Here is a 144179-nt window from a genome sequence, read left to right on the forward strand (position 1 = left end):
TCTGATGTGGTGGGGGGCGTTCACATATGAAGGAAGGGCTTCTGGTTTAATAGGGAGCTTCTGATGTTAGGTGAGACCTTCTGATGTGATTGGTGGGGGGTTCATGTGAAGGGAGGACTTCTGAAATAATAAGGGGTTTCTGATGTGAAAGGAGGACTTCTGATGTGATGGGGGGGGGGGGGGGGGGTTCATGTGAAGGGAGGATTAATGATATAATAGGGGGCTTCTGATGGGGGGCATCTGATATGAAGGGAGGACATCTGATGTAATAGGGGGCTTCTCATGTGAAGGGAGGACTTCTGATGTGATGGGGGCTTTTGATGTGAAGAGAGAACATCTAAAATAATGGTAGATTCTGATGTGAAGGGAGGACATTTGATGCAATGGGGAGATTCTCATGTGAAGGGAGGACTTCTTATGTGATGAAGGGCTACTGATGTGAAGGGAGGATCTCTAATGTGATGGGGGTGGGGGGGGGACTTCTGATGTGAAGGGGGGATTCCTATGTGATGGGAGCATTCTGTGATGTGGGGGGGGGGAATTTTCATGTGAAGGGAGGACTTCTGAGGGGACCGGAGAACTTCTGATGTGATGGGGGGCTTTTGATGTGAAGGTAGGATATCCTCATGTAAAGGGAGGACATCTGATATCATGGGGAGAGTCTGATGTGTAGGGAGGACTTCTTGTGTGATAAATGGCTTCTGATGTGAAGGAAGGACCTCTAATGTGATGGGGGGGGGGCTTCTGATGTGAAGGGAGGACTTCTGGCCTAATGGGGGCTTTTGATGTGAAGAGAGAACATCTGATATAATGGGGGGGGGGGGGGGTCTGATGTGAAGGGAGGACTTTTGATGTGAATGTAGCACCCTGAAGTTTAGGCAGGCTCCTCACAAATTTACTTGCCAGGAGTAGTTATCCTGGTTGATAGAGCTCTATTAATTTCTCCCTAAGTTTGGCCTCGTTGCACTTTTCTCATTAGGTGGCTGGGTACTTGGTGGTACTAGATATGAGAAGGGCAATGCAAGGTCAGGTTATGGGTATATGGGGCATCTCAGCCAATGGGCAGAGGTTTTCTTGGATCCATTGGCCTGCCGGGAGAGCCTATATATTTAGATCGAGTCAGGTGATCTATGTTCTTTGCCTCCTGGACGGCTGTCTGGGTGGATGTGTGTTGCACTGGCTGGGCTGCTAGGCCAGAGATTGGACCTATCACCAGCATATCTGGCTGCTAGGCTGTCTGAGGGCCTATCCAGAAGCAGGAGAGCAGCGCAGGGTTGGGACTGCGGCTTGCAGTCCAACCAGAAGTGACGGTTCTGCCGGCTAGAGAACCTGTCGTGGTTGGAGGTAGAGGGGAAGCTGTCACTAGTAACGGACTATCTGCCTTATTACCTAGGACCACACTGAGTAACTGATGCAAGTACCGGAGCAGCATTCTCACCAACCAGGGATGGTGAAGAATTGGGAAACTTCAGTGGGTTAGGGACCCAGCCAGTGGAGGTGATGCTTGCAGAGCAGCCTTGTGTGTCAAGCTAGGGACCGAGCAGACCAGCGGAGGTGAAGCTTAAGAGGTATCTGGAGTGCCAACCTAGGGACCCAGCAGAGAAGCGACGGTGACGCTTGAAGATACTACCGTGAAGTTTGGAGGAGCTCAAGGGATTCAGTGGCCGTGAATCAGTGGGTCTAGAGAGAAAAGGAGCTCAGGGGGCTGAAGAACTACAAGAAGCAATTGTAGTGAAAGTGAAAGAACTGTTACGCTTTGTGTTAGGAACGGTTATAGACTGTTACCATAGGAGACAGCATTCCTGCACATGCAGATGTGGCGTCTTGTTGGATGCCTTTCCCTGCATGGCTCTCCTCCTATTGAAGTCTCCAGGTCTGTCAATTAATCTTGCAACTCCCTAAGGGTGTCCTGGCCCTAACCCTCTCTCCCCCAAAAAGTTTAAGATAAATAAACTTTCTTTTGCATTCGAGAAATGTCTGGCACCCAATAACTTAACTACTCTGCACCCACCATGCCTCACAACCCACCACATACAAAAGGACGTCAGCTATCTCTGGCCCTGGAGGTTCTCATTAGACCGACGCAGGCCTGGGACTTTGCTACATGAAAGGAAAACATCTGATATAATGGGGGGGATTCTGATGTGAAGGGAGGACATTTGATACGATGGGGGGGGGATTCTCATGTGAAGGGAGGACCTCTGATATAATAGGGGGGTTCTGATGTGAAGGGAGAATGTCTGATATATTAGGGGGGATTCTCATGTGAAGGGATTGTGACGAACGTGGGTGTCAGATCCCTGCCCTCCTCGCTAACTGGCGACGAAGGACCGGCCAAGCTCACCCTACGCTGTCACTTACGTAAGAATGCCACACTCAGCTGCACCCAGCACAAAGACTACTGGGGACGTCCAGGCACTGTGGGACTTCTGAATCACCCTCAGCTGTAGCATTTCCTCCACCTCCATTTTCGTGTCAGCCAGCACCTCCAGGGAGACGCGATAGGCCGACTGTTTAATGGGAGGATGTGCCCCAGTGTCCTCCTGGTGGACAGCGAGGTGCATCCTCCCAGGTTTTCCCGTAAACCTTCTACCATGCACTGCCAGCACTTGTTTCAGTCCAGGTACCTGGGTGGGGGTAAGATTGGTGTTTATCAGGAGTTCTGAGTCTACCTCCCTGGTGTCAGTTAGCAGGTCTAGAAGAGGATCAGCCTCCTCAGGCTCTGGCCTACTGCAGACTAGCATGACATAGGCCATGCGCTAATGATGGGCTTTGATCATGTTCACATGAATGGCCTTCTGCCGTCTACTCCCTTCTCCCAACCTGACCAAGTAGGTGACATCATTCAGACGCTGGGGGATGGTGTATGGGCCTTCCCATGCTGCTTGGAGTTTGTTCTGCTGCAGGGGAAGCAGAACATACACCTTCTGACCAATGTCATAGGTCCGCTCCCTAGCATTACGGTCATACCACTATTTATGCCTGGTCTGGGCCTGGGTCATGTTTTCCCACACAATTTCCACTAGCGTCTCCATTTTATCTCTGAATTTTAGGACGTAATCCACAACAGAGACCTCTGGGTCAGCAATCTTGCCCTCCCAGGTCTCACAGATTAGGTCCAGGGGCCCTCTTACCCTCCGTCCATACAGAAGTTCAAATGGCGGAAAGTCTGTGGACTCCTGAGGCACCTCTCTGTAAGCAAACAGCAGATGAGGCAGATATCGTTCCCAGTCCTTGCCCTGGGAGTGCACAAAGGTTCACAACATTTGTTTCAAGGTGCCATTGAAGCGATCGCACAAGCCGTTTGTTTGTGGGTGATAAGGACTGGCCATGATATGCGTCATCTGTATTTTCTGACAGAGAGCTTGCATCAAGTCAGACACAAACTGAGGGCCTTGATCGCTAATGAGCTCGGCTGGGAATCCCACTCTTGTGAAAATTCCCAGCAGAGCATCAGCGACCTTGTCTGTATGGAGGCAGGAGAGAGCCACCGCCTCTGGATAACGTGTGGCATAGTCGACAACTGTCAGGATGTAAAACATTTGCCTGAACTGCTAGGGATGGCCAAAGGCCCAACGATATCCACTGCCACCCTCTTAAAAGGTTTCTCAATCACAGGCAAAGGTTTTAGTGGAGCCCTGTGGACATCTCCTACCTTGCCAACTCGCTGGCAGGTAACACAGGACCGACAGTAGTCAGCTATGTCAGCAAGCATCGTAGGCCAATAAAAAGTTATGTACCAACCGCCCTCGGGTCTTAGTGATCCCCAAGTGCCCTGCGAGGGGAATCTCATGGGCCACTTTTAGCAGCTGTCCCCTAAATTGACTGGGTACCACCAGCTGTCTGCTCCCTATGTCTCATTCCCCCCTGCAGGCAAACTTTCTCTATACAGTTTCCCTTTGTTCCAGTAGACCTTTTGTTTGTCATTCTCTGCAGGGGGGCGATGAGCTAGACTTTTGAGCTGTGCTAGTGTTTGGTCTGTCTGCAGTGCTGTTTCAAAGGCAGAACAACAACTCTCAGCCAGCAGTCCTGTGGCAAACAAGGACGGCTGTTGAGGCTCAACAGAGGTGAAGTCCACTGGGTCAGAACAGGGAGAGGCTAAATGTAAAAGAAATTATTCCTGCGCCTAATCAGGAAGAAGTCTAATTGTTGTACCGCTGCACACACTGGGATGGGGTACTAGAACCCCAATAAAAGAAAAAAGGGGGCAAAGAAGTAGTGATGCGCAGTACTATGGTGGAAAATCTGACCGGAACAGGTTAATAGATTCAATAAGCTCTCAGAACAGGGAGAGGGCCCCCGAGACCTCCTTCTGTTGTTCTGCGATCAGTGCCTGCACCTCGGCTGCCTTTGCAGCACTGCGAGTGACCACCAATACATCATCATCACATTTAACCTTTATCAGTTCAGCATCATTGGGACATACATCAGTTACCTTCACTAGCAAGGGGGCCTCCTCTCCTGTCTCTGAAGAAGGAGGACCTTGCACTTCAACTCCACCCTCCCCCTCCCTCTGTCCATCCACAGGTTTCCCAGATATTACCCCAAAATCTGTAAACAGTACCTTGGTAGGTCCAGAGAGTTCCATAGGAGCATCTTGGGTGCTCTTAGCAGGGGCATAGTAAGAAACAAGAGTACCTAAATCAGAACCCAACAACACAGCAGTGGGGATCTCCTCCGAGACACCCACCTCTCTCATCCCACTCCCAGCACCCCAATCGATGAAAACATAGGCACGGGGTACATGGGAGCGGGTTCCCCCAACTCCGGTCAGGATAAGGTACTTCTCTGGGATGATGTCTGTTTCTTCTATCACCTCTGGTCTGACCAAAGTGACTTCAGCTCCGGTGTCACGAAAGCCTGTTACAGTTCGGTGGCCTACAATGACTGGCTGCAAGTTGGCATTGGTTCCTGGAGGTTTCCCACAGACGAGCAGCACAGCAGAAGGGTTGCTGGCCGGATGGCCAGGGGTTGTCATCTTCTTCTACTTAGGGCACTGTGTCCAGAGATGTCCGCCTTTCCCACAGGTATCTGTTGGTTCTCTGAATGGAGAGGGTGACAGTTTTACGACAGGCCTGAATATCCTGCCAGGCAACATGAGCCTTTTTTACGGACCTAGCCTGTTTCTGCTTCCTCTGCTGAGATAACCTTTCTTTCCTTCTGAAATTTTAAAAGCTTTTTTGCAATACGGCACTGCGTCCCTTTAACTGACAATTGCATGGTCATGTGACACTGTAAAATTGACGTCCTTTCTTTCCCACAAATAGAGCTTTCTTTTGGTGGTATTTGATCACCTCTGCGGTTTTTATTTTTTTGTGCTATAAACAAAAGAATAGCGTCAATTTTGAAAAAAAAAACAAAAACATAATATTTTGTACTTTTTGCTAGAATATTCTAAAAAAAAAATTAAAAAAAAAAAAAACTATTTTTTTTTCCTCAGGTTAGGCCAATATGTAGTCATGTTCATATTCTTGGTAATAAAAAAAAAAAAAAAAAAGCAATAAGCGTATATTGCTTGCTTTCAGCAAAAGTCATAGCGTCTACAAACTAGGGCATATATTTATGGCATTTTTTTTTTTACTAGTAATGGCGGCGAGATGCGATTTTTATTTAGACAGCAACATGGCAGACACATAGGACACTTTTAGTACATTTTTGGGACGATTCACAATTATACAGCGATCAGTGCTATAAAAATGCACTGATTACTGTATAAATGTCACTGGCAGCGAAGGGGTTAACACTAGGGGGCGATCAAGGGGTTAAATGTGTTCTAACTGGGGGGGGGGGGGGGGGACTGACAATAGGAGACGACAGATCGTTGTTCCTAGCTATTGGGAACTCACAATCTGCCTCTCCTCTATTCACAGAAGAGGGATGTGTGTGTTTACACACATACACACACCCCTGTTCTGCCTCTGATGCCGGCGATTGTGCGTGGCCAGCAGTCATCGCGGCCGCTGGTCATGAGCATCAGCACTCCCGCAGTGCAGCATGCGCGTGCCTGCTATCCCACTTTGAAGAAGCCGACGTATAGCTACGACGGTTTGTGGGATTGTGCCGACCTGCTGCAGTATAATGACGATGGCTGGTCGGCAAGTGGTTAAATAGTTGTCTATGGATAGTAAAAGTTATGCTGTTTGTCGCTGTTGCACAGGCCTGGGCATTTTTTAAAGCGTGACGTGTTTGGTATCTATTTACTCAGCGTAACATAATTTTTTATATTTTATTAAAAAAATTAGTTATGTATTGTGTTTTTTTCATGGAAAAAAAGTGTATTTTGTTTACAAAAACAAAAAATGTGTTTGAAATACTGCTGCACAAATACCGTGTTACATAAAAAAAAATGCAAAATCCACCAATTTATTCTCTAGGGCCTCAGCTTTAAAAAAAAAAAAAAATTATATATATATATATATATATATATATATATATATATATATGTGTAAATTCTAGCAAACAATACTGATTGTAAACAAAAAGTGCCAGAAAAGGTTATCACAGCACTGCACTGCCTTAACCATCCTGTAGATGTCACTGTATCCACACATCAGGAGTAGAGCACAGTCTTACACTTGTATATAGAAGAATGTGCATGGCTGGCCAGCAAATTACATTCATATGGAAAACACAGGCGCTTAGGAGGAGGAGGAGAAGTAGTAGTAATAATAATCATCCTCAATAACTTCATCCTGAGCCTCTAGAAGTCATTACTCACTCTGTGTCCTCCCAGACTGCTGCAACTGAACTAATCACGTGACAGAGTCAGCTGACTTTCTGGTGGAATAGACTACAATTCCCAAGATGCTTTGTGCAGGCTGCTGGAGCCGACTAATGTTTGGCTTTTATAATGATTACCCAGCAGGCGGCACTCCTTTCCTCTGCTTTGGAGGACCTCATTTAGGCAACATGATCAGCAGTTGAGGTTCATACACACAGGGGAGGTATGACTACATGTATGTTTCTTGCAGAAGAGTGAGGGTAAGAAATATTCTGCTTGTCTGAAAGATGCAAATGAAAACTGTTAGTCCTCATTCACATGGGGTGTATGAATCTGTGTGAGGTCCGTGTTCACCCACATGGGGATGTACAGGTATAGCTGTCAGTTAGGATGCAGCGGCTACAAAGACACAGCTGCTGCTCCCAATGTTACACCACATGGCCCCAGATACACTCTGTATGTGTACCGTCTTGCACCCACATGGATGTCACAGCAGCTGTGTCCATGCAGCCACTGCATCCCAATTACCAGCTTTGGGGCTGCCTGCTTGGGGATGTGCACGGTATAACCGAACAGTCACTGCAGTTATTTTAGTTTAATTCTATAAACTTAAAGTGGGTGTAAGCCCCCATCTCTGACTTTTACCTATACGTAGTGTAAATATTTCTTAAACATGCACAATTTAGAAGATATTTACTGTACATGCAGCTACTGACATCACTGGTGCATGCTCTCTGAAGAAGCAGCCACCCTGGTGGTTCCTTCAGAGCCCTGTGCCGTAAACCATCTCCCGTGTGAGTGACGTCATTGTCGCAGCGGTGACAGCTTTGTTTTAAGATAAGTTTAACATAATGTGCTAGTATGCTATGCTTACTAGCACATTATGGCTTTATCTTGCAGGGTACAAAAAAAACAAAAAACAAAACAACCAGCATCAATGGGGAAAAAAATTACTGGTTACCCATCGTTTAATAAAATTGGTTATAAGTAGGGGTGCAACGGATCAAAAAACTCACGGATCGGATCGTTCCTCGGATCAGAGTCACGGATCGGATCATTTTTCGGATCAGCAAATAATACTTTAATTTGCAAAAACCTGTGAAAATTCCACCACCATATAGTCCCCACTATAATATCCACAATCTCCCCCACTGTAATATTGGCTGAGTATGGCTGGGCACGGCTGGGTATGGCTGGGCATTGCAGAGTATTGGCAGGCACGGTATCGCCAGAGTATTGCCAGAGTATTGGGGTATTGCCAGGGTATTGCCAGGGTATTGCCGGGTACTGCAGAGTATTGCCGGGTACTGCAGAGTATGGAGGGATGGCTGCTTCCATCTCAGGATCTCTCCCCTCCACTGTACAGGTTAGTACAGAGAGGAACCGGCGTCATGACATGACGCCGGTTTGTTTACAAGTGATCGCTGCTAGCGATCAGTGTAAACAGCCTGGGTGTAGAAAGATGGCCGCCGCTTCGGAGCTAGGCCGAAGCCGCGGTCTTTCCTAAGGCCGAGACCGCGGATCGCTGCATTGTGCCGATCTGAGCAGGTTGACCCGTTCGGATCACGGATCGGTGACGATCCGTTGCACCCCTGGTTATAAGCAGGGCTTTTTTTCAGGGGGAACTTGGTGGAACTCAGTTCCGCCACCTCTGGCTCAGACCCTTTGGTTCCTGCTCACCACAATCGCTTGTAAACACAGAAGTCTGGTTTCTGTGTTTACAAGTGACATCTCTGCACTCTGTATGTAATGCAATCCTGGTATTTAATGCCCCTTTAAGACCCTCCTACTCTTTTCATGAAATTTGACTGAGCACACCCACTATTTGATGTGATTTGGAGGGTGTGTGTAGGGGGAGGGGTTTTGTGGGGCTGTGGTTAAGTTCCAGCACCTATTGTTTGAGGGGGAAAAAAAGCCCTTATAAGAGTTCGGCATATATGTTATATTTTTTATTTTATTTTTTTGAAGGACATGACTCGACCACTCCGAAAGAGAAAAGGTGTCAGAAAACAGAAACAAAACAAGAAAACTACAGATGTATGTAGAAAAACAGCACTGGCAGTTGTAAGAACCTGCTAAATAATGTATATGTGTGTATATATACAAAGTGAGTACACCCCTCACATTTTTGTAAATATTTTATTATATCTTTTCATGTGACAACACTGAAGAAATTACCTTTTCTACAATGTAAAGTTGTGACTGTACAGCTTGTATAACAGTGTAAATGTGTAAAAATAACTTAACACACAGCCATTACTGTCTAAACTGCTGGCATCAAACGTGAGTACACCCCTAAGTGAAAATGTCCAAATTGGGCCCAAAGTGTCAATATTTTGTGTGGCCACCATTATTGTTCAGCACTGCCCTAACCCTCTTGGGCATGGAGTTCACCAGAGCTTTACAGGTTGCCACTGGAGTCCTCTTCCACTTCTCCATGACAACATCACAGAGCTGGTGGATGTTAGAGACCTCCTCCACCTTCTGTTTGAAGATGCTCAATATGGTTTAGTTATAGAGACATGTTTGGTCAGTCCATCACCATTACCCTCAGCTTCTTTAGCAAGGCAATGGTTTTCTTGGAGGTGTGTTTGGGGTCATTATGTTGGAATACTGCCCTGCGGCCCAGCCTCTGAAGAGAGGGGATCATGCTCTGCTTCAGTATGCCAGAGTACATGTTGGCATTCATGGTTCCCTCAATGAACTGTAGCTCCCCAGTGCCAGCAGCACTCATGCAGCCCCAGACCATGACACTCCCACCACCATGCTTGACTGTAGGTAAAGCACACTTGTCTTTGTACTCCTCAACAGGTTGCCGCCCCACACGTTTCACACACGCCAGTCCATCACCATTACCCTCAGCTTCTTTAGCAAGGCAATGGTCTTCTTGGAGGTGTGTTTGGGTCTGGTGAGACCAAGATAAACTTATTTGGTTCAGATGGTGTGAAGTGTGTGTGTGGCACACGCTTCACACCATCTGAACCAAATAAGTTTATCTTGGTCTCACCAGACCACAGGAAATGGCTCCAGTAATCCATGTCCTTAGTCTGCTTGTCATCAGCAAACTGCATGCGGGCTTTATTGTGCATCTGTAGAAAAGGCTTCCTTCTGGGATGACCACCATGCAGACCAATTTGATGCAGTGCATGGTCTGAGCACTGACAGGCTGACCATCCACCCCTTCAACCTCTGCAGCAATGCTGGCAGCACTCATACGTCTATTTCCCAAGGACAACCTCTGGATATGATGCTGAGCATGTGCACTCAACTTCTTTGGCCAACCATGGGGAGGCCTGTTCTAAGTGGAACCTGTCCTGTTAAACTGCTGTTTCATTTTGGCCACCATGCTGTAGCTCAGTTTCAGGGTCTTGACAATCTTCTTATAGCCTAGGCCATCTTTATGTAGAGCAACAATTCTTTTTTTCAGATCCTCAGTTTTTTGCCATGAGGTGCCATATTGAACGTCCAATGACCAGCATGAGAGAGTGAGAGTGATAACACCAAATTTAACACACCTGCTCCCCATTCACACCTCACATGACACCGGGGAGGGAAAATGGCTAATTGGGCCCAATTTGGACATTTTTCACTTATGTGTTCTCACTTTTGTCGCCAGTGGTTTAGACATTAATAGCTGTGTGTTGAGTTATTTTGAGGGGACAGCAAATTTTACACTGTTTATACAAGCTGTACACTCACTACTTTACATTGTAGCAAAGTGTAATTTCTTCAGTGTTGTCACATGAAAAGATATAATAAAATATTTACAAAAAATGTGAGGGGTGTACTCACTTTTGTGAGATACTGTGTGTGTGTGTGTATATACACACACGCTATATTGCCAAAAGTATTGGGGCTCATGAGTTTTAATGGCATTCCAGTCTTAGTCCAGAGGGGAAGCACATTTGTGAGGTCAGGCACTGATGTTGGATGAGAAGGTCTGGCTCGCAGTCTCCACTCTAATTTATGCCAAAGATGTTCTATCGGGTTGAGGTCAGGACGCTGTGCAGGCCAGTCAAGTTCCTCCACCCCAAACTCATTCACCCATGTCTTCATTGACCTTGCTTTGTGCACTGGTCCAAATCATTTGGTGGAGGGGGGATTATGGTGTGTGGTGTTTTTTCAGGGGTTGGGCTTGGCCCCTTACTTCCAGTGAAGAGAACTCTTAAGGTGTCAGCATACCAAGACATTTTGGACAATTTCATGCTCCCAACATTGTGGGAACAGTTTGGGGAATGGCCCCTTCCTGTTCCAACATGACTGTGCACCAGTGCACAAATAAGGTCCATGAAGATATGCATGAATGAGTTTGAGGGGGGGGAACTTGACTGGCCTGCAGAGTCCTGACCTCAACTCAGTAGAACACCTTTGGGATGATTTAGAGTGTAGATTGTAAACCAGCCCTTCTCGTCTACATCAGTACCTGACCTCACAAATTCGCTTCTTGAAGAATGGTCACACATTCCTATAGACACACTCCTAAACCTTGTGGACAGCCTTCCCAGAGGAGTTGAAGCTGTTATACTTGCAAATGGTGGGCCAACTCAATATTGAACCCTACGGACTAAGACTGGGATGGCATTCAAGCTCATGTGCCCCAATACTTTTGACAATATAGCGTGTGTGTATAACACACACACACACACACACACACACACACACTCTCATTCACAAAAGTGAGTATACCCCCTCACATTTTTTGTAAATATTTTTATTATATCTTTTCATGTGACAACACTGAAGAAATTAAGAAGAGATGAAGCTGTTATAGCTTCATCGGGTGGGTCAACTCAATATTGAACCCTGCGGACTAAGACTGGGAAGCCATTAAAGTTCATGTGCATGGCATTCCAATACTTTTGGTAATTGTGTGTGTGTGTGGATAGATGGATAGATAATTCTATGTAGCCAGTTATTGTCAACCTGCAGAATTAGGATGCTTTTGCTTTGACCACAGTGTGGGTGCAGCGTAGTGTACCCACGGTTTTTGTGCAAGTTAACTGTACTTTCCCATAGACTTCTATTATGTCCCGTGGTTTTGATTCGCTTTCTGAAAGTGTACCAAAACTGCAGGACATAATAGAAGTCTATAGAAAAGCGCAGATAGCTCTCACGAAAACTGCAGTTACAATGTGCTGTGACCAAAGTGCAGTGGATCAGTGTGAAGCTGCCCTTATGCTGATAGAAATATAACTTTGCTATATTTCAGGCAGTCCACTTTGATGATGTAGCCATCTACTTCTCTGAAGAAGAATGGAATTGGTTAGACACAGAGCAGAAGGATCTCTACAAGTGTGTAATGCTGCAGAACTACAATGCACTCAGATCCCTTGGTGAGTAGCCAGCAGTTTTATATTTTCAGCATGGGACCTGTATGCTTTGGTTGCCAAGGCTCCTGAGATGTGTAGAAGAGGAGGAGGTAAAGTTTAATTTGATGCACATTTGCATTGTGATGGGGAAAAAAAGTAGTGCAGGAGTGTTATGGGGCACATTTAGAATTAATATACTAAGATAACACTGTATGATGTAGTGCATTGCTTCACTGCAATAGGATCAGTTCACAAAGCTCACACTAGGATCGGTATACTTTCCTATAAAGTGACGGTGAGTTATCCCAGATTTGAAAATTAGTCACATGGCCAAATTATAGAGCCTCATACAGTGTCTTGAAAAAGTATTCACACCCCTTGAAATTTTCCACAATTTGTCATGGTACAACCCAAAACGTAAATGTATATTATTGGGATTTTATGTGATAGATCAGGGGTCTCCAAACTTTCTAAACAAAGGGCCAGTTTACTGTCCTTCCGACTGTAGGAGGGCCGGATTGTGGCCAGTGGGAGTAGATAAGGTTCCGACGTCAGTGGGAAAAAATAATGCCCCATTATTACTGTAAGTGGGAGGAATTTTGCCCCATCATTGATGTCATGGGGGCCCCATTGTTGGTGTCATTGAGAGGAACTGTGCCCCGTTGTCAGTGGGAGGAGTTTTGCCCCATCATTGGTGTCATTGGGAGGAAATGTGCCTCCATTGGTGTCAGTGGGGAGAATTATACCCCATTGTTGGTATCAGTGGATCAAATAGTGTTCCAAGGGCCAGATAAAAGCGAGCAAAGGGCTGTATCTGGCCCCCAGGCCACAGTTTGGAGACCACTGTGATAGACCAACACAAAGTGCCACATAATTGTGAAGTGGAAGTAAAATGATAGATAAATTAAAAAAAAAAATCTTTTTATTTTTACAAATATCTGCAAAGTGTGACATGCATTTGTATTCAGCCCCCCTAGGTCAATGCTTTTGTAAAACCACCTTTCAATGCACTGCAATTACAGCTGCTAGACTTTTTTGGGGGGATGTCTCTACCAGCTTTGCACATCTAGATTTAATTTTTTTTCCCCCCATTCTGCAATGCTGATATTAAATTGCACACAGGTGCACTCTATTCACTAATTAGGGGACTTCTGAAGGTCATTTTAGTTAAGATTTTAGTTAGGGGTATCAGAGTAAAGGGTGCTGAATCCAAATGCATGCCACACTTTTCAGATATTGATTTATAAGAAATTTGAAAACCATTTTATCATTTTTCTTACTGTTCACAATTATTGGTCTATCGCATAAAATCCCAATAAAATACATTTATGTTTTTGGTTGTAACATGACAAAATGTGGAAAATGTCAAGGGTTATGAATACTTTTTCAAGGCACTATGTTTGTGCTCTGCTTTGTGAATTGAACTTAATGTAATTTCAATGGGCCCCGGATATGTGCATATGCCTATAAAAGCAAAGGAGAAGGCCTTCAAAAAATACAAGGTTGAGGGATCATTATCAGCATTCAGAATTTATAAAGAATGTAAGGGTGCAATAAGGATGGCTAAGATAGAACACAAAAGACACATAGCGGAGGAGAGTAAAAAAAATCCCAAGAAATTCTTTAAGTATGTAAACTGTAAAAAAGGGAGGGCAGATAATATTGGCCCCATAAAGAATGAGTAAGGACATCTGGTTGGGGGGGGGGGGGGGGGGGGGCTTCAGTAAAAAAAAAAAAACTGCAGTGTTTATTCTCATGACACATCACAGGAAGCACCTCCATGATTAACAGAGGACAGAATTAAAATTAAACTTGAGAAACTTAACATTATTAAATCACTGGGACCAGATGGCTTGCACCCGAGGGTACTTGGGGAACTCAGTCAAGTAATTGCCCGACCATTGTTCCTAAATTTTAGTGACAGTCTACTGACTGGAATGGTACCAGCTGATTGGATAAAAGCCAATGTAGCACCAATATTTAAAAAGGGCCCAAAATACATCCCTGGGAATTGCAGATCAGTTAGCCTAACATCAATAGTATGCAAACTCTTGTAGGGGATAAGGGACTATATACAAGATTTTAGTAATGAGAACAGTACCATTGGCAGTAATCGGCATGGATTCATGAAGAATTGTTCTTGCCAAACCAATCTACTAACCTTCTATGAGGAGGTGAGTTGCCAGCTAGATAAAGGAAGGCCTGTAGACTTATTGTATCTGGATTTTGCAAAAGCATTTGACACAGTTCCCCATAAACATTTACTGTACAAAATAAGGTCCATTGGCATGGACAATAGGGTGAGTACATGGATTGAAAACTGGTTATAAGGGCGAGTTCTGAGGGTGGTACTCAGAATGGTCAGGGGTGGGTAGTGGGGTCCCATGGGGTTCTGTGCTGGGACCAATCCTGTTTAATTTGCTCATAAATGAACTGTTTACCCCATCCTCCGGATCGATCTCTGTATTTGCAGACGACACTAAGCTAAGCAGGGCAATAACTTCTCTGCAGGATGTGGAAACCTTGCAAAAAGATCTGAACAAATGAATGGGGTGGGCAACTACATGACAAATGTGGTTCAATGAAGAAAGATGTAAAATAATGCATTTGGGTGGCAAAAATATGAATGCAATCTATACACTGGGGGAGAACCTCAGGATGGAAAAGGACCTGGGGGTCCTAGTTGATGACAGGCTCAGCAATGCCAAGCTGCTGCTAACAAAGCAAACAGAGTATTGACATGCATTAAAAAGGGGATCAGCTCCAGAAATAAAGTGATAATTCTCCCGCTCTACAAGACTCTGTTGCGGCCGCATCTAGAGTGTGCTGTCCCGTTCTGGGCACCAGTCCTCAGGAAGGATGTACTGGATATGGAGCGAGTACAAAGAAAGGCAACAAAGCTAGTAAAGTTTCTGGAGGACATTAGTTGTGAGGAAAGGTTGTGAGCTCTGAACGTATTCTCTCTGGAGAAGAGACTCTTGAGAGGGGATATGATTTCAATATACAAATACCGCACCGGTGACACCACAATAGGGATAAAACTTTTTTTGCAGAAGGGAGTTTAACAAGATTCGTGGCCACTCATTCAAATTAGAAGAAAAGAGGTTTAAACTACGTAGAGGGTTCTTTACTGTAAGAACAGAAAGGATGTGGGGAACAGCAGGCGGTGAGGAATCTTAAAGAAGCACCTGAACGACCACAACATACAGGGATATAAAATGTAATACTGAGATATAATCGCACACACAGGTTGTACTTGATGGACTTGTGTCTTTTTTTTTTTTTCAACCTCGCCTACTATGTAACTATGTGGTACTGCTCTTCTATCCATACAACTAACAATCTCATAGCAAAAAATATAGTATTGCCTAAAGTAGACAATAGATAATTCGATTTTCTTTCCTTCCTCCATGAGTGGAAGGAAAGAAAATCGCTCAATTCCCCCATCAATACAGTGTCGGTGTTGATGGGGAAATCCCTCCCGCAGCGTTATTGTGGGGGGGGGGGGGGGGGTGCACGGGGCAGGCTCCGCGGGCAGCATAACACAGTAATTACTGCCGGCAGCTATAGACACTAGCCGTAATCGCCTGATGCAAAAATCAGACGGACTGGTTTTACCCAAGTCGATCAGTGGATCAACTTGGGTACAATCACCTTGCCCATAGATAGATTGAATCTTGGCTGGTCACTGCAGAACCAGCTGAATTTTGATCCATGTATCGCTGGCTTAAAGTAGTTGTTAACCCACTTTTATTAAATGCTCCCATCCTCTTTGCACCATTATAATAATTGATCCTGTGTTCTATAAGAAAACTGAACGATTGTACCTATATGAGCTCCGCTCAGCTGATTCCTCTCTTCTGCTTTCTCTGGCTCACAGCTGCAGTAGGCGGGGCCGAGCCCTCCCGCTGATGTCAGCTAGGGAGGAGGGGGAGAGAGAAGAGACAACGCCGACAATCAGCTGAGCGCCGAGAGCAGCACTCGCATAGGTACACTCGGGCAGTGTTTTTGTTTTTTGTTTTTTACAGAATACAGGGAAAATTATTATGGTGCAGAGAGGATGGGAGCATTTAATAGCTGGAAAAACATCTCCTTCCCTCTTGTGCAGATCTAGGAAAGCGCCCTTGTTTAGATCAGTATTCATTTTGGCATAAAATTTCAGTTTAGTCTTAGGACTAAAATGGCATGTTAGTTTTAGTCTTCTGAAATTGTTTTAGTCAAATAAATCTCCTGTACGTTTTAGTCGACTAAAACTAATTTTAGTCATGTAAAATCGAATGGGTGTAGTTAAATTGTAATGTGTTTATATAAGCATTTCTCTACAATTTCCAAACTCATTATATACTGCTGGAGTGAAAAATCTAATATGTTGTTATTTATGGTATTGTGGTATGAACATTCACTACAGACAAGTGTTTAATTTTTACGTCAAACTTCAATTTAGTCTTAGTTTAGTCGTATTTTAGTCCTCTCAATTTGTTTTAACACTGGTTCAGATCTAATTATACTCCTTTGATGTCCGTATAACAGCAGGAATCAGTTGATTTTTTTAAAAACGAGGGCAAATCTGGTGCAGCTCTGCCTAGTCCCCAATCGGCTTAAAGTTTTTTTATGTCGGCTAAATTGAACAAGCTGAGGTTGGAAGCTGATTGGCTACCATGCACACACAGATGCACCAGATTTTGCACTTCTCTTTGCTTTTTTAGTAAATCAACCCCATTGTGACAATATTGCGGTGATGCATTTATGCAGGCTTCATTTGTACGACACTAATTTTGGAAGTCCTACTACACAGAGATGAACCCAACTCGTCACATTGAGAACTGATTTCAGCGATTTCATTACAGTGAGGGGAAACGGCAGCTCTTTTTTTTTTGTTTGTCCTCTGCATTGTACTCTTGACCCTGCTGAAGTGCTCATTGCTACTGCTAGGATATAAGTTCTGCTGTCATGTCTTCAGAAAGGTGAAAAAAGTAACAAAAGCATAATACACAAAGATGGACAGAAAAGCTGTTTATTGGTGCTACTCCTATCTGTGAAAGTGCAGCCTGTTTATTATACAGACCCCAGGCTGCTGACACACTCTATTACTGAGACAGCTGGGGGTTTAACTGTGGAGGGGAGGGAGGATGCGTGGAAAACTCCTGGGGGCTACAACATGGGAAGGAAGGGATGTACATTTGACATTCCTACTGCTTTAGGGGTTATGAGCGACTGTAATTCGGGCTATATTTGCCTTCCCTGCAGCAATGCAACTTCCATGAGCTTCCTTGCTGCCGACATCTTCACCCTTCTTGACTGGATATCCCGGGATGGCAGAACTCCAGTGAATGCGTAGGGGAGTTAATTCATCCCGGCACCACAGAATGCTGAGAGGGTACATTTAGAAAAAACCTTGTTGGTAGGCAGAATTACAGAATAGACACACATTCATTGCACAAACATAGTTGTGCCAAAGCACTACTGAAAGCCCTTCCAAAATTAAGAATTTTCCCTATGATTTTGTTTTGGTGATTGCACAAATTTTTGTATTTTACCCACTGAAACAGGGTCACAATAAAACCTGATAGGGGTAAGTACGGTAAGTATCTATCTAAAACATAAAAAAAAAAGAAAAAAGTCTGCTTGCCAGGACTTGATAGGGCAAAATTACCCTGTAGAAAGGCAGTCAATACAGGGCCCATTTAGCTCTGGTAAGCACATTCTACTGTACCCTTTGTGGTTTATGTTGTATATAAGTTGTCACGTACCATGTGGCAGAACCTGACGTGTAAAGGGAGGCCTCTCCTACAGCCCTGGCTGTGTGACCACTGATAATGTGACAGTGGGCGCGATAGCGTGGCGAGGTATGAGTGCCTGTAAGATGTTTCATCAGCTGTGGCAGCAGGTAACGGGCGCATCGCCAGGGACCGGTCGCATCATTGTAACAGGGATGGCAGCAGACCCATGCCTGGGCAGGCGGTAGATGCTTGATGGGCAGATTTCTGGTGCGACAATTGGGATTGGTAACACTCAGCAGGTGAAGAACCAGCAGAGACCAGGTAGCATGCAGGGTAGAGCTGGAGAATAACTGGATGCAAGGTCAGACAATCCAGGTACGCAATAGACGGCAGGCAGAGAATGGCCAGGGTACAAGCAGGGGTCGGCAGCGTAGAATCGGGCAGACAAACAGTAGATAGATCAAATCCAAGATCAGGGCAGGAAGTGTTCAAGCAAGGTCAAGATAAACCAGGTCAATACAGGGACACAAGTAATAGCTGCAGATCAGATAGCACTGCTGCAATTTATATAGTGTGGTTGATGCCAACATTAGCAGCAGGTGCACTGTTATAAACAGGAAAATGGGCACCCGCACATCTGCGCCTGCTCACCTGTGGACATAGTGGCTTCAGCTGTGCTAGTGCCTTCTTGACCCAAGTTCTCTGCTAAAGTTTTAACGTGAATGTTATGATTGGGATTATGGTGTTTAAAATGTTCATAATTCTCAGTGTAATTGTAAGCTACAATTTCTGTAAGGTACAATGGCTACAGGCAGATGTTTGGTAACATTGTGTGAATAATATAATATCCTAGATTTCTGTGCATTTTACAGTGCCTAAAATGAGCAATAAAGAAACATCACGATTACATAGATGATTTTGCTATTTAATTTCTAGGATATGTTAATGAAGAACCAAGTTTAGTCTCAAAACTTCAGCGTGGAGAAAAACCTTGCTTGGGAGCTCAAAGTCAATGGACGAATCCTCAATATTGTGCTGCAGGTGAGTGAGACCTATATTGGTCTATAGATGTACAGTCCCGAATGGATACCAAGCTGTATAAGTTCCTTGGCAAAAATAACAATCAATTTGTATGCTAAGCAAAATGCATTAACTTTCTGGCAATTTAACCAACTTTTTATCATAAATAGCTCAAGGCAACGTATCAACAATATTTTCCGATGTATTCTGCTTCTGATAGGAGTTTGTGGTAGGTTGCCTTCATCTATCTGGTAATTTTTCAGACTTTAAAAAAAAAAAAAAGCTGAAATTGCCATATGGCCAACATGCGGATAAAGTCGCAGAGCAAAATTAGTAACGTTGATTAGTACACTTTTTTTTATTTTTTTTTCATTTTAAAATAATCACTGCTCACTGGAAAAGTGTTTTTTTTTTTTTTTTTTTTTTTTTTTTTATCACTTTTATTGAAACACATTAAAGCATACATGTTCCATAAACACTCAGGAAAGAATGTGAAGTTGTAACGTACAAAAATACACAATACAAATACACAAATAAGCAGCTTCCAACTGCATAGCGCTCACTATAGAGAACATACAGCCTAGCCTAGAAAAAGAGCATATTTTTTTTATTTTTTTATTATTTAATTTAACATTTACAGAAAGTGAAATAACTATTGTGATTAGGAAATCAACAACCCCTGCTCACAATTTTATTTTTATTTTTTTATTATTTAGAACTATAAAGTTAAAAGTAAAGATTATAATGTAGGGTGATTAACATGTGCAAGTAGAAGTCAGGCATAGTTAAAGGCTAAGTTCACCTTTTATGAAAAAAATAATGAATGCATATATTTCTGCAGGAAATGTGCATTTATTATTTTTTTTCCCACAGGAGCCTGTAGAGCATTGCACCCTAAATATGGGCCCCCAAAGCTGAACCTTTTTATATTTTTTTTAATTGTGCCTGGACCTAGCGTCTTTTCAAAAACTCATATTTTTAAAGTGATCTTAAACCCTCAGTTTTGTAAGCACTTTCAGCAGTGGGTTGCATCACTTACTGAATATGTAGCTTCTTTAACGTTTTAATCCTTGTCTATGTTCCTGTTTAGGCTGGTGCCCTAGATTTTTTGTTTAAGGGTGTCTCCTTTATCTTATAGAATCCTATGAACACACACTGTTGCATGCAGGGACTAGAGTTGTGTCTCCCTACGCAATGTGCATTAATAGAGAAACAGCCCCAAAGCCTAGGATTGCCAGGCAGACCTGTCAGGAAGGGTTAAAACAAAAAAGTGTAGCGCTTAGGTGGCAACAAACCACATGAACCAGTAAGGCACTAATTCAAGCAAAGAAAATTACATACACTTCAAAAAAAGAAAATATGTGTAAATTCCGTTGTATATCAAGAGATCTTACTCCCAGGTCAAAGAGTGCATGAACCTCATGCACACAAAAGGTTAAAGTAAATAAAATTAATTTAACATATACAATTCATCAAGTGAACATCTAACAGTCCTTGAAATGTGTAATATCAATCACAATTCCAAACTTGAGATGACGTGAAAAAAGGTGAAATTCAGCTTCTGATGTGTAGAATAATACCACCACCACCACCGTGATAAAGAAGGGGAGAGGAGGCTTACCAAATGACGTGGACTCAGAGGAAGGCTTACGCCTCTCGAGTCATATGGGCCTGTAGGTTAGCAAACCAGATAATCATACATCTAGTATGTAATCTCCCACAAGTCTTCAGGTCATGAAATCATCCGTAGCGATCCTTCTATAGTGCTCATCCCACGATAATAGGGGGCTCAGGTATCAAAGACCATGGAAGTAGAAAACTAGCATAGCGTGATACCGTTTTAACATCCAATTTATTAAAAAATAATAATAAAATTACACTCACATTTGGTTCAATCGTAATAACGTAGTCAGAAAGTAGCGATGTCTGTAAGGGGGTCTACCCGACGCGTTTCAACTAAACAGTCGTCCTCTGGGGTGTGGACCCCCCCAAACAGCATCGCTTATAAGTACAAAATGACCCCGGAAGCACTTGGCACTTCCGGTCACATGTTCCGGAAGTGTATATATTAAAAACTCCTCCATATATATTTATTATCCTTACATATAGCATCATCCCCATCAGAGATGTCCACCAAAATATAAACGAGACTATGAATATTTGGATATGAAAGATTTTCCACATCTTGGGCATAAATTAGCATCCGTCCTGTGTCATAACCAAGCCTCCTTCTGATCACGAGGCCTGGCCATCCAAACATCAGCATGCAGCATAGTCAAGCCTCGCTCTGATTATGAGGCCAGGCCTCATATTAGCATCCATCCTGTGTCATAACCAAGCCTCGTTCTGATCACGAGGCCTGGCCATCAAAACTCCGGCATACAACGTAGTCAAGCCTCACTCTGAAAGCGAGGCCAGACTGTCACAGCTGCAGTTTTGCCAGCAAACACTTCCCAGGACCAAGCCTCGCTCTCAGAACGAGGCCCAACCCACGGACTGGCTGCAACAATCATTATCAAGCCGCATACTGCCTGCTTGTGTGTATATGAACCCACCCCACATAACCTCCCCATAGGGGGCGTCAAGCAACTCCATAGCAACAGGGTGGTGCCATACATATCATATGTATGTGACAACTTTCGTGTAACAAAATTCTAAATTCCCTTTCCCCCTTATACAAGAGCCCATACATGATCCAGCTCTGTGCATGACAGCCCGGCTCTGTCCCTCCTCTCTCTCTGGGCAGATGACAATGGACACAGACAAGGCAGCTTAGCAGTGAGCCCACACGAGTGCCCCCAGGCAAATCTGCTTCCTATAGGGGCACTCTCTGAAGAGGAGTCTGAAGCACCAGTGGGGGACATCAGAAGATGAGGATGGGGGGCTGCTTTATGTAAAATCATTGCACACAGCAGGTAAGTATGACATGTTTTTTTTTGTTTTGTTTTTTTTTTAAATAAAATAATCACTTTAGTTCCACTTTAACTTGCTTACAGAGGTGGCAGAAGGGATTTACACACTCAGCTCCTGACTGAGCAGTCAGTCGGCTCACCAACTAACTGTTGGCTTTGCAATGAAACCAATTCGGTGGCTATACAGCTGCTGGATCACTTTCTGTGGCCTAAAAGACCAGGGATCCTGTTTTAAAAAAATATATAATCTAGGGGATATATTTAATCACTTGCCGCCCACCCTATAGCAGAATGACGGGGGCAAAGTGGTTTCAAAATCCTGACTGGGCGTCATATGATCATGTCAGTCTACAATCTTGGTAAAGAGTCTCCGACAGAGACTCTTTACCACGTGATCAGCCGTGTCCAATTATGGCTGATCAAAGTGTAAATAGGAAGAGCCAATGCTGCTCCTCTGACGGGGGGTGTCTGTGCTGACTATCAGCGCAGTCCCCCAGAGGATGCCCACACTGGACCACCAGGGATGCCAGTCAGTGCCCACAATGGAAGCCAATCAGTGCTCACAATGGGCATCACTGATTGGCATGCATTATTGTTTGGCACTGGCATCCATCAGTACAATATAATACAGTGCCGCCTATCAGTGCCCATCCGTGCCACCTATCGGTGCCACATATCAGTGCCCATCAAGGCCACCTCATCAGTGCCACTTCATTGGTGCCACCTCATCGGTGCCCATCAGTGCCACCTTATCAGAAGGAGAAAACTTAATTATTTACAAAGTTTTGAAACTGAAACAAAAAAACATTTTTTTTTCAAAATGTTCTAAATGTTCAAAATAAAGCTCTATTTGTGGGGAAAAAAATATAAAAATTTTCATTTGGGTACAGTGTAGCATGATGGTGCAATTGTCATTCAAAATGCGACAGCACTGAAAGCTCAAAATTGGTCTGAGCAGGAAGGTGTTTAAGTGCCCGGTATTGAAGTGGTTAAATATAAATATAGTTTTAGTGAAAGTAAAACAATTGTTGAACCAAAGCACTTAACTCCATCCAAAATAATAATAAAATTAAGCCTGCCAAGCCCCCATGTGCATGCACACACAAATGTAAACACACCTGTCTGGGGCCCCTCGGTACAACTATATCACTTGCAATATACATGATACATGATGTATAATGAGCGATCAATAGTTATAGGACTGATATTCAAGGTTAGCTCTAAACTGATGACCTGTAAGAATTTTTTTTTTAAAGCTTCGCCTATCGAAAATTTAGGGCCCTGTTGGCATGCTCAAAAGTTCATTCATCCTGAAACGCAGGATCCACACGCAGAATGTACCCTGAGCTGCGCATGCACAGCCAAAGGACCATACACACAGGTTGAATATTAGGCTGCACCCGGCAGTTCAACGAAGCTGGTCGACATTCAGCCTATTTGTGCAGCAGCCAGTCTAACAGAAGCTGGGCATTCCGCCGGCTTTTTCAAATAGGCATGACCAAAAAAGGTCTGCCTATCGGCAATTGATCAGATTTCTCAGCCATTGGCTGAGACTACTGACTGGTGGGAGCGCCACCCTGCTGTCCCCATCAGAACACAATAGCTCAGTGGGGGAGATTGCTGTACTTGCATCAGGTAGTTAGTATTTTTTTTTTTGTTCAGCCCACGAAAAAAATTGAATAGTGTGTACCAGGCTTTAGTGTACATTTCAAAGCATAAAAAAATGCTTTATATATATATATATATATATATATATATATATATATATATATATATATATATATATTATAAAAAAATAATTTTTTTTTAAGGCTCAGTAAGCTGCAATATATTACATTTTTGCTTTGGGGTTAAGATGCTCTTTAAACTAAAGAACAAAACTTTAATATATTGCAGCTTGCCTGACCTTGGAAGTGGTAGCTGCGTTTTTTTCTTGTTAGGCTTTTTTTATGTTATTTACACTGGAGATACTGTCTGTATCATGGTTCCTGTTCTTGTCAGTTGCAATTGTCAGTTAAAGCAATGCAGTGCCTTTATCTAAAAAAAAGTCATTAAGGGGACACATCCTTCCCGGGTTGAAGTGGTTAAGGACTGTTAGCCTGCAATACAGTTACATTTTTGCTCTTAAGGCCTCATGTACACTGCTGCTGGTAAACGGACGTTCAAAGGCAGTTGGCTGCTTTTTTCAGCGGCCCCTGAACTGATCCAATGTTATCTTATTTGTACGTGTACACAGGTTGGTTTAATGTCATTTTAGGCAGTTGCCTTTAGAGGCTTTTCTTTGAAGGCAAAAAAATGAGTTCAGACACCAAAGTTTATAACGTTTCAGCCGCTTTTTCATTTTTTGGCTATTTGAAATTTTTTTTTATTTATTATTTTTTTTTTTTTTTTAACGCTTCTAACCGTGGCAAAAGGCAGTGTTTTAAATGTGGCAAAAGGGACATTTTAAATGCCCTGTGTACATTAAGCCTTAATATAGATATACTTAAACTGAATAAAAACGGAATTTCCCTAAATTGCATTAGGCTCGGCTTAAAAATAAAAGGGTATGGTCTACCTGTTCGCATTCACATAGGGTAATGCAATTAGTTCCCTAGCGGGTAGACCTGTGTCGTCCCGTCCCCCCATTTTTTGTTGGTCATTCGTTATGGTGGAAATTCAAAAATAAGAAACAATCGGAAAATTTGAAATAATAACTTCACTATTACTATTAAATTATAGGTATTGGATTTTCCTTTCAAATTTGGCTGTTAGCGAACGATTTTGAATTTTATCCGAATTTACGAAATAACTAATGCCGCATCTAAACAAATGAACAGGAAGGAATTAATAATAAAAAAAAATATTAATAAAGTTTATATTAATGTTAGTTATTATTTGTTACATTCCATTCGTTTAGATGCAGCATTCATTATTATGGATAATTCGTAACGTTGAATAACTTCGTGTTTGTTAATTTCACTAACCACCAAATTTGAAAGGAAATTCCAATACCTATAATTTAATAGTTATAGTTAAGTTATTAGTTATTTCAGATTTTCAAATTTTATTGGGTCTTTGAATTTTTGTTCTTATTTTTGGATTGTATTATTTTCAGATTTTACAATTTTCTTAAAAATTTCTTAACCACTTAAGCCCCGGACCAATTTGCAGCCAAAGGACCAGGCCCCTTTTTGCGATTCGGCACTGCGTAGTTTTAACTGACAATTGTGCGGTCGTGCGACATGGCTCCGAAACAAAATTGTCATTTTTTTTTTCTCCCACAAATAGAGCTTTCTTTTGGTGGTATTTGCTCACCTCTACGGTTTTTATTTTTTGCGCTATAAACAAAAATAGAGCAGCAATTTTGAAAAAAATTCAATATTTTTTACTTTTTGCTATACTAAATATCCCCCAAAAATATATTAAAACATTTTTTTTCCTCAGTTTAGGCCGATACGTATTCTTCTACATATTTTTGGTAAAAAAAAATTGCAATTAGCGATTATTGATTGGTTTGCACAAAAGTTATAGCGTTTACAAAATAGGGGATAGTTTTCTAGCGTTTTTGTTAATATTTTTTTTTTTTTTTACTAGTAATGGCGGTGATCAGCTTTTATTTATTTATTTATTTTTTTTTGTTTTTTTTGTTTTTATTATCGTGACTGCGACATTATGGCGGACACATCGGACATTTTTGACACATTTTTGGGACCATTGTCAGATATACAGAAATCAATGCTATTTAAATGCATTGATTCCTGTGTAAATAACACTGGCAGTGAAGGAGTTGACCACTAGGGGGCAGTGTAGTGTTATGTATGACGTTATGTGTTTTTTTTTTTTTTATCGTAGGGGGGCGTGGCCTGGCATGTGATATCACTGATTGTCCTTCCCTATAAAAGGGAAGAGACGATCGTGACAGCCACACAGGGAAGCACGGGGAGAGGTTTGTTTACACAGACCTCTCCTCGTTCTTCAGCTCTGTGACCCGATCGTGGGACACCAGCGGCGATCGGGTCCGCTGGTCCACTGGTCCCATGGTCACGGAGCACAGGACCAGGTTGGGAGCGCGCCGACCCACAGCTGGGCACTTAAAGAATCACGTACATCTACGTGATTGTGCCCAGCAGTGCCATTCTGCTGACATACATCGGCATGAGGCTGTCCTTCAGTGGTTAAACGTGTTTTCGTTAATTCAGATATTTCCGAATGAATTTGTTGAAATTCATTAAAACAACAAATTTGGAACAAAGCGAATTGCACATGTCTGCTAGCGAGCTGATACAGCTTTTAAAAAGGGCCTAGCAGGTTAAGTTCTGCCTTTAGAAACCTTCATCTGAAGATGTTATAATGCCTATCTGTGGATAAGTATCACCTAGTTCGTTTGTATTTGCGTTGATTTATAGTTTAGGGGTATGTAAACTTGAGTGTGAAAATGTAATATATTGCAGCTTATTAGTCCTCGGATGTGTTGGCCACATTTATTCTTCTTTTTAAAACCTTATTTCCCAATTATTTTCACCTAGTGATCCTGCCAGGATCCAAACTTCCTATCCTAGGCTGACAATACTCACTGCATTTTATCAATGGATAAGCAGTATTATCATTGAGACAGGAAGCGTGTCAGGACTATAGATCCCAACCCGCTTTCCTAACCTTTATACTACAGAGGGAACCGGAAACTGCATAGACGGTTCTTTACGGTAAGAGCAGTAGGAATGTGGAATTCTCTTCACCAAGCAGTGGTTTCAGCAGGGAGCATAGATCATTTCAAAAACTATTAGATAGCACACACACAGGTTGGACTTGATAGAGTTGTGTTTTTTAATTTTTTGCCAACCTTACCAACTATGTAACTAAGAGGGAGGTGTTCTGTAATTCAAAGGTGACATAGACATGACTGATAACATTATTTAAGAGAACAATGCAAGGGGGATTAATAGGGTAACACAGATTTATTTGTTTTAGCAGGATCTACAGGTATTTATTGCAAATACCATATAACGGCATACTTTCAATTGAACTTCATTGTTTTTGTACAATGTAATGGTGTACAGCCTACTTCTATTATATATTTTGTTGCTTAGATTCTCACGAAGACTTATACACTCCCCGGAATATAGAAAACCATGACATCAATAAGACAAGAACTCGCAGATCTTCCGAAAAAAAGCAGAAAGATCATGCACAGGGACCTTTGAAAAATCTGATTTTAGCACCTTCATCTCCTAAAACTTCAGTATATAACCTTCGACAGCGTGTGAAGATACGGAATACACGTGAAGAGAAGGAGAGGACAGAGAATGGACAGTGTGGTCAGAATCAGAACATGTCCCCCGTCATCACCAGACAGAAGCAGAGGCCTCAGTCAGCAAAGGCTCCCTATACCTGCAATGAGTGTGGGAAAAGCTTTGCCTTTTCTTTATACTTAGACAGTCACATGAAGCTGCACTCAGGAGAAGCACCGTTTGAATGTTCTGAGTGTGGGAAGTGCTTTAAATATAAATTACAGCTACATAGACACCAGCCCATACATACAGGGGAAAGGCCATATGGCTGTAGTGAGTGTGGGAAATGTTTCTCTTTCCGGTCTACGCTGATGAAGCACCAGCGCATTCACACTGGAGAAAAGCCCTATAAATGTTTGGAATGCGGCAGGCACTTTAGGTTCTCCTCTTCCATAATTGTACATCGGAGAACTCACACTGGGGAAAGACCTTTTACTTGTAAAGAGTGTGGTAAAACCTTCACTCAGGGTTCAACTCTAACCATCCATCAGAGGTCCCACACCGGTGAAACACCCTACAGATGTGCTGAGTGTGGCAAAGGCTTTAGACACAAGTCACATCTTATCACACACCAGAGGCTTCACACTGGTGATCGCCCTTACGCCTGCACTGACTGTGGCAGAACATTTAGCCATAGTTCCCAAGTGATAGTTCACCAAAGAACCCACACAGGGGAAAAGCCGTATACCTGTAATGACTGTGGAAGATCATTCGCACAAAGTTCTCAGCTTAATCAACATCGCAAATGCACTCATTCATGACAACAGTGCTGAAGATTGGCAGGAGGTGTTTGTGAAAAAAATTTGCAGCACAACTGCATTTTTTACATTGTGTTTAGTTTTATTATCCCTGTTTTTGGTTTATTGCTTTCTATGGTCGAGCTAGGAAGTGTCGGCCTCCCAATTTTGTTCTGGTGACCATTGGCACCGGGACAGAAAAGTTATAGGAAATCCAAAATGTTACAGTTCTTATGCAACAATTTTAGACTTGTATAGATGCATGTTCATTTGCTTTCTTGTATTCTAATCTGATTCGTTTTTTTTTTTTTTTTTTTTTCTATCAACAATGTCCTTTTTCACTCATCTGCATACAGTATGTTCTCTAAGCTACTTGGAAAAAGTTATTGGAAAAGGTCATTTTAAGAAACTGGTCAGCCTTTCTATATTCTGTCATATTGATAACCTCATCAGAGAACTGTATTTATAATGCTGGACAGTATTGTAAAAAACAGAAAATTGGATACTTGCCTTTCCGTAATTTTTCCTTTCCTGTCCCATCTTCATGGCAGTATACACTCTGGGTTGTGACTCTGCCTCCACGTCATCTTATAGCTATGTGGTCCTATCAGGTTGTGGAGGCGGAGTCACAACCCAGAGTGTATGCTGCCATGATGCGACAGGAAAGGGATTTTGGAATCATGACGTTCCTGCTTTTTACTAGGGTTGCATTTACAGGAGTATCTGTACTCGAGCCAATGCTCCGATACCTGAAACCGATACTTTTAGGGCCGGTTCTTTCAGTTGCTGGTGGGATTCCCCCATTGGCAACTAAAATGTAAAGGGAAAAAAAAACCGCAATTATCTGTTGTTAAGGAGCAGGTTCCCCCTATGCCAGCTGAATTGTAAACTTAAAGCAGACCTTCAGTAATTTTTATTTTTTTATTTTTTCTTTCCATCTATTAAATCTTCTGCTCTTGTTGTTTTAAACTTTTGGAAAGTAATTTTTTACAGCCCACTTCCTATTCCTTGTTTGGTCATTAGCCTAGGCTTAAGACATCATGCACAGCTCTCTCTCATTCTGCTGAGAGTTTGCCAGGAAGGGGGGGGGGGAGATTCATAAGAGGGCCAATGAGAGCTGCAGAGCTGGAAGTGTGCCTCTGTAAATCCAGCAAGTAAACAGGCAGCAGCTTCAGCTGCCCAAATGTTAAATGTTAAAATGTTTGCAACCAGACTCAGTGGAGGGAGATTTCTGCAGCATATTTGGCAAGTACAGAAGACAGGGATGAACTTTAATTTGCGGATGAAGTTTGGTTAAAGCAACCTGTCAAGGTTTTTTTATTTTTTTGATTAACCACTTTCAGACCGGACCATTTTGCTGGTCAAAGACCAGACCATTTTTTGCGATTCGGCACTGCGTCGCTTTAACTGACAATTGCGCGGTCGTGCGACGTGGCTCCCAAACAAAATTGACGTCCTTTTTTTTTTCCCCAAAAAAGAGATTTCTTTTGGTGGTATTAGATCACCCCTGCGGTTTTTATTTTTTGCGCTATAAACAAAAATATAGCGACAATTTTGAAAAAAAACACATTATTTTTTACTTTTTGTTATAAAAAATAGCCCCCAAAAATATATTATAAAAACATTTTTTTTCCCTCAGTTCAGGCCGATACGTATTCTTCTACATATTTTTGGTAAAAAAAAATCGCAATAAGCGATTGATTGGTTTGCGCAAAAGTTATAGCGTTTACAAAATAGGGATAGTTTTATAGCATTTTTATTAATAATTTTTTATTATTATTTTTTTTTTTTTACTAGTAATGGCGGCGATCAGCGATTTTTATTGTGACTGCGACATTGTGGGGGACCCATCGGACATTTTTGACACATTTTTGGGACCATTGTCATTTATACTGTAATCACTGCTATATAAATGCAGTGATTCCTGTGTAAATGACACTGGCAGTGAAAGGGTTAACCAGTGGGTGGCAGTGTAGGGGTTAAGTGTTCCTAGGGGGGTGTGTTACTAACTGTGGGGGAGGGTTGGGCTTTCATTTAGTGAACACTGATCTCTGCTCCAATCACATGGAGCAGAGATCAGCGTCACTAGTTGCTAGGCAGAATGGAGAAATGCTGTTTACACAGCATTTCCTCCATTCAGCTGTCCCGTGAGACGATCGCGGGTATGCCCGCGGCGATCGAGTCCGCGGGTCCCGCGACCGGACTCACGGGGGTCCCGACCAGCGCGGGAGCGCGCCACCGGCGGCACGCTCCCGATGGCAGGGCGGCATTGAAGATTGGACGTACATGTACGCCAATATGCCTGCACGTCCCATTCTGTCGACGTACATCGTTGTGCGCTGGTTGGGAAGTGGTTAAACATTCCTCTGTTTAACCCCTTAATTTACTACTTATGCTCCTCCATTAAATTATTATTTTTCTAGCTGATTTTCTTTTTTGTTCACTTCTACTTAAAAACTTTTTGCTTGCTTTGTTCCTTGATATTTTTACACCTTTACCTGCATCGTTTCAAAGTCCAAAAAAAAAAAAAAAAAAAAAAAAAAAAAATGTTCATTTGTAAATCACTTTTCAATGCTTTGTAAGATTGCTGACAGCTGAAGTATAAACAAAACAGTTGTGGTAGGTAGCGGGGAGTACTAAAAAATTGTCTTCAATTTGTGTATCTAAACCTGCTAGTAACCCTCCCCTCCCCCTAGACTAACAATGTTGCTGTCCAAATGTGCCCCCCCTGTGTGTCTTCTTCCAGGGTGGGGGCACTCTAATGCAGGTGTGTTACGAGCCGAATCACCAGGTGAGAACAAAGGGGGGGAAACCTAAAAAAGAAACCTAATGCAGCCACCATATCAAATTATTGGTAAGCTGCAATATTTTACATTTTTGGTTTTGCATTAATTACCACTTTAAATCTGGATTCCCCAAAGTGGTCAATATTAACCCCCAAGGGTCACCCAGACTAACCAAGGGGTTGAATAAATGAATGTGGGTCAGAAGGCAGTCTGCAAATATCTTGATAAGTAGTGTAGATAAATAATAGAAGGGCGATTTGGGGCAATAAAACACTGGTCCCAAGTTCTGAAGGGGAGGTGGCTAGTGATGAGACGGTGTTTCCCAGGCTTGGATGCTTAACTGCAAGCAAGAGCAAACATGAGTTGTCCCTGTGAGCTATGCATTGTTACTGGCCATGTGTACCGGTATGCTTTGCATTGTGTGGCTGTGACCTTCCACCATCCCCCTTCCAAGAAGGAAATGCATATGTGAATGATACCTGCTTGTGTTCCATACTAGAAATGCACCAATATTTCGGTGGCCGAAAATTGTGTTATCGGCATTTTGCACAACATTGCCACGATTTCATTATGCTTATGGTGTGTTTTTCATAGGTCATGTGACTTACAAAACTGCATGAAATGTAACACAGATGTGTTCTTGAGTGTTTTTCAATGCCTTTCAACAAGGAGGTGTGTGTAGTTTTTTTTTATTTTTTTATTTTTTCTGACCAAAGATGCAGAAAGCAGGATTTTAACACTACAATGGAAACGGGCCAGTGTAAAGACATGCATAGAATTTAAAAGGATGCATTTTTCTTGAACTAAAGGTGTCAATAATGGCCGACAATAAATTCATATTGCCAAAATGTATTCTGCTACATTTCTTTGGTTAAAAAAAACACGAAATAGTCCGTGTGAAAGTTATAGTCTACAAAGTACAAACTATGATATATATATATTTGAAAATCAATTAGTCCTGCTTAGGGATTGGGTGGCAAGGATTAAAGAGCCAACTTAAAAAGGAGCTCCAACACCACCCCACCAAAAGATTACCGATACTGTAGCTGCTGATATCTAATATTAGGACAGTTATCCTACGATGTCAGCACTCCAGACGGTTTTTCAATCGGCTCTTGGGTGCTGCCGCGGCCATTTCTTGTAAGGGGAACTGATAGTGAAGCCTTGCAGCTTCACGGCCAGTTCCCTACTGCACACGCACTGTGCTTTGTGAATGATGTGGCAGGGAAAGGAGGAGGGGGGACAAACTTTCAGGGGACCTCGCCATGGTGAGGTCTCTTGGAAGTGGGGGTGGGTACCTGTCAAAAACGGGTACCCCCCCCATGTAAAAACATTCAAAAAAGTTCCATAAAGTGCAAGTATCTTTCAGTTCTAAAAACAGCAATGTGGAGTAATTCCGGGTGCGTCCAGGATGACACTCCTGGAATTACTGCACATTGCTGTTTTTATGACTGAAGGATACTAGCAATTTATGAAACTTTTTTGAATGTTTACTCCATGTTTTTACAATAAACCCACTATACAGTGTTACACTATGTGTGTTTTTTTTAATATTCATTTCCATGGATCATCATTTTTACTTCGGACGTGGTTCTATATATAGATAAATGAGGTATGACTATGGCCTATGGGTCACCCACTCTCGCGCCACCTCAATCTTACAGTGCCAGCAGCAGGTAGATGTGTTGAACTATGTCGATGTCTCAGACATAAAAAATAAAATTTATAGATAAATAAACATAAAATTACCAAAAATAGAGGTGAAATCAAAACATAAAATAAGACTAAGCAGCTGTTTAAACAAATATAAATAAAGTATTACAGTAGTATAACCAGAGCTAAAGTCCTCCTTGCATCAGATAAATACTAAAACAGTGCTAAAACGAAAATAAAAATAGGAAAAAAATTGATGGTAATGAAACCATAGGGCAATGGCAAACACCACGGCCAACAGTCTTTATGTAGCAGATGGCTATGTGGACAGTTCAGATAATTCAGTCACTTTTCTCTTAGCGTACACCTTCCACCAGAGTAAAAATGCAATTATCCGCCTGGGGTTCAAGCTCACCAGACGCCGCTAGAAATAAAGCCTTGTATCTGTGTCCAAACACCGCTCTGTGCTGACACCCCACTTATCCAGAAGGTCCACTGGTAAAGGTACTCAGACTGTATCATAAAACACAAGGATAGATGTACATAGCGTAATCCTGTTTATTATAATGCAACATACCCATACAGCAGAAGCCCCCCTTAATCCTAGCTGCTTACATTTAAAATGCAATCAACAAGCATAAAGAAATACAATAGAGGGCGCTATCACCATCTCCAGCCGTCCGCTGGAAGTGTGCTGTTCCTTGCAGACACTGTATTACACTCCCGGGTAGAAGGCAGAGCGTGGTGGAATACAGTGTCTGCAAGGAACAGCACACTTCCATCTATCCTTGTGTTTTATGATACAATCGGAGTACCTATACCAGTGGACCTTCTGGATAAGTGGGGTGTCAGCACAGAGCGGTGTTTGGACACAGATACAAGGCTTTATTTCTAGCGGCGTCTGGTGAACCCCAGAGGGGTGTGTGCGCTTTACGAGGTGGATAATTGCATTTACTTTGGTGGAAGGTGTACGCTAAGAGAAAAGTGACTGTGAATTATCTGAACTGTCCACATATCCATCTGCTACATAAAGACTGTTGGCCGTGGTGTGTGTGTGTGTGTGTGTGTATATATATATATATATATATATATATATATATATATATATAAATAATCTCATGGAGTCCGTCTTCTGATGTTGGAACCTCTCCTCTAATACTGGAAGTGGTTTACACTCAGATCATAGTTGGACTGAACCCCGTTGAGGTTTTACCCCATGAATGTCTATTTGACTCCTATACTGTATAGTATACAAGTCCGGTAAGCGTGCCAACCTTATCTTTTTTTTTTATATATATACATGATCAAGTTTGCTATCTCTGGGAGAAGTGTGAGACTTTTTCCATGCACAGGATTTATTTTCATGCTGCACAGTCAAGAATCCTTTTGAATTTTGATTTATTCATCTTTTGAACGTTTATCTTGAATTTCAGTTTATTCACATACATATAGATTTATATCCATACGATATTCTTATTACATGAATTTTCTCACATTTCATTTATTTTTTTTGTCACTTTTGGAGAGCCACATTGTCTACCTTTTTGTATTTACACACTATGTCTAGTGAATGTTTGCGCATAAATGTAGTAGGCTGCCATGTTTTCTATTTATCCTGCTGATTGATTGACAGCTCCTCCTACCGTTAAGCAGCTGATGCTGGGACTTCCTATATCTCTAATAGGCAAAGCTACCCTGCAACAGTGGCATTTAAAGTAGTTGGGAAAATACTGGTTCTACTGGCAGACTCAACTGGTAACAAAGTCATTAGAATCACGAGGCTTTGTTTTTCAACAAGGCAGCACAGAAATGCAAGAATAAAGGGTGTCAATGTACGTAAAAGCAAATGTTGTCTGTGAGAAACTGCACCTGTCAGTCAAAAGCACCCTGTAGCACACTGCATTTATTTAGGACAAAATGTTGCCACAAGGCTTACAAAGCGGCTGTCGGAATCCATGATCACAGATATTATCTGTTTACGGTTAGAACAAGACTTTCAGAAAAAATGTCTGTTAAACTCCTGCGTCCTAAAAGGACAAATTTTCTCACTGTGACCAACTTCATCTTGCCAGCAATGATTAATTAAGTGGCCAGCCGAGGCCCCTTTAGCGATTCAAGCTCCTAGTCCATGTACTCCTTTATTCTCGCCCACTTTTCACAGGATTTTTTTTTTTTAAGACCGTCTCTTAAAAGCAGGAGTTGCATGGCAAAATGGCCTCGTGGGTACCTACGGGAAGATAGTTTGCTGGTGCAGCTAGTAAAATAAAGATCTTCTGACAGGATGTAAACAAACATTAGAGGCAATGGACAGAATTGTGGGGTACGTATTCATCTGGCTTGGCTGTTTTTAAGATAGTCTCACTCTGTGTTGAATTTTTAATTTAGAGAAACAAGAATTTCTCAGTAATCCAAAAGAACAAAACTGTTATTAGTTTGATCATATTTTTACATTTTTGTACAGAAATCCAATGCAAAAATATTATAAACATATGGTAACATAACAGTCAACACATTTTTATTCGTTTTAAAATTTGTAACTTGGAGCTTAAATACAATAAACTAAATATTCTGAGGAGTCCGGTGTAAAATCATGCAGATCTCCTTGGAATTTCTTCAGTTGATCAATGGAAATATACCCTATAAGAGATAATATCGACTTAATATAATGAGAAACACCCCTTCCCTCTTGATGGCAATGCAGGTAAATAAAGAAATTAAAAAGTGTTTAAAAAAATAAAATAAATATAAAATGTAAAGATACCCATGTCACCCCTAATACAAACTCCAGTGCAAACAAGCAGTGTTGGACACACATGTATGAAAACATAACGTGCGCTACACGTGGGAAGTATTGTCACTAACATCAGAGCAATAGCAATAATTCTAGGGCCACAATTTAAGGTTAACTCTAAACTGATAACCCATAATGGCTTTTAAAACTTCACCTAGGGAGAATTTTGGGTACCATCATTTGTGATTTCACAGGTTCATGCAATTTTAGGGCTTGACATGTTTGATATTTACTCAATGCAACCACATTGTTTATATTCCACCAAAAATAATTGAGTATAATATTTTGTTGACACTAAAATTTATTTTAGTGTATTTTTTGCTTAAAATATGTGTTTGATAAATGGCTGTGCAAATAACAAAAAAGTGAAACTGCAAAATGTATCCGGTCTCATTGGCCTCTTGCTTCAGGGTATATGGCCAAATAGGTACGTTTCTACACGTATGGTGGACTTGTCCTAAAGTGCGCTGCTTTTGGATGAGGGTACATTCTATTATTTTTTCAGTTTTACCAAAGATGCAAGTGTTGCCCTACCAAATAAACCAATCGAAAATGTCCCGGGACACACAGACTTTAATATACTTCATGTTCTTGGCGGCCAAAATTGCTATTGCAACCACTTGGAAAAGCCCAGTTATAGACATAGTCTTAATATAGCATAAACTCATGTGGATAATGCTAAATGAAAAAAGGGTTGGTGTCTTGCGAGACAAACAACCCCTCTTCGACAAAATATGGTCTCCCTGACTTGCTTGTTTACAGGGTTCGCACATGAGGTGCTGACTCCAGGAATGGTTGGCGATAGATCCCTGCATGGACTCGCCATCTTGTCTTTTTAATTTCCTCTCTTGTGACCGATACCTTTTCACCCTTATACCCCTGATTTCTGATCTCCTACGCTCAAAAATAGCACATCTTACTTCCCTTACATTGCTTTGTGTCAGACTTTAACATTTTTCCCCAAACACAAGAGTAGCTGTCAGGGCCCAGTTCTAAACCTACAACCTCTGCTGTGTCTGGGAGACAGTTTTTCTTCTTGCTGAGTCACCTGAGATGCTGGACAGCTCCCTGCCTGATTCCTTAGACAACCTTGCCTTGGGTCTTGTTTCTCTTGAACCCTTTGCTCTTCCTATTGACTTCCCATTTATGCCAGGCCTTTGCACTTCTTGTTTGCCAGATTGTGTTCTCTCCAGCCAATATCTCACTTTTGCCATTCCTGTTGCCATCCGAATCTTTGCTACCATTTTTTACTGACCTTTGGCTAGTTCCATGACTATGTTTCTGCTTGATCCCAACCTGCAACCACTTGTTACTGACCTTTGGCTTGTTTTCTGACAGTTTCTGCTTGATCCCTACCTGCTATACCTGCTGCTGGACCCCAGATTGCTCACTTCCTGGTGGGGTGATCCTGAGGTCCGTGACTTCATACTAACATGCAGGAAAACCCATCTCCACTATCAGGAGCTCTAGTGAATACCCATTAGTCCTTGGGTGAGCCTGTGTCATTCATCAGGGTGACCTGCTGGTCGATGGAAGCTCCTCTCTACTACTTTAGCTACTGATTTATGAGCCTGACCCTGACAGTATTGCTGGTCCACTTTCTCCCTGTGGCTAAATTTAATATGGTCAAACCGTGAAACACCATGGATGCTCCCATTATTAGAGATACTCTTTCCACACTAAATCACCAATGTGAAATTGAAAAAAAATATTATCATTTAACCACTTCCCGCCTGGGCCTATAGCAGAATGACTGTCGGGAAGTGGTTCAGTTATCCTGACTGGGTGTCATATGACGAGGAAAAGCGTTTAACTGCTTTTCCTCGCTCGCGTCTGACAGGCACCAGTAGAGGAGAGACGATTGACGGCTCTCCTGAAGTGGGGGTCTGTTCTGATTGTTTATCAGCGAAGCCCCTCCCCCCCACGGATGCCCGCCCAGGACCACAAGGGATGCCACTAGGATCCCCCAGGGATGCCCACAAAGGAACCCCAACAGGTATGCCTCCCTAGACCACCAGGGATATGCCAATAATTGGCCATTCTTATTACCTGCCAGTGCCATCAGTGATGCCTCAATGCAATCAGTGCCACCCATCACTGCTGCCTATTGGTGCCACCCATAATTGTACCCATCAGTGCAGCCGTTCAGTGCCCAGTGTCGCCTATCAGTGCCACCTCATCGGTGCTGCCTTATTAGTGCCCGTCAGTGCAGCTTATCAGTGCCCATCAGTGAAGTAAAAAAACGATTTTTTTACAAAATTTTATAATCGAAACAAAAGCTTTTTTTTTATTTTTTTTTTTTTTAATGCGGTCTTTTTTTATTTGTTTAGCAAAAAAATTTCAACTGAACGGAAGCTGTTTTCCCAGCCAGGGGAAGAAAGGAGAGGAAGAGTCGAGCTGGTCGATCATCAGAGGGTTACGGTGTTCTATCAGAAAGCTGCTACCCATCAGAAAATGTAACCTTAGTGATGTTCCATCGTGGCCATCTTGGTACAACCGCATTTGTTCGCAGTAAGCCTACAGTCTGGAGTCACCAAGCAGACATCTTTTTACACCCACCGGAGTCTTGCATTTTACTCCTATTTTTACCAGTAAACTGAGCTTATGTAGTGAAATACAGTATTTATAAATCCGTCGAACTGTTTTAATGTTGAATTTTAAAAGCAGCCATGTTCTGTCAGATTAGCAAACCCGTGAGATCAGCAGGCTTGCCGATGATTTTAAAATTCAACATCAAAACAGCCACACGGACTTTCAAATACTGTATTTGATTATATAAGCTCAGTTTACTGGTAAAATGAAGTGTGAGATGCAAGATTTCAGTGGGTGTAAAAAGATGTCCGCTTGCTGCCTTCTGACTGTAGGCTTACTGGGGATGAGTGTGGGTGTATCAAGATGGCCGTGCTGCAACGTCACTTACGTTACATATTCTGATGGTAGTGGCTTTCTAAAAGGAAACCGGCGCCGCTCACGCCACACAGTCCCACCTCCTCACCCGGCCCTGCTCACGTCACACAGTCCCGCCACAGTCCAATGCCGGGAGGCAGGACTGTGTGACATAAATGGTGCCCCGGGAACCCAGCAATTCAAATGAAAGCTTTTACAGTGGGCAATCCCAGAAACTTTCTTTTTGCCCTCTCCCACCAACGATACTTTGCCCCAACCCCTTTTTCTCTTCCCTCCCCTCTTTGCTTCCCCATGTGGAAAAGATGATGTCCTTCACAACTTTGATGTCAGCTGCATTGTATTATTGCATTTCTAATACATATTTTATTTATAACACTATACCACTGGTCTCCAAACTGCGGCCTGGGGGGCCAGATGCAGCCCTTTGCTTGCTTTTATTTGTCTCTTGGGGCACTATTTCGTTCACTGACACCAAGATGGGGCACAATTCCTCTCAAGACACCAAAGATGGAGCACAATTCCCAAAGATGGGGCACAGTTCCTCCCAATGACATCAAAAATGGATCCAATGACACCAACAATGGGGCACAATTCCTCCCAATGACACAAATGGTAGGGCACAATTCTAATCACTGACACCAGAAATGAGCCATGGTTTACTCCAAGCAATGCTGATGCATTTTCTACTCCTGATGACCACAGTCTGGCCCCCGTAAAGTCTGAAGGACAGTAAACTGGCCCTTTTGTATAGAAAGTTTGGAGACCCCCTGCACTATATCATTCAATTATTTTCTGTGGTTTGTCTTCTCTGCTATATCTCATGTCCCTGTGTGACATGAGGGGTCGTAAGCTCAAGTTGATAGATGCATTTTTGTGCAGCGAGTCCACATCAGACAGGCATTTATAGTTAAGGGCCTGGTAGCCCACGTTTATTAACCACTTGCCTACTGGGCACTTAAACACCCTTCCTGCCCAGACCAATTTTCAGCTTTCGGTGCTCTCACATTTTGAATGACAATTACTCAGTCATGCAACACTGTACCCAAATTAATTTTTTGTCCTTTTTTTCCCACAAATAGAGCTTTATTTTGGTGGTATTTGATCACCTCTGGGGTTTTTATTTTTTGTGCTATAAATGAAAAAAGACCGAAAATGTTGAAAAAAAACGCATATTTCTTTGTTTCTGTGACAAAATTATGCAAATTATTAATTTTTCGTCATAAATTTTGGCCACAATTTATACTGCTACATATCTTTGGTAAAAATAACCCAAATTAGTGGATATTATTTGGTCTTTGAGAATGTTCGAGAGTCTACAAGCTGTGGTGCGAATCGCACAATATTGATCACATCTGATGTACTGGTGGACTATCTCACTTCTTGCGACCCGAACAAGTCAGGAAAGTACAAATACCCCCTAAATGACCCCTTTTTGGAAAGTAGACATTCCAATGTATTTAGTAAGAGGCATATTGAGGTTTTTGATGTTGTCATTTTTTCCCACAATTCTTTGCAAAATTAAGATCCCCCCCCCCCCCACAAAATTGTCATTGTAATAGGTTATTTCTCTCACGTGGCATGTGTATACCACAAATGACACCCCCAAAAAAATTCTGCTACTCCTCCTGAGTATTACGATACCACATGTGTGGGACTTTTTCACAGCCTGGCCACATAGAGAGGCCCAACATGCAGGGAGCGCCGTCAAATGTTCTAGGAGCATAAATTACACATCTAACTTGTTGACTACCTATTACACGTTTGAAGGCCCTGGAGCACCAGGACAATGACACGTGGCACTGATGACAGATGGCATTGATACGTGGCACTGATGACAGATGGCACTGATGACAGATGGCACTAATACGTGGCACCGATGACGCGTGACACTGATGACAGATGGCACTGATAGGTGGCATTGATGACACGTGACACTGACAACAGATGGCACTATGTGGCACTGATGACAGATGGCACTGGGGACAGATAGCACTAACAGGTGGCACTGGGGGCAGGTGGCACTGGGCGAGGAGCGAGGATGGCACTTTTTTTTTCCTTTTTTTTTTTTTTTTTTTAACTTACGGCCGCTGCAGCCGTTGTTCTCTCCCTTCTCACACGCTGACAGTGTGAGGAGGGAGAGCGGCGCTGAGAGATGATCTCATATGTTTACATATGAGATCATCTCACATTGGACACGCCGATCGCACTGTAAATGGCTGCTGTGATTGGCCGTTTACAGCGATCTGTGACTGGCTGTGTCCGAGGGACATGGCCAGCACAGAACTTCCCCGATGCACGCTCGCGGGAGCGCGCATTGCGGAAGTAAACAGGAGGCCGTTTAGGAACGGCCTCCCGGCAGTTAGCGTCCGCTCTACAGCCGTATTTCGGCTATAGGGCGGGCGCGATCGGTTAAAATGGAAAAACAAAAACACAAGTCCATTTAGGATTTCCCCACACAGGGGGTTCAAGCTTCAGTTAAATACACAAAATCCAAATGAAAATGCTAGCCCACCGGTCTACTCTTCAGCAGTACTGCTGCTATTAGGTACTGGCCCCTCAAACAAGCTGCTTGGATGCACAAAGCTTTGGGCTACTTGGACGCACACAGCTTTAAGCCCTTCAATGCACACAGCCTCTATCTTCACACAGAGCCTCTCTCACTAGCAGCCACTGCTCCAACTCCACCCCCCCCTTCTTCTCACACCAGCCCCTCGTTATATGGGCTGTGTGCACTTGCTGGCTATCCTTAAGATCGCTTCTCGGCCTTTTGGCTAAGATAAAGTGTAGTATCTGTTCTTATCAGTTACCAATAGGTGGCGCTTGCTTCTGTCCCTGTTCTACGGCGAGGTGGAGCAGGGGTGGCGGTTGCTATGCAAAGCCTGTTGGTGTAAAGGTGACCTGGAGCGGTTCGTAGCCAAAAGGGAAGCCTTCTGATGGGGATGGAGAACCATTGGTCGGCGCCAGGGGAGGGGACTCTGGCCTTCTGGCTTGGATTGTGGCATCTTTAGCTCCAGTCAGTTTTTTGGAAGGGAACGTTTGTTCTCCTGTTCCAGCAGGGGGGCGGCCTGTACCTTCCGAATGTAATTAGGTAGGAGTGATGGGAGTGAGGGTTTGACCTGATGGCAAAGGGTCTCACCAAGCTCCTGGATCTATATGCCTTTCTGGCTGGGGTGTGGGCTGTCGTGGTCTGGGCTGGGAGGTCGGGATGCTTCTGTTGAAAAGCCCATGGTGATGTGCCCCTGGAGTGGCAGTCCAGGGGTGCCTTATGTTCACTGTGCTTTGCACTTTGATATTCGGCACCTAGGTCACCTCACCAGATACACGCTTTTTTACACCTGCCTCTAGGGCCCGGACTTTTGGCTAGGACCAGAGGAATTTTTTCCTGGCCGGATTCCTGGCCGGAGGGCCTGGTCATTGTATTGCACAATGGCCACCTTTTCACTCTCCTCTTCACTATCCCTTTCCTCACTTTTTATTTATTTTATTTGTGTTGTGTGAGTCACGTTTGTCACTTCACGTTTTGATTAGTAGGGTGTCAGTCCTCGGACCAATCCTGAACGTCTTGTGGGAGGGCGGACATAGGCCTTCTGGCTTGGTCCAACCTCCATTGGGGGGCCTACCTTCGGGGAAGCCCCATAGTACCAAGTACCTAGGAGGTTCTGTTTCGGCAGTCCTCCCGGGGGGAAAGGAGGTCTCCTGGCTTCGGCTGGGAGACCACTGATGAGTCTGGTACCTCAGTCCCTGTCTGGAGCCTAACGCCCACGGGGGATCAGGGTATGGTCCTTCCTTGTGGAGGACATCAGACACCCGTCTGCACTTTTTAGTGTTTCACTCTTTATGTGTGTGCACTTTTTTTATGCACCGGGTGGAAGTGTTTTGCACGCCATGGGCTTTTTAAAAAAAATAAAAAATTAAGACTCAGACACAGGGTTGGAGATCCCGTCCCACCCAAGACTCTTAGGGATCTCCAAACAGAGTCCCATCTGGCAATAGCAAAATCTGGAGAAAACTGCCAGAGCACTTTTATGCATTTAGAATCTACTCTCTGTAGTTTTGCAGTCAGACATACAAACTGTGCCCATTTTCAATCCCTTTCTATAGGGGCCAAGCCTTGCTCTGCCACATACACCCCCACCCTTTTTTTTTATAATCCGGAAGGAGGACCACATGCACCCACCATTGCAGTTGGGACACCTCTGTGCTGGCCGTCGGCCACGTAGGCCCAACTCTTTTTTTTCAGTTGTGTGCTTCCAGGTACGTCCCACCTGGGATCTTAAGAGGGTCCTATATTTCCCTATATTCAGCCTACTTTCTCTTCCCTTGGGGTCCCTGGGCTTATTCTTTTTCTTGGGAGAACTCTGCTTTCCCTAATCCTTCCTTTCAACTTACGTACATCAGTTTTACCCTTCACTATAGGTCTGTAAGGTTCAAAAACATTTTTCTGGTTACCATGGCAACTAAACCATTGTTTGCAGTACAAACCATTGGCAGATCAAACATTTCAATGTCATACTTTCCAACACAATCAATGCCCTCTATTGACCACTGCTCAGCCACAACTTGGACCGCAGCAGCAGGAGTGTTCTTAGTCACCACATCAGACAGAGAGACCTCTGATGTTTTCAACTGTTCTGAGCACCTTCTAGCCAAACCAGTAACTGGAAGCACCCTCTCAGAGAACCTCAAGACCATTTGCCACACTGTTAATAAGCATCGGTCCCACCAATACTATTCTTGATCAAGGTTTCCCAGCATGGCCTGTACCACCTGGCTCCACCCATTGGTACTACGCAGCACCACCTGGTCTGACTGCGGTGGAGACACCTAAGTGTACAGCGAGTGAGTTTTTACCAGCTCCAGCATTTCAAGTAAAGTTTGTCATTTCTATACCTCCCAAGTCTAAATGTGACTTTTTTAGTTAGGGACATTTCCCTTGTCTGAGACATGGAGGGGCTCATCCACTGCAGTTTGAGACCTTTGAAGAGACCTCCACTTCCTTGGAGGTACCCATCATCACAGCCTGTTGCTCCCCTGGAGCACTGTCAGACACATGTTTCATCTTCCCCGTTAACTCAACAATGAGCTATGCAGGTCAGTATTAGTCACATTGTCAAAGATATAAAAAGAAAAGAAGGGGTGCACCACCCTTGTGCATTATCCTTTGGATATATTTAATAAAAGTGATAAAAAAGAAAAACTACTCACAAACAACTGTAGAATTTGCAATATAAATAGTCAACAAAAAGCAACATACAGTCTAAAACAAACAATGCCCTCCAAAGGCCACAGAGGAAATCACAGGACCACTGCCAGCTGATGCGTTTCGAGGGGAAACCCCTCTTCCTCAGAGCTCAGCGGTGTACCCTCCTTCAGCAGTCCCCATGTATGCACCCTCAATCAGTCTATCTAAGATTTGAGGCCCCTCCCCCCTTTTTTCCCCTCAGTGGGTGGCCCAGACCTAGTGTAGACTGCCCACTGGGGAAACATGACTCAACCCTTACTACACACACTACATACAAAGCATGCAATGTGTGCAATTAAACCGGTAGATTTCGAATAACAATCGAAGTCAGATGGGCTAAAAAGTCTCAGGGGCCAAAATGTCAAGAACCATAGCACCATTAAGGGTAGCCAGTCTTACTGATCATGGAGTAGTCAGGACTATACCTTCGTGCCCATATATTCTCCCATAGTACAAGCTGCTCCCCTAGTTGCCAATCATAGTATAGCCGGTACCATGCCATCATGTTCATACATATCCTCATAGAAAAGACTGCTCCCCTAGTCTATTTCTATGTCTGGAACACACTACACTGCGTTTGCGTTCCAGACTACAGAATGGACCTGGCGTCACTTCCTGTGTGTCATCCGACACTCGTAGATGACGTCAGCGGCAATAATAGATCACCGCCATTTTGATGTAGACAAAACTATAGAGGCCAAAGACAGACAATATGTATTCCCATAGATAGGCAATACTAAAGTGAACTACTGTCAAGTGTTAAACAGATATACAGGCTGCCACCAAAGGTAGCACAGGGAACGGGATACTCGACCCCTATAGGCCAAGAATTGAATAATATGTTAATGCAAAGGTGCAAATTGATAGACTAAATTATGGATTACTAGATTACCCATACATGTACATGTATATATACAGTTGCAGTAAAAAGTATGTGAACCCTTTTGGAATGAAAATTGGTCATAAAATGTGATCTGATCTTCATCGAAGTCACACCAATAGACGATCACAGTCTGCTTAAACTAATAACACACAAAAATGTTAATGTTACCAAGTTTTTATTGAACACACCATGTAAACATTCACAGTGCAGGTGGAAAAAGTATGTGAACCCTGGGATTTAATAACTGGTTGAACCTCCTTTGGCAGCAATAACTTCAACCAAACGTTTCCTGTAGTTGCAGATCAGACATGCACAATGGTCAGGAGTAATTCTTGACCATTCCTCTTTACAGAACTGTTTCAGTTCAACAATATTCTTGGTATGTCTGGTGTGAATCGCTTTCTTGAGGTCATGCCACAGCATCTCAATCGGGTTGAGGTTAGGACTCTGACTGGGCCACACCAGAAGGCATGTTTTCTTCTATTTAAGCAATTTTGTTGTTGCTTTACTTCTATGCTTTGGGTCGTTGTCCTGTTGCAACACCCATCTTCTGTTGAGCTTCAGCTGGTGGACAGATGGCCTTAAGTTCTCCTGCAAAATGTCTTGATAAACTTGGAAATTCATTTTTCCTTCGATGATAGCAATCCGTCCAGGCTCTGACGCAGCAAAGCAGCCCCAAACCATGATGCCCCCACCACCATACTTCAACAGGTTTTGATGTTGGTGTTCTGTGCCTCTTTTTCTCCACACATAGTGTTGTGTGTTTCTTCCAAACAACTCAGTTTTGGTTTCATCTGTCCACAGAATATTTTGCCAGTACTGCTGTGGAACATCCAAGTGCTCTTGTGCAAACTGTAAACATGTAGCAATGTTTTTTTTGGACAGCAGTGGCTTCTTCTGTAGTATCCTCCCATGAAATCCATTCTTGTTTAGTGTTTTACGTATCGTAGATTCGCTAACAGGGATGTTAGCACATGCCAGAGATTTTTGCAAGTCTTTAGCTGACACTCTAGGATTCTTCACCTCATTAAGAAGTCTGCGCTGTGCTCTTGCAGTCATCTTTACAGGACGCCCACTCCTAGGGACAGTAGCAGCAGTGCTGAACTTTCTCCATTTATAGACAATTTGTCTTACCGTGGACTGATGAACAGCAAGGCTTTTGGAGCTACTTTTATAAACCTTTCCAGCTTTATGCAAGTCAACCAAATCTTAATCGTAGGTCTTCTGAGAGCTCTTTTGTGCGAGGCATCATTCAACTGGTGTGTGTTTTTTATAGTGTAGGGCAGCTGTAACCAACACCTCCAATCTCATCTCATTGATTGGACTCCAGTTGGGTGACACCTCACTCCAATTAGCTCTTGGAGATCTCATTCGTCTAGCGGTTCACATACGTTTTCCACCTGCACTGTGAATGTTTACATGGTGTGTTAAAAACATTGTAACATTTAATTATTTGTGTGTTATTAGTTTAAGCAGATTGTGATTTCGATGAAGATCAAATCACATTTTATGACCAATCTATATCATTCCAAGGGGGTTCACATACTTTTTATTGCAACTGTATGTGTACGTGTGCTGCCATTAGATAAAGTCTAAAAAGTAGGTAAATCTGTGGATAACATACAAGAAAATAAACATCTAGAACTGCATGAGTGCTTGAAAGGCACTACAGCACCCAATTATGGAAATTGCTGAAGGAGGTGAACAGATGCTGCACCAAGCACTATAAATAAAACCAATCCCTCACGTATATAGTATGCTTGGTAGCACACAAGAATATACTATGACTAATGACTAGTAGGTATGTGCAGCACAACAACAGTAATAAATCTGACAAAAATGTTAAATTTAAGTTTCAAAATAGTAAAACATCAGTCATAAAATTGAATGGGTATCCTTAATGACGTTTACAGTATCAATAATAGTACATATAAAATACAAGCAACTGTCATTAAAATACATAAAAAAATCACAAAATACATGTAAATATATACACATAAAAAGACACACATGTATACATACACAAATTTGCAGGAGAAATTATGTATACTAGTAGAGAGGAGGGAGAAAAGGAAGGAAAGGGGATGTGGGAGGGGGGGTTGGGAAAGGGGACGGGGGGAATAAATAATAAAAGGGAGGAACCCATATTCCATACCTAAAATATTAAGTGATCGAATGCAATTGTGGATCTCTGAGTCTTCTTTGAGCCCCTCGGGGGTTAAACTCTCGAGAGTGAAGATTCAGAAGGGATCTGCATTCTCATAGGGCAAGATGTCCGGTATATGATGCCATATACCACATGATCCGTCCCACAGTTGATGAACTGCTTCAACTGGTGGACTCTGCCATCCACACTTGCATGTGCCACAATTCTTGACACTGCATTTAGCTTTCAGCGCTGTCGCAATTTGAATGACAATTGCGCGGTCATACAACACTGTACCCAAACAAATTTTTTATCATTTTGTTCCCACAAATAGAGATTTCTTTTAGTGGTATTTGATCACCTTTGTGGTTTGTATTTTTTGCGCAACAAATAAAAAAAGACCAGAAATTTTGAAAAAAAAACACGTTTTCTTTGTTTCTGTTAACATTTTTTGTAAATAAGTAAGTTTTCTTCTACAATGACGGGCGCTGATATGGATGCACTGACGGTTACTGATAAGGCGGCACTGATGGGCACTGATAGTCAGCACTGGTATGCGGCACTGATGGGCACTCATAGGTGGCACTGATGGTTACTCATAGGTGGGCACAGATGGACACTGGTGGCACTGATGGGTGGCATTGCTGGGCATCATGTTATATAATGGTGCCAGTCAGTGCCCGTTTGTGGAAATGTGTTTTTTTTCGTTTCTTTTTCAATTACATTTCTTGCACAATTCTCCCATCATTGATTAGAAAATCGTTTGTTTTTCAAAAAATTGTCCGATTACTCAAAATTGAATGCCGCACAAAAATTGACTGTTGCTGCAGTCCACTAATGGTAAGAAATATGAACAGAAATTCTTAGATATGATTTTTTAAAGAAAATTCTTTTGAAATTCGACCCATGTATGGCCTGCCTATGTCGTTTGCCCGCACACAGCGTTGGGCTCCTTGGATGCACATAGCTTCAAGCCCTTCAACGCATACAGCTTTGAGCTCCTCGGATGCACACAGCTTTAAGCCCCTTGGACACACAGAGCTTTAAGCCCTTCAATGCACACAGCTTTGAACTTCTTAACGCACACAGCATCTATCTTCACACAGAGCCTCTCTTACTAGCAGCCACTGCTCCAGCTCCACCTTTCTTCCCCTTCTGCTCTCACCAGCCCCTCGTTATATGGGCTGTGGGCACCTGGGCACACACGCTACTGGCTAACCTCAAGACCCAGACACGGTTGGAGATCCCGTCCCACCCACGACTCTTGGGGATCTCCAAACTACAGAGTCCCATCCAGCAATAGCAAAATCTGGAGAAAACTGCCAGATCAGTTTTCTCCATTTAGAATCTACTCTCTGGGGGCGTGGTCTGGACATGGCCAAGTAGAGCTGTGCTGCTGCTGAGCTCCCGGCCACCTTCCGCCTATCCTGGCACAAACAGCTCTCTTTAACAATATGCTCTCATCCAAGAAGCGGAGCAATCGGAGGAATAGGCAGTAGACCAGCCCGGCCAACATCATGCCAGCGGCGGGTGATATACAGAGACTCTTCAGGCGATCGCAACCCAGCTCCTCTGGATCCAAGATGGTGGACCCGCGTGGGGCTATCTCGCCGGCCCCGGACCTGGGAGGTATGGCACCATCGGAGGGTTCGCAGAGCCCAATATTATACCCCATTCCCTCGACGACTGTAGTGTCAGGTCGGGGACATGGGTCACAGCCCCCGCTCCTGTATCGGGCGGATGAGCAGCTGCGAGCCATTCTGCATGCTTTGCCGACCAAGGCTGACATAGAGGCGCTGGTGGGGAGAGTGGAGGCTGCACATAAGAAAGAACTCAACGCAGTTGCTCAGGAGGTGGCCTCTCTGAACACACCGGGCTATCCACTGGGGAGACTTCCCTCTCTGCCTTGGAGTGGAGGGTGGTGACCCCGGAAACTCGCCAGGGAGCCCAGGCACTGTCCGCGGTGGACCTTCAGCTGTGGATGGAGGAGATGGAAGACCGGAGTCGCAGGAACAACCTGCGGCACCGAGGCCTGCCAGAGGCCACGGGTCCTGTGGACTTACTTGCCACAGTCACGGACATCTTTAAAAGGATTGCGGGTTAGCAGCTGCCGGACCGGATTGAAGTGGATAGGGTGCATAGAGCCCTCGGTCCTCGCTCACCTGATCCTTCAAGACCGCGAGATGTGATTTGTAGGTTGCACCACTACATCCACAAGGAGGCCATAGCCCGTAGGGCCTGGGAAGTGGCCGAGCTTGAGTTTAATGGTGCCTCCATCAAGCTCCTACCAGACATCTCTAGACTCACCTTCCCCCACAGAGCCCTCTTGAGGCCCCTCCTGGACCTGGCCAGAAGACATGGTGCGACCTATCGCTGGGGTCACTTTCATCAAGGATCAGAAGACATTTCTCTTGCGCTCACCAGAAGCTCTGCCTGAGCTCTTTGTCTTCCCCGGCGCGGAGCCGATTGTTCTTCCGGATTGGCTGGGATACCTCCCGCGTGCGCCGGGCCACCCGAACACAGGAAGAGCCTCCGCTCCACAACCTCAGAGGCCGATGAGAACTGGCCGACAACCCCGTTCCCTCTCTCAAGATGGACCCCAGGAGGCGTGAGTAGGTCTGTGTGCCCTTGTTGTCCCACTGCCATGCCGTGTGTGCTCCTATTTACCCCTCCTTCCCTAGCCCTCTTGCACAACCCCAGTGGATGCTTTGTTGTTGCTGCTCCCCATTTGCCCGCTGTCGGCCGGCCCCACAGAAGAGCCCCCCCTGGCATGCTCCCATCGTTGTTCTTGCCTACATTTGCCTGCCCTCTGAACCGGCTCTTCCCCTTGCTGGCAGCCCAGTGGCCCCGGCCTGTCCATGTCGGGCAGGACCTATGTTTTCTATGCCACCTGTGCAGAGGGGTTCCTCGCTGCGGCTGCGGGTGGGTATGTCTGGGCAGAGGTGGTGGCAGCCATCTCCTTTTTGGCAGACCTGGTCCTAGAGCCCTCCTTGGAGCCATTCCCCATATGTTCAGACCCGTGGGACTCTGGGGCAGACACTGGACGGCCCGGGACGCTGTCTCCCCTGACCCAGCTTGGCGTACCACTGTAGCATAGGGAGTCCCGCCATGAGGGGAGCTGTATGGCAATCCAGTGAACCGCTGACATCTCATGCATGCACTGGATGAGCTCATTGGGGGCACCTCCGGATTGTTTATATGGGTGGGCTTCCTGGAAGACACTGGATCTCTACGGTACCTTGTTATTGCCCTAATTGACTCAAATTATTGTTCTTTACGCTTAGCGTTACATGGGGGATCTGAATGTTGGGTGGGGGTGACCAGATGGCGAGCATTACACTGCATCTTGCAATGGGGAGTGCGCCCTCCCCGTTGCTCCATGAGGTGTCTGGGGGGGGTGCGGGGGGGGGGGGTTGGGGTGCTCCTGGGCTTGCGGGTATGGTGTTATGTTGTTGTGGGGGGCGCATCGTCCCGACCTGATGATCGGAGCTGAGGAATTTTTACAGCCTAGCCCGCCTGGTCATCTCGGGTCATCTGTGGGTAACTATATTCTGCCGTCAGGTGCTGCCTTGGGGGTGACGCCATCCCCCCGCCGGCCTTGTGATCTAGGTTACGCCTCTGGACAGGGGGCTCGCCCCCTCCCCCTGCCACGTGTGTTCTGTTAGGCTTGATCTGGAGGGGCGGATGCTAATGCTATGGTATGTTTATGGCAGCTACGGGGGCTAATATGTGTTGCTTTAGAGCCACCTCTGGGGCGTGTTGGCTGCCTAGCGCCACCAACGTGGAACCTGTGGGCGTGACGTGCAGTATGTGGCGCCGGACTGGCTCTCACGTACCAGAGGTGATGTTACATGTTGTACTGTTTACCTACCGTTTTCCTCTCTTTAGTTGTTATTTTATTATTTGTTGCTTCTTATGTACGCGTATTATTTGCTGGGGTGGGGGGGAGGCCTGGACCTCTCTATGTTGGTCATTTCCTGCCTAAACCCCACTTAGGCCAGTGTATACACCTGGGACTCTGACCCTGTATATACCTCATACAATTTATAATATTGTATCTTAGATAAATTTACTTAGGGTTTTTTTTTTTGGGCTAAACGTTCCTGGCCCGTACCCCCATATCCCTCCCACTCCTTTTCTCTATTCTCCTTTTCTTTCTCCCTCCCCTCTTCTCTTCACTCTTGGCCTCGGCCCCTCTCTCCACTTCCCGCCTTGCCCCCTGTCACTCTCTGGGCAGAGATATCTCCTGACCATCTCCTTCCTTTTTTTTTTCTTCTCTTTCTTCTCTCAAGGAGACATGGCAGCGGACTCTATTAAAGTACTCTCCCTTAATGCGAAGGGTTTAAATACACCTGAGAAGCGTTGTATGCTATTACATGATCTTAAAAAATCCCACGCGGATGTTGCCCTTATCCAAGAGACACATTTTAAAGACAATAAACTCCCCTTGCTCCAAACCAGACACTTTTCCCGAGCTTATCGTTCGACTAACCCCCTTTCTAAATCAAAGGGGGTGTCCATCTTGATCTCCAGCAAAATTCCATGGTGGTGTCAGGATGTACTGGTGGACCCTGGGGGACGCTTTGTGTTCCTTAAAGTGGTTCTGCACATTTAAAAAAAATATTAAAAGCCAGCAGCTACAAATATTGCAGCTGCTGACTTTTAATAAATTGACACTTACCTGTCCCAAGGTCCAGCGATGTCGGCGGCAGATGACGAGCAATCGCTCGTCTCTCTGCTGCCCCCGCCGCCATCCTCTTTCAGGGAATCGGGAAGTGAAGCATTGCGGCTTCACTGCCCGGTTCCCTACTGTGCATGCGCGAGTCGCAGTGCGCGTCTCAGCTGGTCCCTGCTGTGTCCTGGGAACTGTGTGTTTCCCAGAACACAACTGGGGGGGGGGGGGGCATCTGCGGCGGTCTTGTCCCGGAAGTGGGTGCAGATACCTGGATTATCCAGGTAACTGCACCCCCCTCCCCCCTGCAATGTGCCGATTGTGGCACCGGAGGGGGGGAGGGATCAGATGAGCGGAACTTCCACTTCAGGGTGGAGGACCGCTTTAAGGGTCTACTGGGTGGGATCCATATCACATTTGCAACGGTCTATGCACCCAATGATCACCAAGACACGTTCTTGAAACGCACATTAGACAAACTGATGGATTTTAGAACAGGCCAATTTATTCTAGGGGGAGATTTCAATATTCCATTGATCCCCACATCAGACACTTCCACGGGTTGCTCATCTGTACCCCCTGCATGCAGAAAGCGGATAGCACAAGTGCTTCACAATGCTCGGATCTCCGATGTTTGCCGTCTTCAACACCCAGGGGAAAAGGACTACACCTTTTACTCATCCCCACACAAAACGTACTCTCGGATAGACCTTTTCCCTGATTCCCCATGACCAGCTTCAGTTAGTGAGCTCTACATCGATAGGTCAGATCACGTGGTCGGACCATGCTCCGATCACCCTTACATATGCTCTCACTGAGAGCCCCTCACCTAGGTCTCGATTCTGTCGCCTAAACGAGAGCTTGCTACAAACCCCCGAAGTTCTGGCGGATGTAACTAGTGAGTTAGAACATTACTTCCGTGAGAATGACACACGGGACTGCGATCCCGGAGTACTGTGGGAAGCCCACAAATACGTTATCCGTGGAGTCCTTATTAAACATGGAGCAAACATAAAACGGAAAAGGAATGAACAAATTGCCGGCCTCCTCTCTAAGTTGGCCTTGGTGGAAGCGTGACATAAACATGCCCCTACGCAATTACTTGAGACTGAGGTGCGAGCTCTGCGCACACAAATAACAGACCTGTTACAGTATAAAGTGAAGGCGGCGCTACAATTTTGCCGCAAACTTTCATACGAAGCAGGAAACAAGTGTGGGAAACTGTTAGCGAGGTCAGTCCGGGAGATTAAGTCAGCGTCCTATATCCCTCAGATAACCGGCACTACCGGTCGAAAGGCCGCGACCCCAGTGCAAATTACAGGGGAGTTCAGAGAATTCTATTCAGACTTGTATAACTTGCCCCACTTCCTGAGTCCCACTTCCCCTCAAGCAACTATAGACAGCACATTACTGATTCCCAACTCCCGACGCTCCCGACAGAGACCCAGCAAATACTTGACGAGCCCATACCTCTGGAGGAGCTACAAGGGGCAGTGAACGCTATGAAGTTAGGGGAAGCCCCGAGCCCTGACGGATACACCACCCAATACTATACAACTTTCTTCCAGATTCTAGGACCGCGCCTGGTGACGTTTTTTAATGCTCTGGGCTCTGGTACTAGTTTCCCTAGCGATACCCTGAGAGCCTATATTTCCCTGATCCACAAGGAGGGCAAAGAACCCAGCTTATGTGGCAGTTACAGGCCCATTTCCCTGCTAAACATGGACCTAAAATTGTTCTCAAAGATTATAGCCACCAGACTGGCGCGTCGCCTCCAACATCTGATACACCTTGACCCAGTTCTGGTTCATACCCACGAAAAGAAGCGAGAGACAACACTATCAAAGTGCTTAACCTTCTTCATGTGGCAAGCTTTAGCGGGACCCCCTGTTTATTCGTGAGCACTGACGCCGAAAAGGCCTTTGATAGGGTAAACTGGAACTACACGTTTTCCATTCTCTGACACATTGGCTTGGGGGATAAATTGCTGTGATGGATCACGAGCATATACTCAAACCCCTCGGCCCAGGTAAAGGCAAACGGAGTGCTCTCGAGCGCTTTCCCTATTGGAAACAGGACCAGACAGGGATGCCCGCTATCTCCTCTTCTCTTTGCCCTCTCCCTTGAGCCGTTCCTTTTGCTCAATAAGAGCAAACATGGATATTACAGGGCTCCAAGTGGGTAGCCACCACTGCAAAATCTCTGCGTATGCGGATGACCTGTTGTTCTCTCTCACAAACCCTAGAATTTCTCTATCAAACCTACTACGTGAATTTAAAGTTTATGGGGCAATCTCCCACCTGAAAATGAATCTCTCTAAATCTGAAGCTATCGGGGTGGCGGTGGACACTCGCACCTTACTGGACCTACAAGCCAATTTCCACTTTAAATGGACCGATACAGCACGAAGATGCCTTCAGATATTCAGATATTCAGCAGATGTTTAATCTTAACTTCCCTCCTCTACTGACTAAGACGTGTGCCCTACTGGAAAAGTGTCATTCCGGCTTTCACTCCTGGTTTGGAAGATGTAATCTTCTTAAAATGAGCATACTGCCCAAATTTATTTACCTTCTACAGGCTCTGCCGATCCATATCCCACCCGCCTTTTTAAACAAGTACAAGCCCTCTTTACCAGATTTGTCTGGGCCCATAAAAAGCCCAGACTCCGACGTTCTCAAATGACACTTCCTAAACACTACGGCGGACTAGCGTTACCGGACACGCGTCAATACTTTCTCACATCCTATTTGGGACGGTTTCTGGACTGGCGGCGCAATCAGTCAACCAAGTTGTGGGTGCAACTTGAGCATTCCCAGGCCCACATTCCACTTCTTGGTGCACTGTGGTGTTATGGGGACCTCCCCTAAGGAATGAAGATGCACCCGCTTTTGGGGCCTACCCTGAAGCATAGCCAATGGGTGGCATTCACTATGGTCCTTACATCTAAGAATTCACCACTATTCCCATTACTCTGCAATCCTAAATTTGAACCGGGTCTACACTTGACGGAGTACTCTGACCTCTTAGAGAATCTGAATGTGATCATGCAGCTAAATTTGTAGCTGAGGGGCAGTGGCCATCCATTTCGGACCTAACTAACGCGACAGGAGCTTACAAACTGCCCTTCTGGAAGGCGATACGACTGCACCACTTCCTCCATTCCCTCTCTAACCCCCTGGATTTTTCGCGTCAGAAGACAACTTTCGAGGTCCTCTGCTCGGGACAAGACCCGCTTGCTCATATCCTATCCCAAACGTATTCTCTGCTAATCACTCCCAAGACGCAGCCACGTCTCCCCTGTCTTACCAACTGGGAGGTAGACCTTAACTGTACATTTTCAGTGACTCAGCAACAACGCATTATCACTCTAGCCTTTAAATCTTCACTGTGCACTAGAACGCAGGAAACTACAAACTGTTAACCTGCTGGTACTTAACGCCTTCCAGACTACAGAAATACTTTCCCGTCGCCTCGAGTAGATGTTGGCACTGCAACGAGAATTGTTTAAGAAGACCTGGGATATTTGGACCACCTTTATTTACTCTGAAGAGGAACGACGCCTTCTAAATTTGTAGTGCCCCCCCCTTCTAGGGGGACCCGTATGCCCCATCCGCCGCCATGCCTTCTCTTTCTGCCTCTCTCTCTTCTCTTCCATTACTATCCCCCTCCCTCCTCCCCCCTCTATCCTGTAATTCGCTCCCCAATCGTGCCCTCCTTACAGTATCAGCTAGGTCTTTCTTTTTGTATGGGAGACGTGGGGGTGAAGTGGGAGAGACCCCAACACTGACCTTTCCGACACCTCCGATTCGGGTTGTGTGCCCGGCACGGGAATTGGAAACTGGAAACTGATGGGTATATTGTCACATAGCTGATGAGTCATTTTGGATGCTAGTTTATTGCTGTATGAGTCCTATAGCTTTATTGCTGATCACACCCTTGTCTGTAATGTCTCTCTCCCTTTTTTTTCTATTGAATACAAATTTATATTTTTATAAATCTACTCTCTGTAGTTTTGCAGTCAGCAGACATACAAACTCTGTGTCCATTTTCAATCCCTTTCCATAGAGACAGAGCCTCGCTCTGCCACACCTGTTATACTAATTCTCAATAAAGAAATATTGTTTAAAAAAAAAAAGGAATTTCTAGCCCAAAAAAATGCAGATTTTAACATAAGCAAAAGATTTTAAAAATCACTTTAACCTAGTAATCAACCGTCATTTTTGTCAAAATGAAATTTTACCTGTGTGCATATTATTTCCAGGAAAATTCTGAAAGGTATTGCATATCCCATCATCAGAGGATCCATTATCAGACATCAAGTCCTTATTCCTACACAGTAACAAAAAATGGCATTGTGATATTCTACATAGGTCTATGAAGGAGAGATGCTGCCTGAGTCAATCAGAAGCAACTAATGGATCAGAGCGATTCTCCGTGACAGTACTGACCAATCAGGATCACTTCAGCATCCCCGGAGGTAAGTACAGCAGTGACCGGTGGTGTGGGGAGGGTGTTCGCTGTTAGTTCAGCTTTATATTTTTTCTGTAAAGGTGAACGAACAGCTTAAGTAACATTTACAAATCTTGTCCCTCCCCCACTCTGTGACTGGACAGGTAAAGGAGAAACATCTGACTGATAAGCACATCTCTCTGTCACTCTGTTCTTTCCGATCAGCATACTTGCTATAGGTATGTTATTTGAAAAGTACTGAAACAGTGGGCCTGCAAAACAGCCAGGCATACAGCATTTTCAGAAGGACATCAGCGATTGCAACCTTCATATTTCTCTTATGACAGGTTTATTTCAACTGTTGATCCTTACCTTAAATCACATTCTGGATTCCTGTGATCATTCTCTTCAGCACCATACAAGGTTTTAACATCCTAAAGCCAAGATATACATTTTAGTTGTAGTATAAATCACCGCAACCACAGAATAAATGAAAAAAAAACATGGTGTACTATTTATGGCACATTGCATTACAGTTGGGCTGTTTAAATTGTAAAGAGTTTTATGGTAGCTGCCATAGCTGACCTGAAAATGCAAGATGTCTGGTTTTCATGCAGATTTATCGGCTTCTGTACTTTTTGAGTCCTGGACCTGGAAAAATGATGCAGAAAGGAGATCTGACATCATTCTGACTTCTCATCTGCTTCTCCTGGATCAGTAAATAATAAAGTCAAAAAACAGCCAGACATCTAAAATTTTCAGAAGGCAAGGTCAGCAATGACAGCCTCCATAACCCAGTTATTCCCCTCCATACAAATTTACTTTAACCACCTCAATACAGGGCACTTTCACTCCTTCCTGCCCAGGCTATTTTTTTTAGCTTTTAGCGCTGTAGTAATTTGAATGACAGTTGCACGTTAATGCAACACTGAACCCAAATTCATTTTTTTATCTTTTTCTTCACACAAATAGAGCTTTCTTTGGTGGTATTTAACTCACTGCTGGAATTTTTATTTTTTACAAAAAAAAATAAAAAAGTCTGAAAATTTTGAAAAAAAAGTTTTTCTTAGTTGCTGTCAGTAGATTTTGTAAATAAGTAATTTTTTTCCTTCACTGATGAGGCTGCACTGATGAACACTGATGAGGTGGCACTGATAGGCAGCATGGACAGACAGCACTGATGGGCACTGATTCTGGCACTGATGGGCACAGATGTTAGGCATTGATGGGCAGCATTGATGAGCAGGCACTGACTGGCATCACTTATGGGCATTGATTGGCGGCACTGCTGAGGCTTTCCTGTAATCAGGGCACTGATGATCAATGCCCTGATTACCTTCCCAGGTCTCCCCTGCGAGGAGATACTGCCGATCAGCACTCCTCGGCACACACTCTGTCAGTGTGAGGCGATGAGAGCCGATTCACGGCACTTACGTATTTACATGTGACTGGCTGTAATTGGACACAGAGATCGGAGGTGCACAGTGCGGCGATTGTGGCCGCGCTCTGTTGCTAGGACACGGTTTGCCCACGATCACCGTACTGTGCACCCCCCGTGGACGCATGAAAGTGGACGTTTTGGGGCACCGTCATATGATGTCCAACCAGAACGAGAGCCGCACCGTCCCTCTGTCATTTGACGGTGGGCAGGCGGGAAGTGGTTAAAGTGTCTGTAAACACAAAATGAAAAAAAGGTGGCATTGCCTCTCTATAATATTCATAGGTTATATTAGCTATTGTTTTTCAAAAAAAGCATGCAATAAAGATCTAAAATACTTGTTGACAGTTTTCTCTACTTCCAGCACACACCTGAATTCTCCACTCTATAGGCAGCACACACCTGAATTCTCCACTCTATAGGCAGCACACACCTGAATACTGCAATCTATAAGGAGCACACACCTAAATTCTGCACTCTATAGGAACTCTGCTCTATGTGCAGCGCACACCTTAACTCTACTCTCTATGCACAGTGCACACCAGCTCTCTACACTCTATAGGCAGCGCACAACTGCTCTCTACACTCTCGCAGCACACTTCTGAACTCTGTACTTTATATGCAGCGTACACTAGAATACAGCACTCTATATGCAGCGTACACCTAAACTTTGCACTCTATACGCAGAGTACACCTGAACTCTGCACTTGCATGTGTGTTTGAGCTTTGGGGTGCACACGTATGGCAGTAGCACAGATGATTACACCTCACAGACACAACACGTCCCCTCCTGAGTTACAGTGACAGTCTCTCCATGCCAGATGGTCCCTTCAGTCCACTCCAGTCCAAACTGCACTGGCACTTCCACTGTCAGTGGGCATGCACAGTTCTGAGCCGAGTGTCACAGCCATATTTTTTACTGCCAACCTTTTTCCGTTACTGGCAGGAGAAAAGTGTAAATTTTTTACTGGCTGCCAGTAAAAATACTGACGACTGGCAACACTGGCAGCGGTCTTTCAAATGCATTTTTTTGGGAAAAAAATATACTTTAATTGATTTATTTTTTATAATGTAGATGTGATGTTATGCCGCGAGAATCGCGAGAGAATGGTGATCTTTATTCTAAGTAAAAAATCGTGATTATAATTTTTCCCAGAATAGTGCATCTCTACGAGGCAGCATGTTCTCCAGAGGCAGCCATCATGAAACAGTAAGGAGCAGCCATCCTATTCTGTCACATTGTAGGGCACGTATCTTCTGGCCCACTTCCCAGAGCTCAGCTTGTGACAAACTTTTTAAGAGCCGAGTACAATTCTGCGTTTGCCAAGGATAACTATGAAGGGTTATGGTGTGAAGGCACCACAAACACCCAAGGCCCAATTGTTCCACACCTGTGTGACATGTTTAAGAACAGAGTCCAATCAAGTGTAGCACTGGCTCCTGACGAGCAGGCACTATGTTCTTTTATAAAGTTAATTTGCCTGAAATCACAGTTGGGTTTCAGGACTATTTCTCTAAATTTCTGGTTTCAGTACCAGTCCAGCTGGGCTGCACTGGGTTCTCCTTGACCACAGGTGTCGCTGTCACTGCCAGCAAGAGTAGAAACGCAGTCTAGCTGGGTGTATTGAATGCCATGGTTTTCTCGGAACCAGCCCAGTGGGAGTGTTCTCCTGCTGTGCATTCTGGGAGGTGGTATTTAAGGTACCGACGCCACATGGTTGGGGGTTTCATCTTTATTTTCTGTCTGTTTCTTTTCTGGTGGTCCTCCTGACCCAGCCCCATAGCCCTCCTGGCCTGGGGTGTGGAACCATGCATCCCAAGTCTCAGGGCCGGCTGGCCCGAGGCAACGCAACTGCAGGGACAGGCCTGACTGAATTTCGGGGACTACTGATCCAAGGGTGGTCCGGTGCCATCTCATCTGAAGGGAGAGGCCCAGCAACTGAAGAACCCCAGGGGAGGTCTCTTCAGGAGAAGGCCGTGCGCAAAGCTGGCTTCTCTGAAGGAGCCTGGAGGCTTAGTTGAAGGACGCAACCTGGATCAACACACATACGGTATCGCCGGATCAGCTGAGAGAACCTGGTACCGTATGTTAGCTCTCTAAATTTATCCCTCATTAATGCTCAAGTGTACATCACAAGTTTGTGGCAGAGACTTTGTCAAACACCCTACCGGCTGCTAGGCCTAGTGAGAGGAGGTCTATCCGGGGGTTGTTAAATCCAGTTGTGAAACAGTCTTTATTCTCTGGATTTTCTATAAGGACTTCCATTATTTTTGCAGCCTAAAGTACCTGAACTTACTCCTAACCCTCTACCCTTTATTGAAAGACTCTGTTTCTGTTACAAATAAATAACCCAAAATAAGATTCAGTGTCAGCTTCCACATTCTTTGGGCCATCTACCACGGGAACCCCTAGACGGAGAAGTAAACCAGAAGGTAACGGTAAGCCCAATAAAACCAGCAGCTCCTTCGGGGTCAGTGCTACACAAGCATTTGCCAAGGATAACTGTGAAGGATTATGGTGTGAAGGCACCAACACCCAAGGCCAAATTTTTCCACACCTGTTACTTCTATCCAAAGATTGCAAAAGAGACACCAGGCTTTATCTACTGTAACAAATAAGAAAAATTGTTAATCTTCGCCTCAATGTACTGTAATGTGGCTTCTTCACATAAGGCTTGCTCACTGTGGTGCAAAACTTTATTTCCATTCAAAATCTGCCAAAGAGACACCAGAATTTATCCAAAAAAAATCTCTAATCTTATTCCAAGTACACTAAAATGTGGCCTCATCATCCAGACTGGCTTCCCAAGCCAGTTTACAAAATAAAGAAAGCTTGCAAGGAAAATTGAATTTAAATGTAATTTATATATATATATATATATATATATATATATATATATATGTCAGTTTTGCTGCTACAGGTTCTATACACATGTAGCACCCTGGAGTTTAGGCAAGGTTGCTCCTCACAAATTTGCTTGCCAGGAATAATTATTCTGGTTGATTATTAGAGATCCATTGATTTCTCCCTAAGTTTGGCCTTATTGCACTTCTCTTCTACCACTAGGTGGCTGCGTACTTGGTGGTACTGGATATGAGAAGGGCAACGCAATGTCAGATTATGGGTATATGGGGCCTCTCAGCCAACGGGCTGGGGTTTTCTTGAATCCCTTGGCCTGCTGGGAACCTATATATTTGGGTGGAGTCAGGTGATATGTGTTCTGTGCCACCTGGATGGCTGTCTGGGTGGGTGTGTGTTGTATTGCCCAGGATGCTAGGCCGAAGATTTGGCCTATCCCGGGCACATTTGGCACATTTGGTTGCTAGGCTGTCTGAGGGCCTATGAGGAAAAAAGGTAGTAGGAAAGAATCCATATAGTTCTACGGGATAAAAAGGATTGGGCAATCTGCGGTCTTCTCCCAACAGTTAAAAATATCTTTATTGGTATCAAAAGTACATAATAATGTAAGTGAGCAAACTACATACAAGACAAAATAAAATAACATTAAAAAGACAATACAGCCAGGCCCAATCCTTTTATCCCGTAGAACTGTCTGGGTTCTTTCCCACTACCTTTTATTCCTCATATGCTTTCTCAGTTTGGGATCTAAGGTAAAGGGTACCACCCCAACCAGGCAAGTCAGTATCTCCCCTCCCAGTGCTGGGTTTTACATTTACCCAGCACTATGATCCTATGAGATGATCTGGTACCTCCCTCTATTTTTGTCTGAGGGTCTATCCAGAAGCAAGAGAACAGTGCGGCTTGCAGACCAACCAAAGGTGACGGTTCTGCCGGCCAGAGAACCTGTTGTGGTCAGAGGTAGAGGGAAAACTGATGCCAGTAGGGGACTATCCACCTAATTACCAGAGACCATAGTAAGTAACTAAAGCAAGTCCCAGAGCAGCATTCTCGCCAACCGGGAATGGTGAAGAATCTGGAAACTTCAGTGGGTAACAAGCCAGGGACCCAGTCAGCAGAGGTGATGTTTGCAGAGCAGCTGTCAGGTCACCTGAGGCCAGGTGACAGATGCACACCGTTGAGGTCAGGAGTGCACCACTAAAGGTAGTGGACCCTATGGCTGACTGCTCAACTAGTAGACAAGACTAGACAGAGAACATGCCAAAGGTCAGGGTAACAAGCAGGCAGGGATAGTCAAACAACAACAAACGGTAACAGAAACGGACATAGTGCACACAGCAAGCAGGTGACAGGAAACCAAGCACACAATATTGCTCGGCCAAGGCAGGCTTGGACAGCACGGTGTTAAATAGTGTATCCTGTAGAGGCTAGGGTGGAGCCATGCTGAGGGAAGATTACTTAACCATGCAGGTGTGAGAGTGCAATCCAAGGCTGACACACAGACCAGAGGTAAGCAGACAGAGCATGAAGGTATTACTGGCGATTCATGAAACCAGCCTTGTGTGTCAAGCCAGGGACCAAGCAGGCCAGTGGGGTGAAGCTTAAGAGGTAACTTGAGTGCAAAGCCAGAGACCCAGCAGAGAAGTGGGGGTGACGCTTGAGGAAGATACCACTGTGAAGATTGGAGAAGCTCAAGGGATTCATTAGCAGTGAATCAGTGGGTCTAGTGAGAGACTGGGAGCTCAGTGGGCTAAAGAGCTACAAGAGCGATTGTAGTGAAAGTGAAAGAACTGTTACGCTTTGTGTTAGGAATAGTGATGGACGAACTTCCGACGGGACGTTTCGCGAACGCGAAATGCGAACGGACCCAAACGTTCGCGAAACAGAACGTTCGCCGCGGGCCCCATTGACTTCAATGGGAGGCGAACTTTGCAAACCTTCATGTCGAATTTGCGGCCACGTGGTAATTATTAGGGGGTAAAACGTAGTCCCACCATCTGGACAATGACATAATACATGTATGAGGTGAATTTGGGATCGATAACTACAAGCATTTTTATTTTATTTGGGAAATTGTTCTAACAATTCAGGACTATGGAGCTAATGAAGGCAATGGAGGAGAGGGAAGGTCAGGGACCAGGGTAGGCAAAGAAGAGGGTGCAGGAGATGATCACCAGCAGCGTGACATACCGGAATGACACATGCACCGTGATAGAGGCATCTGACAGCAGCACCGTAATACAGAGCACTGACAGCAGCACCGTGACATACAGCGCTGACAGCAGCACCGTGACATACAGCGCTGACAGCAGCACCGTGACATACAGCGCTGACAGCAGCACCGTGACATACAGCGCTGACAGCAGCACCGTGACATACAGCGCTGACAGCAGCACCGTGACATACAGCGCTGACAGCAGCACCGTGACATACAGCGCTGACAGCAGCACCGTGACATACAGCGCTGACAGCAGCACCGTGACATACAGCGCTGACAGCAGCACCGTGACATACAGCGCTGACAGCAGCACCGTGACATACAGCGCTGACAGCAGCACCGTGACATACAGCACTGACAGCAGCACCGTAAGCAGCCCCAGGAGGAAGTCAGCACAGCACAGGGATGGTGTGATCCCCTCATAATAAGAACCCCCAGGAGGAAGTCAGCACAGCACAGGGATAGTGTGATCCCTTCATAATAAGAACCCCCAGGAGGAAGTCAGCACAGCACAGGGATATCATAAGCAGCCCCAGTAGAAATATGACACCGCTCAACCTCTTCAAAGAGGAGGGTAGGGGCATATAGTACGGTGTGCTTTTTTGGGTCAAGGAAGTGAGCCAAATGAATTAAGAAGGTCTGTGTGCTTGATTAAAAAAATAGTTTATAGACATATACATGGTCTACTGGTCACATGTGTTGAATTCCTCCGAGATCCATGCCTCATTCATTTTTAGAAATGTGAGGTAGTTAACACTGTGGTGAGCTAGGCGAGTACGCTTATCGGTCACAATCCCCCCTGCTGCGCTGAACGTCCTTTCGGACAGGACACTGGATGAGGGGCAAGCCAACAGTTCGATTGCAAATTGGGCAAGCTCTGGCCAGAGGTCAAGCCTGCCCACCCAGTAGTCTAGGGGTTCATCACTCCTCAGAGCGTCCACATCGGCCGTTAACCCAATGTAGTCGGACACCTGACGGTCTAGGCGTTCCCTGATGCTGGATCCGGATGACACCTGTCGATGGGTCGGCTGAAAGAATGACCTCATATCCGAAGTCACCAACACATCTTCAAACCGGCCTCTTCTTGCAGGCGCTGTTGGATTGGTACCCGCAAATCCTTCTCTGGGAGTGGGAATTGCTCCTCTGCCAGCGCACGCAAAAGCAGAATGCAGCATTTCTCGAAGCAAGGCCTGGAAGTGCTGCATTCTGACAGCCCTCTGCGACGGCGCTAACATTTCCGCCATTTTGTGTTTGTACCGGGGATCTAAGTACGTTGCCACCCAGTACTGGTCCTTGACCCTCATGCTTTTTATACGGGGGTCCCTATTAAAACACTGGAGCATGAAGGCCCCCATTTGCACTCAAGCGGAAGGTATGTGGTGGTGGTGGTGTTGTTGGTGGTAGTGTCTTTGGGGGTGCACATAGCAGAGAGTGAAGAAGAGGGTGCAGATCGAGAGGATGAGGAGGGTGCAGAAGAATAAGGCTGAGTGAGCCACTCAACCAAGTCTGGTGCGTCCTTTAAAGTAATTGAACGCACCTTCTGCAACTTCCCACTTTGGCTCAAGGCTGTTGCTCCTGCCCTACCCCTACCACCCCTGCGGAAGGGCCTGCCTCTTCCTCTGCCTGTCATTTTTTAAATCACCCTGTGACAAAACTCTTAGTCCCTATACCGCTGAAGGACTGCTGCAGTATAGGGCAGCGGTCAGCAGTAGTGCACGTCAACCCTATGTATTGTGGACCGATAGCGGTCCTTACAGAACAGCAGACTGTACTGCACTCAGGCCTATGTACCGTAGCACCCTATACCAAGTTACCAGTCCTTATAAAAACTTTTGTGGACCAAGCAGGTTGTGTGTTAGTGTTTAGCAGACTGTGCGTCAGTCCCTATACCGCTGAAGGACTGCTGCAGTATAGGGCAGCGGTCAGCAGTAGTGCACGTCAACCCTATGTATTGTGGACCGATAGCGGTCCTTACAGAACAGCAGACTGTAACGCACTCAGGCCTATGTACCGTAGCACCCTATACCAAGTTACCAGTCCTTATAAAAACTTTTGTGGACCAAGCAGGTTGTGTGTTAGTGTTTAGCAGACTGTGCGTCAGTCCCTATACCGCTGAAGGACTGCTGCAGTATAGGGCAGCGGTCAGCAGTAGTGCACGGCAACCCTATGTATTGTGGACCGATAGCAGTCCTTACAGAACAGCAGACTGTACTGCACTCAGGCCTATGTACCGTAGCACCCTATACCAAGTTACCAGTCCTTATAAAAACTTTTGTGGACCAAGCAGGTTGTGTGTTAGTGTTTAGCAGACTGTGCGTCAGTCCCTATACCGCTGAAGGACTGCTGCAGTATAGGGCAGCGGTCAGCAGTAGTGCACGTCAACCCTATGTATTGTGGACCGATAGCGGTCCTTACAGAACAGCAGACTGTAACGCACTCAGGCCTATGTACCGTAGCACCCTATACCAAGTTACCAGTCCTTATAAGAACTTTTGTGGACCAAGCAGGTTGTGTATTAGTGTTTAGCAGACTGTGCGTCAGTCCCTATACCGCTGAAGGACTGCTGCAGTATAGGGCAGCGGTCAGCAGTAGTGCACGTCAACCCTATGTATTGTGGACCGATAGCAGTCCTTACAGAACAGCAGACTGTACTGCACTCAGGCCTATGTACCGTAGCACCCTATACCAAGTTACCAGTCCTTATAAAAACTTTTGTGGACCAAGCAGGTTGTGTGTTAGTGTTTAGCAGACTGTGCGTCAGTCCCTATACCGCTGAAGGACTGCTGCAGTATAGGGCAGCGGTCAGCAGTAGTGCACGTCAACCCTATGTATTGTGGACCGATAGCGGTCCTTACAGAACAGCAGACTGTAACGCACTCAGGCCTATGTACCGTAGCACCCTATACCAAGTTACCAGTCCTTATAAGAACTTTTGTGGACCAAGCAGGTTGTGTATTAGTGTTTAGCAGACTGTGCGTCAGTCCCTATACCGCTGAAGGACTGCTGCAGTATAGGGCAGCGGTCAGCAGTAGTGCACGGCAACCCTATGTATTGTGGACCGATAGCGGTCCTTACAGAACAGCAGACTGTACTGCACTCAGGCCTATGTACCGTAGCACCCTATACCAAGTTACCAGTCCTTATAAAAACTTTTGTGGACCAAGCAGGTTGTGTGTTAGTGTTTAGCAGACTGTGCGTCAGTCCCTATACCGCTGAAGGACTGCTGCAGTATAGGGCAGCGGTCAGCAGTAGTGCACGTCAACCCTATGTATTGTGGACCGATAGCGGTCCTTACAGAACAGCAGACTGTAACGCACTCAGGCCTATGTACCGTAGCACCCTATACCAAGTTACCAGTCCTTATAAGAACTTTTGTGGACCAAGCAGGTTGTGTATTAGTGTTTAGCAGACTGTGCGTCAGTCCCTATACCGCTGAAGGACTGCTGCAGTATAGGGCAGCGGTCAGCAGTAGTGCACGGCAACCCTATGTATTGTGGACCGATAGCGGTCCTTACAGAACAGCAGACTGTACCGCACCCAAGCCTATGTACCGTAGCACCCTAGACAGACCAAGTTACCAGTCCTGATAAAGAGCTTTGTGGAACAAGTGAGTTGTGAATGATTAGCAGACTGCAGCAGAAGGGCAGCAGTCAAGTATAATATTCTTTCTATATTTGGAAGAAAGAATATTATACGTGTACAAGCCTATTACCGTACCACTGATACCAGTCCTGAAAAGAACCTTTGTGGAACTAATAGTAACAGCAAGTCTTTAAAATTATCCTCACTGCCTGACACACTGCTTCCTGCCTGTCCCTATACAAATTGGCAAAAAAGAGTAGGCTGGAACGATTAGCTGGAATAGCTCTTTTGTGGACCTGATAGTAACAGCTAATGATGATGATGATGATGATGATGAAGAAAGACTAATCTGGCTGAGCTGTCCCTAAAATAGCAGCATACAGCGCTCTGTCCCTTTATCTAAACTGACAAAAGAAACTCAGGCTGCTGACCTAACACCTATACCAGTCCTGAAAAGAACTTTTGTGTACCAAATAGCTAGCGTTTTCTCTGTCCCTACTCCACACAGGATCCTTTCCCTACAGTGACAGAAGAAAGAATGTAAAATGGCCACCGGATCGGGTGTATTTATAGGTTAGGGGGAATGTCCAAGTGTCCATGAGCTGTCATGTCTCAATTGGTTGTCCTGTAACACATGATAAACGTGTCACGAAAGGTTAAAGTTCTTGTATACATTAAACACGTAAGTCCGCCGGGGCGAACGACGGAAAAAGGCGTTCGAACCCGCGGACGGCGAAAGTCGGAAATTCGCCGCGAAACGACCGCCGGGCGAACCGTTCGGCCATCACTAGTTAGGAACTGTTAAAGACTTTTGCAATAGTAGACAGCATTCCTGCACATGCAGATGTGGCGTCTTGCTGGATGCCTTTCCCTGCATGGCTGTCCTCCTATTGAAGTCTTGGAGACTGCCAATTAATCTTGTAACTAATTAAGGGTTTCTTGGCCCTAACCCTCTCACCCCCAAAAAGTTTAAGTGAAATAAACTCTTTTGCATTCAAGAAGTATTTGGTGCCTAATAACTTTAACTACTCTGTACCCACCATGCCTCACAACCCACTACATATGGAAGGATGTCAGCTATCTCTGGCCCTGGAGGTTCTCATTAGATCAAAGAAGGCCTGGGACTTTGCTACACATGGTACAGATGGGCCACCATGCAGGCAGACTAAGGGGACCCCCCAGGCACTATACTGTATTTAAGGGAATTTTTCATTTTTATTGTTTCACTTTAAACATCATTAAAATCACAGTACATTTAAAAACAATATTTTTTATGTTTTTTTTTTACATTGATATGTGTTCCCCAGGTCAGTTCCCTGGCCCCCATATGCTTTGAATGGCCAATAACTTGCATATAGGCCTTAAATATGGAGACTTTTGATTTTTGGGTCCCATAGACTTTAATAGGGTTCTGGTCCAAACTTTTTTCTGTTCAGGAGTTCTGGTGCCGAACCAAACTCAGGGGTGTTTGGCCCATCGTCCATCGACCCATCACTACTAGGGAGGGACTACAGCATAGAGTAGATAAGCTGACTCTGAGTTCCAGCGCCATACCACAGTTCCTGCCAGTTTGTAGCTTCAATCCAGGCTGGTTAGACAACAGTTGGAGGATACCCCAGTGCAGAGCTGGTGCAAGGATTTTTGACACCCTAGGCGAGACCTCATTTTGCCACCTCCCCTTAGCTCCACCCCTGACTCTACCCCCTTTTCCCTGCCCATGTAAACCCCGCTTTTTTGAATGAAGTGCTCCTTCAAAAGCTGCCTCTCCAGCGCCCATCAAATGCAGCCTCTCCAGCGCCTATCAAATGCAGCCTCTCCAGCGCCCATCAATGCAGCCTACCAGCGCCCATCAATGCAGCCTACCAGCGCCCATCAAATGCAGCCTACCAGTGCCCCTCAATGCAGTCTCACCAGCACCCATTAATGCAGCCTATCAGATCCCATCAATGAATGTTTGCTTCCATTCATTCAGGAGTTAGGACACAGATACAGTCCTCCGCTGCTGCTGTGCCTCTGACAATATGTGCGAACGGAGCAGCGGTAGTCTGCTGATACTGAGAATTAGTTGCTTGCTGCCGAGAGAAGAGAGTATGAACATCCGTGGCTGGGTGCCCTAGGCAGCAGTGCACCCAAGGCAATAGGGCACCCTAGGCAGGAGGGCGCCCTAGGCAGGAGGGCGCCCTAGGCGGCTGCCTAGTTTGCCTAGTGGTAGCACCGGCCCTGCCCCTGTGACACACTGATCTTGTCTTCAGGCCTCCGACACAGACGCTGCATCATCCTCAGAGGCCCATGTTACTGGACTTTGCTGCAACATTTATTTGTAGGTACTGTATCTCTATTAAAAACTATATATACCCAGGTATACTGTATGTGCACAATTCTACCAGCACACTCTTCTTGGGCTCTTTGCCAATAAAACCTGTTTCTACGTTGGTTGTATGTACTGTTATTAATACCTTTTTATGTAATGCTTGTATTATTTATATACTGGTGTGCATCTATATACGTATGCTTAATGATATATGCTGGTTGCTGTAGTTCTTCTGCTCCCAATTTCTTTGTTTAGATTTAATTTCCCAGAAAGGGAATCCTATCCTGACAACTTTTTTTTATTTTTTTTATGAACCCTACTCTTCCACTTAGGGAAGGTTCTGATTCTCTTTTTTTACCTACATACAGGTTTAGCACAATATCATGTTTGGAGGGGCATTTCTAATAACCCCCCACAAAAAGAGGAATACAACATACAGCTGGATGCTCTCTCCTTTCTGCAGGTCAGTTCTTACCACCTCCAAATGCTGCAGCCTCCAGCACCTTTTGCAGCCTAGCCAGTAGTGCTTGACTTAAGTACTCATATACTCATAATACACTCATATAGCAGAAGTAACATCCTATTTAAAGTGTATTTTAATGTTTGCAGTAAAATTTGAGACCCCCTTATATGTTATGTTTCCATTCACACAGCATAACTTATTTTGTTTAACATTTCTTACCTTAGATGTTTCTCCGGTGAAGGCCTCATGGCTGCAGGCATTTCTAATCAAAGTCTAAGTCAGTCAGTCCCAATAGGAAGGCTTAGGACAGGCTGAGTCTCCTCTCATTAACATACAATACAGAAGGCCAGCTTCTAATTCTTTAACCCTTTGTTAGGACCAGCAGTGTTCAAATCTAGTTTTAAAATGATAATGCGATCTACCAAGAGCATCTAAAATGGTAAGCAGTATAAATATCTATTTTTTTATTTAAGCTATGCAAATGATAACATGTAACCAATATAAAGAAGGTGTTATCCAAATTTGACTGCAAAAATGGAAATACTCTTTTAGGCAAAGCCTGAATCTTTGGAATGTTAGTGCACAGGAGTAGGCAGCCCTGCACTTGATTTTTACTGGCTGGGCTGCAGACAATGGGGGAGGCTGCAGCCACTGTATGTGTTAAGCATTTTGTGTGTTAGAATTAGAGAAAGTGGTAGAACCCATAGCGCCTTCATTCTACTTTATTCCAGTGTATATCTTTTTATGCTGCATTTAAAATGGAGCCAAAGATGTCCTGCGGTGTGTTCTCCCCATAATACTGTGAAGAATACTTACAGATAATAGGAGAGTGCTGTCATGTGATCTGCATTTCATCATGTGACAGTTTTTTTCTAGGGTTGCACTGATACCGATACTAGTATCGATGCCAATAGCCAGCATTTGCACGAGTATCAGTACTCGTGCAAATGCTCTGATGCTTGAGCCAATACCTGTTGTATCGGACCAGGCATCCTTAAGCTCAGCAGGAGTGGCCGGGCAGCCTTACAGGTGATCAGTGCGGCGGTGGGGGCAGTTACAAACACCTATCTCCCTGTATAGCTTTTCTGACAGCCGCTTCTCCCCCTCTTCCTCCTGCGGCTGTTGGCTGCTTTATTAAAAGCCACACAAAGAGACCAGTGCTTTTAACTGCCCCCACCACTGCACCAATCACCCTGACTGTCCCCATGTGTCCTCCTCCGGGTCCTCCTCCCTCTCAGCGGCGTTCTCCTCTCTCCGGGTCCCTGTGTCACGTACCTAATGGTTTTGAGCCCGAATTGCAGAGGGAGGCCTCCCTTACGGCTAAGGTAACAGGAGACACAGAAATAAGGAGGGGCATGGGTGCCTGGCAGGATCAACAGACCGGAAGGGATGAACAGACAGGCCGGGGTCGGGTGCAGGCAGATAACAGGTAGGTCACAGACAAGCTGGATCTAAATCACAGGTAAGTACTTAAGATCAGGTTCTCGGGCACACAACACTGTAGAGCAGACAGCAGGGACCGTCTGTGACAGACAGGCTTAAATAGCCTGCCTGGTGCCAACGGGGTTCGCGCGCATGCTCCCGCGCACGGGCATCCACGTGCGCGAGCCAGAGGGCCTGGGGTGCAGATTTCCGGCAGGATCTCCATGACATTGCCCTCTCTCAAGGGGAAGTCTGTGGAACACCGACTCTAGCGAGTTTGTCTTTCAGGGAATCAGAGTCCCATGCGGAACTGATGACGAAGGGCAGCGTCATTCCAGTTCGTATCCGCACCCCATCGCCTGAACTCAGCCACATAGTCCTCTACCACTCTATATCCCTGCTGGAGGGTCCGCAAGGCGGTTTCTGCAGTCGCTGAGAGTTGAGGGTCTTTGTACAATTGAGCCATTGCGTCAATGAAGGTGGTGAGATTGATTAAGGCTGCATCCTTCTGTTCTAAGAGGCGGTGAGCCCAAGTCTGGGGGTCCCCGGTAAGTAAGGACACCATAAAGCCCACCTTGGTGGCTTCCAAAGAAAAGGTCCATGGTTAAAGGATGAAATACAATTCGCAGGAGTTGCGGAAGGCCCTGAAGCTGCTGCGGTCCCCAGAAAATTGCTCAGGTGTAGGAACTCTAGGTTTCCGGAGAGAGCATCACAACTGTAGGTGCCGGCCCTGCTTCGGCTGAAGGAGCGGATGGATGGGGGGCTCTCAGGGTACCGGAGGGGTTGGACAGGGCGAGCACCCGTTCTTCCAGCCGGGTGTAGCCTTGCTGGAGATTCTTAACTGCCTCGGTAAGTCCTGCCAGGTGTTGACACAGTTCTTCCAATAGCGGAGGCTCCCTGCTCGGGCTCAGACATGGCTGTCTGCTACTGTCACGTACCTAATGGTTTTGAGCCCAAATTGCAGAGGGAGGCCTCCCTTACGGCTCCCACTACCAGTTCCCTGGTAAGGTAACAGGAGACACAGGAGTAAGGAGGGGCACGGGTGACTGGCAGGATCAACAGACCGGAAGCGATGAACAGACTGGGTCAGCTCCGCAGACAGGAACAGCTTGGCCGACATGATCAATAGGGATGGCCGAACGGTTCGCCCGGCGGTCATTTTGCGGCGAATTTCAGCTGTTTGCCGTCCGCCCGATTGGCGGACTATTGCCGCCGTTCACCCGGCGGACTTGCGTGTTTACTGTGTAAAAGAACTTTGACCTATGATGACACATCCATCATGGGGTACAGGACAGCCAATTGAGACATTACAGCACATGGACACTTGGACATTCCCCCTAACTTATAAATAGACCCGATCTGGCGGCCATTTTACATTCTTTCGTATGTCACTATAGGGAGAGGTTGCTGTGTGGAGCAGGGAGAGACTGCAGTGACCCAAATCGCTAGCTATTTGGTCCACAAAAGTTCTTTTCAGAACTGGTATAGGTGTTAGGTGTAGTTCAGGATATAGGTTTGAGGCACTGCTGTGCTAGTGATTGTTGCAGCAGCCTGTCTTTTGTCAGTGTAGAGAGAGGGGCAGGACGCTGTGTGCTGCAGGGACAGTCAGTTTAATCATTAGCTGTTACTATTAGGTCCACAAAAGTCCTTTTCAGGACTGGTATGGTAAAGTAGTACAGGATAGAGTTTTGAGTGCTATTCAAGTTATTGTTCCAGCAGCCTGTGTTTTGTCAGTTTAAATAGGGACAGGCAGGAAGCTGTGTGTGAGGCAGTGAGGGACAGTCAGTTTAATCAGTAGCTGTTACTATTAGGTCCACAAAGGTTCTTTTCAGGACTGGTATGGTAATAGGCTTGTACACGTATAATATTCTTTCTTCCAAATATAGAAAGAATATTATACTTGACTGCTGCCCTTCTGCTGCAGTAGTCCTTTATCAGTATAGGGACTGAGGTACAGTCTGCTAATCATTCACAACCTACTTGTTCCACAAAGGTCCTTATAAGGACTGGTAAGGTATAGGGTACTACAGTACGTAGGGTTGAGTGAGGTACAGTCTGCTATTCCTTAAGGACTGGTATAGGTCCACAATAAATAGGGTTGAGGGGCACTACTGCTGACTGCTGTTCTTCTGCTGCAGCAGTCCTTTATCAGTATAGGGACTGAGGTACAGTCTGCTAATCATTCACAACCTACTAGTTCCACAAAGGTCCTTATAAGGACTGGTAAGGTATAGGGTACTACAGTACATAGGGTTGAGTGAGGTACAGTCTGCTATTCCTTAAGGACTGGTATAGGTCCACAATATATAGGGTTGAGGTGCACTACTGCTGACTGCTGCCCTATACTGCAGCAGTCCTTTATCAGTATAGGGACTGAGAGTTTTGTCACAGGGTCATTTAAAAAAATGACAGGCAGAGGAAGAGGCAGGCCCTTCCGCAGGTGTGGTAGGGGTAGGGCAGGAGCAACAGGCTTGAGCCAAAGTGGGAAGTTGTAGAAGGTGCGTTCAATTACTTTAAAGGACGCACCAGACTTGGTTGAGTGGCTCACTCAGCCTTACTCTTCTGCACCCTCCTCATCCTCTCGATCTGCACCCTCTTCTTCACTCTCTGCTATGTGCACCCCCAAAGACACTACCACCAACACCACCACCACCACAACCACCACCACATACCTTCCGCTTGAGTCACAGGAATTATTTTCCGATCCATATCAAGACATTTCTGATGCGCAGCCACTCTTGGTATTGGATCAGGAAGAGGAGGTAGCAACAACCGCCACTCAGCAGTCTGACGACAGTACCCAGATCAGCCCAAGGAGGAGGTTGGTCCCCGGTGTTGCTGCCTACTCCGAGATCTCTACTTATAGCGGTGGGGAAGGTGACGTCGATGATGACGTGTCTAGTGATGTCACGTGGGTGCCCACAAGAGAGGAAGAGGAGGGGAGTTCAGAGGGAGATATGGACCAGCAGATAGGGAGGAGAAGCAGGAATAACTTACATTGCACAGGAGGAACAAAGCAGACTGCTAATGTATCAGGAGCGAGTCATCGACCATGTACGGTCACATCTGGCGCTCCCAGGACACCGGCACATGGCTCTGCAGTGTGGGCTTTTTTTAACGTGTCCGCTGCTGACAATAGCGTTGCCATCTGCAATCTTTGCAGTCAACGCATTAGTCGCGGTAAGCCCAACACTCACCTAGGGACGACCGCCTTAAGAATGCACATGAGCAGCCATCACCGAGCCCAGTGGGAGCAACGGAACACACAAAGCCACACTCCAGGCTCTCACCGTCCAGCCTCGTCTTCTACTTCTCCTTCTCCTCTCTCCTCACAATTGTCCTCCACTCCACCTTCCATCACGCCAAGCTCACGTTTTTCTGCAAAAAGGCAGGCTTCCGTGGGCCTAATGTTCAAGCGTAAAAAAAATGATGACGCTGGATAACCCTCTTTCCCAACGGTTGACGGCTGGCTTGTCAGAACTCATAGCCCGCCAACTACTGCCATATAAACTGGTGGACTCGGAGGCCTTTCGCAAATTTGTGGCCATTGGAACACCACAATGGAAGGTCCCAGGAAGGAAGTATTTCTCAGAGAAGGGCATCCCAGAGCTATATGGCCATGTTCAGCGGCAAGTAAATGTATCTCTGGCACACAGTGTCGGTGCCAAGTTACATCTGACCACAGACACGTGGTCTATCAAACACGGGCAGGGAAGGTATATCACTTTTACTGCCCACTGGGTGAACCTTCTGACGGCCGTCAAGCATGTAACCCGTGGCACCCGTGTAGATTTGGTTTTACCGCCACAGATTGCATGCAGGCCTGGCTCTTCTTCTCCTCCTCCTCCTACTCCATCCTCCTCCCTCTCCTCCTCGGCTGACTCCTCCTTTTCCGCTGCTAGCGTCTCTTTTGCTGCGCCGCCCAAGCTCCCCAGAACCTAATCGACATGCCAGGTGAGACGTTGCCATGCCGTACTGCGTCTGTTGTGCCTGGAAGCCAAGAGCCACACTGGCCCGGCACTCCTTTCAGCTTTGCATTCACAGGCAGATCAGTGGCTAACACCGCTCAATTTGACAGTTGGTAAAGTGGTGTGTGACAACGGTGCCAATCTGCTTAGCGCATTGAAACAGGGCAAAATCACGCACGTGCCATGCATGGCACACGTCTTAAACTTGGTCGTGCAGCGATTCGTTGTCAAATACCCTGGGGTCCAGGATATCTTGCGGTAGGCAAGGAAAATCTCGGCCCATTTCAGAAGATCTTACACGGCCATGGCTCGCCTTGCTGACATTCAGCGGCGACACAATCTGCCGGTCAGACATCTTATTTGCGATTGCCCGACGCAATGGAACTCAACCTTCTATATGCTTGATAGGCTGCTCCAGCAGAAACGTGCAGTTAACGTCTACCTGTATGAACTCTGCGGCAGAACAGGTTCTGGGGAGCTGGGTTTTGTTTTCACCGCGCCAGTGGCTGCTCATGCGCGACGCATGCAGACTTCTGCGGCCATTTGAGGAGATCACCAAACTGGTCAGTCGCAGCCAGGGCGCCATCAGTGACATGGTACCTTATGCCTTCTTTATGGAGCGTGCATTGCGTTGTGTCATTGATCAAGCTGTGGAGTAGCAGGAGCGGGAAGATGAGGAAGTCGCAATGCTGGATGAATTCCCAGGGGGGGCTACTCTATCTGAGACAAGTGAACAACAGGAGTCTGAAGAGGAGTCAGAGGAGGATGGTGCCGGGGCGGATGAGGAGGAGCAAGAAGAGCATGCTTTAAACCTTTCTGGGATCCCTGTTGTTGTGCCGGGAAGGGGAGAGGAGAATGAAGAGGACGACATTATCCTGGATGATGAGCAGGAGCCAGGCCACCACACCGCTTCCAGTTTAGTGCAAATGGGGGCCTTCATGCTCCAGTGTTTTAATAGGGACCCCCGTATAAAAAGCATAAGGGTCAAGGACCAGTACTGGGTGGCAACGTACTTAGACCCCCGGTAAAAACACAAAATGGCGGAAATGTTATCGCCGTCACAGAGAGCTGTCAGAATGGAGCACTTCCAGGCCTTGCTTCGAGAAATGCTGCATTCTGCTTTTGCGTGCACTGGCAGAGGAGCAATTCCCACTCCCAGAGAAGGAGTTGCAGGTACCAATCCAACAGCGCCTGCAAGAAGAGGCCGGTTTGAAGATGTGTTGGTGACTTCGGATATGAGGTCATTCATTCAGCCAAACCAATCGACAGGTGTCATCCGGATCCAGCATCAGGGAATGCCTAGACCGTCAGGTGTCCGACTACATCGGGTTAACGGCCGATGTGAACGCTCTGAGGAGTAATGAACCCCTGGACTACTGGGTGGGCAGGCTTGACCTCTGGCCAGAGCTTGCCCAATTTGCAATCCAACTGTTGGCTTGCCCCTCATCCAGTGTCCTGTCCGAAAGGACATTCAGCGCAGCAGGGGGGATCATGACCGATAAGCGTACTCGCCTAGCTCACGACAGTGTTAACTACCTCACATTTCTAAAAATGAATGAGGCATGGATCTCGGAGGAATTCAACACATGTGACCAGTAGACCATGTATATGTCTATAAACAATTTTTTAATCGAGCACACAGACCTTCTTTCTTCATTTGGTTCACTTCCTTGTCCAAAAAAAGTACACCATACTATATGCCCGTACCCTCCTGTTTTAAGAGGTTGAGCGGTGTCATATTTCTACTGGGGCAGCTTATGAGGGGCTCCCACCATCCCTGTGCTGTGCTGACTTCCTCCTGGGGCTGCTTATTATGAGGGGCTCCCACCATCCCTGTGCTGTGCTGCCTTCCTCCTGGGGCTGCTTATTATGAGGGGCTCCCACCATCCCTGTGCTGTGCTGAATTCCTCCTGGGGCTGCTTATTATGAGGGGCACCCACCATCCCTGTGCTGTGCTGACTTCCTCCTGGTGCTGCTTATTATGAGGGGCTCCCACCATCCCTGTGCTGTGCTGCCTTCCTCCGGGGGCTTCTTATTATGAGGGGCTCCCACCATCCCTGTGCTGTGCTGACTTCCTCCTGGGGCTGCTTATTATGAGGGGCTCCCACCATCCCTGTGCTGTGCTGACTTCCTCCTGGGGCTGTACCTCTGCTGTGCATATTATGAGGGGCTCCCACCATCCCTGTGCTATGCTCATTATGAGGGGCTCCCACCATCCCTGTGCTATGCTGACTTCCTTCTGGGGATGCTTACAGTGCAGGTGTCAGTGCTGTATATCACGGTGCTGGTGTCAGTGCTGTATATCACAGTGCTGGTGTGAGTGCTTTATGTCGCGCTGCTGATGTCAGGGCTCTCTATCACGGTGCTGGTGTCAGATCACTCTATCACGGTGCAGGTGTCATTGCTGTATGTCACGCTGCTGATGTCAGTGCCCTCTATCACGGTGCTGGTGTCAGTGCTGTATATCACGGTGCTGGTGTCAGTGCTGTATATCACGGTGCTGGTGTCATTGCTTTGTTACGCTGCTGATGTCAGTGCTCTCTATCACGGTGCAGGTGTCATTGCTGTATATCACAGTGCTGGTGTCAGTGCTCTCTATCACGGTGCTGGTGTCAGTGCTGTATAACACGGTGCAGGTGTCATTGCTGTATGTCACGCTGCTGATGTTAGTGCTCTCTATCACGGTGCTGGTGTCAGATCACTCTATCACGATGCAGGTGTCATTGCTGTATGTCACGCTGCTGATGTCAGTGCTCTCTATCACGGTGCTGGTGTCAGTGCTGTATATCACGGTGCTGGTGTCAGTGCTCTCTATCACGGTGCTGGTGTCAGATCACTCTATCACGATGCAGGTGTCATTGCTGTATGTCACGCTGCTGATGTCGGTGCTCTCTATCACGGTGCTGGTGTCAGTGCTGTATATCACGGTGCTGGTGTCAGTGCTCTCTATCACGGTGCTGGTGTCAGATCACTCTATCACGATGCAGGTGTCATTGCTGTATGTCACGCTGCTGATGTCGGTGCTCTCTATCACGGTGCTGGTGTCAGTGCTGTATATCAGGGTGCTGGTGTCATTGCTTTGTCACGCTGCTGATGTCAGTGCTCTCTATCACGGTGCTGGTGTCAGTGCTGTATATCACGGTGCTGGTGTCATTGCTTTATGTCACGCTGCTGATGTCAGTGCTCTCTATCACGGTGCTGGTGTCATTGCTGTATATCAGGGTGCTGGTGTCATTGCTTTGTCACGCTGCTGATGTCAGTGCTCTCTATCACGGTGCTGGTGTCAGTGCTGTATATCAGGGTGCTGGTGTCATTGCTTTGTCACGCTGCTGATGTCAGTGCTCTCTATCACGGTGCTGGTGTCAGTGCTGTATATCACGGTGCTGGTGTCATTGCTTTATGTCACGCTGCTGATGTCAGTGCTCTCTATCACGGTGCTGGTGTCAGATCACTCTATCACGGTGCAGGTGTCATTGCTGTATGTCACGCTGCTGATGTCAGTGCTCTCTATCACGGTGCTGGTGTCAGATCACTCTATCATGGTGCTGGTGTCAGTGCTGTATATCACGGTGCTGGTGTCAGTGCTGTATATCACGGTGCTGGTGTCAGGGCTGTATATCACAGTGCTGGTGTCATTGCTTTATGTCACGCTGCTGATGTCAGTGCTCTCTATCACGGTGCTGGTGTCATTGCTGTATATCACAGTGCTGGTGTCAGTGCTCTCTATCACGGTGCTGGTGTCAGTGCTGTATATCACGGTGCTGGTGTCAGTGCTGTATATCACGGTGCTGGTGTCAGTGCTGTATGTCACGCTGCTGATGTCAGTGCTGTATGTCACGGTGCTAGTGTCAGATCACTCTATCATGGTGCAGGTGTCATTGCTGTATGTCACGCTGCTGATGTCAGTGCTCTCTATCACGGTGCTGGTGTCAGATCACTCTATCACGGTGCAGGTGTCATTGCTGTATGTCACGCTGCTGATGTCAGTGCTCTCTATCACGGTGCTGGGGTCAGTGCTGTATATCACGGTGCTGGTGTCAGTGCTGTATGTCACGCTGCTGGTGTCAGTGCTCTCTATCACAGTGCTGATGTCAGATCACTCTATCACGGTGCAGGTGTCATTGCTGTATGTCACGCTGCTGATGTCAGTGCTCTCTATCACGGTGCTGGTGTCAGATCACTCTATCACGATGCAGGTGTCATTGCTGTATGTCACGCTGCTGATGTCGGTGCTCTCTATCACGGTGCTGGTGTCAGTGCTCTCTATCACGGTGCTGGTGTCAGTGCTCTCTATCACGGTGCTGGTGTCAGTGCTCTCTATCACGGTGCAGGTGTCATTGCTGTATGTCACGCTGCTGATGTCAGTGCTCTCTATCACGGTGCTGGTGTCAGATCACTCTATCACGATGCAGGTGTCATTGCTGTATGTCACGCTGCTGATGTCGGTGCTCTCTATCACGGTGCTGGTGTCAGTGCTGTATATCACGGTGCTGGTGTCAGTGCTGTATGTCACGCTGCTGATGTCAGTGCTCTCTATCACGGTGCTGGTGTCAGATCACTCTATCTTGGTGCAGGTGTCATTGCTGTATGTCATGCTGCTGATGTCAGTGCTCTCTATCACGGTGCTGGTGTCATTGCTCTATGTCACGCTGCTGGTCATCATCTCCTGCACCCTCTTCTTTGCCTACCCTGACCTTCCCTCTCCTCCATTGTCTTCATGCGCTCCACAGTCCTGAATTGTCACAACAATTTCACATATAAAAAAAGAATGCTTGTAGTTGTCGATCCCAGATTCACCTCATACATGTGTTATGTCATTGGCCATGTGGTGGGACTATGTTTGCACATCTAGTAATTATTTTGTGGCTGCAAATTTGACCTGTAGGTTTGCAAAGTTCGCCTCCCATTGAAGTCAATGGGGCCCGCCGCGAACGTTACGGTTCGTGAACGATCAGCCGCGTTCGCGGTCCGCGTTCGCGGTCCGCGTTCGCGGTCCGCGTTCGCGGTCCGCGTTCGCGAAACGTCCCGTCGGAAGTTCGTCCATCACTAATGATCAACTCAGCAGACTGTATAAGCTCAGCAACCTGGATAAGCTCAGCAACCTGGATAAGCTCAGCAACCTGGATCAGCTTTAGTAGACTGGAACAGCTTGGCAGACTGGAACAGCTTGGCAGGTAGGATCAGCTTAGCAGACTGGAACAGCTTGGCAGGTAGGATCAGCTCAGCAAACTGGATCGTCAAACAGGCCAGGTCAGGTATCAGGCTGGAAGCGAGGTACAAGGGAGCAGGCAGGAGAGTATTCAGACAGGCCAAGGTCAGGTATCGGGCTGGCAGCAAGGTACAAGGGAGCAGGCAGGAGAGTAGTCACAGACAGGCCGGGGTCGGGTGCAGGCAGATAACAGGTAGGTCACAGACAAGCCGGGTCTAAATCACAGGTAAGTATCAGTGCTGCATGTTAGTGCCACTGTCAGACAACATTAAAAAAAAAAGTGTATCGATTATCGGTACCGGTGATTACTTGAAAAAAAGTATCAGTGCAACCCTAGTTTTTTCTCCCAATTCAATAAAAATTAATAGAGCATATGCTTCAATGGAACTAGACAAGCAAAGTGCAAAGGAAATGTATAAAGCACACAGCCATGCTTGATAAGTGTGCAGGAGTAGCTTCTAATAGTAGAAAGAAGTAGTAAATCATATTACTACTTTTTAGAAGAGTCCCTTAAAAATGTGCAAGCAGGCAGTTTTTTTTTTTTTTTAAAGGGACATGTTATCTATTCTGCAATAAACGTGCATTGTATGGAAACCCATTCTTTACAATTCCCTGTTTATACATGGTACATTTTATGCATTTGCCTGATCATGATGTACTCATTATTGTTTGTATATTTTTTTCCTGGCACATTATATGTAAAAAAATGTTCATATAAAGAATGTAAAAAAAATGGTGGCTCAACAATTTTTGTGCTACAGCATGCCAACAGGGATACTCACTACTCAAATATCAGCCATTTCATTAGAAACAAGTCAAAGCTTGCTCAGTGAATGGCCAGCTTAGAGTGTATGTAAACCCAATGCCATCCTTTCTAAACTACTGCCATAGGGGTTATTTATAAGGATATACATGCCTGCTGCATGTATCCCTACCTGTCAAATGTCTCCCCACTGTCTGCTATAAGACCCGAAAAACCGAATTAAAAAATAATGCATGTCTCTTGGGCTAGTGCACGAGATATGTAAATCACCTGTCACTCGCAGCAAGGGGGAGGATTTGACAAAGTTTTTCTGTTTGTCAAGATTTATATCACTGAACAAAATAAAGATGATTGCTCAGAGATGGAATAACTCTTTGTGGCAAGACTCAAATGATAGGAAATCTTATACTCTACATTATGACATAAAATAAAAAAATAAACAAAAATTTGGGTTTACATCCACTTTAACCACCTCGCGCCCGCCCTATAGCCGATTTACGGCCTTAGAGCAGGCGCTTTCCTGCAATTGGCCGTCCCTGGACGTCCTATTGTTTACTTCCGCAATGCGCGCCGCCGCAGGCGCGCATCGCGGAAGTTCTGTGTTCGCCGTGTCCCCCGGGGACAGGCAAACACAGATCGCTGTAAACGGCCAATCACAGCGGCCAGTTACAGCATGATCGGCGTGTCCAATGGGAGATGATCTCATATGTAAACATATGAGATCATCTCTCAGCGCCGCTCTTCCTCCTCACACAGACAGCGTGTGAGAGGGGAGAGATGAACGGCTGCAGCAGCCGTCAGTGCACAGAGGAAAAAAAAAAAAGTGTAAAAAAAAAGTGCCATCCTCCCCCAGTGCCATCCTCCCCCAGTGCCATCCTGCCCCAGTGCCATCCACCCCAGTGCAATCCACCCCACCCCAGTGCCACCTGCCCCCAGTGCTACCTGTTGTCAGTGCCATTTGTCCCCAGTGCCATCTGTCATCAGTGCCACGTATAAATGGCATCTGTCATCAGTGCCAAATAGTGCCATCTGTCATCAGTGCCCCGTATTAGTGCCATCTGTCATCAGTGCCATTTGTCATCAGTGCCACCTGTCAGTGTCACGTGCCATCTGTTGTCAGTGTCACGTGTCATCAATGCCACTTATCAGTGCCATTTGTCATCAGTGTCACGCGTCATCAGTGCCACGTATTAGTGCCATCTGTCATCGGTGGCACGTATTAGTGCCACGTATTAGTGCCACGTGTCAGTGCCACGTGTCATCAGTGCCACGTATTAGTGCCACGTGTCATCAGTGCCACATATTAGTGTCATCTGTCATCAGTGCCACATATTAATGCCATCTGTCATCAGTGCCACGTGTCATCAGTGCCACGTATAAGTGTCATCATTGCCACGTATCAGTGCCATCTGTCATCAGTGTCACGTGTCATTGTCCTGGTATTTCAAAAGTGTAATAAGTAGTCAACAAGTTAGATGTGTAATTTATGCTCCTAGAACACGTGATGGCGCTCCCTGCATGTTGGGCCTCTCTATGTGGCCAGGCTGTGAAAAAGTCACACACATGTGGTATTGTAATACTCAGGAGGAGTAGCAGAATTTTTTTGGGGGTGTCATTTGTGGTATACACATGCCATGTGAGAGAAATAACCTATTACAATGACAATTTTGTGGAGAAAAAAATGAAAAATCTTAATTTTGCAAAGAATTGTGGGAAAAAAATGACAACATCAAAAAGCTCACCATGCCTCTTACTAAATACCTTGGAATGTCTACTTTCCAAAAAGGGGTCATTTGGGGGGTATTTGTACTTTCCTGACTTGTTCGGGTCACAAGAAGCGAGATAGTCCACCAGTACATCAGATGTGATCAATTTTGTGCGATTCGCACCACAGCTTGTAGACTTTATAACTTTCACAAAGACCAAATAATATCCACTAATTTGGGTTATTTTTACCAAAGATATGTAGCAGTATAAATTGTGGCCAAAATTTATGAAGAAAAATTAATAATTTGCACAATTCTGTCACAGAAACAAAGAAATATGCGTTTTTTTTCAAACTTTTCGGTCTTTTTTCATTTATAGCGCAAAAAATAAAACCCCAGAGGTGATCAAATACCACCAAAAGAAAGCTCTATTTGTGGGAAAAAAGGACACAAAATTCATTTGGGTACAGTGTTGCATGACTGAGTAATTGTCATTCAAAGTGTGAGAGCACCAAAAGCTGAAAATTGGTCTGGTCAGGAAGGTGTTTAAGTGCCCAGTAAGCAAGTGGTTAAGACTCTTATTTTGTACTGACCTGCTTCTTCTGTAGTGTGTCATCCTGTTCCCAGATAAAGCTGCCAATTTCTCTTCTGATTTCTTTTACATACAAAAATAAGATAGTGTGAATAATATTTTTAGACAGATTTATAAACCACGCACATGTATACCAACCTTCGTGAAGACAAGCTGGGGGGAGGATAAAATGTCCAAGGCCCATCGCATTGTTAGCTTTAGATCTGGCGCTTGTTTTTAGGAAGCTGGCATGGAAGACAGTAGCCTTGTTTTCAACATAATCCAGACTGTTATATATCCTGAAATAAATATGTCCCACATATTAGCACCATATCAGCAAATTAAAGGAATATAGTAACTCATGTTATTGTACAAGCATCTTTAACAGTATTTACCACATTCAGGCTTAAAAATACACAGACACATCACAGATCACATAAGCAGTGAGAGGCTCTGTAAGATGCCTGCTAGACCCGATGTCAAAAACGGAAATGAGGTAATCTGATTTCCTTGCGGCTGCCATTAGAAAAATTGCCCTCTCCCCCAAGACCCCTTTTTACATGGGGCAGACTCCGCCAGTAGCTTGCCTGCTCAGCAGGAAATCCTTCCTACTGATTCCTGCTGAGCAGGCGGATTGCTGGTCCGCTTATACAGCGAACACAGACACAGCCCACTCTCCTCTATGGTCTGTCAGATGTAAATGGACCGCCTATTCACTTACACCTGATGGACATCTGTTCCGCTAGATGGATCCCCAAATTCTACAGGTCAAGACTTGGAAATCTTCCTTCCGTCATGTTACAACCAAAAAACTTAAATGGATTTTATGTGATAGACTAAGGCCGGGTTCACACTGCTGCGGGGGGAGATCCGGATGTGATTCGCACCGCACTGCAGTGCAAATCACATCCAATCTCCGTAGCGATGCGAGTTCAGCCATACAGATAGTATGGCTGAATTCGCATCGCTCCCGCAGCAAACTCGCACGGGACCCTTTTTTTGGTCCGCAACAGAATCGGATCGCATAGGTGTTCACACCATGCGATCCGATTCCTGTGCGAGTCGGCAGATCGCACTGCGATATGCGGACGGATCTGGGGGTGTCATTAACATATCATTGACGCTCCCAGCCGTTCGCATAGGGCAGTGTGAACTGCCGGCGGGAGTAATGCGATGCGGGAAAACGCCGCGGATTAGCGGCGTTCCCGCATCGCTGTGGTGTGAACCCGGCCTTAATGTGATTGTAGTCATATTAGTACAATTGTGACAGAGAAAATTGAGTACTGTCTGATACTTTTTTTATTTGCACATACAATTTTTCAGGACAAGCTTTCGGGGTATGTCTCCTTCAAAGTCCAAGCAGTACTGCTTGGACCTTGAAGAAGGGGACATACCCCAAAAGCTTGTCCTGAAAAATTGTATGTTAGTGCAAATAAAAAAAGTATCATGGACAGTACTCAATTTTCTATGTGATAGACCAACACAAAGCTGCACATAATTGTGAAGTAGAAGGAAAATGATAAATGGTTTTCATTTTTTTTTTTTTTTTTTTTTTTTACAAATAAGTATGTGAAAAGTGTGGCATGTATTTGTAATCAACCCCCCTGAGTCAATGCTTTGTAGAACCACCTTTCACTGCAATTACAGCTGCAAGTCTTTTTGGGGATGTCTCCACCAGCTTTGCACATCTAGAGTGTGAAATTTTAGCCCATTCTTCTTTGAAATATAACTCAAGCTCTGTCAGATTGGATGGAGGGTGACTGCGAATAGCAATTAAGTCTTGCCACAGATTCTCAATTGGACTTAGGTCTGGACTTTGACTGGGACATTCTAACACCTGAATATGCTTTGATCTACAGTAAACTCTGGCTGTACAGTATGTTTATTATTATTATAATACAGGTTTTATATAGCGTTAACAGTTTGCACAGCGCTCTAAAAAGGAAGAGTCAATTGATACAAAAGGTAATAGCTGTGGGGGGGGGGGGGGGGGATGAGCTGATGGAGGAAGTAAAACGGTGCTAGCTAGAAGCAGGATAGGCTTCTTTGAAGAGAAGGGTTTTCAGGGATTGCCTAAAGATGGATAGATTAGGGGACAGTCGGACAGATTGGGGTAGGGAGTTCCAAAGGATGGGAGAAGCTCTGGAGGAATCCTGCAGGCGAGCATGGGAGGAGGTGACAAGGGAGCTAGAGAGCAGGAGGTCTTGGTATGACCGAAGAGTGGCATGGTTGGTATTTTGGGACTAGGTTAGTGATGTAGCTGGGGGAAGAGTTATGGATGGCTTTGTAAATTATTGTTAGTACTTTGAATTTTATTTGTTGGGTGAGTGGAAGCCAGTGGAGGGATTAGCACAGAGGGGTGGAGGACACTGAATGGTTGGTAAGGTGAATGAGTCTTGCAGCAGCATTCATTATGGACTGAAGGGGAGATCTATGTACAGGTAATCCAATGAGGAAGGATTTGCAGTAGTCTAGGTGAGAGATTACCAGGGAGTGAATTAGAAGCTTGGTGGTGTCATTAGTTAAAAAGGGGCTTATTCTGGAAATGTTGTGGAGGCTATGGCAGCATGATTTGGACAGGGATTGTATGTGGACCTGAAAGGACAGTTCAGAGTCTAAGGTTAACCCTAGCACCCTGGCATGTGGGGACGGCCTGATAGATGTTCCAGTCATCATGACAAAGAAGTTAGGAGAAGGGGCACTTGGGAAAGGAAATATTAAGAGCTCGGTTTTACATAGATTAAGTTTGAGGAAGTGGTTTGACATCCAGGCTGATATGTCTGTTAGTATATTAATGATGCGTGAGGAGATTGATGGGGTGAACTGAGGGGCAGAGAGATAGATTTGGGTGTCATCAGCATATAAATGGTAGTGAAAGCCATGGCAGGCTATCAGCTGACCCAGGGAGGATGTGTAGATCGAGAATAGTAGACGTCCAAGGACAGAACCTTGGGGGACCCCAACGGAAAGAGGAGTTGGAGAAGAGGAAGTGGAGTTGTAAGTGACACTGAAGGTGCGATGAGATAGGTAAGATTCGAACTAAGGGAGAGTGCAGCCATGGAGACCAAGCAAATTTAGTTTTTTTGAGGAGGAGGGGGTTGTCAACTGTATCAAAGGCAGCAGAAAGGTCCAAGAGTAAGAGTATGGAATAATGACCATTGGTTTTGGCTGTTAGTAAGTAGTTTGTGAGTTTTAGGAGGACAGTTTCTGTGGAGTGCTGTGGGCGAAATCCAGACTGAAGGGGATCAAGAAAGTTATTCTCAATGAGGTGGTCACTCAGTCAGTTGTAGACTAAACATTCAAGGAGTTTGGAGGCAAAAGGGAGTAAAGAGATGGGTCTTAATTTGTTAAGATTGGGGGGGTCCGAGGCCTTTTTTGGTATGGGAGTGACTAGGGCATGTTTTAGAGCAGGGGTGCCCAACTAGTGGCCCGCGGAGCCCTCTGATGTGGCCCGTGACCTCCTGCTCTGGAATGGTGGGTTGGCAAGCCCAAATTGTGGGTTGCCGACCCGCCATCCCAGAGCATCAGTGTTGTTAATGAAGCTGCCGGTAGAGAAAGCAAGTGACTACAGAGCTACATAAACCAATGCTTCCTGTATAGTGATACCAAATGCACTCTGCCTGGGACAGCAACAGCCGGCGATACCTGAATGGAAGATTGTTATTAAAGGTAAGTTTATTACTAAAATCACAGTGTATATATGGGCATATCCCTTCTGCAGTGGTTACTGTGCTGCTTTTAAACTGATCCACAGGTGCAGCGCAGAACACCTGTGGGTAACCTGCACTGAGCCATAAACTTCTGTTATCGGCTGTGGGTTTGGTGCGCTTTCAGAAAGTGCACCACACCTGCAGGAAAGCCATAGGTGTACTGCACTGCACCAATCGGACCCTCCGTTCACCTCTATTGAGCCACAGATGTAAACGCACTTGTGGTTGTATACACCCACCTACCTCCAATCTGATCCACTAAAAAAAACAGAAGGGGGATCCATCCCATTCCATCATGGCAGATCAGATATGAGGGCCCACAGAGTAGAGTGAGCCATGTCATATGTATGTGCATATGCAGGGTGGACATGGACCTGTCATCCGTCTGCTCCACTCATTGTGGCCCGTGACTGGTTACTAAGTTGCTTAAATGGCCCTCGCTCTTTAAAAGGTTGGGCACCCCTGTTTTAGAGGGTTGGGGAAGATGTCAGAGAGTAAAAGGTTTAAGATATGAGATAAGCAGTGTAGGATTGAGTCAGATGGTGACCGTAGTATTTGAGAAGGAACAGGCAGGGTCCAAGGGGCAGGAGGTTAGGTGGGCATTAGAAAAAAAGTTTAGGGTATGTTTAGTATGTTTATGGTTGTTGTCCTGCTGGAAGGTGAATCTCCACCCCAGTCTCAAGTCTTTTGTAGAATCTAACAGATTTTCTTCTAAGATTTCCCTGTATTTGGCTCCATCCATCTTCCCATCAACTCTAACCAGCTTTCCTGTCTCTGCTGAAGAAAAGTATCCCCACAACATGATGCTGCCACCACCATGTTTTTCAAGGTGGGGATGGTGTGTTAAGGATGATGTACAGGGTTAGTTTTCCACCACACATAGCGTTTTGATTTTAGGTCAAAAAGTTCAATTTTAGTCTGTCTGACCAGAGCACCTTCTTCCACATGTTTGCTGTGTCCCCCACATGACTTCCTGCAAACTGCAAACAGAACTTCTTATGGCTTTCTTTCAACAATGGCTTTCTTCTTGCCACTCTTCTATAAAGACCAGATTTGTGGAGGGCACGACTAATGCCACGTACGCACGATCAGAATTCTCGTCGGAAAAAGCTCTGATGGTTTTCCCGACGGAATTCCACTCAAACTGTCTTGCCTACACACGTTCACACGAAATTCCGACCGCCAAGAACGCGGTGACGTACAACACGTACGATGGGACTAGAAAAAGAAAATTCAATACCTAGTAGCCATTTTCAGATTATGGATTGAACAGTGCTCTGTGAGATGTTCAAAGCTTGGGATTTTTTTCATAACTTAACCCTGCTTTAAACTTCTCTACAACTTTATCCCTGACCTGTCGGGTGTGTTCCTTGGCCTTCATGATGCTGTTTGTTCACTAAGGTTCTCTAGCAAACCTCTGAGGGCTTCACAGAACAGCTATATTTATAATGAGATTAAATTACACACAGGTGGACGTTATTTACTAATTCGGTGACCTCTTACGGCAATTGGTTCCACTAGATTTTAGTTAGGGGTATCAGAGTAAAGGGGCTGAATACAAATGCACACCACACTTTTCAGGTATTTGTTTAAAAAATTTGAAAATCATTTACCATTTTCCTTCCACTTCACAATTATGTGCCACTTTTTGTTATCTATCACATACAATCCCAATCAAATTCATTTATGTTTTTGTTTGTAACGTGACAAAATATGGAAAATTTCATGGGGTATGAATACCTTTTCAAGGAACTATATAATGCCATTTTAATGTCTCTACCCTGGTCATTTCACAACAATTGACACCTTCAACAGTGTAAATCAAGGGAACGAACACCTATGCAGGCTTCCTGACACCAACAATGGGATTATATAACTAGAACATGGTGGTTCTACAACTTTCACACCTCCTATCCTGTTCTTGGACAATCACTGTCTACACATTCCATGGTGATTGGATTAAGGTGTGACTGTGGATGCTGGACACATTGAAACTGAAGAAGTGGCTTGGATGAATTTTATAAAACATCTTCAGCATTACAGAACAAGTTCAGTCGACCTGGATAAATGAGAATCTTCACAAACAACGTAAATTAAACAGAGTGTTTAGTATTACTTTAAGGTGAGTCAGACTCCCATCAGTTTATGTTCATCATTGTGTTTGTGTTGACTGTCCATGCCAGACAACTTTTTGTTCAATATCTCTATTTGTCTATGTCTGTGTTAACTTTATGAACCTCTTCACCAATTCTCACTTTTCCATCAAACTTGTTGAAAAATCTCTGGGCGATCTAATGGATCCTGGGGCAGGTCTACCAATAAAAAGCAGCAGGTACCAGCACTATGAATGACAGATGTCATCTCACTCAAATTATTGGATAATCCTCTGCCCATCTACTGTCAACAGGATAATTTTCACGTTGTATTGGTTAACAGCCAAAAATGTACTTATGGTATGCAGGGACATTTGACATTGTGCATTGGAGATTTGGTTTCTAGGTATATTCACTTAACTAACATCGTGGCTGCTCCTACAGTATACAACAAAATTGTGGAACAGATGAGGATTGACCATCACCACCCAAAAGACTTTTTGGCGCTTTGTGTCAGACTATAGAGGATGATACTTTAGCACCATCTAATGGTTACATTTGTTGTTACGCACACATTAGGCAATATTCACATTCTGTCTAAAGCAGAATCTTTTTTTTGTATTACTTTAAAAAAAGTGTAGGAAAGACATTTAGTTATCTCTATTCAATATGCAGACTGATAAAACCAGAAATAATGATCATCAAGCAGTATTTGTTCAAAAAGTTTTTTTTTCTACAATTTTTTTTTTTTTACAAGATTGGACGCCCTGCCTGGATATCATGCTCGAATCTTATGCTGGTCAATGGGGGAAGTTTTGGACTATATATGAGGCCATATTGTAGTATGCCTCCAACCCTGTCATACAATACAAGAAGAGGGGGGGGGAAAGGTGGGAATTTGTATGAGGTGGTGAGTATAATACATATATAACAAAAAATGAGTACATAAAAATAAATGTTTATTTGTATAATACATTCCAGCCAAAAATAGTACAGATTGAAAGCATAAATCAGATAAATGCATACAACAGTATTACATTAAAACCATAGTAATCACAGTAGTATATTGGTATACACTGTTTGAAGACAAAAGCCATGATGAAGATGACTGATAAACATGTTATAAATGGTGACCAATGATAGATAATGGTTGAATAGGTTCATGATAAAAAAACGATAAAGATTGCATCCTATTTCTCTATGCGTTTCGTGAAATATTCACTTCCTCAGGAGGGCAATCCATGTATCTATAAAAAAATATATTTATTTGTATAAACAGCAAAAGACGCTCCAAACAGACCCCTGGTGGTCTATGCCACATGTGTACAGTCTAAGTTGATCAATAAAATCACCCATGTGGGCTACTGTTTCCTGTTTTTGTCTTTTTTTATAGTAATATTAATTTCAGATTTTTGTAAAATAGTGACCATCTGGGATTTATTTGCTGTTTAAACATATATTTTTTATAGATACATGGAATGCACCTGCTCCCGAAGAAGTGAATATTTAATGAAACGCGTAGAGAAATGCAAACTTTATCGTTTTTATCATGATGTTATTCAACCATTACTCTATCATTGGTCACCATTTATAACATGTTTATCAGTCATCTTCATTATGGTTTTCTCTTCTCCCTAACAGTGTCTACCAATATATTACTATGGTTCTAATTTAATACTGTTGTTTGCATTTATCTGACCTATGCTTTTAGATCTGTATTATTTTTGGCTGGAACGTATTATACAAATAAACATTTATTTTTATGTACTCGTATAACAAAAAATATGTACTATACTTACCATTGGTTACACACCTCATACAAAGTCCCACCTTTTTCCCCAGTCTACCTGTATCGAATCTTATGCTGGCCATACATACATAATGATAAAGCCGTGCAAATTTTTTCTCTTTCAACACTGATTTTCACCTAAGTATTTAAAGGCATAGTTCACCTTTACCAAAAAACTGCCATTGCAGATAAAGGACATCTGTGGATTAAAAAATTGTGTAGCTTTGACTAAAGTTGAAAGCCCTTGCAATAGGTGTATGAAGCCTGACCGGAAAAGGCCTAGGACATTACTAAGAGATGCCTAACTGATACTGTTCACCTTCACCACCACAGGAGAAGGTAGCTGTGTGCTCAGCATTTGAAAGTTCGTTTCTGTGATAGTTAAGGTAAATAGCAAGAGCTAGGCGTGTCTTTACAACATCCTAAGAGCTTTCCATTCATGCTTCAGGAGGTATGTAAATGGCCTACACCTATAGCAAGTGCATTATTCAATTTTGGTCAAAACTGCACAATTTGTTTTTATCTACTGACATCCCTTATGTGCATAGGCAGCTTTTTTTTGGTAAAGGTGAATTAACCCTTTAGTTATTTGAAAAACCTTTTAGATTGTCCCTGGCAGAAAACCAATTTGAATTCAGACCAGTCAGTCTTTCTTGTAGTTTCATTGTTTGAGCAAAAGATTTATAGTTGACCTATCATTTATTGCTATATGTATGGCCAACTTAGAAATCTAGGATACATTACCTTGTTCTCAGATATACTCGCTGACAAATGTTATTATAAGGCTACAATTATACGGTTGCAAAGGGTCAGCTAGGAGCAGCCGCTGGAGATAATCAGTTCTTGCTGGCAGTTTTAAAAAACTGCATTCACAAACTGGGATTTATTTACTAAAACTGGAGAGTGCAAAATGTGGTGCAGCTGTGCATGGAAGTTTGTCAGCTTTCACAAAAAAGAAACTGGAAGCTGATTGGTTTCTTTGCAGAGCTGCACCAGATTTTGCACTCCAGGTTTAGTAAATCAACCCCATTGTGTGTGAACAGCAGCATCTGTCAGATTTATACTTTGCTAAAAATCAATGGTCAGACTACCCGGTTTACAGATGTAATCCTTCATCTGAGCGATTATATGCCAATAGAGCCTCCGACCTACCCTGGACACGACAAACGCATCCAGGGTCGATGTTTCTGCCATGTTCTGGCCACACATAAAGTGGCCATAGCTTATTCTCTAGTTTGTATGCGTTGCAGCATCCAGAAATTGCATGTAGTGGCCTCTGAATGCAGCAAACTATGTGCCACTGGCCACCTGTGTAAATTCAGCCTTACCTGATGCTTCCATAGAAGGCTGAGGGCTTGACCAGATGTTGTACCATTCATAAAACCCCATTTAAATACATTTTCACTTTTGGTTGTTCATACCTCTGGGTATCATGGTGAGCTGCATCACTGCTGAAGAGGTAATGAGCATGGTGATGAGTTGTAGTAACACCGCCTTCAGATTCTGTAATGTAAACCACATTAACTGACTTTATATGTACAGTATGTGTATGGGCTCAGATTTACCATTACGACGTAGGCCTAGGGAAGCAATAGCTGGGGGATTGTCAGGCTGTTAGTGCTCATTTGCGTGGGGAACGGATCTTTACATCTGTACAAAGGGCGGTGTTTATCTGCCTTGAAGCATAGGCGGTCTATGTAGCCACATGCCACCAGCCTTGTTTAAGGCTGGGTTCACACTTGCAAATTGGATGTGGATTTTCTCCTCATCCAATTCGCATGCCAGGAGACTGTGACCGGCTGTAAATGGAGTTGGTTCACACATCTCCGGGGCAGCCACAGTCCACACTTGAAAGGGGTCCTGTGCGTCTTTATCTCAATTTCAGGTCCGAATTCAGGCAAAAATTCTGTCCTGTTCCGCAGCTGATACAGAGACCAGGGACGCACTGGACCTCCTGCTGTGAGCCGCGGCTGCAACTAGTGTGAACCCGGCCTAAATCACTGACAGGCTGATGGCTGCACAGATCTTCATGCATATGCCTAAATGTAGATCCATACATGAGTGACTGATGCACAACTCTTAACACAGACAGATTGCAGACAAGGAAAGCTGCACTGCTTGCATCCAAGAATGATAATCTGTCCCTAACCGCAGATAATCACTCAATGTGCCATTACATTTCAACATTCGCAGATGGCTGTAACTGCTATCAGATTGTCATTGTGAAGTGCATACACCTGTGTGTCTAGCCACAGGTATTTTTTGGATTCTTGCTGCAGCTGGCATGTGTGAGTGAGGCCTAACACTGATCTTAGGCCTTGTTTACACTTGCAGAGTAGGGTTGCCACCTGTTCGGGATTCACCTGGACAGTTCGGGTTTTGAATCATGTGTTCGGGTTTCTGTCCACCTGAAACCCGGACACAATATTCAGACAGGAATGTGGCTTAGAACAGGGCCCCATAGGAGAGTGAGGGGAGCACTATGCATGCCACATTACTATTCTCTTTGGAGTACCCAAAGGTGTCCTAGGCCTGTTACAATCCTATAGATCAGAGGTCTCCAAACATTCTAAAGAAAGGGCCAGTTTAGGGTGGCCGGACTGTGCCCAGTGGGAGTAAACAATGCCCAATCTTTGGTATTAGGCTGAGAAATAGTTGGTGTCCATGGGAGGAAATGTGCCCAATTTTTGTTGTCGTTAGAAGAATCCCAATCCCAATCGTTGATGTCAGTGAAAGGAATGCTGCCCATTGTTGGTGTCAATGGTAAGAATAATGACTCAAGGGCCCGATAAAGGCATGCAAAGGGTCGCAGTTTGGAGACCACTGTTATAGTGTATAAAATATATTTTTTTGTTAAAACGTTCGGGTTTGGCTTGAAGAAAAAGTGGCAACCCTATTGCAGAGCGGTCCACGTTTCTCCAGAAAACATTTGGCAGGTGGTGAGGAGGCATTGCATTGCCTCCCAACCACCTGTTTTAACCCCTTAAATGCCTGACTACCGTGCCACAACTGTGTGCATTTTGTGCTAATACAGGCTGGTTGCAGTGGGGCCCCATTCACTTAAATAGGTCATGTTCAGTGGGAAGTAGTGCTCACTGAATGTGATAGGGGGTACAATTCTTGCTGCAGTATATCCCCCACACCACCACTGCCCTTCCATCTAAAGGGGGAATGTTTGAGGGTTGGTAATAATGTGGCTTAACTGCATGGTGTAACTGCACCCCAGCTGCTAGTGTAAGAGTCTTATGCCCTGTACACATGACTGGTTTTCCCGTTGGAATAAACTCAAAGTTTTTCTGAAGGAGTTCCGATGGAATTCTGCTGAAACTGTCTTGCATACACAGGATCAGACCAAAGTCCAATCATCAAGAACGCGGTGATGTACAGCACATGCAACGGGACTAGAAAAAGGAAGTTCAATAACCAGTAGCCAATAGCTTCCGTCTCGTACTTGCTTCAGAGCATGCGTTTTTGGTCCGTCGGAACAACATACAGACAAGTGGTTTTCCCGATAGGAATTGGTTCAGTCAGAAATATTTAGAACATGTTCTATTTCTAGGTCTGTCAGAATAAAAAAAAAAAAAAAAAAAGGTCAGATGAGCCATACACATGATCAGAATATACGACTGACTTTTTCTGTTGGACATTCCGCTTGTGTGTATGCTGCATTACAGTTCTCTGAAGGGTAATCTGCATTTGGATCGCTCTTCAAAGAGCATTTGACAGGCAATGAGGAGGTGTTCTATCGCCTCCTCACTACCTGCTTTAGCCCCTTGATCCCCGCACAGGCATTGAAAGCAAAAGGGGGTATGATTTCTGTAGCAGCCACTGCATATATATACACCTCCAGCTGCTTCCTCTGCAGCTAAAGGGGTAGAGGTTGGGAGGTGGTAAAAGGGCAGCCGCGACACAGGAATTTACTGTCCCCCAACCCCACGTGTGAATGAGCCCTTGGGGAAACAAACCTGAAGAAAAGTGGAACTATGGATTGGAGCTCAGACTAATTTAGACTAGGGACACTATTGCTTGGGGCAGAATCCCTACATTTGAAAGACAAACTCTCCTACTAAACATATAGAAAGTACTGTAAGGGCTTGTCCATAGACTCCATACTAGCTGCTGAGGGACAGTAAAGCCCTGCAATTCAGCAGGATTACAGCTCTCCCTTTAACTGTAGAGGCAGCGGCTGGGGGTATACACATGCTGTGACCAAAACAACTTTGCTTCATGGCTACAGCAGCAATTATACCCCCTGACGCTTTCGGCGGGCACAGCACCTGCCAAATGTGACCCATTCAAGGAAATGGGGCTGCTCTGCAAGCCCCGGACACAGAGGCGGCTCTAGACTTTCTGAGGCCTTAGGCAAAACTTAGACATGAGGCCCCACTCACGCCCATAATGGGAAAAATATTATAAAAATTATAAAAATTAACTGTATGAATGCATATATTAACTTAAATCCTATGAACTATGAATTCACAGTTTCTATAAATTTCTCTAGCCAATTATTCTTTAATCACATATCATTAAACATAGGGTGGGTATATATGTTACACGCACACAGATATAGATCAAATTGTGCAGCTGCCTAGCTGCCTGATGAGTTTACTTCCTCTTTCATTCCCTGCAAAGGCAAAGCATAATGGACTACTATGCATCGCATAGTAGCCCATTATGTGTCACTTACCTCACACAGGAGCCAGCGAAGTTGCCGCTGTCCCCTGTAGTCCGCTGCATCCATCTTGTTGGTGGGGTCTCGCAGCTCCGCCGCTGTCATTCGGCGAAGCCGCAATGACGTCACTCCCGCACATGCGCACGGGAGCCTACACGCGCGGCAGCTCCGTCGCTGAGAATGGCGCGCTCAGTGCGCCTGCGCGCCACTGTCTACGCCGCATGCGCCGTAGACAGCGGTGCCCGTTTTCGGGCAAATATCTCCTAAACCATATAGGTTTAGGAGATATTGCTTGGACCTACAGGTAAGCCTTAATCTAGGCTTACCTGTAGGTCAAAGTGGTTTGTAAGGGTTTACAACCACTTTAAGTATGTTTTTATTCATTTTAGTTTTGAAAAGCTCCTCTCAGCTGATGCAACAGTAACTGGAATTGTTAAGAGGACTCTTAATGCAACATAGATGTTTGGATAAACGTCAGTTAAATTGTTATCAATGAGGTATTTCAAGGAGCCGGACATATCCAATTTTGGAGGTACAGTACGCATACACATTCGTAGCTCTTCATACAATTCCAGACCTCTTATGTCAGAATCAGAAGAATTGGGTAAAGTAAGTAGGGCTTCAAGTTCTTTGCAGTTTTCTAATAGATCTTTCTCAGATTTTATGCATAAAGAGGAGATATCATATAAAAACCCAAAATTGCTGACATAGCTTTTTAAACCTTCAAAGCGAGGCTCAGCACTAGCACGAATCTTGTCGACAATAACATTGAAATATTCTGCTCTAAACCTGTCTGCAGGGTTAACAACTGCTTCATCTGGACACTCATAATCAAACATTCTTTTGGTCCTGGGTATCCTGCACTGTCGAAATTCCCTTGGAATGTCCATTTCTTCAGCAATTTCTCTGGCAGTAACAATGGCAGAATTAAAGCCATTTTGGCGATATTCTTTCAGCCAGCACAGGAATGCCTCCAAATGTTTTACTGCGGTGTCCAGCTGCATACAAGCCTTTTGCCACACCAGCTAAGGGACAGTCCGACCCAGCTAAGGGACAGACAGTCCGACCCAGCTGAGGGACAGACAGTCCGACCCAGCTGAGGGACAGACAGTCCGACCCAGCTGAGGGACAGACAGTCCGACCCAGCTGAGGGACAGTCCAATCAGATGAGGGACAGGCCAATCAGATGAGGGACAGGCCAATCCAGCTATGGGACTGTGACATTCCAATCCACCTAAGAGACAGTCCGACCCAGCTAAGGGATGGCCCAATCAATCTGAGGGACAGCCTAATACAGCTGAGAGACAGCCCAATCCAGCTATAGGAGTGTGACAGTCCAATTCAGCTATGGGACTGCGACAATCCAATCCACCTAAGGCACAGTCCAATCCAGCTAAGGGGCAGTCCCAGCTGAGGGATATAGTCATAGTCCAGCCCAGCTGAGGGACATAGTCCGACCCATCCAATCCAGCTAAGGGACAGTCCTAGATAAGAGACAGTCCAGCTAAGGGACAGTCCAACCCAGCTAAATGACAGTCACTGACCTCACATCCATGATACAAGAGATGGTCAGAGACTGTGTGTGGACAATGATACAGGAGATGGTCACAGAGTCTATGCAGACAATTATACAGGAGACGGTCAGAGACAGTGCAGACAATGATACAGGCAATGGTCAGAGACTGTGCAGACAATGATACAGGCAATGGTCAGAGACTGTGCAGACAATGATACAGGCAATGGTCAGAGACTGTGCAGACAATGATACAGGCAATGGTCAGAGACTGTGCAGACAATGATACAGGCAATGGTCAGAGACTGTGCAGACAATGATACAGGAGATGGTTTTATTATGGTAATGACAAGCAAACTCTTACCTGGCTAACACGGTATCAAACGTTGAAGCCACTGACAGGGTGCTGACAGACAATCATACAGGAGATGGTCATAGACTGCGGAAAATGATACAGGAGATGGTCAGAGACTGTGTGTGGACAATGAATCAGGAGACGGTCAGAGACTGTGTGTGGACAATGAATCAGGAGACGGTCAGAGTCTATGCAGACAATTATACAGGAGACAGTCAGAGTCTATGCAGACAATTATACAGGAGACGGTCAGAGACTGTGTGTGGACAATGAATCAGGAGATGGTCAGAGACTGTGTGTGGACAATGAATCAGGAGACGGTCAGAGTCTATGCAGACAATTATACAGGAGACGGTCAGAGACTGTGTGTGGACAATGATACAGGAGATGGTCAGAGACTGTACGGACAATAATACAGGAGATGGTCCGAGACTGTGTGTGGACAATGATACAGGAGATGGTCAGAGACTGTGTGTGGACAATGAATCAGGAGATGGTCAGAGACTGTGTGTGGACAATGAATCAGGAGATGGTCAGAGACTGTGTGTGGACAATGATACAGGAGATGGTCAGAGACTGTGTGTGGACAATGATACAGGAGATGGTCAGAGACTGTGTGTGGACAATGATACAGGAGACTGTCAGAGACTTGCAGACAATGATACAGGAGACGGTCAGAGTCTATGCAGACAATTATACAGGAGACAGTCAGAGTCTATGCAGACAATTATACAGGAGACGGTCAGAGTCTATGCAGACAATTATACAGGAGACGGACAGAGTCTATGCAGACAATTATACAGGAGACGGTCAGAGACTGTGTGTGGACAATGATACAGGAGATGGTCAGACTGTACAGACAATAATACAGGAGATGGTCAGAGACTGTGTGTGGACAATGATACAGGAGACGGTCAGAGACTTGCAGACAATGATACAGGAGATGGTTTTATTATGGTAATGACAAGCAAACTCTTACCTGGCTAACACGGTATGAAAAGTTGGAGCCACTGACAGGGTGCTGACAGACAATCATGCCACAAAGATGCAGGAGATGGTCAGAGACTGTGTGCGGACAATGATACAGGAGCCACTGTGCCATGATACAGGAGCCACTGTGCCATCAAAAGCAGCCACCGTGCCATTAATCGCAGCCACTGTGTCATCAAACGCAGCCACTGTGCCATCAAACGCAGCCACCGTGCCATCAAACGCAGCCACTGTGCCATCAAAAGCAGCCACCGTGCCATTAATCGCAGCCACTGTGTCATCAAACGCAGCCACTGTGCCATTAATCACAGCCACTGTGTCATCAAACGCAGCCACTGTGCCATCAAACGCAGCCACCGTGCCATCAAACGCAGCCACCGTGCCCATCAAACGCAGCCACCGTGCCCATCAAACGCAGCCACCGTGCCCATCAAACGCAGCCACCGTGCCCATCAAACGCAGCCACCGCACCATCAAAAGCAGCCACGTGCCATCAAAAGCAGCCACGTGCCATCAAAAGCAGCCACGTGCCATCAAACGCAGCCACCGCGCCATCAAAAGCAGCCACGTGCCATCAAAAGCAGCCACGTGCCATCAAACGCAGCCACCGTGCCATCAAACGCAGCCACTGCGCCATCAAAAGCAGCCACTGCGCCATCAAACGCAGCCACCGTGCCATCAAACGCAGCCACCGTGCCATCAAACGCAGCCACCGTGCCCTCAAACGCAGCCACCGCGCCATCAAACGCAGCCACTGCCTTCATCAAACGCAGCCACTGCGCCATCAAACGCAGCCACCGTGCCCATCAATTGCAGCCACCGTGCCATCAAACTCAGCCACCGTGCCCATCAAACGCAGCCACCGTGCCCATCAATTGCAGCCACTGCGCCATCAAACGCAGCCACTGCGCCATCAAACGCAGCCACTGCGCCATCAAAAGCAGCCACTGCGCCATCAAAAGCAGCCACTGCGCCATCAAACACAGCCACTGCGCCATCAAACACAGCCACTGCGCCATCAAAAGCAGCCACTGTGCCATCAAACGCAGCTACTGTAAAGCATCCTCAGTAAAGCAGATGAAAAGTTATTTTTAGAATGTGTGAAAATAAAACTGTCTTGTCAATGCAAGTTAATATGGCCTTTGGACTCTTAGATTTGGTGGGGGTGCATTGTTGTTAGGTTTTTATATATATATATATATATATATATATATATATATATATATATATATATATATATATATATATTATAGTTATAAACTGTACCTGATCCTGCTCCTCGCCTTGGTGACAAATGGGCAGCAGGACTCAGTTGGAGAAGCAACACATGATGTTCTAGCTCTGCCCTGCAGTGCAATCTGGGAGTTGTAGTCTCTGCAGAGCACAGGCACCAGACGGCCATGTTGAAGTCTATGTGCCTGTGCTCTGTGGGAGAACTACAATTCCCGGCATGCAATGGGGCCGCCGTCTTGGGAAGGAAGGGCTAGGACTCGGAGGACGGCGCTGCTGCTATTGGACACGCAGGCAGCCTAAGCCATGCAGCAGCATATTACACAGACAGTCTCAGACATACGATACTCTTATCACCCACCTCGTCCACCGCCGCGGAGCTCACTCTGCACTGTCTGCAGCGCGCCCGCCGCCCCCTCACCCCGCCGCTTGAAAGTCTGTCCCACACTCCACACCGCAGCAGACAGTGCAGCACAAGACCTCAGAGGCAAATTAGGCAATCGCTCGATGGCGAGGCCCTTCCTGATGGCGAGGCCTAAGGCAATCGCCTAATTTGCCTAATTAAAGAGCCGCCTCTGCCCGGACAACTGCGTGTAATACAGCAGTTTGTGACACACCAGTGCAGGATTCAAGAGGTTAAAACAGGCAGTGAGGAGGCAATACAATGCTTCCTCACAACCTGATAAATGATCCCTGATGAGCGATCCGAACATGGGTTGCTTTTCAGGGACTAAAGCTAGTGTGAAGAAGCCCTAATGCTGTAATGTAAACAATGAGTGGTTGTAGAGAACATCTATCAGTTCATCTGTCAGGGAGCTGACTTTAGGAAGGAATCTGGTTGCCATGATGACTGAACTTCGCCCTTAGCACTGTCTCATTGAATAAGACCACTTGTTATTAATTCAGGCCTAGTTAATCAGAATTACCTACTTCTAAAAGGTATTTGTGTATAAACAATGACAGCTTATAGGTAAATGTGAGACACATTCATGTAAGCAGAGGCCCTTCATATTTATAGAGGTCAGTTTTCATTCTAGCACTGTACAATAACATGATCTAAAGTACAAAGTATGAGAGAGTTTTTCTAACCCCAAATCTGGATCAGGCTGCTGTTTACACTCTGGGAGAACCAGGCCTTCTTCCCCCGAAACATGTCAGCAAGTCGTATGAGGCAGAAGATGTCAGTCATGTGACCTGTGTGCTGAGGAGGCTGACACAATATGAGAGGCTGGACACAAATACAATGCTTAACCACTTAAGCCCCGGACCAATTTGCAGCCAAAGGACCAGGCCCCTTTTTTGCGATTCGGCACTGCATTGCTTTAACTGACAATTGCGGGGTCATGCGATGTGGCAACCAAACAAAATTGGAGTCCTTTTTTTCCCACAAATAGAGCTTTCTTTTGGTGGTATTTGATCACCTCTGCGGTTTTTATTTTTTGCGCTATAAACAAAAATAGAGCGACAATTTTGAAAAAAATTCTATATTTTTTACTTTTTGCTATAATAAATATCCCCAAAAAAAAAAAAAAATATATATATATATATATATATATATATATATATATATAAAAAAGATTTTTCTTCAGTTTAGGCCGATACGTATTCTTCTACATATTTTTGGTAAAAAAAAATCCCAATTAGCGATTATTGATTGGTTTGCACAAAAGTTATAGCGTTTACAAAATAGGGGATAGTTTCATAGCATTTTTATAAATTTTTTTTTTACTAGTAATGGCGGCGATCAGTGATTTTTATTGTGACTGCGACATTATGGCAGACACATCGGACATTTTTGACATGTTTTTGGGATCATCGTCATTTATACAACAATCAGTACTATTTAAATGCACTGATTCCTGTGTAAATGACATTGGCAGTGAAGGAGTTGACCACTAGGGGGAGAGGAGGGGTTATGTGTGACGTTGTGTGTTTTTTTTTTATTGTAGGGGGCGTGGCCTGGCATGTGACGTCACTGATTGTCTTTCCCTATAACAGGGAACAGATGATCGGTGACAGCCACAGTAGGAAGCACGGGGAGAAGTTTGTTTACACAGACCTTTCCTTGTTCTTCAGCTCTGTGACCTGATCACGGGACACCCGCGGAGATCGGGACACCGCGGCCATGGTCACGGAGCTCAGGGCCACGGCTGGGCACTTAAAGAGCCACGTACAGGTACGTGATTGTGCCCAGCCGTGCCATTCTGCCGACGTATATGTGCAGGAGGCGGTCCTTAACCGGTTAAAGAGGACCTCCGAATCAAAACCAAAACACTGCTCTATCAGAAAAACACAAAAAAAGCAGCTAACACACAAAAAATTGATATTTTAGTTCAATAGCATATAATAAAAAAGTGTTGCGCTAAAATAGAAAAACAAATATGTGCAAAATATCACAAGTGTGACCCGTGTGTTTTGCCCAATATAAATGAAAACAGTTTTTGACAAAAGAAAAAAGCAATTTATACAGTTGCAATGTGAACATATATATAAAGAGAATAAAAGTCCTTTAGTGGAAAACCAGACGCAATCCCCCTTGGTGCAAATAGAAAAATCAAGATGTCCTCCAATTCACAGGAATATTGAAAGCAAACACCCTGGTGCCGATACCACCACCCTAAAAAGATGTAGGCTTACTGACTCCTATTGACCCAAGTGAACATACGCTCCAAGGGTCAATTACGCTTTGATGTAATACGACTGAGGGGCGCTCCGGCCAGCAAACATTAGAACTTGGGACTCAATGCTGGAAATCACTTCTCAGGCCAGGTTAAGCACGAAACCAGTAATCGCAGAACAGGTCACACTCCCCAAGAAGGGCATACAGGACAAAAGAATGGGGCCAAATAGCGCAATTCCGTAAAACAAATCAATTTATTAAAAAGTTATCAAACTTACATTTATGCAGTTGATTTAGCGCTTCTCACATAAAAATTGGCAACAGTGGAATCCTCCCAACGCGTTTCGTCTCCTTAGACGTCGTCTGGGGTGTGGGATCACAATATTCCTGTGAATTGGAGGACATCTTGATTTTTCTATTTGCACCAAGGGACACTGCGTCTGGTTTTCCACTAAAAGACTTTTATTCTCTTTATATATATATGTGCACATTGCAACTGTATAAATTGCTTTTTTCTTTTGTCAATAACTGTTTGAATTTATATTGGGCAAAACACACGGGTCACACTTGTGATATTTTGCACATATTTGTTTTTCTATTTTAGCGCAACACTTTTTTCTTATAGGTTAAAGAGGACCTGTCCTGAATAAAAATGTGTACTGTGCCATTGCTGTTTTTTTATTTCACCACAAAATTATAGATGTCACCAACACCTCTCAACATTCTAAGATGGGAAAGAGGGACACATAAGGATCAGTTCACACAGCTAATACACCAGGATAAGAATCCTTCAAGGGTTAGTTAAATTTTTACCAAAATACTGCCTATGCAAGTAAGGGGTGTCTGTAGATAAAAACAAACTGTGCAGTTCTGACTAAAGTTGAATAATGACCTTGCTATAGGTGTAGACCATTTACATACCTCATGAAGGTGAACAATAAGGCTATTTTCTTACTGGGGCGGGTGGGTGCCGGCGCAAAAGCAGCGCTATTTTTACCATAGTTTTAGCGGAGCTATTCAGCCACTAGCGAAAAAGGCTTAAAACTGCTGCAGTGGTGCTATGCCGGCAGTTTAGTGGCGCTGCCTCATTGTTTTCAATGGGAAGGGGCGCTTTAGGAGTGGTGAATACACCACTCCTACAGCGCTCCAAAGATGCGGCTTACAGGACTATTTGTACCGTCCTGCAAGCACACCACTCCAGTGTGAAAGCCCTCGGGCTTTCACACTGGAGACACAGGAGAGGCGCTTTACAGGTGCTATTTGTAGCACTGTAGCGCCTGTAAAGCACCTCAGTGTGAAAGTAGCCTAAGGGCCCTTTCACACGGACGTGTCCATGTACGGGCCCCCGCTTTGCTCAGTGGGTGATCGCTCCATCGATCCCTGCTGAGCAGGCAGATAAGTCTGTCTCTGCACACTGTGCAGGAGCCAACCTGTCAGAGTGCCGCTCTCCTCTATGGGGGATCGGATGAAGACGGACCATAGAGTCAGTTTTCATCCGATCCACAGACGGATGGAAAAATAGAGTTTTCCTCCGTCACACTTTTTCGGATCGGAGTGGGTCAGATGTCAGCGGACATGTCACTGGTCACATCCATCGCTCTATAGAGGTCTATGGAGCGTCCGTTCAGGTCCGCCTAAAAAACTGACAGGCGGATGTGAATGGTCCATCCGTGTGAAAGAGACCTAATAGGCCTCACTTAGACACTTCCTAGGAGTTTTCAGGTCAAGCTTCATAAGGTAAATAAATGGTCTACACCTATAGCAAGGGCCTTATTCAAATTTAGTCAAAGCTGCAGTTTGTTTTTATCTTGAAACTCCCTTTATTTGCATAGGCAGGTATTTTGGTAAAGGTAATCTAGTACTGAGGGGAAAATTGTTGTTTTTTTTTTACATCTGTGTCCCATTGCAGAGAATGTCCTTTCACTTGTTCCTTAGATAGAACAGTAAATTTGAGGAAATCCCTCCAAAGTGAGTGAAACATCTGGTAGTCACCCAGGTAGTCCACTAGTGTCCCCATAAAAAGATTTCTTCTGTATCTCTGTTTTGGTGACCACTCAAAATTTAGGATTTCCTTTCACTTTTAGCGATGACATCACCAGGACAATCAAGGAGGGTCTATCACTGGCAGTGATAAAAAGCTGACAGGTGTTCTAATCCCTCTCCACTCTATCTGAAACTAACAAAAAAAGTTTTCCTTTCGGTTATACTTTAACTACTTGAGTCCCAGCACCCTTTTAAAGCATCACTGGGATCATGGGCTTTTTAAACACACTCCTAGCAGCTATAGCTTTAAGCAGGCCATACATGGGTTAAATTTCTTTAACGAAAATCTTAACTATGAATTTTCTTTTGGATTTTGCATCATTAGCGGGCTGTAGAAACAGCTGATTTTCATGTGGCCATCGAATTTGAGTGATTTTTGTAAAAAATTAACACATTTCTAATCAATGATGGCAGCGCCGTGTAATCAAAAAAGAAATGCGCATGAGCACAAGAAAAGAACATTCTCAGAAAGAAAAGAAGCTTCCCGGCCACAAAAAAATAAAATTCTGTAGTAACATTAGGTAGAATTGAAGGCTTGGTTGGGGTTGAATTTCAAAATCATTGGTGTCACCATCGGATCACAAAACGCACAAAATTTCAGATTTTTGGAAGAAAATTTGTTTAGAATTCAATCCATGTATGGGCTGCATTATAGTATGTGTACATTTGTTACACCCAGGACCCTCTTTAACGCAGGGCAAAAGGGGCAGCTGCCCAGGACCCAGTCCTTGTTGTGGGGCCTAAAGCAGCTGCCCCTTGAGCCCCCACCAGTGTTGCCATACATTAGACATTTTTTGTTCATTTTACCAGGCGTAGCGACTCTGCTATAGTCTAGCCGCGGCAGTCCCAGCCCCTGCTCTCCGCTGCCAGGCCAGCAGTGGTTGGTTGCTAGGACTGCCCAGCATCTAGCAACCAACCACGTGGTTACTATGACTCCATACTTCCCAACATTTTGAGGTGGGAATGAGAGACACCTACCAACAAACGTATATGTAGGCATAGGACATTCCTCCTGCCACACCCCCTTAAAGGAAAAATAACACAAAAAAAGGTTAATTAAATCCACAAGGACTTTTTTTTTACCACTACTATTCCTTTGTATTAGCTTTTAAAATGTACAAATGCAGCAATTTAGAAAATTGGATGAAAAGTTTAGCACTGGGAAACACTTTGAAAGATAAAAAGTGCATTTTATATACAACTATATGGATCGGACAAAAATGAGGGACAAATGAGGGGGAGAAGGGACATTGCTCCAAATCAGGGACAGTCCCTCGGAGTTAGGGACAGTTGGGAGCTATGGGACTCTGCACCCCTGGCATCTGGAGAGTGGAACTTTCTCCTGCAGTCCTGGGCTAGCAGCTACCATGCCTCCCGGCTCCCTCTTGCAGCTGTTAGTGGTTGGCTGCTAGCAACCAACCACATAGTTTGCCTGACTCCGCCCCCAGCTGGGAACTTTTTCCTGCACCTGTCCGCAGCCACCTCCCACGTTATTCACATGTTATGAACTCAAAAAAGGTAAGGAACTGCTGGAGGTTTATATTTTAGTTTAGCTCTGAGGGCCCTGATACTGTAAGAAGGGTGGACCTAAGCACCCTGATGTAAGCGTGGGGAATTTCTGGTGACCCTGATGTAAGGATAAGGACTCTGGGGACCCTGATGTAAGGAGGGGGTCCTGGGGACCCTGATGTAAGGAAGGGGGTTCGGGGGACTCCGATGTAAGAATGGGGGCTGTGGGGACCCTGATGTAAGAAGGGGGCTCCAGGGACCCTGATGTAAGAAGGGGGGCTCCGGGGACCCTGATGTAAGAAGGGGGGCTCCGGGGACCCTGATGTAAGAAGGGGGGCTCTGGGGACCCTTATGTAAGAAGGGGGGCTCTGGGGACCCTGATGTAAAAAAGGGGGCTCTGGGGACCCTGATATAAGGTAAGAGGCTCTGGGGGCCATGATGAAAGAAGGGGAGCTCTGGAGACCCCAATGTAACCAGGGGGGGCAGTGAGGACAACAATGTAAGGAAGAGGGCTCTGAGCACCCTGATGTAGTGAGGGGGCTTTGGAGACCCTGATGTAAGGAGGGGGGCTCTAGGGACCCTAATTTAAGAAAGTGGAACTCTGGGAGATCCGATGTAATGAGGAGGGCTCTGGCGGCCCTGATATAAGGAGGAGGGCTCTGGAGACCTTGATGTAACGATGGCGGCTCTGGGGATCCCGATGTAAGTATGGGGGCTAAATGGACATTGATGTAAGGAGGGGGGCTTTCCCAGGTCTGGAAACCCTAATGTAAGAAGGGGGAACTCTGGGGGCTCCAATGTAATGAGGGGGGCTATGGGAACCCCGATATAATGAGGGGTCTCTGCGGACACCAATGTAATGGGGGGCTTTAGGGAACCTAATATATGGAGGGGATAACTCTGGGGACCCTGATGTAAGTATGGGGGCTATAGGAACCTTGATGTAAAAAGTGGGAGCTCTGGGGACCCTGATGTAATGAGTGGGGCTCTGGGGATCCTGATGTAAGGGAGGTGGCTCTGGGGAGCATAATATAAGAAGGGATGATTCTAGGGAGGGGACTCTAATTAAGGGGGGGAACTGTGTGGACCCTGATGTAAGGTGGTGGGGTGGATCTGAGGACCGTAATGTGAGGGTGGGGCAACTCTGGGGACACTGGGAACCTTGATGTAAGGAGGGGACTCTGGGGACCCTAATGTATATATCGAGGGGATAACTTTGGGGACCCTGATGTAAGTATGGGGGCACTCTGGGACCCTTATATAAGGTGGGCGGATTCTGGGGAGCCCAATACAAGTAGGGGATAATTCTGGGGACCCTGATGTAAGTATGGGGGCACTCTGGGGACCCTTATATAAGATGGGGGATTCTGGGGAGCCATATACAAGGAGGGGATGGCTCTGGAGACCCTGATGTAAGCATGGGGTACTCCGGACCCTTATATAATGTGGGGGGATTCTGGGGAGCCCAATACAAGTAGGGGATAATTCTGAGGACCCCAATGTAAGGAGGAGGACTCTGGGGACCCTGATGCATGGAAGGGTGGCTCAGGGGACCCAAATGTAAGGGAGTGGTGGCTAGGGGACCATGATGTAAACGGGAGGACTCTGAAGACCCTGGAGTAAGGGAGGAGGGAGACTCTAGGGACCCTAATCTAAGGGAGGGGGTGACTCTGGGGACTTTGACGCAAGGGGGAGGAATCTGAGAAAGAAGGGAGACTGTGATGGGGATTTGTGATGTAAGGGGGGAATTTGATGTGAACGGGAGGGCTCATCCTTACTGTTGCAATCTATATATTGTTTTGTTCAATAGACTTGCAGTCCTGCAGTATTCAATCAGCAGATGCAGCCAGTGACTGCAACGCTGACCAGTGTATTCTGATAGTGGGTAAATCCTGCTGTCAGAACACAAAGACACAGCAGGGAGGATTTCCCCATCCACCATGCGTGGATGGGGAAATGTATTCAGTTTATTTTGTTCATCTAGCTGGCTGAATGAAAAAAACTGAACCATGTTGTATAACCAGGTTTACTAATAGCCCCTGTACTCTATAAATTATGTTTTACATTGCATAGCCCTGACCAAGGTTTTCAGTGTCCCAACAGTTGCTGGTTTTAATGAAGTTCTTTTTTTAAGTGAAAATTAAATGCCGCATACACACGACCAAACTTTCCGGCAGACTGGGTCCGGCGGACTGATTCCGATCGTGTGTGGGCTAATCTGATCTTTTTTCATTTTAAAAATCCGACAGACCTAGAAATAGAACATGTTTCAAATCTGTCCGATGGAATCAATTCCTATTGGGAAAACCATTAGTCTGTATGCTGGTCCGACGCACCAAATACGACGCACGGGAAGCTATTGGCTACTGGCTATTGAACTTGAACCTTTTTTAGTCCCGTAGGTCATCACGTTCGTATGTGGGCAAGTCCGTTCATTCGGAATTCCGTCGGAACTCCGCTGAAAGTCCTTTGGGAAGACCATCGTACCTAGTCTGCCGGAAAGTCCGGTCGGGTCTACGCGGCATTAAACTAACTTTCTCTAAATCTACTTGCAGCCACAATGTTAAGCCCCATATACACGATCAGATTTTCTGCTGAATTTTGTCTTCAGATTTACCAAAACCATGTAGTACAAGGGCCTGCCTGATTGCATACAAATTGAAACTCCTAAGGTTTGACCTCATATTATATGGTTTTGGTAAATCTGAAGGAAAAGATCAGCAGAAAATTTGATTTGTGTGTATGGGGCTTAAGACTAACCTATCTAGCCTTGTAAAACAAAACTCACTATACATATCTTTTTTGAAGTCGATCCGATCAAGTCTCCAGTGGTGGAAGCTCTGCAGAGGACATGACCGAAAATGGCTGTGAAATTAATGGGAAGTGACGTCACCCATAGAGTTACTATGGGACTTCAGTTGTTGGATGTGTCCTCTGCACCGCCTCCACAGAGAAGCCTCCGCTGAGAGCTTAGTGTGGGATCGGGTCAGAGCAGCTTCAGATAAGGTATTTATAGAGATTTCTTCTTTACAGGGCTAGATAGGTTCGTCTTAGATTGTCGATGCCTGTAGATTTAGAGATTTTAGTTTTAGGTTGGACTTCCACCTTAAGGTAAGCTCAGTCAGCGATCAATATCTGTGAGAAGTAACACATATGTGATGGCACATTTAATAAAAAAAAATGATCATTCATTCTGAAGTTTACTGTATATGTGTCTGTGAAACTGTTATGCCACGTACACACGATCGGAATTCCGGCCAGAAAAAGACAGATGAGAGCTTTTGTGTATGTATGCTCCATTGGAATTTAGCTGCTCAAATTTCCACCAGCCAAAAATTGATAGCATGTTTTCAATTTTTCAGACGAAAAAACGTTCTTTCCGAAATTCCGATCGTGTGTATGCAATTCCAACACGCCAAAAATCACGCATGCTCAGATTCAACTACAAGATGAAAGCTATTGGCTGCTGGCTATTGAACTTCCTTTTTCTAGTCCGGTTGTACGTGCTGTATGTCACCATGTTCTAAACGATCGGAATTTGGTGTGACCGTGTGTAGGCAAGACAGTTTGAGCGGAATTCCATCGGAAAAACCATCAGAGCTTTTTCCCAATGAAAATTCAGATTGTGTGTACGCGGCATTACTTGTGGCACAGCAATTAGGGGTATTTTTTGGTACAAGGACTGTGTATGTGTGTGTGTGTAGTATATACAGCGAGTAGGCATAGATTCTGTTTAATCACCCCCCTTAAGCCCTTTCCACTGTTAGTTGGGTACACACTTAAAGTATACTATAATAAGGCTTATCTATGGGTACTGTAAATATCTCCAAAATGTGCACCGTTTAGGAGATATTTACTGTACAGGCAGCTGGTGACGTCACCAATACATGCGCTCTTAAGGAACGGCCACCTGGGCCGTTCATTCAGAGTCCTGTGCCGTAAACAGTGGTTCTTACACACATGATGTCATCACAGCTCCGGCCACTCAGACAGCTGGAGTCTGCAAATCCGGAAGGAATACGGGTAAAGATGGAAGCCTTGTCAGCGGTGAAAGCTCCCTGCTGGAAGGGCTTCGTTCTAAGGCAAGTTTCACATAATGTGCTAGTATGCGAGGCATACTAGCACATTATAACTTTGCCTTGCCAGTTAGAAAAAGAAATGCCAGGGGTTTACAACCGCTGTAAATATTTTCAGTTCAACCAGCAGGTTAAAACAAAAAACAGACAGATCCCCACATATAGCGATCCTGATGGATGCAGGGATCTCTGCCACTGAGACCTTGTATTCTGAAAGGGGGATTCCCTAGGGCGGGAGCTGCAGGAGGTCTCTGTATGGGGAAACCCATCTCAGGACACAGAGTGACAGAGACAGATGGAGGGAGGTGAGAGCTTGCATGTAGGCAGAGAGAACCGAGTGGACACTGACTGACAGGTGACAGCAGGTGAGTGTTACTGATCCCATCCCCATCCAGCACTGCCACTGATCCCATCCACCCCAAGCACTGCCACTGATCCCTTCCCACTTCAAGCACTGCCACTGATCCCATCCCCCAACCAGAACAGGCCACTGATCCCATCCCCCAACACTGCCATTCATCCCACTCCCCCCTTCCCCAGCACTGCCACTGATCCCATCAAGCCCCCTAGCACTGCCACTGATCAACACCCCCAGCACAGCAATTCATCCCACCCCCCAGCAATGCCACTGATCTCCCCCCACCACCACAACCACTGCTATTGATCACACCCACCCAGTCTCAGCAAGTAATGGGTGAGTGGTAATGGTGTGTAGTAACCTCTAATAACCAATAAGTGAGCAGAAATAATGTGTATTGGCCTCTAGCAACCAACCAGTGAGCGTTAATGGTGTGCAGTAACCGCTAGCAACCAATCAGTGAGTGGTAATGATGTATAGTAACCTTTAGCAACCAATCAGTGAATGTTAATGATGTGCAAGTATGCAAACAGTAAGTATAACACATTGACTGTGCAAATTAAAATAAAGTGCTAGGTGCAAACAGCAATAAATGAATATAAATACAATTCATAAATTTAAATCACTAAAAAGTTTATATATGTGAAATGGCATTGTGAATAAATAACCCATGAGGGAAAAAAACGTCCAAACAGGTGAAATTAAATCACAAGTGTTTAGGTAGATGTCAATGTTGAAATTGAAGAGATATTCAACCTCTGAATGGCCACCATCCAGTAAGAAATTACCATAGATTGTCAATTCACCACCGATGGAAAAAAAATGGATACTTTTACTGTACTCAGTGGAGTCAAACAGGCATGGAACTGGGAATGTGGTCATTCTCAGGAAACAACATGTGAGGTCAGCTTCTGTTCAACCTTGTCATCGGACCCAATCATGGACTCCACCATTCATAAAAGAAAAAGGCCGCCACATAAACCATCAACTATGTGTTTTATTGTAAAAGGTAGAACACACTGAAAGGCATGCCCAAGATGATGTTCTGTTGAATGAAACTGGTCTGGTGGTCTGGTAGACTGAACTATCTCCATGTTACTGCGCTTCTTGGATGTATTTGTGATCACATTCCTTAGCTCGCCTGTTTAAATCATCATTGATGTAAGTGTTCTACCTTTTACAATAAAACTCCTCCCAACCTGGGGTCAGCCCCAATACCTGGGCCTGACACCAGGTATTTATGGAGGCCTGCCCCCTGCCAATCCAAGTTGGGGATTGGTCAAAGCTCCTTAAGATACCCCAGGCAGCCCCACCTCTCATCCCCTCCTATTCTTCTAGCACTTTCTAGAAGGAAGAGGGAGGTGACAGTGAAGTGATCTGGCCTGTGAGTCATCAACTGCTACCCTGAGCCACTCCCAACCCAGAATGAAACCAAACATGCCTAGCAACCAGCTAGGTCTGCCTAAATTACCTACCTGGCCAACAAAAATCCTCACTCTAGCACCTACCTAACTAGAGGGTGCTACAAGAGTGTGCAGGTGTACAGTTGTACAATTGCTTTGAGCCCCTTTAATTGAGCTAGGTAAAGACTAGATTTCTACTACTACTAAGGACTAATTTATTCCCCCCCCCCCACAAGGGACAGGAACACTGGGTGTCTATCTGGCCCCATATCAGCAAGGAACTCTTTTTGTTTAGAAACTAAGGTCACTAATGCTGTGTACACAGGACCGGACTTCAGACTAGGTCAGCGGATTTCCAACTGACTTTCCAGACGAACGGACTTGGCCACACACAATCACACCAAAGTCCGACGGATTTGAACATGAGGACGTATGACCGGACTAGAATAAGGAAGTTCATAGCCAGTAGCCAATAACTGCCCTAGCGTCGGTTTTCGTCCGTCGGACTAGCATACAGACGAACGGATTTTTGACCGGACTTGAGTCCGTCGGAAAGATTTGAAACATGTTTTAAATCTAAAGTCCATCAGATTTTTAGACAGCAAAGGTCCGATGAAGCCACCACACGATTGAATTGTCCAGCAGATTCATTCCGTTGGACCTTTGCTGTGGAAAATTCCGGTCGTGTCTACATGGCATTAGACTTTAGATACAACTTGCTAAGTGTGTTAAGTATTTGTGTTAAAGAGTGGCTGTGGCATCAGGAGGTTTAAGGGAGTAGTCTGACTCCAGACTGGTCATTCTACTACCCTTTTCTGGCCTGCAGCCATAGACCTTAATTGGTTAAACTGCTAATTTCTTGATTCACCAGGGACTTCAGTTGATCATTCCTTTTCATATAAAGAGTGTTTTTCTATTGGTTCTATTTACTGAAAAATTCTAAGTAAAACTCAACTTTGCTAAAATGTCTCAATCCAGGGAGTCAGAGGTTTCAGGAGACTCGCAAGGTCAGGGCAACCATTGGGGTATATTATCTTTAAGCGGCCCTCACGGGGCTAGCGCTACATCAGTATCTGTTCTTATTCTGTATGTATGAACACTGCACTGTATTGGTTCTCTTCTGTATGCTAGTTGTATTTCTCAGTATATGTTCTAATTCCATATGTATGAACATTGCACAGTAGCATGTCTTTTTCTTTGTACCCTGGGTGTAATTCTCCCTATCTGTTCCCTATCTATTCATTGTGTATGCAATAGCACTTCTCTTGTCCTGTATGTTAGGTTTCATACTCACTATCTCTTATTATTATGTATGTATAAGACACTATACAGTTACACTTCCCTTGTCCTGTATGCTAGGTGTAATTCTCAGTATCATTTCCTATTCTGTATGTATGGACTCTGGCACTCTGCACAGTAGCACTTCCTTTGTCCTATATGCTGCGTGTAATTCTCACTATCTGTTCTTATTTTGTATGGGAAGGGCTTGTAGAGTGGCACGTCCCTTGTCCTGTATGTTGGGTATAATTCCCACTATCTGTTCTTATTTTGTATGGACAGGGTTTGTACAGTGGCACTCCCCTTGTCTTGTATGTTGGGTATAATTCTCAATATCTGTATGTATAGGACACTATACAGGAGCACTTCTCTCCTCCTGTGTTTCTGGTTTCATTCCCACTCACTGTTTTTATTCTGTATATATGGATCCTGTATAGTAGCACTTTTCTACTCCTGTATTATGGGTGTATTTTTCATTATATGTTCTTATTTTATATCTCAAACATTGTACTGTACTTTTTGCACTCTTCTTGCTCTGTGTACTGGGTGTAATTGTATCTGTTATGATGTATTTATGTACACTGCACTATAATAATTATTTTATTCTATATGGTAAGTGTAGTTCACAGGATTTTACATACATGCGCAATATCTGTTATTATTCTGTATGTGTAGCCATTGCATAGTACCACTTCCTTTGCATTGCTGATCTTGGTAACAGTTCATTCACTAGCTAGGTACCCTGCATACATTCCCATAATGTACTCAGCATGTCCTTTATTATTTCAGAGCACATTGAACCCACTGTTTTTTTATTAGTACCTACCTATTACAAACATCATATGTGCATTCTTGATCTAGGTGGGTGAGTCACAAAGTTAAAAGACATAATAAGGATGACAGCCCTGGAAATTGAACTTTCATAACTACATTGGCAGCACACATTTCTCCTTCAATAGATTTTATTTAAAGTTTTCTGATAGTAAACTATTTGATTTCAGAATTCAGAATACTTTATTAATCCCAAAGGGAAATTATTGATTTGCAAAGGATTATGCCCCATCACAGGGTGGTATCATGGTACAGGTAGGGTGATCAATTGGAAAAAAAACAGTATAACACTTAATACTATGGAATTACAAAGCAGTGGTGCCTAAGGTAGGTAGTAAGTCATTTTGCCCTACAAGAAGGGAAACTGGCAACAGTAATATTGCTATGCTAAATGCTTTTTTATTCATCTGAGTGATTGTTTTCTGTTGTGCACTAGAGGGCAGCACCAGAACTACATTAACAACGTATAAATGTCAAATTTCCCTGATGCAGTAGAATGTATAGACTATCATGGTAAGTAAATTGCTATTTAGTTGTACTTTCTAATGTTCTTAAATGGGACATAAGCAACGTGTGGAAAAACCATAGCCATAAATTAAGGATCCTTCTATGGAATCATAAATGTTTAACTGTACTGGGAGAAGTTTTGGAACAAAAGAGTCAGAGTATGTTTAAGCCTAGCAGCATGATATATACAAAATGTATAAATGTTTATCAGTTCAGGCATTTCTTTCCATGTACCATTCAAAGTGGACCTTTACTGAAATGTTAACATAAAGCTTTGTTAAAACTAATTATCTGGGATGGAAGAAGGAGTGAAATTATGTTTTCTGGAGATAATGCTGCTTTAAGGCTGCATTCACGTTCTCTGTTTTGTGAATGTGCAAAGCCGTGCTGCGTTTTGGGAGTTTGTGTGCATTTATTTGCTACACACATAGGCAAGCCCATTGATTTCAATAGGCTGCCATACACACGACAAATGCGCAAAAGTAGCTTGAAATCTTTTTGAGCATCAAACTTTGTGTGTTTTTTAAACCATGTGTTTTGCAGTGTTTAAATTGTGTTTTTCAGATCTAGCCAGTGCTGCGCATTGTTATCTGTGATGTACAATAAGGGAATATTCAGAAAAAACCTTGTGACCAAATTTCTATATCTTTCTGGCGGCTGAGCCAAGTGCCAGTCCAGGCATTTGGGTGGACCCTGACTGTAAAGTTGGGGTCTTTCCCGAGCCTGGATAGACTAAGTGACATCAGCCAACAGCGGACTTAAGCCTGCTATCCGCTCAAAAAAAAAGAAAAACGGGTCATGGAGGTGCAGAACGAACTGCAATCCTGCAACCTACAGGAAAAGTATAGCCAAAATAGCTTTGGCTATACTTCTCCTTTAAGACTGATAACATAATATTTAACATTTGTATTAAACTGGAGGGCCACCCTAAAAAAAAAAAAAAAAGAAAAAAAGATCATTAATATTCTTAAAAAAAAAAAAAAACATTTGAAAAAAAATAATTTTTTACCTTGTCAGAAATCCCTGTTGCTAGGCAGTCTTCCTAATCTGCCTTCTTCCTGCTCCTCGGTGATCTTCGTATTCTCTCCTCGTCGCGTTGTCTTCTGGGTAATGGGGCGCGCTGTGTTCTGGGAACTGTGTGTTCCCTAACACAGCGCGTCCCATTCACAAAGTGGCGCTTTGTAGGAGAGTAGGGGACACACACAGAAGACTAGAATTTGAGGAGCGGAGGTTACGAGGGAGGAAGTTGATAAAAGTTAATTCAGATAATGAGGTGCCACGCCATGAAGAGACATATAGAGGTTGTAAACCTCCATGGGGAAGTTGTACCCCTAGGTAAGCCTTGAATAAAGCTTACCTATAGGTATTGTAACTATCTCCTAAACGTGCGTCATTCAGGAGATATTTACAGTTTACTGCGCTGATTATGTCATCGGTGCATGCGCTCTGAAGTAACGGCCACCCGTGCCATTTTTTCAGGTGAGTGTGCCGTGACCGGTGGCTCCCATGCGCATGTGTGGGAGTGACGTCAAGCAGCAAGGCTCCACTGCCTATTTCGCTTAGTGAGAATGGCAGCGCTGGGACACGAGAGCCGAGGGACATCGCGGGCACCCTGGAAAGGTAAGTCTCCTTATTAAAAGTCAGCAGCTACTTTTTTTTTAGCTGCTGACTTAAAAAAAAAAAAAAAGATATCAGCTGAAACACCGCTTTAAGGCCCAATTTAAAGCAAACCTGAGTGTTATATTTTTACCTAACCTTGCACTGTTGGAGCCTAGTAAGGACTTCTGGCTGCCTTCACATCAGATCTATGTTCAGTATAAACACACAGAGTGACTGGAACTCTTGTGTGCTCTAATATAGGCTCCTGGATTCCTTAGTTGGGAGCCTTGTCCCTCTCTTCCTATTGTCTATACCACACTATTGGCCATGGTAATAGTGTTTTTTCATGGACTGGCTCCCCAAACGTCAACCAATAATTGTAAGGGTATATCAAAGAACTTAGGGATTCCAGGCCCTCGGGGGTGCCTACACTGAAAATGGACCCAACCTGCAGGTGGTGGGGTCAGTGGCGCTACCTATAGTGTAAGCATATAAATTACTTTTCACCCAGCATACCATAAATGTATGCCCAGGGGTCTAAGTATAAAAGACACCTATATATTCTCTCAATTTGGAGTGACAAAAGTGTGAAGTGGTCCCAGCAAACGACCCCGTGCCACCCAACTCCCCCCTATTAGAAGTAACAATAGTGATAAATATAGGTCATATATTATTTCTACCATAAACAACCTTCATAACAATGAAACACAAAAGGACTGTGTGAACCTTTTTAGAGGAATTCTTATCAACACCAAATGTCCAATGTCCCCAAAACCAGGAGAATACATGGGTCGCCACATCAAGCCTCCCCTGGGAGCTGAGGCACAGAGAGTCTACCCAGAGCTTGATGTGGCGACCCATGCACACCGGGACAACTCATGCTCGGCATTCCTATGGGGTGTAAGTTCTGTGGACTTGACCATCTTTTTTCTATATAAAAATGTATTTATATATAATATTTCTTAGACTATGGGCTTTTTAATTTAGAACACCTGTTATTATTCATTATTTACAGACATTATATATTCGCTCCTGATGAGTCGGTCAACCGTCAAAACGCGTCGAGCTGTTGAGGATGCAATCCCTCACATTTCCATAATTTTTTACAACATTTTTATGAATTCTATTGTATATTATTACTGTACTATTTCTTTGATAATTTGTATAAATCTTTTTTCCTGTTATGATTATCAAGTTTTATATCATGTTTTCTCGGATGTCATGTCTGTACATTTATTGAACACTTATTGGTCACATAGAAACGCTCCCTGACATTCTTATATAATTAATAATACAATTTCTACCCTTACATTGTTTTTGAGCCTGCCTCATTTAAAGTCCCATACTTGTTTTGTCCTTCGAATTTATACTTAGACCCCTGGCCATACATATATGGTATGCTGGGTGACAACTAATTTATATGCTCACGCTATAGGTAGCGTCACTGACCCCACATTTTGCATTTTCTATTTACACCTGGAGCTCCTCTAGGGGAGCTTCATTTTGGGGAGGCAGCCACCGAGACCATCAACCTAAGCGCGGCTTTGTGTACTGGTAATTATATAGAGATTCTGGCTTTGTGCTGAAAGTACTGGATTAGACCGTATATAATACTTCAGGGTTATTTTATTCAAATTTGTGTTCACATTAAATCGAAATCTTTGCATGTCAAAGTAGGCACTTTAAAGTGCATGCATGTGTGTTCACTTAAAAGATAGAACCTCAAACTTGGGAAGTCTAATAAGCAAATAAAAACTTAAGTTCCTGAAGTTGTGCTTGACCTCACTCTCTCCCCCATCTCACTATTGGTTAGTGAGGCTGTTCGTCAAAGTGATAGATCAATAGCATGGGAGGCAGTTCGTCCTTGCACATCTTCTGGAATTGCAGTAACAATTTGTATAATAGAGCTCCTTAGGTTTTGTCAGGCTTAGGGGCTGCAGAGGAGCTTTACAGAGCATGTTGAGATGATTACATAAAGCTTTGCAAACTTATGAAATCAGGCCCTCTAATGTACTTCCACGTATGTTCATTTACAAGGTAGAACTAGATTGGAGCTCCAAAGCCTGGGGAACCCTCATATGCATATAAAAACGTTAGTTCCCGATGATGGGCTTGACCCCGCCCCCTCCCGCATCTCACTGTTGGTTAGTGAGGCTGCCCAACATAGTGATGGACCAATAGCAAGGGAAGCAGTTGGTCCTACCATAGCCACCATGGGAGACTGGTAAGATATGGTTTACTGTCTCAATCAAGGACAAGCTTCAAATATACATTGTTGTTGACATACTACCCATTTATAGATGGGGTAGTCTAGATATTCATACAGATCAACTTTAAAGAGGAAGTAAACGCTGGTGTGTTTTTCTTCTTTTCTTCTTCCCTGAAAAGTAAAGGCATAATGTGCTAGTATGCATTGGATGCTAGCACATTATGTGACACTTAACTGCAAACGAAGCCTGCATCATCCCCACTACCCCCCACCCACATCCATCTTCACCCGTCTTCCTTCTGGGGCCTCGGACTCCCGCTCTGCGAATGGCCGGAGCCGCTTGACGTCACTCCCACGATTGCGCACGGGAGCCACTGGTCACGGCACACTCGCCTGAAAAAATGGAACAGGCAGCCGTTACTTCAGAGCGCATGGGCCGATGACCTAATCGGCGCAGTAAACTGTAAATATCTCCTGAATGGCACACGTTTAGGAGATATTTACAATACCTATAGGTAAGCTTTATTCAAGGCTTACCTAGGGGTACAACTTCCCCATGGAAGTTTACAACCTCTATATGGCTCTTCATGGCGTGGCACCTCATTATCTGAATGAACTTTTATCAACTTACTCCCTCCCTCGTAACCTCCGCTCCTCAAATGATGGTCTTCTGTGTGTGTCCCCTACTCTCCTACAGCCGATGGGAGATAGAGCCTTTTCCTGCTATGCTCCAAAACTCTGGAATTCACTTCCAAAAAAGATCAGAGGGTCATCTTCTCTAAACATATTCCAATCAAATCTAAAAACTTTTTTCTTTAGACAAGCTTTCACTTAAAGAGTAACTCCACTTTTGTTGATAAAACAATATCCCCCTCTGGTTGATCTATGTACATTGCAGGGATTTTAACAAACTATTTTGCAGTTTGCCTACTTTTTGTTATTCTGAAGGAATTGCTGTTTGTCTGTGTCCATGTGCTAAATTAATCTGTATGGGAGAGTTTTAAATATCAGTCAGCTGCTGCACCTGCAGGGCTCTAATGAGGAAAGCTGCTTGGTCTGCATCCCTTTATAAGAGCACTTTCACACTGGGGTGTTGGGGGCGTAGGCGGTAAGCTTTACTGTCGTTTTAGTGGAGCATTTTGGCCGATGCGGCCGAAAAAAGGGTTAAAAGCACCAGCAAAGCGCCGCTGCAGTGGCACTTTGCTGGCGCTGTCCATTGATTTCAATGGGCAGGGGCACTTTAGGAATGGTGTATACACTGCTCCTAAAGCACCTAAAAGATACTGCTTGTAGGACTTTTTTAATGTCCTGCCAGCACACCCCTCTAGTGTGAAAGCACTCGGGCTTTCACACTGGTGTGACAGGAGTGGTGCTTTACAGGTGCTATTTTTAGTGCTATAGCCTAAGTAGCCTAAGTGATTTTCCTTTGAAAGTATGAAACAAAAAATGAAAGTTATGTTGTAGGTGATGCCCAACATTGAATTTGTATCGGTATTCGGACACTTTCACACCGATCCGCTGCAAAAAAATCATATGTGTTTTTTGCAGTGAATTTGCTGTGATTTTAGCACATTTGCTAGGCGGCTTTTAAAGGACATGTGACTCAAAAACCACACTAAAAACACATTACAAGTGTGGTTTTGCAGCCTTTTTACTGCGTTTTCCATTGCTTTCAATGGAAAAGTGCATTTTTTCATGTTTTTTTTTTTTTAGCTCCCCAAACATGCTCCAAAGAAGCAGGATTTTTTCCCCCACAATGCACCACCCCAGTGTGAACACATTCATTGATTTTAAAGGGAAGAATTTTTCTTGGGCTTTTCAGACACGTTTTTTAACGCAAAAGCGTGTGAAAAACTCTTCAGTGTGAAAGGGCCCTTAGTGCAGACTTCTGGGAAAATCAGTAAACCAGTTATACAGGAAGGAAATTACATATGGGGGGGGGGGGGGGTGAATACTTATGTACAGAATGCCTCCAGGTAGCCATATTTCCTTGCATTTTACAGAAAATAACAGGGCTGCAGATTAAAGAGGAAAGGTAATTTTTAATAACATTCAATTAAAATATGACCTGTGTGGCAATTCTGTACGCTATACAATTCTTTTTTATTTGCTAATTTTCTTTCCCACAAACATGGAGTTCCACTTTACTTTTTTCTTTTTTCCTTTGATTTATCTTGTGTATTTCTTGTGTTTTCTTTGTAAAGCGCATTAAGAAGCTACCTTTGAAGGCGCTACATATAATAAATGTATTATTATTATTATAAATCAGAGTGCTGACACCTCCGGATTTGCAGCTCCGAGGAAAGCAGTGTTCTGGCCCCAGAAACGCATCAGCCTTACTGTGCTGCAAAACGAACTATAGCAGGAGATTTCACATGAACCTTTGTTGGATCTAGGAAGGAAAGACTTATGGCCTCTCTGCACTATTTTAACAATTGTCAATAAATACTTTAACTACTTCACTAGCCCACTGTGTTCGCTCTGTTTTCTGATATAGGAGGCCTAAAGCCTGAAGAACTCCAATATGCAAGTAGAAACCTTAGTTCCTGAAGTTGTGCTTGACTGTACTACATCCATCATCTGTTGGTTAGTGAGGCTGTCTATTATAGCGATGAACCAATAGTATGAGAGACCGTTGATCCTAACACATACTAAATAATATTGCATATTAGAACTCCTCAGGTTTGGGGTTCCCGTTGAGCTTTATAGAGCACGTTAACATACCTATAAAAAAACCTTTGCATATAGTATCTGTAATATATGTCTGCAGTTGGAACTTTGAGCCCTTGTACACACGATCGGAGATTTCGACGGAATGTTTCCTATCGGACCGTTTTGTCGGATATTCCGACTGTGTGTGGTCTCCACCGGACTGTTTCCGTCCGAATATCCGACGGACCAACTTTTCCAATTTGCCGGTAAAATTTTCCGACAAAGTGCTCCGATCGGACATACTCCGATCATGTGTAGCCTACTCCGACGGACAAAGTGCCACGCATGCTCAGATCAAATTCCTAGACCAAAGCTATTGGCTACTAGCCTGAACGTAGTCCCGTCGTAACGAAATAATGTCATCACGTTATGTACAATCGGATTTTCTGACAACTTTGTCCAACCGTCTGTATGCAACAGTTTCGGACAAAATCCGTCGGACAAAATCCAACGGATTTGGTTGTCAGAATGTCCGACCGTGTGTACAAGGGCTGACATGTGCATAGGTTCACTTTTAGAATGTCACAATAGATAGATCCCAACCGCTGATGCATATACAGTTCAGGAATGGTCTACTTATCGAACACTTATAGACACAGCCTCTTCTCCACAGGACTCGGTGTACTATATGTGCAGCAGTGTTTACACTTCAATCACCTCAAGAAACACCTCTTGTTATTCTATTAATAAGCATTGCAGTAAACGCTAATACTCTCGTAGTATAGGGTAGAAGACTGAAGCATGAAAGCAAATTGATTCTCCGGCGTGCATTCATTTTGACGTGATGAGTACTAAACACTTGCTGAGTGGCCAACTGTACTTAGTTGCTTAGCCAGATGCAAACCTGGTGGACCAAGCACTTTTTTTGGTACTGCGCCATGAGTATGTGGCCTTTATTTCTGGCTAGGAGATTATTCTAGGTCATGTACAAAGTTCTACAGTAGCTGACAAGCCGTGAGGGGTTCTTGAAAAGCTTTCTTGAAATATATCAAGCATATGACTATATGTGTCATCTTGAGCCTACATGTGAAAAATACTTGAAGAGTTTTTGTATGTTTAAAAAAAATAATGAGGGTAGATTTCTAAGTTCCTCTATATAGCTGTAAAAAGCTTTACCTGCCCCTTTATTTTAGGGCTTGGCTGGCTAGGTCTGCTTTGGCTGTCTGAGCAGAGCAGCCTTCTGAGGGAGGAGGCCGGAGACTGTTCATGAAATATTTAGCAGCTGAGAAAGCTTCACACAGCCTGGTGCTGATCGGATGTGAAAGGTGCTTCTGTAACACATAGTCCCGAGAGGAGTGGGAGAGTGGGAGTTCAAAAACGCACACACATACCTACTGCCATTTTAGCTCATTTTTTACTTTGACAGGACTCTGCAGGGCTGTTAAAGGGAACTGACCCTAGAAGAGTGCCTTAGCTTTAAAGAAGATGGAGGCATTATTATTACGTTCATTAATTCATTCATTGAAGTTAAGCTGCAAAGTTCAGCCTTCTGGACATTGCAATTCTTTTTAATTCTTTTTAAGGTTCTTTTGTTGTTGGCTTTGCAACAAAAAGTGTTTATAGAACTTGAATTCTGTGGATGTATTGTTCGTAGTATGTCTTATAAACAGGGGCCTCAACTCTCCTTCTATACAATGGGTTATCACTAAAAGTAAAATAAATAAATAATTATATATATATATATATATATATATACGGTATATATTAGTTTATAAACACTGATGTCATTAATTGGCACCTGCTTTTTGGTGGCATATTTGCATGGAATTTTGCATTCTACATTAGGTTATTTTCAAGGGGATGACACAGTAATAAGAAAATCTTGCAGTAGAGAAAATTCAATACTCATAAGCAATTTGTGCCATGATTGCCATCATTGTATACAAATCGTACCATATGCATATACCAAAAAATAAATAAAATAAATAGAATGGATGTTTGGTAATACCTTTATGGCAAGTGTATATGGGTTTTTAGAGAGTAGAGATGAGCTTGGGCATCCTCCAAACCCGTCTCTATCCAAACATCAAAATAGTGCCTTTTTTTCTCCAATCTGCTGCAAGTCACCCCACAGCACAAGTAAACAAAGGGGCAGGATGCTGGTGACAACAGTACCTTTCTATGAACACATGCTCATATTTAGCCAGTGGCATTAACTAAATATCATATGATGTTCAACTAGAGATGTGTTTGGAGAACGCCCAAGCTCATCTCTAACTGAGATGAATGTGTGATCTGCTTTTATTTCTCAATACAATGAATGCATGGCTAATGTGTGCTTAATGCATGGTTCATGTCTTCCTCTATTTGGTTAAAAGAATGTTAAGCGGGCAAAAATATTGGGGCCCACTTTCTTGGTAGTGTGGCCACCGAGCCCCTCTGTTAGGTAAGCTAAGGGTTAAGTGTAGGTAAGGGTGGGTGGTTCTGGACAGGTAATTAGGTTAGGTGCAAGTGTGGGGTGTCCAATAGATAGCAAGGGAATTTTCTGGTCCACAGGGAAGGCTTTATAAGGGCTGCAGAGGGTCTTGAGCGTCCTCTGCAATGACCCAGGAAGTAGGAAAGAAGAGCTCCCTCCCTCCCTTCCCGTTGCGGCCTTTTTAATGTGGTAGGGTCACCCCGGAATCTGGGGGGGCATATTCAGTGTTGGTTCAGTGAAGTTGCCCGAGTTCCAATAACTTGTTTATGTGATTTATGGTTTTAGGATTAAAGTGTTTTCAGATATATATGGTCATGTAAATATGTTGTTAAACCAATAAAGTGCCGCGGCCATTTCTGCCAATTAAACTTGTTTGTGGTTTTTGGTTGTGTGATTGTATCTGGGGAATAGGTGGGGGTCTGGTGTGGCCTACAGTTCCATGCAATTATTCTCTGGGTAAACAGAATCAAAGCTCTGCTCAAAATGACACTAAACTTTGGTCTAAGAAAAAAGAATCCTATTCAAGTATGCATTCTTGACTCAAAGACATACCTTCTTTTGTTCGCAGGGTCTTCCAAATCTTTGAATACATTTTTGTCTTCGGGGATCTAAATTCCTGTTAGAGGGTGGTGATCTGGTTCTTGTTATGGGGTGGCTACATTCAATCTCCATGCTTCTACTATATGTCAAAATGTAGCCACCCTCTCCTGCCAGCTCCTGAGATGGACTATATGGGATTTGTAGTGTGCATAGAGCAGTGCACATGACCACAACTAGCTTTAGTTTTTGTTCCAAACAAATGGAATCAAGGGGGCAAAAGTTCAGAAATTTAGAGGATGTTACAAGGGGGCAGAAAAACACAGACTGAAACCATTTCATTTAAAATAAGATTGCAGGGTCATTTAAAGTGGTTGTAAGCCTTAGGCATGAAATATGAACAAAGAATATCATTCTATAGTGTTTACTTGTCTCTATCCAGATCATGAAGTGTAGTTTGTCTGCTGCCTCATTTCTCTGCTATCTGTATGAGTCACTTCTGACAGGCTTTCCTGGCATCAATAGAAAAAAGGTTACGGGAATGAGCTAATCTGGCTTTTCTATTCTTCAGGCTCATGAATGGTTTGCACCTTGTGGCGAACCCTCTTGCTCTCCTGAAGTGTTCTCTTGATTGTAGACTTTGACAATGATATGCCCACCTCCTGGAGAGTTCCCTTATTTGTCTGGATGTTGTTTCTTTACCATAAAGAGGATCCTGCGATCATCCACCACTGTTGTCTTCTGTGGACATCCAGGCCTTTTTATGTTGCTGAGCTCACCAATGCATTCTTCTTCCTCAGAATGTACCAAACTGATGATTTAGCCATGCCTAATGTTGCTGAAATTTCTCTGGATTTTTTGTTTTTGTTTTTGAAGCCTTACAATGGCCTGTTTCACTTGCAGTGACAGCTCCTTTAAACACACACTTAGTGCTCATGCACACGGACGTTTTAAAAAACTGGCTGAAAAGCTAGCTCCGACGCCTGTAAAAATCGGCGTTAAAAACTCGATTTCTACCGCGTTTTGCATTGGCGTTTTTGCGCGTTTTTTAGCGTTAAGTAGCGTTTTTAAAGAAACACATCTCTTGGCTATAGCACTCAGAAAACAAAGAAAATAGGTTGTGCGTTTATGCACGTTTATGCGCGTTTTTGCGCGTTTTCCCACGATTCGCGTTTTTACAGCTCTAGCTTCGCGCCACGGAACGCACTGGTCCTGGGTTTTTTTTACAGCTTAAAAACGCCTATGCCATTTGCAGCTCAAAAACGCCTAGGTGGGCATGAAGCCATAGACTAACATGGACAGGCGTTTTTAAGCTGCAAAAAACGCTCAAAAAAGCGACTGTAAAAACGTCCGTGTGCATGAGGCCTTATAATCAGCTCCAGACCTTTTACCTGCTTAATTGAGGAAGAAATAATGAAGGAGTAGCCCACACCTGGCCATGAAACAGCTTTTGATTCAGTTGTTCGATTACTTTTGGCCCATTGAACGGGGGTCTTAAGAGCTGTAATTCCTAAACCCTTCCTCCTGATTTGGATGTACATGTCCTCAAATTAAACTTTAGAGTGTGCACTTTCAGCCCATATACATTATATAACTATAGTGTGAATATGTTTTGATAAATACCTGAAAAAAATGAAAATTGTGGCTTTGTCCAAATATATATTGACCTAACTGTATGTAAGGGTTTACAACCACTCTTTTTTGGAGAATAAGCAGATCATTTAAAGCACCGCTTCACCTAAAAGGGTAAGTTCTGCTTTAAGGCCCCCCTTTTTTTAAAAAAATCACAATTTTTGGGGGGTGAATACCTGGTTTTGACATGTATTCGCTGCTACTCCTGCTCGGATCACCTAGTTCTCTTCCTCCCTTCCCACCCTGCAGTCGTCTGGAACATGTCACAGGTCCCAGAAGACACTGGGACCATTCACAAAGTGCAGCGTGGCTTGCGCATGGGCAGTGGGCAGCCAGGTGTGAAGCCGCAAACTGTCACAGCTAGCTGCCCGCAGTTGAGATGCTGATGCCAGGGACCGAAGACTGGTGGACCAAAGAACAGCTCAGGTGAGCACCTGGATCATGGGACAGGAGAGTATCTCTTTATTAACCCCTTCCCGCAGACTGTACGCACATATGTGGCCTTGGGTTTAATGGGTTATACCAGGATTATTTGCAGAGATCATCCCGATACCGTTTTTTTAGAGCGGGTGGTCGGATCTTCAGGGATATAAACCAATGCTGCTAAAAGCTGCTCAGCTGTTATCCGAAAGGATTGAGAGGGGACGTCCTCCCTCCCGTCCCACTGGGAGACCCAATCCTCGATCCGGCACTTCTGCTGGCTAGAGTGAGACTGGAACGAAGCCGGAAATGGCTTTGATCCAGTCTTCTTTGTGTAAACACTGAAGCGACATCACAACGTCTCGTCTGGTTTACTCAGCTGCCAATGGCGCAGTTTAAAGAAAAAATTACAGTATTTAGAATCGCCGTTTTTGGCGATCTGAATACTCTGAAGTGCAAACAGAGGGATTTGGGTCTGTTTGCACTTCAAAGTATTAAGATCGCCAATAACGGCGATTCTAAATTCGATCCCTCCATAAAGAGTACCTGTCACCAGTTATTACTGTCACATGGGATGTTTACATTCCTTGTGATAGCAATAAAAGTGATAATATTTTTTTTAAAGTGACAATGTAACACAGCAAAGAAAATGCACACGTAAGTTGCGCCCTCATGTGTAAACGGTGTTCAAATCACACATGTGAGGTATCATTGCAGTCTTCAGAGCCAGACCAATAATTCTAGCACTAGATCACCTCTGTAACTTTAACCTGGTAACCGTTATTTTTTTTAAAGGGCCGCCTATGGAGATTTTTAGGTACTGTAGTTTGCCGCCATTTCACGAGTGTGGGCAATTTCAAAGCATGACATGTTAGCTATCTATTTACTCTGCGTAACATCGTCTTTCACAAGATAAAATATAAAAAGTGGGCTACCTGTTTATTTTTATTTTTTTTAATTCACAAAAGTGTATTTTTTCCCCAAAAATTGCGTTTGAATGACCACTGCACAAATACAGTGTGACATAAAATATTGCAATGTGTTAAAGAAGAAGCGAGAGGTTGGGACTTTGAATGAGACACAGGTCTCTATCCCTAAGCATACATGAAAAGGAGAGGTTTTGGGACTTTGAATGAGGTGGGCAAATGAGGCCAGAGGGTCAGTCACCATTGTATCAAAATCATTTTATTGATAAACCATAACATAGTAACATAAGTATCCAACTATGGATTGGCAGTCACATCATATAAATATACATCCTACTTAATACATTGTAAACAAAGTAGCAAACCCCCAGGTGATACAGGGCAGATAATCCTTAAAAGGTAAAACACCAATTTAAAATACACATAGTCACAGAGCTTGTAAATAAAAGCCTATTGGTATATGAACCTGGTAGAGATTTCATGTATCAAAACACTCTTCAGGGGCGGTTTTGCACCAGAGTATGCCAAAGATGTATGAACTCCATGAGGTCACAGGCCACCAAATGAGTCAAGTCCGGGAGCTGAGGGGGGAGCTCAACGAGGGGGGGAGGCCAAGCGCACAAAGAGGTCCGCATTTGATGAGTACTTCCACACTATGTATAATGGGTAATTACCAAACGTGTCTTGCCTAGTGATAGACGTGCTGTCAGAACTATGCTTAGGCATGAAAGGGTTAAACATCAACAGCTACAGTTTTTTCAGCTGCTGACTTCATTTTTACAAAGGTAACTGGAGCTCCTCTTTAATGTCACTTATAGGCCTCTTGCACCGAGACATAATCATTTACATGAAGCTGGATTACAGCAGCAAAAAAAAAAAAAGAAAAGGAATTTGGAAATTGGAAATCTTGAGTTTAATTGAAGGTTTTTTTTTAGTTAATATATACTGTATTTAAATATATTTTTTATTTATAATCCAGTGTTTAGTGACACATTAATAATGCAAACAGATAACTATGTGGCTAATGTGTTTAAAAGTCCTTTCTCTTTCGCAAACAGATTGGGATAAGAACTTTATAATAAAATAATTGCTTCTTCTCATGGTAGTACACCTGTATGTTTTCTCCCCGGCATATAACTGAAATTTGTTGTACTACTGATAATTGGTATGACCATGTAGTATCTAACATCCCTATTGTTTTCTACTATATATGGCCCTGTTATGTTAACCCTATAACATTTTTTTGTTAGTATCTCAGTTTCACATTTCACAGTGCAATGCATATACGTTGTATCTATCTGTTTACTGTTAGCATTTGGCCAGCATCATGCTCATTGTTTTCCATGTAAAGGATAGTCCGATTGCCCACTTTAAACAGAAGATATTTATATGACATCATTTCCACCGATTTTTTTAAAAGCATGTATAGCAGCAATAAGACAGAATATAAATCACTCAGACCAGTACCAGTGCTTTCTAAAGGCAAGAATACATTTTGTACATCTGGCTTGAGAAAGTAGCAATACTGGTCCAAAAAATCTCTAATGTAATGATTTATATTGTCTTGCTGCCGCTATTTATACATTAGAGCATTTTATTCTTTTGAATCAGGCGTCCCATGATGCGGGTTACTTTTAGAGATCCATGATGTACTTCTTTTGTTTATGCCAACAAGGGTGAGACTGTTACATTCCTCTGTAGCTCTCCTCCAACTGTGTGTGTTAGCCCCATATTGGCACTATATGTCCATTAAAGTATACTGAGCAAGTAATATTTAGCGTTTTGCAAAGTAAAGTAGAGAAGGCCCGGGGGGGGCATGGGGATCACTTTTCTACAGTGGGCTAGATTGCAATATATAAACCAAAGCAAGCCAAGAATCCTTGTTTTTGTGCAAAGATTTTCTAGATATAAATGAGGGTGTATAGCAGTGCCCAGAGTGTTCGCTCAGGATCGACAATGATCATTGTCTTGGACAACTATGGATAAGGTATGCAACCATACCTCCCAACTTTTTGAGATGGGAATGAGGGACACCTATCAGAACAAGTATGTAGGCATAGAAAACACCCCCCTGCCATGCCCCCTTAAAGGAGAATTGTACAAAAAAAACAAGATTGATTACACTCACAAGTGTTTTTTTTACCACTACTATTCCTTTATATTGGCTTTTGGAATTTACAAATGCAGAAATTTAGAAATCAGATGAAAGGTTTAGCACTGGAAAACACTTTTCGATAGATAAAAAGTGCGTTTTATTTACATCTATATAGATCAGACCAAAATGAGGGACAAATGAATAGGGATGAGGGACAGAGGGACTTTGTTCCAAATCAAGGACAGTCCCTCGAAATCAGGGACAGTTGGGAACTATGTGCAACATATCTTTCTGCTGGACAAGTTACAGGACCTTAAATAACTACTTCCATGGCCCTGCTTGTTTTTTGGAGGAGCTTGAAGGTGATAACATCTAAAAACCTTCTGTTTTAAGAATGCTATGCTTACCTTCATTGGTTCATTGCAGGGCATTTTCGCAAAATGTAAGAGTCAACCTCATTATACAGAGTTAATTATTTACTTGATAGTTTTCATTTGTCTTAGGGCAATTTTTAAACGTCTCCAAGTAAAAAATAATAGAAAAATGTGGTTTCACCTATCCTGGTAAATATTGCATTTGAAAAAAATGTCACTAGATTATGATTGACTCCTACTAGTAGTACTGCACCACTGACATAAAGGTTGCCTAGTGTACAAATCTAATTTTATTGATATTTCCTGTTTTGAAATGTTCATAAAAACAATCCTTTTCACTCACACTTGTAGAAAACACAGAGAGGTGAAAGGTGACAGCTCTTGGTGAAAGTAGGCCAGGGCTGCTTACTCTCACGTGTCAACTAGGGTGGGGGAGAGCGGCCTGTGAAGCATATGATATGCAAATGGCAGCAGAAACTTGGAATGGTGACCCTTCAATCCCATCAGGTTACATCAGATAGCACTGTGTACTGGAATTGTTTTTTCTTCCTTTACTCTGATGACATTAGATTGATTACCAGGTTGCTTTATGAGCCATGGATCTGAACATTTAGGAATGTACGTATGTTGTTAATATTATGATTCAGGATTTATATAGCTCCAACTGTTTGCTCAGTGTTTTACAATATAAAGGTAGAGAGTACAGTAACAACACAATTCAATACAAGAGGGTTAAGAGGGCCTTGCTCCTAAGAGCTTACAATCTAATACAGATATTATAGATCAATCAAGCTTTTGACTCTAAAGTTTATGTCAGCAGCAATGATAACTATGAGTTGTAACTGACTTCTTGACACACAACATAATGCTTTCCTAGGTAAAATACCTCCTCCATAGATCCACATGTTGTTTATAGCTGTTAGTGAAATCTAGTATTAGGATCCCAAAGGATCATTTAACCAGAAGTTTTGTAAATAATAAGTCAACTTGCCTGTCTTTTCAGTGCCACGGTCTTTCGCTATTGTCCACAAATGTATGCTCATATTGCCCTCATGATAATTATTATTATTATACAGGATTTATACAGGATAATTTACATGATTTCTTAAACAGTACTTGAGACCTCTTCTCTCTAACTAGCTACTTCAGCCCCAGAAGAATTTACCCCCTTCCTGACCAGAGCACTTTTTGCGATACGGCACTGCGTCAATTTAACTGACAATTGCGCGGTCATGTCACATTGCACCCAAACAAAATTGATGTCCTTTTTTCCCCACAAATAGAGCTTTTCCTTTGGTGGTATTTGATCACCTCTGCGGTTTTTATTTTTTGTGCTATAAACAAAAAAACAGCGACAATTTTGAAAACAAAGCAATTTTTTTACTTTTTGCTATAATAAATATCCCCAAAAATATATATATAAAAAACAAATTTCTTTCTCAGTTTAGGCCGATATGTATTTTTCTACATATTTTTGGTTAAAAAAATTGCAATAAACGGAAATTGATTTGTTTGCGCAAAAGTTATAGCGTCTTCAAAATAGGGGATAGGGGGATAGATTTATGGCATTTTTATTATAATTTTTTTTATTAGTAATGGCGGCGATCTGCAATTTTTATATAAAAATGCTATCATAAAAATAAAAATGAGCCTCGCCCATCCTCTGGAATTCACTACCTCAATCTGTCCGAATGTCTCCAAATGTATCCACTTTTAGGCGAGCCCTGAAAACTTTCCTCTTCAGAGAAGCCTATCCTGCCTCCATCTAACAACTGCACTATTTTCTCCATTAGCTCATCCCCCACAGCTATTATCCTTTTGTATAACTTGACCCTCCCTCCTAGATTGTAAGCTCTAACGAGCAGGGCCCTCTGATTCCCCTGTCTTGAATTGTAATGTCTGCCCTAATGTTGTAAAGCGCTGCGTAAACTGTCGGTGCTATATAAATCCTGTATAATAATAATAATAAAAATGCACTGATTACTGTATAAGTGACACTGGCAAGGAAGGGGTTAAACATTAGGGGGGCGATTAAGGGGTTAAGTGCATCCTAGGGAGTGATTCTAACTGTGGGGGGATGGGCTACCAGTGACATGACAGGGATCACTGCTTCAGATTTCAGGGAGCAGTAGATCCCTGTCATGTCACTAGGCAGAGCAGGGAAATGTCTTGTTTACATAGGCATCTCCCCGTTCTGCCGCTCCGTGACATGATCGCGGGACACTGGTGGACATTGAGTCCGCGGTACCCACGGGCACGGTCACGGAGTACGCATCGGGCACATGCACCTCACCAGCGAGGCGTGCGCGCCTATAATGCCGCATTTTAAAGGGGACATACAGGTACGCCCATTTGCACAGCCGTGCCATAGTGCCGACGTATATCGTAGTGCACTGGTTGTCAATCTATCCAAAAAAAAAAAACTTCATGAAGCAAATTCATACAAACATCTGTCTTATTCAGGATAGGAAGTAGCGATGAGGTTTGGGTTCAAGGTGAATCCCATGGGTTTAAGATTTGCAGTCCTTGTGGATTTATGTGCTAATTTGCTGGGGAGAAAGTTTTTTTTTTTTTTTTTTTTTTTAAACCATCATACATTACATAGCGTTTTCACTATGGCCAGCGACCTTTTAGACAAACCAGACTGATTACTATATAAGGCGGAAGGCACAGAACAGCCATAGGGACAGTTTATTGGAAGCTGCTGTTGGGAAAGGATAGCAGAACTTGACAAATATTAGGAAACTGTACTTATTACATTAAAAACAAGAAGAAAGAACATGGGTTCTATTTTAAAAGCCTCATATACAAGTTTTATGTAATCCCTTGGAGTTTGGACAAGCAGATGTAACAGATGTTTAAAAAAAAACTACATATGAGGATTTTAAAATGTAGAGTGGCTTCCTCCTTTTGCTTGTTTCATGTGGAACTTATGCATTAGCTAGTGAACCACTAGAAGCCAGGACCCATTGTCAATGGAGTCATGGACATGCATACAACAATGCCGCGTACACACGATTGCACTTTCCGGCAGACTTGGTCCGGCGGACAATCCGCTGGACTTTGCAGCGGAGGTCCGTCGGACTTTCTGAACGAGCGGACTTGCACACACATGAACGGACTTTCTAGTGGACTAAGTCCGACAGACTTCCTGATGGACTTTTGGCGGAGGTCGCCGGACTTTCCAAATGAACGGACTTGCCCACACACGCACTAAAGTCCGTTCATTTTGAACATGACTCCAGGTACGATTGGACTAGAGAAGGAAGTCAATCTCGTTGCTTTCATCGGCGAGTGACACCTTGCGAGCCCTGTCGCCTGGTATGGATTTTAAGGGTAACCCCCTACGCCGAAAAAACGGTGTGGGGGTCCCTCCAAAGTCCATACCAGACCCTTATCCAAGCATGCAGCCTGGCCGGTCAGGAAAGGGGGTGGGGACAAATGAGCCGTACCAGGCCGCTTGCCCTCAACATGGGGGGTTGGGTGCTTTGGGGAAGGGGGCCAACCTGCAGCCCCCCCACCCCAAAGCACCTTGTCCCCATGTTGATGAGGACAAGGGCCTCTTCCCGACAACCCTGGCTGTTGGTTGTCGTGGTCTGCGGGTCGGGGGCTTATCGGAATCTGGGAGCCCCCTTTAATAAGGGGGCCCCCAGATCCCAGCCCCACACACTATGTGAATGAGTATGGGGTACATCGTACCCCTACCCATTCACCTGGGGGAAAAGTGTCAATAAAAAAAACACTACACAGGTTTTTAAGGTAGTTTATTAGGCAGCTCCGGGGGTCTTTTTCTGACTTCGGGGGTCTTCTGACTTCTACACGCTTTCTGGTTCTTCTCGCCGGGCTCCTCCGCTATCTTCTGCTCTTTTGCAGCTCTTTTGCCAGCGGAGGAGCTCGGTTTTCTCCTTCGTCATCACCGTCTTCTTCTTCCTTTTTCTGTTCTTCCGATGTTGACACAACGCTCTCTCCTGCTGTAATGCCTCCCGCTGTAATACATGGGGACATGGTGCTTTGGGGTGGGAGGGCTGCAGGGTGCCCCCCTTCCCCAAAGCACCCACCCCCCATGTTGAGGGCATGCTGCCTGGTATGGTTCAGGAGGGGGGGGGGGGGCGCTCGCTCGTCCCCACCCCCTTTCCTGACCGGCCGGGCTGCATGCTCGGATAAGGGTCTGGTATGGATTATGGGGGGACCCCCATGACGTTTTTTCGGCGTAGGGGGTTCCCCTTGAAATCCATACCAGACATAAGGGCCTGATGTACAGTACCCTGTAGCTGAGAGACATTCTCGTGGGCAGGTTCTGTAGTTGCTGTTGCTTCGTAGTTGGTCTGTTAGACCAGCCTACAGACGAGCGGACTTCCCGACAGGAACTGGGTCCGGCGGACTTTTGCGGGGAAGATTTAAAAAAAAATTATTTTTATTTCTAGGTCTGCTGGACTTTAAGGAAGAAAAAGTCTGCTGGAGCCCACACATGATCGAATTGTCCGACGGACTCTGGTCCACCAAACCAAGTCTGCCGGAAAGTCCGATCGTGTGTACACATCATAAGACAAACTCAACCAAAAAAAGGGACATTTCTATTTTTAAAATGACTTTGATTATAAAGTATGTATAATTAGAGATGTAAAATTTCGAAAAAATGTTGAAGCCATGGGGAAAAAAAGCTTTTTTCCATAAAAAAATTAAATTTTCTGAAAAATAAAAAATAAATAAAACGTGTGGAATAGTTTTACAGATTGAAATTGGGAACATGAAATACAGTGTATATAAAAGTACTATGCTTGAAATAAAAGTACAGCTTATTTAGTAAATAAATTAAGCTCGCCTTTTAAAATTGTGTTTTTTGGAATAACAAGGGCGGTATGCATTAAAAATGTTTCAAGTATACATGAGACCAGGTAACCACCCCCTTTTCCCTCGTAATAATTTGAAAGGCTCCTGCCAATATACATTTTCAGTTATTGACAATGCTGATCCTGAAGCATTACTTGAGTAACGTTCTTCTGATTTTCAGGTGTCATTTTCTCTATAAATGAAGGGATTGTGTATTTTTGGGATGCTGTGGTGTGCAACACTTCCTTACTTGAAGATATGGCTGGTGAAGAGACACTTTCTGATGATCCAGAATCAGCAGAAAGAGTGTTCCTGGAATGATAACTCTGGAGGGAAAAGCTACTTACAATTTAATTTATATTCCATGAAGTATTTTTAATGTCTTTAGGGCACCTCTGTCATGCAAGGATGTGTTTAGTCATTCTTGTAGCATTTGGAAAAAACATTTCTTCTCACATTAGTGAGGAAAATATTTCCAAATGCTAGATGTTGGTCTCACTATTTTACAGAAAGGAAGAAAAGCAAAACAAATTAACTGACCAGAAAATAGGTAACCATTATGCTGTGATTGTGGAGAACATTAATAAGAACCATTTAAAGGTTAAATAAGATACACTCATTTGTCAGGCAAATTTACCCTTTTACCTGTCAATTAAGGCCTAATGCCACGTACACACGACCGGACTTTTTGACAGCAAAGGTCCGACGGAATGAGTCCGTCAGACAATTTGATCGTGTGTGGGCTCCCTCGGACCTTTGTTTGCCAAAAATCTGGCATACTTTAGAAATAGAACATGTTTTAAATTTTCCCACCGGAACTCCACCGAACTGAGAAATCCATTCGTGTGTGTGCTAGTTCGACGGACAAAAACCGACACTAGGTACAGCTATTGGCTACTGGCTATGAACTTCCTTATTCTAGTCCGGTTGTACGTCATCACGTTTGAATCCATCACACTTTGGTGTGATTGTGTGTGGCCAAGTCCGTTCATTCGGAAAGTCCGTCGGAACTCCGCCGAAAGTCCGTCGGAAAGACCGTCGGACCTAGTCTGGTCCTGTGTACGCGGCATAAGAGAACAGAAACTATCCTCTATTGTATCCCAACAATCGCCCAACTTTAGGAGGTACAAGATGGAGCCCACAAGTAAACAAAATTTGAGCCTTTCCCCTGTTGTCTCCTATTGGCAGAAATACATATTTCTCTTGTTTGAGAACTGCATTCAGAAGTTTTACTTGAATTGTATTCCAGGATTTGCTTGTCTTCAGCACTATCAATAAGTTAAGACTTTACATAAAGTCTCAGAAATGTTTCACTATGGTCTTCATATTATATAGTTTGAAAATCATGTCATATACAGTATATATTATTTATCATTGTAAAAGAACATATTCCACACTTCTGGGGTTACATTTTTCTGGAAAAAAATGATTTTGGAAAAAATATATATTTTTTCCCAATGTTTCTGTTTTTATTTCAGGCTTTCCCATCTCTAGGTATAATGTTAGAACATTACAAATGTAATTATCTCTTAATTGATCCATTTTAGTATTATGTGTTTCCCTGCATTGATCTTTATTTAAGTTGTATTTTTCATCTCATAATTAATTTCAATTTATTTCACCTGCCTTTGATTACCAATCTTGTGGGTGGTGTTGTTATAAAATAGCAGCATAGTTTTATGTAACCAGCTATGATTAACTCATCAGGGTTTACTTCCTCTTTCATTCCCTGCAAAGATAAAGCATAATGGACTACTATGCATCGCATAGTAGTCCATTATGTGTCACTTACCTGACACAGGAGCCAACAAAGTCACCGCTGTCCCCTGCAGTCCGGCGCATCCATCTTCTCGGTGGGTCTCACTGCTCCGCCGCTGTCATTCTGTGAAGCCGCGATGACGTCACTCCCGCGCATGCTCACGGGAGCCGCCACTCGCAGCATATCACCGTTGACCGCGACACGCTCAGTGCGCCTGCACGCCGCTGTCTACGGCGCATGCGCCGTAGACAGCGGTGCCTGTCTTTCGGCAAATATCTCTTAAACCGTGTAGGTTTAGGAGATATTTCTTGGACCTACAGGTAAGCCTTAATCTAGGCTTACCTGTAGGTCAAAGTTGGTTGTAAGGATTTACAACCACTTTAAAGTAGTTGTAAAGGCACAAGGTTTTTTACCTGCCTGCAGGTAAAAAAACCTGTGTGCAGCAGACCCCACCAGCCCCCCCCAATACCTACCTGAGCCCCATCTCTATCCAGCGATGTCCACAAGAGCCTTGCCTCTCCTTGGGAGACTCGCACTCCTGGCTGGCTGACTCCTGGTTGAGAGTTGCATTTACTGTATCTTCAGGTGCTATCTCTGAATCTAGTTATCATTTTTCTGGTTAACCTCTACGTATGTATTTTTTTTATCATATTCTAATTTTAAATTGCACGGGTTGCTAACAAGGCTTACTTTACCGTAGGCAGTCTCTCTGCAGCGTGGCCTTGATGCCGAGCAGATGCATATTTGCATGCAATAGTGCTGATAGAGCTGTGCTGAGAGCACAGTCTGCACACTCCTGCCACAGTTATCAGAAAGCTTCCATTCGCTGCTTGCACTCAGGAGCTTTCTGATCATATGGCAGCCAATTACCACGGTCACATGACCATAAGCCCTGCCCCGCCTCCCAGAATTCTAAAGCCTTTAAAGGGCAGGCAGGCACCAGTTTCCAAATTACATTCTCTCAGTAGTAACATTGCTTGAATTTGTTAACTCGCGTTACTTGAAGATCATTAAGGTAAGGTTGTTCTAGGATACCTAAAAGTTCTGCACTAGAGGTACCAGAGAGTTGTTCGTACATTTTTACTTACAACCCCAATTCCAAAAAAGTGGGGACACTGTAAAACCTACAAAAAAAAAACAGAATGCAATAATTTGCAACTCTCATAAACATATATTTTATTCACAATATAAAACATATCAAATGTTTAAACTGAGAAAATGTACCATTGTAAGAAAAAAATAAGCACATTTTTAACCACCTCGCGCCCGCCCTATAGCCAAATGACGGCCGTAGAGCAGGCGCGTTCGTCCGGGAGGTTGTCCCTGGATGTCCTAATGTTTACTTCCGCAATGCGCGCCGCTGCGGGTGCGCATCACGGAAGTTCTGTGTTCGCTGTGTCCCCCGGAGACAGGCAAACACAGATCGCTGTAAACGGCCAATCACAGCGGCCGTTTACAGCGTGATCGGCATATCCAATGGGAGATGATCTCATATGTAAACATATGAGATCATCTCTCAGCGCCGCTCTCCCTCCTCACACAGACAGTGTGAGAGGGGAGAGATGAACGGCTGCAGCGGCAGCCGTTCTGCCTTGAGCTGAAAAAAAGAAAAAAAAAGTAAAGTAAAAAGTGCCATCCTCCCCCAGCAGTGCCATCCTCCCCCAGCAGTGCCATCTGCCCCAGTGCCATCCGCCCCAGTGCCATCCACCCCAGTGCTACCTGCCCCCAGTGCCATCCATCCCAGTGCTACCTGCCCCCAGTGCCACCTGCCCCCAGTGCCATTTGTCCCCAGTGCCATCTGTCATCAGTGCCATGTATAAGTGCCATCTGTCATCAGTGCCACGTGTCATCAGTGCCACATAGTGCCATCTGTCATCAGTGCCACGTATTAGTGCCATCTGTCATCAGTGCCACGTATCAGTGCCATTTGTCATCAGTGCAACCTGTCAGTGTCACGTGCCATCTGTTGTCAGTGTCACGTGTCATCAATGCCACTTATCAGTGCCATCTGTCATCAGTGTCACGCGTCATCGGTGCCATGTATTAGTGCCATCTGTCATCGGTGGCACGTATTAGTGCCACGTATTAGTGCCACGTGTCTTCAGTGCCACGTATTCGTGCCACGTGTCTTCAGTGCCACGTATTAGTGCCACGTGTCATCATGCCACGTATAAGTGCCACGTGTCATCAGTGCCACATATTAGTGCCATCTGTCATCAGTGCCACATATTAGTGCCATCTGTCATCAGTGCCACGTATCAGTGCCATCTGTCATCAGTGTCACGTGTCATTGTCCTGGTGCTTCAAAAGCGTAATAAATAGTCAACAAGTTAGATGTGTAATTTATGTTCCTAGAACATGTGACGACGCTACCTGCATGTTGGGCCTCTCTATGTGGCCAGGCTGTGAAAAAGTCCCACACATGTGGTATTGTAATACTCAGGAGGAGTAGCAGAATTTTTTTGGGGTTGTCATTTGTGGTATACACATGCCACATGAGAGAAATAGCCTATTACAATGACAATTTTGTGGAGAAAAAAAAAATGAAAAATCTTAATTTTGCAAAGAATTGTGGGAAAAAAATGACAACATCAAAAAGCTCACCATGCCTCTTACTAAATACCTTGGAATTTCTACTTTCCAAAAAGGGGTCATTTGGGGGGTATTTGTACTTTCCTGACTTGTTCGGGTCACAAGAAGCGAGATAGTCCACCAGTACATCAGATGTGATCAATTTTGTGCGATTCGCACCACAGCTTGTAGACTGTCTAACTTTCACAAAGACCAAATAATATCCACTAATTTGGGTTATTTTTACCAAAGATATGTAGCAGTATAAATTGTGGCCAAAATTTATGAAGAAAAAATTAATAATTTGCATAATTCTGTCACAGAAACAAAGAAATATGCGGTTTTTTTCAAAATTTTCATTTCATTTTTTCATTTATAGCGCAAAAAATAAAAACCCCAGAGGTGATCAAATACCACCAAAAGAAAGCTCTATTTGTGGGAAAAAAAGGACAAAAAATTCATTTGGGTACAGTGTTGCATGACTGAGTAATTGTCATTCAAAGTGTGAGAGCACCGAAAGCTGAAAATTGGTCTGGGCAGGAAGGGTGTTTAAGTGCCCAGTAAGCAAGTGGTTAAATTGATGGCAGCAAAACAAAAGCTTTGGACAGGGCAACAAAAAGCTGGCAAAAAAGTAAGTGGCACTAACAAGGAAAAGCTGTAAGAACATTTTGCAACTAATTAGGTTAATTGCCAACAGCATCTTAGAGAGTTAGAGTGCCTCAGAAGTAAAGATGGCCAGAGGTTCATCAATCTGTGAAATGCTTAAAAAAAGAAAATCTAAACATTTACAAATAATTTCAGAATAATGAAATAAAATATGAACTACAGCGCTAGCAACAACATCAATGTATATAATGAAAAACAATAAAAGGTGAATGTCCATATAAAGTGACTGATGTGCTCCATTCCAAAAAAGTGCAACGTGCGCCAGAGTTTTCAAGGTGTGCCAAAACCCCCCCTTCTGTGTCCCCATTCACCAGACGGAATGGATTCCTAGCTTTTCAGTCTAGGGGTTGCTTCGGGCTTATAATGGTGGCCAGGGATGGCAGCTTTAACATCAAGTCATCAGGCAGATCCCACTTGTTATAGATACTCAGCCAAGATAAAGTACCCAAAAACGAAATGGAAGGCCTATGGCGCCCTGTGGGAGGGTGAAACGCGTAGATGTAATTTCCGGTTCCTAGTTCTTCTGACGTCACTTCCGGTTATTGCTGGAACACATGCCATGAGTGGCATTTTTGTACTCACATTCGTTTGATTTTTATGCTTGATTTTATCTTGCTTCTTGTAAGTATACATCTTCATTATATACATTGATGTTGTTGCTAGCGCTGTAGTTCATATTTTATTTCATTTGCCAAGTTAAACTGCACCTTGTGTACAGCAGCTGCACCTTATATATTTCTAATTTATTTTATTCACTACCATTGCCTTATTTGTTACACCATCAGCGCGCGTATATATATATATATATATATTTAGAATATTTTTTTCAAATTTCAGAATAATGTTCCTCAATGTAAAATTGCAAAGAATTTATCATCATCTATAGTGCATATTATCAAAAAATTCTGAGAATCTGGAGAGATCTCTGTGTCCATTGGACAAGGCCAAAATGCAATATTGCATTTAAAGCGGGAGTCCGCCAGCAGCTACAAATACTGCAGCTGCTAACTTTTAAAATAGTGACACTTACCTGTCCAGCGCGCCCGCGATGTCGGCACCCGAAGCCGATCTCTCGATCATCAGGAAGTGGAGCCTTTCGGCTTAATTTCCCGGTTCCCTACTGCGCATGCGCGAGTCGCGCTGCGCAATAAGGATGGACCCGCTGCCTCTGGGATCTGTGTGTTTCCCAGCAGGCAGCGGGGGACTTTCGGAAAGGGGCGTAATCTATGCCCCTTTCCGCAGAGAGCTATCCTGGAAGTGGGTGCAGATACCTGTACTGTACAGGTACCTGCACCCCCTCCCCCCTGAAAGGTGCCAATTGTGGCGCCGGAGGGGGGGAGGGTTCCGATGAGTGGAAGGTCCACTTTAGGGTGGACCTCCGCTTTAAAATGTCTTTTTTTTTCTAAAATAGTCAATTTGGCAAATTTAAACATTTGAAATGTTTTCTATTGTGAATAAAATATGGGTTTATGAGATTTGCTAATCATTGTATTCTGTTTTTATGTAGATTTTACACAGCATTCCAACTTTTCTGGATTTGGGGTTGTACTTTCCAATATGCACTTTTCCTTTGGGGTATTGTGGGCAAAGACGTAAAAATATCTTAATATATGAAAAGCTTTTATACTGCATATGCACAATGCCCAAGATATTACAATTAAAGAAAATTCATATTGACTACCGTATAATCACAGTATTTACAGAAAAGGTACTCTACAAATTGCCCTAATGATATAAAAAAAAAAAAAAAAAAATCAACAATGTATTTGTTTTTTTGCTTACATTTTTTCCATGGATTTCCCTAAACGCTTTGTTGAGTTTGACCTCACTTTGAACGTAATGTGGAACTTCACTTCAAGCTGATAGGCCCTCCTCTGCTATTTGTGGGAGAGAAAATAGAATTCTCACAGCCTCAGAAAAGTTCTGCTCCCTTCCTCCATGTCTCTTGTCATTCTAATTACGAGCGCTGTTTGTTTATCCTACCCCCATATCTGCCAGAAAAGGGCCAGCTTGAGGTCTTCAGTGTTTAAAAAAGGAAACTCAGTCCCAGGAGTCTGTTTCCATGGATTCCTGAGACTGATGTGAATTTGTATATATTCTGTATATAGATCCCCTTGTTTCTTTTAAACAGAGTAAAAGCTCTTGGTAAATTATAATCAGATAAACATATTCTTAGCAGCACTCTGGGCGGTTTTCCACTTGTAGTAATCTCTCAGGCATAGTAAGATTTTGTTTTTTTATAGTATGTGCTTTTTAAGTTTCTATAAGAAGACTCGCAGGTCACACATTTTCCCACAAACTATCACATCCTTTGATTTCTAATAAGCTTGGATTGATTTGTATGACTCCCCCAGTACATCTGCACCATTATAGAATAGACTGATTAAGTGGTAGTGCTGCAATAGAATAGAACTGAGCCTTATAGAAATATTGCAACATATTGAAAATTATGTAAACGTAGCCAAATTACCATTTGAAATATTAAATGTCCATTTCTCTTCCCTTTCCGCTAGTGTGCTTTCATTCCAGTCCTCTACTGCCAACCATCAAACCCTCTGCATACCTCTCCTGCACATACTGACTGGCTTCGTACTCTCCGGGACTCCTCTTCCGTACCTACTGCCTGCCATCATAGGTGTGCACAGCCTATTGTATTAGGTTGGGCACCCCAAAGCTCAAACCCACATGTGCATGTGTATATATTCTGACAGTGTCCATGGAGCAGTGGGCAGTGTCAGTAGGGCAGGGGACTGTGTCTGTATTTTTTTTTTTTATTATTAATATTATGTAATGTTCGGGTGATTAAGCACAATTGGTAGATGCACGTTTTAGTCTACATCAGGCAGGCGTTTTATGGTTAAGGGCCTGGTAGCCCACGTTTATTATAAGAAAACAAAATATTAGTTCATCCAGTAATCCCACGCAGGGGTTTAAATTCATTCAGCACACAAATGAACATACCAAGCCACCTGGCTCTCAATTGTCAACAGTTCCTCTGCTTGCTCCCAACAGATTTGTCAACTCTTTCCAGCCCCCTGGACTCACCGACTTCCTTAGTCTTCCTGACTCTCAAGGTTGTCAGCCTTTCCCAGTCCCTTACACGGACTACAGTCTCCCACAGGGCAAACCACTCTTCAGCCAGCAGCAAGCTGCTCACACTCCACCACACCCATCTACAACTTCCTGTCTTGCTTTTTAAAGACACTGCCTTAACAGGTGGGTTAATCAATTGTATTCCCTTAAAGAGAGCACAACCCAAACAGAGGGGAAATATAGCGTCCTTCCAGGACCCAGCCACGGCGTCCATTACATATCCCCCCCCTGTGTTTTGATCCGGAGGGAGGAACACCAGCACCCATCACGATGGTTGGGACACCTCTGTGCTGGCTGTCAGCCACGTAGGCCCAACCCTTTTTCCCGGTGCGCTTCCAGGAACATTCCCCCCTGGATCTTAACAGGTTCCTATATTTTCCTATACTCAGCCTTCCTCTTCTTTTGGGGTCCCTGGGCTTATTCACTTTTCTTGGGGGAACTCTGCCTTCCTTGAGCCCTCCTTTCACCTTACAAATACCCATTTTACCCTTCACCATCGGTATTTCAGGTTTAAAACAGTTTCTCTTGGTACCCACTGCAACCAAATCATTGTTTACAGAACAAACTCTTAACAGATCACAGCTTTCCATATCAGTGCTTTCCAAATCAGTGTTTGTTAGAAGAAGACCCAAGAAGGGACTACATCCGACGGAACCATAGCACAGCTCCACCTCACCCGTTGTCCAACACTCCATGGGTACCTGTTCTAACAAACTACCCTGACCTAAGCATAAACCATTTTTTCCAGGTGTACACATTACATTGTTATGGCAGCCAATATTAACACTTTCTTCCACAGTGTCTCCGAGCACCTTAACTTGTACCTCTGGGCCAGTGACAGAAAGCATCTCTGCTACTGCTGAGTCCATTCTGGGCCCTTCCTTCTCATGAGGCCTAGCGGGTAAGGCAGTATCTGCGCCCTCTACTGACAACTGCTCCGCCGCACCTCGGACCACACCAGCAGAGATGTTTCTAGTCATCGCATCAGACGGAGAGACCTCTGATATCTCAAGCAGTTCTCTCGCGTGCCTTCCATACCAATCAATAACTAGAAGTACGCTCACAGAGAATCTGGAGATCCTGTGCCAAATGGTTAACCATTGGTCCCACCAATTCCACTGTTTGTCATGGTTTCCCAGCACTGCCTGTACCACCTGGCTCCACCCATTGGTGCTACGCAGCACCACCTGGTCCAACTGCGGCGGAGATACCCAAGTATACAGTAAGTTCATCTTTACCAACTCTAGCATTTCTAGTAAAGTTTCTGTCATCTCTAAACATCCCATGTCTAAACACCAGAACTTTCTAGGGTCCTTTACCCTGTCCAAGACATGGAGGGGCTCAGCGACTGCAGGTTGAGAGGGTGAGACATTTGAAGAGACCTCATCCTCCTTGGAGGTACTCATCATCACAGCTTGTTTCTCCCCTGGAGAGCTGTCAGACACATGTCTCACACTTATCCCTTCTGCACCAGTGTTGGTGAGCCTCTGCAGGTCATTACAAGTCACACTATCACTTTGATACTCAATATCATTTAGCTGTGGGGCTGTGGACAACACATCTGCGATGCCAGTGCCCTGAACTGTTTCTTCAGAGGGGAGGGCAGCAACCTTTGCAGGGACCAGGACGCCCTCAACCACCAGCGGCTCTGCGATCCCCCTGTCTGGCATAGCAGTTGTGTCCACACCCTGGTTACTTAAGCTAGCCTTATCCAGCATGGCTAACAATTGTTTGGCCCAGCTGTCCCAGTCCATTGTGGTTCCACCATGGGTGTTCCACAGCGTTGCATCACCTGCTGTAGAAAGCCGCACAGAAACCTGGGATTCATTAGCTTTAACTGCACATTCCTCACTTCTATATACATCATTTTGTAACACCACACTTTTATCAACCTCACTCTCAGATATGACATTACAAGAAATACATGTTTCAATGTCATTACACTCATCACGTTTAGCAATAGTATCACTTTTGTTAGTACGATCATTAGCATTCTCATTACATGTAGACACAACTGCTGTTTTTGTGGTTTGTTTATGAGCCACCATAACCTCTGAGCGACTCTTCACAGCACCTGCTCTCTGTAAAGGGGCACTTTTGCCTATTTGGGCAGCTCCATAGCTGACCTGGGAAACTCTCTGCTCCAACACTGCAAGCTCCTTGGAAGTTTCCCTGGGCAACCCTGCAGCAGCTATCACTAGGGAACATGGTACCAGCACTGTTTTGGTCACCCCTAGCTCAATTTTCCCAGCCATTTGCTGGATCATAGCAGGCATATGCAGAGTCCCCATGTCCTTTTCAGTCTTTAGCCCTGCGTCTATTTGGGCTTTACGCGGTGCCTCCCCACTGCTCTGGGTAGCACACTGCAGAAAGTCTATGTCCATTTGTACTGCGGATCTCCCCACTGGACATACTCCCACTTCACTGGGTTCAGCATCATAAACTGAAACAGTCTTACCAGTTCCTGCAGCTGATGTCATAGCCTTCACTTGAGTGCGTTGTCTCACTGGTGTGGTGTCTCCATAGGCTGACTCCCCCATGTGGCCATGGAGCAAAACTGCAGCCTTTCTGGACCCACTGACGCCCCCTGTAGGTAACACAAGATCCTTGTTGCTAGGGGTAACTGCAGACTTGCGCTCCAAAGCTGGTTGGCTATAACTCATGCAGGATTCAAGCTGATGTACTCTCCTTTCGGGACTGACCCCTTTGCCTAAGCGGCCATGACAGAAAACCTTACGTTTCTCTGGATTTCCAATTCCTAGGACTTCCGGCGACACTTCTCCCATCCTGGAGCATTGCTGGCGGCCCATGATACGATGGAACTCTCCTCTAAGAAGGATTTCCTCTTTAAACTTGCGATAGTCATCCTGGCCCCCATCCATCAAATGGTAAACCGACCGGAACTCTATCCGCAATAAGGTTTGCAGCAGTTTTGGCCACCGGTCCCTAGGCCATTTTCTCTTTACAGCAACTTTTTCAAATCTTACAAGGAAGTCTCCCACCTCCTCTGTAGGCAGCATGGGTTGCACATAGTCAGAGGCCAAGATCTCAGCCCCTTGCAGTACACCCGACTCTTTGCGATTCCGCTTGAACCATTCATTCGCTGTCTCACATGTCACTGGCCCCTTTTTACTGGTCCTACAAGGTGGAGACATCTTCTCAGGCCATGCTGAGCTCACTTCTTGGCATCTCCTCCATGATTGGCTCTCACTCGTTGCCATTGGATACCACTTCTGAGGACACAGCTGATCACAATCATTAGTAGATGAGCTCCAGAATTCATCAACCTCCCATCCAGCTTGGTTATTCCACAAACATTCCTGTGACAAGGGGCAATGGGCAACAGCATGTCCCCACTCACTACAACGGATGCAGTGCAGAGGCCTCCTTGCGTCATGCTGTGGCACCTTTGGGCTCAGGCTGCCAGGAACAACATCCTCTTTAACTTGATTAAACATGAACTTCTTGCTTTTTGACTGCCTCATCCTTGCAATCACATGCACACAGCAGCTTGTAACAGTTCTCAGCAAAGAAGGAGAAAAAGAAAAAAAAAAAAATCTGATGTTTGATTCTTCCTTCACAGGTACACAACCCGCATGCAACACAGTCCATCAAATAAACGTATACACAA

General features: G+C 44.4%; 2 protein-coding genes and 1 pseudogene across 3 annotated transcripts; 2 read left to right on the top strand and 1 right to left on the bottom strand.

Moving 5' to 3' along the window:
* Nucleotides 1–6810: 6810 nt before the first annotated feature.
* LOC143964295 (uncharacterized) lies at nt 6811–31323 on the top strand. Of its 2 annotated transcripts, none has more exons than XM_077473996.1 (5): nt 6811–6944; nt 8690–8758; nt 11931–12054; nt 18687–18791; nt 26752–31323. In XM_077473996.1, exons 2-5 carry the CDS (start codon nt 8693–8695, stop codon nt 27711–27713), a joined length of 1257 nt encoding a protein of 418 aa, XP_077330122.1. In that variant the 5' UTR covers nt 6811–6944; nt 8690–8692; the 3' UTR covers nt 27714–31323. The 2 variants fall into 2 exon arrangements, with proteins under 2 accessions (XP_077330122.1, XP_077330121.1); XM_077473995.1 differs by having other exon boundaries at nt 6876–6981.
* A 2186-nt stretch (nt 31324–33509) lies between these two features.
* Nucleotides 33510–95000, bottom strand: TERB2 (telomere repeat binding bouquet formation protein 2). The gene is made up of 7 exons (XM_077471325.1): nt 94538–95000; nt 90746–90827; nt 81892–82031; nt 81755–81816; nt 55594–55655; nt 55013–55101; nt 33510–34765 (listed from the first exon to the last, which is right to left on the bottom strand). The coding sequence occupies exons 1-7, from the start codon at nt 94998–95000 to the stop codon at nt 34674–34676; spliced, it is 990 nt and encodes a 329-aa protein (XP_077327451.1). The 3' UTR covers nt 33510–34673.
* On the top strand, nt 40578–40662 carry LOC143964634 (U2 spliceosomal RNA; annotated as a pseudogene).
* Nucleotides 95001–144179: the final 49179 nt, after the last annotated feature.

The sequence above is a fragment of the Lithobates pipiens genome, unplaced genomic scaffold (genome assembly GCF_037356315.1).
Source record: "Lithobates pipiens isolate NorthernLeopardFrog02 unplaced genomic scaffold, aLitPip1_a1.2 Scaffold_8, whole genome shotgun sequence".
NCBI classification, from domain to species: domain Eukaryota; kingdom Metazoa; phylum Chordata; class Amphibia; order Anura; family Ranidae; genus Lithobates; species Lithobates pipiens.

Coding starts and splice junctions, on each gene's coding strand:
- LOC143964295 (XM_077473995.1), top strand. CDS start 6,955: ATGTATGTTTCTTGCAGAAGAGTGAGG. Junction 12,055..18,686: donor CAATGCACTCAGATCCCTTG/GTGAGTAGCCAG, acceptor TTTAATTTCTAG/GATATGTTAATGAAGAACCA. Junction 18,792..26,751: donor TCCTCAATATTGTGCTGCAG/GTGAGTGAGACC, acceptor TTTGTTGCTTAG/ATTCTCACGAAGACTTATAC.
- TERB2 (XM_077471325.1), bottom strand. CDS start 95,000: ATGCAGCTGGACACCGCAGTAAAACATTTGGAGGCATTCCTGTGCTGG. Junction 90,828..94,537: donor AGAGCTACGAATGTGTATGC/GTACTGTACCTC, acceptor TTTACATTACAG/AATCTGAAGGCGGTGTTACT. Junction 55,656..81,754: donor ACACACTACAGAAGAAGCAG/GTCAGTACAAAA, acceptor TCTTGGCTTTAG/GATGTTAAAACCTTGTATGG.